General features: G+C 38.6%; 2 protein-coding genes across 2 annotated transcripts; both read left to right on the top strand.

The window, feature by feature from the left end:
• The first annotated feature begins 33,502 nt into the window (after window positions 1–33,502).
• On the top strand, window positions 33,503–78,204 carry LOC124137939 (N-acetylglucosamine-1-phosphodiester alpha-N-acetylglucosaminidase-like). The gene is made up of 11 exons (XM_046504376.2): window positions 33,503–33,629; window positions 43,938–44,350; window positions 62,934–63,027; window positions 66,594–66,727; window positions 67,805–67,913; window positions 69,108–69,236; window positions 70,155–70,354; window positions 72,291–72,467; window positions 72,785–72,922; window positions 74,600–74,669; window positions 76,532–78,204. The coding sequence occupies exons 1-11, from the start codon at window positions 33,568–33,570 to the stop codon at window positions 76,779–76,781; spliced, it is 1,776 nt and encodes a 591-aa protein (XP_046360332.2). The 5' UTR covers window positions 33,503–33,567; the 3' UTR covers window positions 76,782–78,204.
• Window positions 78,205–87,497: 9,293 nt separating this feature from the next.
• LOC124137938 (speriolin-like) lies at window positions 87,498–97,949 on the top strand. Its single transcript, XM_046504375.2, has 4 exons — window positions 87,498–87,800; window positions 93,155–94,366; window positions 94,897–94,965; window positions 97,131–97,949. Exons 1-4 carry the CDS (start codon window positions 87,560–87,562, stop codon window positions 97,688–97,690), a joined length of 2,082 nt encoding a protein of 693 aa, XP_046360331.2. The 5' UTR covers window positions 87,498–87,559; the 3' UTR covers window positions 97,691–97,949.
• The last annotated feature ends 38,425 nt before the right edge of the window (window positions 97,950–136,374 follow it).

Below are 136,374 nucleotides of genomic sequence, written 5' to 3'. Positions count from 1 at the left end.
CTAGGACCGAGAATCGCTAAGTAAGGATTGTGGAGTTTCAAGTTACAAAATGACATTCCATTAACAGACTCAGTGCTGGTCCTTATGCAGAGAGGGCTGGGGATGACTTATCTTGAAGACATTTAATGGAGATAATATTACCAAGCAAAAGCCACTGTGTTACAAAGTAGACAGAATGACCGTGAATGCACGTCGGTCGCCAGTAATCCACACGTCTCGTTTGAGTGTCCTTATGCAGAGGGGCCTTGGGAGGGTGTGTCTTGGGGCAGATAACGGAGATCATATCCATATTACCAAGCAAAAACCACTGTGCAACAAAGTATGTAATATAACAATGATACTCCTGCACCATGACCGTGGAATATATTTATTTTATGAAAAAATAATAATCTAGAAATGCATACAAAAGCAAGTCTAGCCAGCTCAATGTTAGTCTATAACAATGACAATAGCGGGAGAAGTACAACGTTGTCCTAGCCGACAGTCAACGTTATGCTTTTGACTTCATGAACATACATGACGAAGTACATACATACATAATACATAATTTACCCTCACGTTTTACAAAAAAGGGGTCATAAATCGTATACTGGGCGTGCATGTTGTTTTGAGAAATAATAAACATTATTGACCACGAAGAAGACACAGGTGTCTAAATTGAACGAGATTTATTCAACTCTTTATTAAAACACGCCCCGCGCTTCCGATTTTCATTCTTCATGCCGCCGTGTTTTTTTTTGGTGATTGTTCTGTTCAAGATCTGTGGGAACATGGGGGTTTATTGGTAATTTTATGGGAAATTTATGCATTACTAATTTTATCTACAATTGTCTTTGACAATTCATTTTTGGTATAAATGTTAAACACACCTCGGTAGGTTGGGTCTTCAGTTCTATTGTTAACGAAGCCCCCGAATTCATACCACGTGTTAGACAATTTGTCACAATAATGAAAGGGAGACCCTGAATAGTCTACCGCGCTTTTTCCACGGGTTTTCAAAGGTGTTTAGGAACTCAGTACGGGAGGTAACCGCATACGAAGGAAAAACAATAGTGATACATATAAAAGTGGAACTAGTTAACGAATATTGCATTCAAACGATACATTTATTTTCTTCTTCTTGCGTATTTGTTAATATTACATTCTAAATGACCATTTTTTTTCTTTTTGTAATTTGTTTAAATTTAAATATAAATAATCATGTAATTATAGAGAGGGCTGAACCTGATCAGGTCATTCATATTGTTTCAATTTGACGATATTCGTGGATCACGTCAAAAGTACACAAGATGTATGTCAGCATAGATGAGTTTAGACATGAGTACCAATGATATATTTTAATATTTTAAAATATCTATAGATTTGACTTTGTCAGACACTTACTCTGGGGTATAAACTTAATGTATGGCATAGTCTCGGCAGCGATCACTGGCATGTTATGATCTATGAGACAAGCCATTTTTCCATAACTTGTACTTTATTATGATGGTTAACGTTGCTTTGTTGGCATAATAATATGAGTATTTGTATGGATGGATTATAAATATCAAAATTAGGACAGTGGTAAGTAAAATATATTTAAAAGGGATTTGATTACCATTAAAAAAAAAATGTATTTGGTGATTTTTTTTAGGGGCATTTAGAATTTGGAGTTCTAAGTAAGGATAAGATATATGGATGAACAACTTCTTTATTACAATCATGAGCGACGTTTCGGTGTATGTTCTCACACGTTAGAATATCACCTGCTTGATAACCTACACCGAAATGGCGCTCCTAATTGTAATTATGTTGTTCCTCCATATATCTTATCCTTACTTATTTGGTGATTGTCTAAGGTCCCCTACACACAAACCTCTGTGTTTTTCCAGATCCCCGTCACATACCGTTATTGTATCAACGAGAGAAATGACTCCAAAAAACACATGTTGCTAAAAGAAATCGATGTCTCAATAAATATTGATACTTGTAAGTACAGTATACTGCGGTTATAACTAACTCAAAGGGACCTCTAAACTTAGTTCGTAATAACCGTAGTTCGTTATAAGCATATATAAAGCATAATTTTGCCTTTCATTCAGTCACCGGCAGTTTGTAAGGCGGTTTTCTCAATATGAGTGAGTGAGTGAGTGAGTGAGTATGATTTTACGCCGCTTTTAGCAATATTCCAGCAATATCACGGCGGGGGACACCAGAAATGGGCTTCACACATTGTACCCATGTCGGGAATCGAACCCGGGTGTTCGGCATGACGAGCGAACGCTTTAACCACTAGGCTACCCGGCCGCCCCTCTCAATATGAAGACGGCATACGTCTCAGGCCATGTCCACTGTATTTGTTTGACTATAGCATACAAAGACTGGTAATGATACAAGATTGTCCTGGATTCAAACTCCCTACACCACTCTTCACTACAAGCTGACCGGAAAATGCTGAGATCTTTGTATTGGTTGGTTGGTTGGTTGGTTTGTTGTTTTACGCCGCACTCAGCAATATTCCAGCTATATGACGGCGGTCTGTAAATAATCGAGTCAGAACCAGACAACCCAGTGATTAATATCATGAGCATCGATCCACGCAATTGGGATCGATGACACGCTTCAACCAAGTCAGCGAGCCTGACCACCCGATCCCGTTAGTCGCCTTTTACGACAAGAATAGTCACCTTTTACGGCAAGCATGGTTTGCTGAAGACCTATTCTACCTCGGAATCTTCACGGGTCTATCTTTGTATGGGCTGTTGGGCAGCCCAAGATACATTCATGTGTTGAATTTCATCTGTAGTCCAGATCATCATTTCGACTCCTCCTGCATGTGATTATGATAGTTGCTCCTGTTCAGGCTTGTCAATTTCCATGTTGGAATGGTTGATCCTTGATGTTTGATGAACGGAAGGGACATTTGTATACATAGTAATTTGGCTAATGGCCTAACAGTCTTGGAACTGAAATGCCCGTTCATAGTTTTGTACGATTATAACCTTCATGTGCTGAAACAACCATATGCCAGTTCCATGAAATGAATCTTTGGCAGTTGACGAGCTTGAATTATGATCAATTTTGTCAATATTGTTGTGAAGACTTGACCTTGCATTGTCAAAAGGTAAACTACATTTTCTTTCTCGAAATGGTCACACACTCTGTTGCCGAAATCAGATAAGCTGCTGAGTACTCTGTCACGAGAGATGTTTATGCCAAGATCATGTTACTTGTCAACCAACTTCCTTTTCCGAGTCTGAGCATGAAGCACCAATCCAATGTAAACAGATACTGGGGTTTCCTTATCTAGGTTGTGCCTTGTAGAAATTGCATTAATTTGTGCTGAGCGGCTGTGTCTGACACTGTAAGGAACTGAGATATTGTAAGTGTTGATGACGATTTATGACTTCGTCTTTTATGCTTCCACCTTCCAGTAGCATGCTTACTAAAGCAATCAATAAACGTAAGACAGAGTCTTCTTAATATCTTTTTTTTAATTGCCCATAAAATGTGATATTAGTGAACAACTGTTTGCGTGGTATCTGTGCAGCTCTTGCCACGTGAACAGCATCAGTGTCACTGTCATGTTCACAACCTTTTGCCAATATCTCTGTCAAAGGCAACATCTCTGTCCTTAACGGCTTGTAAATCTGGAAACTGAGCGAGCAATCGTTCCTTAAATCGAGTGTTATATACTCTTTTGTCAGTCGCAAACTGTCGCAGTTATCCTGCTATCCTGTTATCAATGTCCTCGTTGTTCTAGCTCGATTGTATAGTGACACCAAACACTTACTGTGCTATTTGGGTTCTAAGGCAACCATACCATCCATACTTTGCGAATAAATTAGTGTCTGCAAGTAGTGTTATACACTCTCGGACTCGTTTGTCTACTTCAAATGTTGCAGCGCCACGAAGAACATCATATCCAGCAGCAGGAGGTTCACAGAAGAAACAGTGAGTTTTGTGAGTGTCTGATGTTACTCAAGACAAAGATCTGCACGCTTGCACATACTTGGTCTATTGTCTGTCTCTGTAGTTTGTTCTTTCAATAACCTGTTCTGCTCTTTGTAGCATTTTATTGTTAAACCACAGTCTGCATGTTTTATGGCATTTCGCCTTTTTGGCAGCCAGAGAAGTCTCAACACCTGACCCATCATCTATTTTGCTAGCTTACTGTCATCTTTTACATCTTCCAAATTAAAAATAAAAACATGGTAAGATTATCAGCGAACAAATTTCATCGATATCCACTTCCGATATCGTTTCTTTTTGTCTGTGGACACTGGAGACATTCACGATTCTGTCTTTGGCAAATGGTACACATTGCCCAGTCGATACAGTCGGATGTTGAGACATTTGCTGACTTTGATGTGTCTACAATTATGAGTTTAGACATGGTTATGGTGTTAGGCATGAAGTCCAAATTCAATATTGTAACTTGTAAGTTTTATCACAACTGGCATGGGACTGTTCATCATGACTGTTCATTGTTTTTACAGGAACATGAACATTGTTACCAAAACATTTTCTACTAAAACAATTCTAAGACATAAATTTCGTTTTATCTTCAACATTTCTGAAACATAAATATCACAGCTTAATTTTGTCTGGGTGATGTGTGTGTTTGGGTGATGTGTACATTTACAACGAAATACGAATGATTACGGAAAATATGAAATTGAGGTTAAATAGTGACTGACACATTTTTCTGTTATCACGAGAACCAAGTTGGTTATTCTATGTAAACACCATTCTCTTTCTTAACACATCAATTTGATGAAAGCTGAACCCGTAATACATTTCCGTAATGGGCCTTACTTGTATCCCGCCGAGATCTGACGTTACCTATTGTTATATGACGTCATTACATCACAAAAGTGACCTCCGTCATTGTTTGGTTCAAATTGTCATTTTTAACAGACCAATCAGCAGTTACCATCACCAAAACACCTCACTGGTGTCAGAAGAAGCGGGGCACTGTACTTGGATACAAAGCTACAATGGTTTTGAAAAATGATGAACGTCTGCAGTAGATTTATCTGGTAAATATATAGACAGGTCATAGTTGTTCAAACCTGAACCAGTAACTTCATTATTAAGCGCATCCCGACCATTTTTGGAGACTTCAAACATCCTTTTATGAAGGGTGTTATAGTTATCTATTCACGCTACGTTTGGGACAAGGGGATTCAATATTGAAATATAACAAAAGAATAGTATAAATCGCTAGACTAGTTAGATATATGAAATGATTTCATCGCATAGGGACATTTTGTGCTGCAATAATATATGCATTTTCAGTCCTTTGAAGAAAATTATCGAAAACATTTTCAAATTCTACCAATCTGAAAACTATTGATCACGGCACGAAATCTTTGTATTTATATTATATAACATGAATATATTTTCAATTTAAAATTTATTCTTAATATGACGTTTTAGAACTTAATGAATCTTTATCTGAATGTTTGAGGCACATTTCGCATGTTTCGGTCGTTTGAAAACTGCATACAACTGGTTGTCATGCATACCTATGGCGAAGAGGAAAAATATTGAAATTATTTGTTCATTTTGCATTCCAGTTCAAACTCCCGAGCGCTGACTTAGTATTTGTCACTACCAACTGGATTTAAAACGGTAACTAATTTATAAACAGTGTATTATTAAATTAACATATTGTTGTTGACATCATGAAGTATTAATAATGAACTTGCCGCTTCGAAATCATAATTCTGTCTCTGCACGTTCGTTTCCAGTCTTTTAGAGTCAAGTGTCAGTTACAGGACCAACGTGACCAAAATAAACCAACACATGTCGTATGAAGGTCTTGCTCGGTCGTATGGAGATCGTGTTTATTTTTGTAGTCGTATGGACATCGTTATAATTCGGGTTTAATCGTATGGCGGTCGTGTTGATTAGTGTTAAGTCGTATGGGCGTCGTATGACGGTCGTGTTAAATGAGGTTAAATCGTGTTGTATCGTATGAATACCGTATGACGGTCGTATGAGTGTCGTGTTCAGTCGTATGAAGGTCGTATGAGGGTCGTTTTTGGTCGTTTGAGGGTCGTGTTTGGTTAAGAAATTTGCATAAACCACAAGGTCGAGCCCGAATCAACACGATTTTTCATCTTTTCTTAAATCGTGTTCGCAATAGAAACCAGTAGAAATTGACATGAAAATAATTAAACCCAGGCATTTAGTATAACAACCAAGTTTCTATACAAAATAAGATTAGCTGGGTGCAATGAAGCCAGGAAAAACCCCACAAAAATTGGCACCCTTAATTTCCACGCACTTCTTGTAAAACTAATTAGATTTCATATTATTTTCAAGACCGTCTGGTGATTATTAACATGCTAATAACATATATTGTATTTGTTTCATTGCTGATTAATTCATAATCTGTATTTGATTATTGATTTCATTAAGAAATAAAAATGAAGTATGAGATTTCATTACTTCAACTGGAATCCAGATTTGAAATTATTTTGTTTTGTTAATATGTATTATTATTTCAATAAAATTAAAAACAATATTTTGTTATATTGATTTGATAATACATATGTCATTCATTTATATATCAATACATTTTGATGCATTTAATTAATTATAATTCATTCACCAAAATGTATTGATACATAAATTAATGACATCTATTACTTATTCATTATAGATAGATAGATAGATAGATAGATAGATAGATAGATAGATAGATAGATGTTTGCATCATTTGCCCAAAAGATGGTGCTGCTGTACAATTGTCAAGCAAGGGACAGCTGTCACTCATTACACTATCAGGGCAACGGAATGACAATCTTCACTTACGCCTTGATTGAAAGGAGGAAACCCATGTCAATGAAAATTGTAGGAAATCTTAAACAGCCCATAAGAATGCTGCCCATGTCCAGAAAGGTACTCTGCTGTGCAGCACAGAATCAGAAAAGTTGAGTCCACCTTTTATTATGAGACTTGCTGTATCATATATGGCAAAACGATTGATCTCAAGGCAGTTCTGAGACACCAGACAGGCACCAGCCTAGCAAGGTTGAGCTAGAAAGCCCAGACAAGAACCGTTTACTTCCAGAATATCTTTTGTATATCTGCAGTGGGTGGACTGATGCAGCTGCAACAAACAAAGTCCCGTATTGTGTATGCAATTGATATCAGAGCCGTCAAAACAAGATACCATCGACGGTGTCTGCAGAAACTTTCACCTCTCCAAAGAATGTCCTTCACATAGGCAGTACAGAGACTCCACGTTTATTGGACAAAGAAAACAACAAGGCTTTTGCCAGTTTATGCACATGGTCAGACAATGGAACCTAAAATGAACAATTCACACTTCAGGAATTTCAAGAGAAATTCAGCATATCTTATGTTTTGTTTGTTTGTTTAACGCTGCACTAAGCAATATTGCAGCTATATGACGGTGGCAGCATATCTTATGATCAAGTCTTAGACTTTGAAAAGGCCGCTGCTGTTAGTCAGACCTTCAACGATGTACCTCAGCCCAGAGTGATGGATTTTTTTTAATGGATTGCAGACAACTTTGATCACAATGAAGATACTCTCTCATGACACAACATGTAATGGGCATTCTACCATGAATTTGGAATTTACTCGATTCTGATTGGTCAATCAGAGGCTATTAAATCACAATAAACCCCCTCTGATTGAAACAGCTGGTTTGACGACCGCATCACCGCGGAAGCTGATATTCACAGAATAGTACTTTTTTCAGTCATCGTCGGTAGGCATATTTAAATATTTATATCTACAATTACAGGTTACAAAATGCACAGGTGCGGTTACTACAATATTCAAAGGATGTGTGGCAATGCATTTCGTGCAGAAGACACGATAGAAATCTACAAAGGGAATGTATTTACGTTTTGGAGACATCAGAGAGCTTGGAATTTTGGCGCTTTTTGATATACGACTGTGACGTCATAGCTTTTGCGTCACAATGAGCGATATGACGTCATAATGGTGACGTGCGATGTAGAGCGAAAGCCTTGCAAAGCTTGCTTTGTTTTGTTTAGGGATGCCCACCTCATGTTAGCTTACCAAGTTGCCGTACTTATATGCTTTCAATGCCTGTCATATGTTCGAGTGAAGTATTACGGTGTAAACAAACTGCTTGAGTATACACGGCGCCATATTTTGTTCGATGATTCCGTAATTCAGATCGATAACCCACTCAAAACACTGGACTCAACCCATGCCGCTTCACTCAGTATATTTGCTAACACCAAAGAGTTCGCGTTTTATTTAGTCATGGTTGAATGGAGATAATCATACTGTGTTTTCAATGTAGAGCTAGGTTACCTGTAGATTTAAGCGCGCTAAGTTTAACATTTGAAACCTCATCTGCGCGTTCGGTTCCAAATTCAATTTAGCGGGGTTAAATCTACAGGTAACCTAGCTCTACATTGAAAACACAGTATGTTTATCTCCTAATTATTGTGTGCAAGGCTCCTGAAGAAGAGCACAATATATCCATCAGCAGAACGAAAGTCTCAAACACGAAATCCTCGAAGCGGGAAAATTTGGGGACATCACCAAATCATACAAACAACCAGCTGAGAGTGTTTTCTCGGATATCAAATTCCTTGAGTTACAACCCATAGATCTGCACCATTCACAGTATGAATGCCTTGATACGCTTTGGTTTTTGGTGACAGTTTGCATTAGTCGGTGTCACTATCCTTTTCAATGACTTCTTTTGACTGGAAGAGGGCTTTGGGGATTAACGATAGTAATCGTTATGTTTCCACCACTAATGGTTGCCAGCAAACATAGTGTTGTCACCACCAGAAACATTTGTAATTTGTGACCGCTCACTGTGTTGTCTACTGGCGATTTGGACATAACGCGAAGGGCCGCTCTGCATGACGGGAGTTTCATCAACAAGCTGGGATGTCACAGTGTGGGATGGAGTGTTTCGCGAAATAATGTTGGATATTTGCCCTGTGCTGGTCAGGATTAATATGGCAGTAATTGTTCACAGAATGGATGTTTTTGTGACCATTTATCTGCATTATTTGTTTTTGCGGAACATCGTGGTCATTCAACTTTTGCGCAGGTGTTTGCGTGCAGAGTGATTATTGAGTGGTTTCGATGTTTTCATGAGAAAGGAAAGTTTTTTAATACGATAACGGATAAACCACTAATTGCCAGGTCAAGGCATGCCTAAAGTGTGTGTGCCGAAGTAAAAGGGGTCGTCATCTCGACAGAAGTCATGACTGACTCCAGAAAATGCGTGATTTCATAAAAAACAAAACATGAACATGCCAAAATTTATTTACAAATCAATAGCGTGTGTGTCCACCTCTGGTTGCGATGCAAGCAACACATCTTCGTCTCATGGAATGGACCAGGCGTCGCACAAAGTCCTGTGGGATATCTGTCCATATCTGCTGGAGCATGTTTCGAAGTTCCTGGAGTGTCTTTTGAACACGTGGTTGACGTCGAAGGCGCCGATCCATCTCATACCACAAGTGCTCGATTGGTGAGAGATCAGGGGAGCGAGCGGCCAGGGGATGACATTCACGTTGTTTTGTTGAAGTGAATCCTGAACAAGTCGAGCAATATGAGGCCGGGCGTTGTCATGTTGAAAGGTAATGCCTGGGCCATGACGACGCAAAAACAGTAGAACAACAGGGCCAATGATCTTGTCGCGGTAGCGCTGTCCATTGCGATTTCCCTCTACCACCATCAACGGGTCCTCTGTCTTGCTGTAATCCCATCCCATACCATAACGCTGCCGCCCCCGAACCGATCTTCTTCCATGACACAGTGATTGACGTAATTTTCACCTTGACGTCGGCACACTCGATTCCGTCCATCGCTGTGGCTGAGGTGAAAACGAGACTCGTCAGTAAATAGAACTTGTTCCCACTGCATGTCCGTCCAGCGTAGACGCTGTCTGCACGACTGTAGACGTGCTTGACGGTGGTTTCCTGTCAAAATGGGACGTCTGGCGGGTCTTCTGGCGACAATCCCTGCACATCTGAGGCGACGATGTACGGTTTGTGAAGATATTCGTCGGAGGCCAGGGATGCTTCTTTCAGTCACCGTTGCAGACTGGAATCGATTTCGTAGGGGTGTTGTTCGAATCCAGTTGTCTTGTCGATTATTAGTTAAGCGTGGCCTGCCACTCTGAGAATGGTGTTTCTGTGGACGTTAAATGGTCTTGCAACATCACGTTGACTCGATCCTGCTTCAAGCATACCAATGGCTCGCAGTCGCTCATTTTTCGGACAGGCGTGGCATTTCGTAATGTTGAGTAATTGCGTAATTTTGTTATTTTTCTGAGTGGTTGTTGTCAGCACGATGCTAAACAATGCATATGGAATCCCGTTAACGCACATGTTTTTATACCCATTCTTGAGTAGTGAAATGCATTGGGCTTGCAAGTCAGCTTTTGCATGGAATGTATGCTTTTCTGTAGCAGTTGCGTTTTTGTGACTTGATTCCATACATGTACTACAATATTGAAAACCAAACTTTCCTTGTTTGAAAAATACTCAAAAAAATTGGTGTCAGAGGAACTTTTGTTGTTGAGTATATAAAATAACTTTATTTCGGGGACTTAATGTCAGTCTAGGTGTCTGACAAACGGGCGCAATAGGGAAAAAGGTATGCATCATCTTGGTATGACAAGTAGGTGCATGTTAATATAGAGTTATTGTTATGGAGTTGACATGACCGTATAACTTTAAAAATACGACCAAGTCTTTGAGTTGTTTTTTTACTGGTTTAACACTTTCTATTTACAGGGGTCGACCTGGAACTTCTTTCCAAATCCAGTGTCCAAACTCCCAATATCTCCCCATGATCCCCTTGAATAAAGGGACTGGTCCGCGGAACATTGACAGGTGCTAATTCGCATTCTACTTTTTACATGCATGGATAAACGCAATGGCCGACCGATCGCATCCCAAACCGGGAGACATATACAATCGGTATTGGGAGAAAGGGTACATGTAATCGACGTGAAGATCGTGAGAATATGCGGAAAATACTCACCTGTGCACAAACTTCCGAGGTCGGAAGCTGTTGAGGGAGTCATTATTATTTAAATACGTGTAAATATATTTAAAGCTTGCACATTTTATCATCATCCTTAAAGCATCATCCTGTAGCGCTCGCTCACTCGCTTACTCACGCACTGAATACGGCTATATATATGAGCGCCCTCGTGTTTATTTCTCCCTGTAGTGCTGTATTGTACGATAAACAACTCCCAAGCGTCGTATATATATCGCTAGCTCGCTTGTTTACTCACGCTTGTTTACTCGAAACAAATTATGCAGCTAATCGTTATGCCAATACGTGCTTATATATGACTGCTCGGGGAAGCAAATATTATAGATTTTCAATAAATCTGTATGCTGAATACTTGCACTTTGTTCATGGATATGAAGGAAAGTGACAGCATGCTGTGTAACATCGGACCGCCTCCGTGGTCTAGTGGTAGAGCGTCCGCCCGGAGAGCGGAAGGTCCAGGGTTCGATGCCCGGCCGCGTCATACCAAAAGACGTTAAAAGATGGTACTTGTTGTTACCCTGTTTGGCGCTCGGCTAAAACAAGGACTGGTCGGCTCGGAGTCAGTATACTGTGTCTGAGTGGGGTATTCATGTTAAACTGCGGCATGGTATCTCAGTGAGCTAGCACTATAAATCGGCATCAGTCCGGACTAGTACAAGCAGCCACACAAACACACACACGTACATGCACGTCGCTATATAAGCGCAATAATCTTGGACGCGACGTTAAACCCCATTTCACCTCACCTCACCTGTGTAACATCGCCGTAATAATGCATTTTTTGTAAAACCAGGAATAGTGCCTCCATTCTGTTGGAACTACATGATCAACCAGCTAGCAGGTTAAAAATAACTATTACTAAGATTATCACGTTCGGAAAACTGCTGCATGTGACATAAACATGACTGCGTTTGGTTTGCAACGGTTTTGTATCGGAGAAGGTGGTAAACGTCTCATGGAGGATTTGACGGTTGCACTTCATTTCTCATGGTCAAAAATGTTTCAGGACTTTGTGGATATATTGATTGAAAGAACAGTTGTCTAGATCTCTTGACATAGGTACATTTATAAGTATGAATACATGTACTATTGAAATTGCATGACAATAGTGTTCTGTGTATGAACTTGAGGCAATTTGAAAGAAATGCAGTTGGTGTCTCAGGTTTCCAGAATATTTAAGAACATCAGCACGATAGCAAGCATATACATACACAGAACAAAGAGTCATCTACATGACTGTGAAGCTATAGGCAAAATATAGTAAACTACGTTTATAAAGAACTCGCTTATAACGAACTTACCGATATAATGAACTTATTGTTTAGTCCCGGTCATGTTTTGAATATATGCTGAATATATGCTTAAAACGAACTGCGGTTATAACGAACTAAAAGGTCCCTTTGAGTTCCTTATAACCGTAGTTTACTGAATGAACATGTGAGAGGAACTTTGGCGGCCATCTTGTATTTGCCGTGCCTGACGTTTTGTTCCTCGTTTTGAAGGAACAATACCCGTTGTTTGCTCCAACAGGACTAACAACTGGCTAGTAAGGCAGCAATAGCCCTTTAAAAGGATCGTGACATCAGATTGAAGCCACTGAAAACGCCATATGTACTTTCAAACATTTTGAAAATGCATAACTATCATTTAGTGTGAGTGAGTTTGGTTTAACGCCGCTTTGAATAGTATAATTCCAGTTCCAAGTCCGAAGCGATGCAGGTGTCAGGCGTTTACCACTTTGGTGAAATCCACAAGCACGGGTATGGTGCTGACAAACCTGGTAAACCAAGCACAATTAGGGCTAACCGATATTTACACCCACAACAAAAGGTTTTGGTGGTGCCCAAGGGACGCAACTCTGCACAGCGAATTGCGGTGCCTTGAACGACTGGGCCACCCGTGCCCCTGGATATCATTAAGACATGCACCAATTATTTAAATGCCCGTTCCGATAACAAATTGATTAGATGCATATGTAAAGGGCTGGAGCAGTGGGGTTGCTTTGACAACGTGTCCGATTCGTCGAATGCTGGAGTATAGTTCAAGTTTCCTCTTTATAAATGATATCCATGTTTATTTGTGAGGGCCCATGGACCAGCTCTTTACTGTGGCTTAAAGCTTTGAGGCAGTGACAAGAACTTTACTAAATGCTTTCAGGGGTATTTGTGAATATCTGTGCATGACACGACCTGGCCTTTTTGAACAGCATAGACATAATATATGCATATGTACATGCTGAAGAGGAACTTTATGTGTTTAACAGAAAAGAAAATACAATCAGTGTCTACAGTGGGGTTTTTATATTTTGACGGAGACCAACGACGCCATATTGGATTGCCGAATCACATTCTGCCCACTTCATTAGCTTTGCAAATGAAGTAAACCCCAAAGCAGGTCTTACTGGGAAGGTAAGACCTTAATATGTATATTCAAAGCCGCTTCCGGCTTTCAACTTGATTTAGTCCAAGTATTTGCTCTGATCACAAAACCCCGTTTTGAAACAAGGGATGACGTCACCGGATGTTTATTATATACTTAACGAGGACGACACCGTGAATATATTCCATTGACAAGGTGTTTTAACTGAGTCCGGATGAGGCGGTCAGTTTGGGTATATTTATTGTTTCCAAATGGCTTTATGTGTGATGGCTGCTCATGTTTGGCGTCAAATATTTACAGGCCGCAGTGACATACTAAAAACAATGACATTGTCAAAGTAGACACAATTTATGGATAACAACTTCAATATTTACTGTAAAGGTGACGTTTCGGTTTAGGTCCTTATACCGTTGTCAAGCATGACTGAAACAGATGTATACGCCTTCAAATTGCCACCAGACTGACAACAATCACCGAAACACTGCAAACTGAAGACCCGTGAAGATTCCGGGTTAGAACCCATGCTTGCCGTAAAAGGCGACTATGCTTGTCGTAAATTCGACTAACGGGATCGGATGGTCAGGCTCGCTGACTTGGTTGATGCATGTCATCGATCCCAATTGCGTGGATCGATGCTCATGATATCGATCTCTGGATTGTCTGGTCCAGACTCGATTATCTACAGACCGCCGTCATATAGCTGGAATATTGCTGAGTGCGGCGTTAAACAACAAACCAATCAAGCAAACTGAAGGGCCAAAACACAACTATGATACCGGTATCATATTACATTACCATCGAATATACATTTCTTGTTTGTTCATTTTTAAGACACCATCAAACATAGGTGTGTGTGTGTAGACTTTCTTTTGCTCGGCAGTTTAATTTGAATAGTCCAGCTGACTGAACATCATACATCCATTTACTCACTCACTCACTCCGACGTGACCCGTATTGCACTGTAAAAATATGTTTAGCTCGTAAACCCCGAACTCAAACACGTTCCTTGTCCCATAATTTTGAAATGAATAGGTCTAGACATGTTAAGGATTGTCTTTTAAGCTTAACGGTTTTAGGGTCTAAAGGCGTTATGCTGAAGTTCTTATCCATATTGGGGGCACGGGTGGCCCAGTCGTCTAAGGCGCCGCGATTCGCTGTGCAGAGTTGCGTCCCTCGGGCACGCCAGAAACCTATGATTGTGGATTCGAATCCCGGTTCGCCCCGATTATGTTTCTAGGTTTGTCAGCACCATACCCGTGCTCGTCGGTTTCACCGAAGTGGTAAACGTCTGAGACCTGCATCACTTCGGGCTTTCCTCCCACATTAAGCTGACACGCCGCGATATGTCTGGAATAATGTTAAAAGCGGCGTTAAACCCAACTCACTCACTCACTCACTCTTATCCATATTTGACTTATTGCCCAATTATATGCACTTTATTGAAAGATGTTTAAATTCGAAATATGTTTTTTAACTTAAAACATGTTCAAATTGGAAACATGTTTAAACATGTTTAAATTCTAAACATATTTAAACTTTAAACATGTTTAAAATCTAAACATGTTAAAAATTGTTAAAAAGTTGTGTTTAGATTATGGGGATGTTGTGTTCAGATGGTGTTTAGGCTGTGGGACAACAGCTCATTTCATGTGTTTAGACCTAAATGGAATTAGAATGGAATTAGAATGGAATTCCTAAATGGAATTCTAAACACTTTTCTTACAGCGTGGGATATACTCAGATCTTTGTTCGGCGGAGAGCAAGAATTAAGATCTGATTTTAATGAGACTGCACACTACCCAACGTCTGGTTAATTTCAGGTCCAAAACCAAGAAGGAGAAACTAGTTTTTAGCAAACCAAATGAACAGTATCCTGGTCTTATTAGATCAATTTGACATACAAACTGGTTCTGGTAAATGCAAACGAGCCACATGGGACGTCAGGCACCATCTGTACGAGGCAAAGGGGGTTAGTCTGTCTTACAGACCCTGATACAAATATATGTCAAATACAGCCCATGAAAGTCTATAATGTTTGGCAAGTCTAGATCACTGCAGTATCTGAAAATGTCTCTGAGTCACAGGGCTCCTTTTTATTATATTTTTATTAAGATAACTGAACAACTTTTTTTTATGTATGATATGTTCATTTCAGAGACTAGATGTTAGTCTAAAAGGGGGTTAACAGACTATTAAAGTCCAGTTTCCACACTTGCCAAACTCAATTTCCCTAGTCACAACAAACCGAGTTTGGTTAAGTTGTACATTTTTATGTTAATGTATGTGTTATGCAAGTGCCCATGAATCCGATTTACAAATCTAATTTCAATATTATATTAAACATCTCATCCATATTTGACTTATTGCCTAATGATAAACGTGTCTAAAATTGAAACATGTTGAAAGATGAATTGTTTGATACCGTTATCAAGCAGACGGCAAGGTGTTTATGCTCTAAACATGTTTTAACGTGTTTATACTCTGAACATGTTTAGACTATGGGGATATTTTAAAAGGTGGTGTTTAAGCTGTGAGACCACAGCTCATTTTTCTGTTAATGTTGCACGAAGTTCGTTGTTATTCCTGGTGGCATGTGTGTAACGTGATATAAATAGAATACTGTTAAAAGCGGCGTTAAATCCAACTCACCCCCTCCTTGCTTAATCAACACTCTATAAACGTTATATTCGCAGATGGTTAACATGGTGCTATGCCTTTGTCTACTTAATGATGATTATTGTGTGATTATTGTCATTGCAACACATTATCACTTTAATCAATTTGTCTAAAGGTAAGATGGGCTGTACTCAAGCCTCAAGCTACACGCCCCATGTAGCATCTTCCCGAGGCAAGGGAATTAACTGACTATGAAAGTCCAGTTTCCACCCTTGCCGAACAAGGTTGGTGTTATGGAGTTTGATTTTGGCTGGACTAACGAGTCTATGCATAGTGAGTGAGTGAGTGAGTATGGTTTTACGCCGCTTTTAGCAATATTCCAGCAATATCACGGCGGGGGACACCAGAAATGGGCTTCACACATTGTGCCCATGTCGGGAATCGAACCCGGGTCTTCGGCGTGACGAGCGAACGCTTTAACCACTAGGCTACCCGACCGCCCCGTCTATGCATAGACCAATCAACGATTAGTATTCAATATCGCAAAATTAATACGCAAATCCAACAATATGCATATCACTAATGAAATTATTATAATTACTAAGAATTCATAAAAAAAACATACATACATATCTGAAAGTAAAAATCCCGTCTGTTGCACAAAGTCACTAAACGACCCTTGCATATCTAACGACATTGAAATGCCGACTCGTGTCAATAAAACACGGTAAAGAGAGAGAGAGAGAGAGAAAATATTTTATTAAGATGTCACGTGCAAATAACATATACAATATAAACAATTATCATCATTATTGCACCCAGCCTTTACAGGCTTATGAGACATCGTATGTACATTAAAACATGTAAGAACGTTAAAGAAAAAAACAACAACGACAACAACAAAACATACACTGTCATGCAGAGTGCACCCCCCGCCAGCTGGTGAATCACCTCTGTACGCATCTGCATGGCTACACATGCGTGAATGTAGAGCATGAGACAGCTAGGGGAAATGAAGTCACACTGACATGTTTTTAGTCGATGGTTGTTCAAGCTGGCCTCTGGTATCGATTGGTACAATAAGTTCGGGAAAAGTGCACCAGATCGTGTTGTACAAGAACTTGGCGATGCCAATATGGTGTTCTTGCACTGCGTAGGTGCTTTGGGTTTACCTCCACCTGGGACACAAAATCCGTCGCAGTGGTGACTCAGCATAACACCACTGCCACAGGCTAATTTGCATATCACGTGACCGGACTTTTCTCTTGTTTGTAAACAAACGCGCTTTTTCAGAAATCAGTATAGAACGGACTAATGCAAGTATTTGGGGGCGCTTTACATATTGTTTTGCACAACTATATAGATATGCTACTACAACTGCGACAGTGAGTTGCATGACAATAAATATTTATGCATCAAAGCAGAGACCATATACGGTATATGGTCTCTGATCAAAGTGACCGTGTCGCTAGCTCTCCGTTGGGCTTCGATGACAGCACGTGGAGCCGTACAACCAATGTAAACATAGGATAACTACGCAAAAACAAGTAGATTTTTACGTATTTGCATACTTTCTCAATGAAAGTTAACCATTCTTTGACATTTGTTTATGAAAATGTGTAGACTTGTCAAACATGAAACGGATGAAAAGTATATGCAATATCTTGAATGGACTGTGAAAGATGTGACGAATCGTCACATGGCGCTGGCCTGTGGCAGAGGTACTATGCTAGCTGGCTGCCGGCCGCATGGAACTCTGGGTAGGAGAGTGCCTGGGACAGTGTTTCAGTTATATCTCGGCTTCATGCCAACCTCACGTGGGACTAAAACCTTGTTCTAGACGTGTTCACGTTTGGTGATAACTAATAACCACAATTTACCAGTCGAGTGAGTGAGTGAGTGAGTGAATACGGTTTTACGCCGCTTTTAGCAATATTTCAGCAATATCACGGCGGGGGACACCAGAAATGGGCTTCACACATTGTACCCATGTCGGGAATCGAACCCGGGTCTTGGCGTGACGAGCGAACGCTTTAACCACTAGGCTACCCGACCGCCCCTTTTACCAGTCGAGACTGGCCGTTGGAATAATGTATCCAGAGAACAACGTCTATGTTCACTCTGTAACTCACCAGCAATAGCAATTCCATTATATATTTCGATGTCCAGCTTTTGATAACAAAAGACTTGCACTTATTCCTAGAAGATATTTAACTTGGTCAAATGTGTTTTCATTAAGAAGCCTATTTTCAACGACCAAACTAAACGAGCTAAAACGTCTATCAAAATATGTATTATTTGTATTTAACACTTTAAATGCTAAATCTAAATGCACACAGCCGTCTTGATGTACATATTATATTTATCTCTATACTTTATGTATGCTCTTGTACCGCCGTCGGTGGTCTATGGAGAATACAGAATCTGAATCTGAAACCCACGAGGCTATGCTGCTAACAAGAATGATAATCGAGGCGATTCCAGAACTCCAACACATAACCACGGATCAAGAAGCTAGTACGAATACTGCACGAAAGTTAGGAATCAGTTGCGAATCAGTTAAGAATACGCCGAATGCATGTACGAATCAGGTACGAATAAAAATGAATTCGTGACTATTCTTGACAAATTGTGGGGTTTTCCCTCAAGATATCAATAAAAAAGGCCCCCACCCATGCTCGGGCAACAGCTTTAAAATGGATGTCCAACGTAGAGCAGCTGTATTATTGGCCCTGGAACTGGAGTATCAACAATCGTCAGCATCTAATGACATGAAATCAATGTTAATTTCCTTATATACCCAATTTGCCGGCAATCGTAGCTGATTCGTGATTGGATCGTGAGCTTCGTACCTGCTTCGGCGTGTATTCGTGGGATTCGTGACAGATTCGTAGCCGATTCGTCGTAAAGCCACGAATTCACGAATCCCCGAATGAGTTAAGAATGCCTACGAATGCCTACGAATCGATTACGATTCAGTTACGATGCCTAAGAATGCATTACGAATTTGTTACGAATTAACTACGATATTTTTTAATCGGGAGTTCGTGGCCAAAACTTTGAACAGCTCAAAACTTTTGCCACGAATTCCCGATAGCTCAAGAATTGTAAGAATTAACTACGAATATATGCGAATCAGTTAAGAATTTCACGAACTGATTACGATTCAACTACGAATCCTAAAATTTATCAATTCGTGGGATTCTTGGTCTGTGTGGAATAGTAGCATAAGGAACGCAACTCTGTACAGCCCCAAGCGCTAGTTTTATTGATAATAGAGTATGGCATGGACAAAACATGGACAGGACATCGAAACATGGTTAGGAATGTGTTTCAATCCTAAGCGGTACAGCGGCATTCGCATTCAGGTCTACACACATGAAATGAGCTATCGCCTAAATACAATCCTAAGCGGTATAGCGGCTTCGCATTCAGGTCTACACACATGAAATGAGCTATCGCCTAAATACAATCCTAAGCGGTATAGCGGCATTCGCATTCAGGTCTACACACATGAAATGAGCTATCGCCTAAATACAATCCTAAGAGGTATAGCGGCATTCGCATTCAGGTCTACACACATGAAATGAGCTATCGCCTAAATACAATCCTAAGCGGTATAGCGGCATTCGCATTCAGGTCTACACACATGAAATGAGCTATCGCCTAAATACAATCCTAAGCGGTATAGCGGCATTCGCATTCAGGTCTACACACAAGAAATGAGCTATCGCCTAAATACAATCCTAAGCGGTATAGCGGCATTCGCATTCAGGTCTACACACATGAAATGAGCTATCGCCTAAATACAATCCTAAGCGGTATAGCGGCTTCGCATTCAGGTCTACACACATGAAATGAGCTATCGCCTAAATACAATCCTAAGCGGTATAGCGGCATTCGCATTCAGGTCTACACACATGAAATGAGCTATCGCCTAAATACAATCCTAAGAGGTATAGCGGCATTCGCATTCAGGTCTACACACATGAAATGAGCTATCGCCTAAATACAATCCTAAGCGGTATAGCGGCATTCGCATTCAGGTCTACACACATGAAATGAGCTATCGCCTAAATACAATCCTAAGCGGTATAGCGGCATTCGCATTCAGGTCTACACACAAGAAATGAGCTATCGCCTAAATACAATCCTAAGCGGTATAGCGGCATTCGCATTCAGGTCAACACATGAAATGAGCTATCGCCTAAATACAATCCTAAGCGGTATAGCGGCATTCGCATTCAGGTTTACACACATGAAGTGAGCTATCGCCTAAATACAATCCTAAGCGGTATAGCGGCATTCGCATTCAGGTCAACACATGAAATGAGCTATCGCCTAAATACAATCCTAAGCGGTATAGCGGCATTCGCATTCAGGTCAACACATGAAATGAGCTATCGCCTAAATACAATCCTAAGCGGTATAGCGGCATTCGCATTCAGGTTTACACACATGAAGTGAGCTATCGCCTAAATACAATCCTAAGCGGTACAGCGGCATTCGCATTCAGGTCTACACACATGAAATGAGCTATCGCCTAAATACAACATCTCCATAATCTAAACATGTTCAGAATTTAAAACACGTTTAGATTTTAAACACCTTTCAGTCTGCTTGACAACGGTTTAAGGATCAACACCGAAACGTAGCCTTTACAATAATTAAAGAAGTTGCTATCCATAAGTTGTGTTTACTTTGTCATCCGTCAACTTCGAAGTAATGTCTATCAAACATTTCAGCTTTCAAAATGTTTAGATTTTAAGCATGTTTAAAGTATAAACATGTTTAGATTTTAAACACGTTTATCACTTGGCAAATATGGATTTAAAATACTAGTATATATTGAAATGAGATGCGCAAATCGGTTTCACAGGCACTTGCATCACACACACACACACACACACACACACACACACACACACACACACACACACACACACACACACACACACATATATATTTGGTTAAGTTTAACAAACAAATGTACAATTTAACCAAACTCGGTTAATTGTGACAAGGAAACTTGACACTTGTGACGGAAGAACTGCAAATCAAGAGGTTGCAGATTCGTATTCCCCTGAGATTTAAACATTTATTATTATTATTGTTCTCACAAATGTGTTGTTGCTGTATGACGATTAGTATTTCTTTCATACAGGAAGCTGACAATGAAAGTATATCTGATAACCACCATGCACCCATTACCTTATATACAACCCCCCCCCCCCCATGCCAATTAATCCATTGTAACGGCTAATATAGCTTTTATCCACCCTCCCTTCACACACACACACACACACACACTCTCTCTCTCTCTCTCTCTCTCTCTCTCTGTATCCCCAGTAACCGCTAATAAAGCATAGTACGCGCCCTTATTGAGTTCCCTACAATGAATTTCCAGGGGAGTATGCACATTATGTACATTTAGCTGTTAAACACAATTTTAAACATGTTAAGACCTAAATATGTCAAAACTATGCGGCAAGAAACGTGTTTAAGTTTATGTTTTGGAACTAAACACATTTTTACAAGTGTAAACATTTCAAAACATGAAATATAGACCTAACATCTTACTTTAACCATGTGGGGGGCACCTTGGCCCATTCATCTATCTTAGGCGCCACTATTGCCTGTGCAGAGTTACGTCCCTTGGGAACCCGGACATCTATGGTCGTCGATACATATATAAAATGATCTCTGCCTCATAGCATTTATTTACCTGAAGCAGGCGTAAGTATATACTCCAAACATTGTGTTCCTCATAAGAAAGAAGATGTTAGGAGACATTGAAAGAAATCCTGCACCTGAAAAATCAACTGTTTCATATCAGTTAAGTTGCGCATCTTGTCAGTCAACAACGACGTATACTGTGTAGCACGTGCAGTCCGTGTTTGCGCTGTTCCTCCTACCGCAGTGCCCCCCTCCGTTCAAGATGTCAACTTATACACATAACGACATGATAGCTTCTTTAACAAGTTTTTTTCCAGTGATGTGTATACAAATAACAAACAGCAGATATTGTTGGGTACAGGGTATTCATTGCCGTGTAACGTATTGACATTTAATACTTTAAACTATTCCCGATTTTGAGTTATTTTGCAATTCATCGTTCTCATTTGGAGTCAAACGGACTGACAAGTATCGATGCCATTCTCCATGTCAACATGGTTCGATGGTAAGTATATGATCCTTCAATAGGCATGTAATTCAGGTAAATAATCGAGTCTGGACTAGACAATCCAGTGATTCACAAAATGAGCATCGATCTGCGCAATTGGGATACGATGACATGCATGCAAGTCGGCGAACCTGACCGCCCGATCCGGTTATAATCCTCGGGTATTGAAATAGAAACTTTATCAATTCTAATGTTTATCGCTAAGAATATTGACATTTCTTGATAAGCGCACTTGCAATATTTGGAATTAATGTAAGTAATATTCCTTAACGGTGGGATGGCTTGTTTTCTCTTATTAGTTTTAGCACACATGAAGCTATCTTCGTCAATTAATCATCGCGATATTTCGTGATTCTATTTGGGGCACGGGTGGCTCAGTCGTCTAAGGCGCCGCGATTCGCTGTGCAGAGTTGCGTCCCTTGGGCACGCCAGAAACCTATGATTGTGTGTTCGAATCCCGGTTCGCCCCGATTATGTTTCTAGGTTTGTCAGCAACATATCCGTGCTCGTGGGTTTCACCGAAGTGATAAACGTCTGAAACCTGCATCACTTCGGGCTTTCCTCCAACATTAAGCTGACACGCCGCGATATAACTGTAATACTGTTAAAAGCGGAGTTAAACCCAACTCACTCACTCACTCACTCACTCTTATTCTGGACGTAACATTTGATAAACACATAATCAATTATTGTGGCCTTATATTTGTTCCTCTTCTTATCAGATAGCGTATTGTAGTGGTCAAAATGGTGATTCTATTTCAAGTGACGAGGACTACAGCTGCATCTTACGACAAGCATTAGTCCAAGTCATGTTCACAGTCATACTCCAAACTTTCAAGAGTATCTTTGACATTTCCTTTCCAGCGCGCCATGCTTGTTGCAAAATATATGGCTGCTGGTACATTGTTATGGCTTATAATATGTTTTGATGACCTCACATACGTATATGTTTTGTTTGTTTGTTTGTTTGTTTGTTTGTGTGTTGTTTAACGCCGCACTCAGCAATATTCCAGCTCTATGACGGCGGTCCGTAAATAATCGGGTCTGGACCAGACTATCCCGTGATTGACATCATGAGCACTGATCAACGCAATTGGGATACGATGACATGCATCAACCAAATCAGCGAGCCTGACCACCCGATCCCGTTAGTCGCCTCTTACGACAAGCATAGTCACCTCTTACGGCAAGCATGGGTTGCTGAAGACCAATTCTACCCCGGATCTTCACGGGTATATGCGTTACGTAGGCGGACATATACGCATATTCATACGCATTCGATGATTCAAAAGACACTGCGTTTTAAGACTTATGGCTAACAGAGAACTTGACAGTCTATATCCAACTGTGATGTACGTATTGTGTCACGTTCGCGGTGTAACATGATATTAATAGTGACGTGCCATTCAGAAATGAATTTTAAAATGCTTGCTCAATTGTTCACTTCATGCTGGCGTACAAGGTACCAATGCTACACACTTTAAATGCCTCCCATATATACCGGTAAAGTATTATGATGTGAGCAACAACAATTCATCATATACCGCGCGAAACGTGTTTCAAGGCTACAATCGGTGTTGATTCAGATCAGAAACCGACTCAAATCATTAGATCCATCTCATGTGGTTTCATTTAATATATTCACTAACAGCAAGAGCTCGATATTTTTTTTGTGGAAGAGAGATAAACATGTGTGTTTTAAATGTAGCTCAAGGATACCTGAAGATTTAACCAAGCTAAATTGATTATGGACCCGAACGCGAGATTTCAAATGTTAATGTTCGAGCGGTAAATACAGGTAACCTACATCAACAATAAAACACAGTCTGTTTATCTCCTACTTAATTACAGAAATATAAATAATATATGCGTGTGTGTTTTCAGAGCATGGGACACATACATCTGGGCAAGGACGGAGAAAACAAATATGCTTCCCTATTCACATTCATTCGATTGTTTCCGATACACGAATATAATCCTGTATTAAAACATAGGTCAAAGAGAGGCAACTCATGAGTTTCGTAATTGATGAAACGTGAACGGTTAGGCTCCCTTCCTCTTCAGTGCTGCATCCTCGAACATTCTCGGTTCATATTGTGATAATTTGTTAAACACCAACCGCGGCAATAATAATTATTTATTTTAACTAGGACACGCTTATACTATCAAGCATATAGGAAGTCAAAGACGGGAGAAGGTCATTGCCACAATTTCGATTTCCAGAGTTGCGTCGCTTATACCCAGGGTACGATAATAACAGACAAGATAGTTTGTTTGTTTGTTGTTTATTTCAGCTATACTTCGGCGGTCTGGAAATAATTGTGTCTGGACCAGACAATCCAGTGATTGACATCATGAGCATAGATCCACGCAATTGGGTTGGTTGGTTGGTTTGTTTGTTGTTTAACGCCGCACTCAGCAATATTCCAGCTATATGACGGCGGTCTGTAAATAATCGAGTCTGGACCAGACAATCCAGTGATTAATGTCATGAGCATCGATCCACGCAATTGGGATCGGTGACATGCATCAACCAAGTCAGCGAGCCTGACCACCCGATAGCGAGAACTAAGATCTGAAATAATGAGATTGCCCCGAAATCTTCACGGGTCCCACGCAATTGGGATACGATGACATGCGTCAACCAAGTCAGCGAGCCAGACCACCCGACCCCGTTAGTCGCCTCTTACGACAAGCAAAGTCGCCTTCTACGGCAAGCAAGGGTTGCTGAAGACTATCCTACCCCGAATTTCACGGGTCCTACCCCGGATCTTCACGGGTCCTAACAGACAAGATAAGGCCATCCATATTTTTTCCATACGTGTTTCTGATCTCAAACCTCAACCAGCAAGAGAACGGAGGGCGGGCGACAAAAAAATAAAAAAAATAACAATAAATATTTGTTTTGTTAATTGAAAGTTTAAAATACTTGGTAATAGTCTTTAATGATGTAGATCGAGTCGGTTTGCTTTGTCAACGATTTTTTTAATGAATATAGCTGAAGAAAGATCAATCTGAACTGAGGGTTTTAGCGAATGTGCCATGATAGGAGTATTTCTTTTTATATCACATCGGGGTGTAAAGCGGTGGGGAACATTGAGATCCGGAAACCTTTTATTATTTCACGACGGAATGAAAATTCAGGGCAGGCGGGTGATGAGAAACACAGAAATAATTGGACGGCCTAACGTTGATGCAGAGCATCAAAGTTCTCCGCCATATGCGATGCCTCGGAAAAGCATAATTGAGGGTGCCGATCCTACTCTCATCTGAATCCCGAAAACCATCATTTTTTTCCACTCATCTTGCTCATATTGCTCAACAATAGCGGAGTTATGCGTCTATTTCTTTGTACATACTGACCTCGCCTCCGCGTTGTGACGTCATAGCGGTAAAATGATTTTCACCACATAAAACAAGTAAGTTTTCGTATCGAGTGTGTCACGTGATACATAACCATAAAATTAATGTAAATGCCGTTATGTCTTTCAGATATAAGGCAGTATTGCAAACAGTTTTGCTGTATTTACATGATGCTGACAAATAAAACAATCGTCGCACAGTACTTTATCGTTGTACGATAAAAAGTGGCTACATATTGGAGGTCTTGTCGTTTAAACTTGGACAACATTTACAACTTTTTGCTTTTCAAACCAGTCTTCAATTTTTCAACATGTGGTGGACAACAATAATATATAATTCCGTTAAACTTTAAAGTCAGAGGTTGGTCCAGTGAGAAGGCAATTCTCGTACAGTGATCATTTTTCAAAACTGTGCGCCTGACAATTAACTCGGCAACCAGGATGTCAGCGGTAATGCAGTGAGTAGCAAGTTTTTTGTCAGAGATCTCGCGAGATCCGAGTTGTATGCCACTCGACGCCGTGTGAATGCCAAATTGCATACAGCCTCAGTTTGTACAACTAATTGCAACACACAACCACGGGGGACTGGGTTAATTCAAAATATGTAAAAAAATATGAGCATCCAAACAACAATCAAAAGTGTTTCATGTAGTATGTGGAATTGTGCCTTAATATCACATATAATCTTAAATGTTGACGTTTTTCATCATTCATTAAAAATAAGAAAATTAAAAAAATATTTAATTGATTACTGAGGAATATGTCATGTTCTTAATGACGATTTCCGGATAAGAGTTATTTTGGGGGACCATGTCAAAACAGATACATCAATTAGCTACAAAAAGATGATTTTGAAATATCTCTAATGCTGAAAAAATAGCATTAACATTTCATGCGCATGATTTGTGTTTCGCTTCTGTAACTACGAGATTTAAATTTCAATAAACCAAATTGGCGAAATGCATGCTATATAATTAAAGTAACCTCTTCATTTCTCTCTACACTCATCTTCTCGAGGCAAGAGCGTCAACTGACTATAAAAGTCCAGGTTTAACCCTTGCCGAACTAGGCTACATTTTGGCTGGACAAACGAGTCTATGCATAGTCCAATCAAAATCGCGTAACGAACTAGACATCCCGTTCGTAAACAACATGAATTTCAACGTGCATATTTTGGTCTACTGCATTTTTTTCAAAGCATGTATACTAGCTCCCAACTGGGCGTTGAAATTTTGAAAATGTTTTCATGTTTTTAACCAAGGTGCTTCAGTCATCTGATGCCCGTTTTATTACAATATAGATCTTGATTATCGATCAAGTCGTCTTGACTAGCGCCGCCATTTCGTTTGAAGCAAATGTAAGTAATATAAGAGATGGAATCTGATTTGTCAATAGGAGACACATAGAAGGGACATAACTCGTATATATCTAAAATGGATAGAATTATTATTAAACCGCCCGCATGTTATCAGAAATCTGCAACTTGATAATGCCCTCATATTGCTTGACGACAGGCCATTATCACGCCCGGTGTTAGGTGACGTCACGTTAGCTATAATAACGATAACGCTCTCTTTCAGGGCATTATCATTTGCAGAAGCCCTCTTACTTTTCAACTGTCCTCCTTCGTCGGGCAGGGAATGGATAGCCTCTGGCTTCTGCAAATGATAATGCCCTGAAAAATAGCGTTACCCTTATATTATAGCTAAAATGAATAGAATTATCTTCAAACCGCCCGTATGTTATCAGAAATGAGCGGGCCACTGTAACTTGATTGACCTTTTTCACACTTCGCTACTTCCGGTTTGAAAGCGAGGCTTGGAGAGCAGAAGGTGAAGGCTGGATAGCACATGAAACACATGGAGATGTCAACAAGGCACGCAATCGGGACAAACTGTGACAATTTAACCATCCCGGTACATTTATCGTAAGTATTGAACATTATTCTTATTGACAAACTATTCTACTGTTATCTGGTCTCCTTACCAATATAAATTTGAGTCTGGCCGTTCTGTTGTGATTTCAATTCAAAATATCCATGACCACCTGGTTACTCCCAGTTCAGTTTATGGTAGCTGAACAGACTTAATACAAATTCTACTGAAATCTTGTAAAGAATAATTAATTGTTTACACACCATTAAGCCAAACTATTTATTGTGAGTTTAAATAACTTTGCGGGTTGTATTTGAAGTCGAAATATTGACCTTTTGACCATATCTAGATATATGTCAGAAACTAACTAAATTGATATGTTGATATAGGCTAATGTATCAAATTGTAACCTACTGAGAATTTACAATCGTAACAAATCAGAAGTTTGCATCAGTTGCGTATTTGATGTAAATTGTAATGGACTCAAATGCATTCCAATAAAATATTAGACCTCTAGATCTACTTGTGCTGTTGTGATTGTGAACAGTTGTTATTTTGATTGTCAATGTTGTCAGATTAGATAGCATGAGGTGTAATATTTCAACTGAATTATTACATAAAGGGTGTGTAAATATTTAAAGTAAAGTACAGTTTGATCTGCAATTTTGGTAACAATTAATATTTCTACCAAAAGGATATTTACTTTACTGTACCAATTTAATCATGTCATGAAAAGAACAAAAACCCAACTAATTAATGTCCAGTAAATGTTCAATCTACTTGTGATCTTTATATAATTTACAGAAACAGATAACTCTTTAACAGTTTGTATTCAAATATTTCAAATGCATAAATTGATATTGACATTACTAAAAACTTAAAGTATAAAAAGAATTATTTTTAATTCCCATGCGTATTGCAATCATAACTCATTTATTCCCTTTGTTTAATTGTCAAACCCATCTGGTTTTATGTCAACAAACATGTTTTGAAATTTTTAAAACAAAAAGATTTCTTTTGTGCAAGCAATTGCCATGTATTATTGATTATTAATCATATCAATTTATATATAAGAATATAGTTGTGCTTACTGTGTCATTTTGCAATAATTATATTGTTATGATGTAATATTTTACTATTGTTAACAATCTTTAGAACTTTAGTTTATTTCAATCAAGTCAAGTGGTGTGATCATTTTGATATTTTTTTATAATTCAATCAAAACGAGAAAAATAAAAAAATATAAATACATAGAAGAAATATGTTTTCCTAGTCAAATAACGATGATAGCATGAATTTATCTCATGCTCCTTGTATAGCATGCTCCTTGTGAAAATTCATTCCATTTCTTCTTCAAATGTACCTTATATGATGATTTTAGGGAGACAATACTGACAGCTATCGATAATCTTGGAGGACAAAAAACTCTACATAGTATTCTTTTAGGTGATTCAAACTTAGATGTTTTCCTGAATACAAAAATATTCTTGTCTGTACACAAATTTATAGAAACAACTAACAGATTCAGTAGCTAGCATATTATTGTTTCCAAACTGTTAATCATTAATACTGTTAAATCTATATTCAACACTAAAATGTATAATATAAGGATATGTATGAGATGCACACTATCTTCACTTTCCAGCACATTGTACATATCCTTCATATGAGCACTGTATATATATTGCGCACTATGTTTCCACAATGTGAAGCTTCAACTGTAAATTGTTCAATTTCATTATGCAATATTATGTATAACTGTATATAGGGAGAAGGCGGTAATAAGTGCTGCCCTTTGTCTTTTTGGACAATAAGATATATTTAATAATATTTCATCTTGTGATCTGACAAAGTTAATATTTTCAAGTCAAGATATCAACTTTAGTAAACCACATGAAGAGATAAACATTGCATTTGACAAAATAAATTCAAGTCTTATATTTTCTTTGTGATCTTCATGACCTTACTCAGAAAACCATAGTGTGAATGAGGCAGACTGACTGTAGGTGTGACAAAACGTGATAGTTCACCTGATTTTAATGAAAATCTTATTTATTTCACTCTAGCGAAAGTATGTTTTCAGCATGGTCAGTCTAAATAAAGTATTTCATGATTAAATACATACCGGTAATACAAATATCAAAACGAGTTTCATTAAAACAAGAGTGAATTTCTGTGTGACATTGATATAAAGAGCTGTAGTACACTGTCATTAAATTGATGCATCTGTTGAGTTTACTGTTTACACAGAATATACTGTTTGAGTTTTCGACATATCAGATGAATTGATGCCTTCAAGATTGTTCTAAAGTAGCATGTAATGTTACACACGTGATTAATTTTCCTTAAACTTCTCTATTTCAGAAGAATGTTGTTATCTAAATAAGCAATATTATGAGAGAAGGATTGTTTATAAAAAATGTTATTGAAGTAGGAATATTATTACAATGTTATTGAATTATTCATTTCAGGCCAGCGAGTCAACACAATGAAGTACTAGTATTCGGGTGACAGATGTCTGGAGGAGCTTTCTGCTGACAGTAACCAGGGTATAAAACTCCCAAAAATTTCAGCCAGACCACAGGACTGGCTAGCTGAAATACTTGCTAGCCCTGACCAAAACCTGCCTGCTCACTATAATCATATATTACTCAGGATAACCTAAAGGGATTTCTTTTTGGTTACATTTTATCATTCATCTTTACATGTGAATTAATGATTATCATCGGGAAATATTTAGAATATTGTCACATATGAAATATAACCCGACCGTCGGGCAGAGGGATTTGAAAATCTGGCAGCCCGAGTTGAAATCAACCCGTCTCGGACGGTCGGGCAGGCAGGTATTTCGAACACTGCAGTAATACAATGGTTACAATGTGCGTCATGTCAAAGGACGAGGAAGTGAAAAGCCATATTCATTCAATCAACAAATGTGCTTCCTGTTACACTTAAATAGGACGAGGAAGTGAAAAGCCTTATTCACTCACAAATCAACATGGCCAATATTTATCGGACACTGAAAAAGCACATTGTACCATTTGTTTACAAGCAAGAAAATTATTTTCTCCTGGTATTTAATTAGGTGCTTTTGACTGACAAAGACACCTAGTCCATGTTAAGTTTTGAAAACTTATATTGTGAGAAATAAAGATATGAAAATTTTGGTTTGTTTTTCTTTGTTAAATATGAGAAATCCAGATTGTTCCATCAACATATTTTGTACCGATACATATATTTTATCTTGGCTTGATTACCAATTGAAGTTGATTCCTTTTGTTATTTTATCTGTACTCGTATCTGATCAAGACATTTTCAAACTATTCAGGATAAATGTATTAGTAGCTTCCTTTTGATATACAATTACCTATCATCATACAGGATTAGGTGAGGGTGTTCAAGAAGTTCATGCATTATTTATATTTATCAATTTTTAGTTTCCTTTTAACTTATTTTAAACAGTTCACACATTATTACTTTTGTCGTGCACGGTGCAATCTCAATCGGCAATACTCAGTTAAGTAAGTGATGTTTGAAGAACAAGTAAAGTATCATCTGTCATTGTACACACTGAATAGAGTTATCGCCCCTTCTGAATATCTATTTTGACACACAAATTATTTTCACAATTAACATTGTAATATGTTAAAATGAAAATCATAGCAGAAAAAGTGTCTTTTGTCAACTGGACTCATGGCAAAACGATAGTGCGTTGTGCAGCAAACACCACTATGAAACATGACATAAAAATGATCTCAACCTTGATCTAGAGTTCGCCAAGCCACGCATTGACTGAGCAATTTTGCAAAAGTACACTGACGTGTTTCATGTCATGCGGTTTATTTACGATACAAAACTTCTGTCATTGAATGTGCTGTCACACTGTACCTATATGCAGACGAGGTTATGATAAAACAATCTATTTCTGAAATACGTATCTCGAAATGCACCTTTCGATTCACTTCCGGGATCCTGACAGCAAAATGCTAATTCCAGTGTATTACAGGCATATTTTAGTTGGACCTTATGATTTAATGTATTAGATACAGAGGATACCATTTTTTGTTTGTTTGAAATGTCCATCAGTGAAATGCACAACATGCTGTCTGTTCCCTATGAGCTGATGCGACTCTCACTGAATGGAGCTATGCTCTCCAAGCCTCGTTTTCGATCCAAGATGGAGAAAGTGTGAAAAAGGTCAATAATGCCCTCGTATTTGCTTGACGACGGGCCATTATCACACCCGTTGTTAGGTGACGTCACGTTCAATAGTGACGTCATCTGGTTTGTTCTATGACGTTTCCATATTTGTAAAAGTGGGTCAGTGACATTCGTGTTGATTGCAGTAAATGTTTCAAATCCGATATTGTTGTTTCTTTTTATTTGATAACAAATTCCACTCATTTTAGCTATGATAACGGTGACGCTATTTTTCAGGGCATTATCATTTGCAGAAGCCCGAGGTCTTCTATTAACTGCCCGACGAAGGTTGGTTGCGCTACGATCGAGGCTGGAACTTCCAGGGTAGTTCGACAAGGATGAAAACCGGACTTTTATAGTCAGTTAACGCCCTTGCCTCGGGAAGATGTTCTACACTACAAGATTCAGAGGTCATATTTGTAAAATCTAACGATGTTTGCATGATACAGTGATACAATAACATACAAACGCGTTGTATACATAAACATTTAAATGAGACTTGTGTTGAGTGAGTTTATTTGTGTCCTTTAATCACTCATGTCGACTTTAAAAAACAACAAATACTCCATGTCGGTATCAAGTACCGACAACAGCCAAATATCTATAACGACTCGATGTGAGTATCACCGTACACACGCCAGTCAACATTCAATATCTCCATACGTACGTATCACCGTGCACGCACCAGCCCATATTCTACATCTCCATACGCACGTATCATTGTACACGTACCAGCCTACATTCTACATCTCCATACGTACGTATCATTGTACGCGCACCAGCCTGTATTCTATATCTCCATACGTACGTATCACCGTGCACTCCCCAGCCAGCATTTTATATCTCCATACTCACGTATCATTGTACACGCACAAGTCAACATCAACATCTCCATACGTACGTATCATTGTACGCGCACCAGCCAGTATTCTATATCTCCATACGTACGTATCACCGTACACGCACCAGCCAACATTCAACATCTCCATAAGTACGTATCATTGTACACGCACCAGCCAACATTCAACATCTCCATTGGTACGTAACACCGTACACATACCAGCCAACATTCTATATCTACATACACACGTATCACCGTACACGTACCAGCAAACATTCTACATCCCCACACGTACGTATCATTGTACACGCACCAGCCAGTATTCTACATATCAGTACGTACGTATCACCGTACACGCATCAGCCAACATTCTACATCTCCACACGTACGTATCATTGTACACGCACCAGCCAGTATTCTACATACCAGTACGTACGTATCATTGTACACGCACCAGCCAACATTCTACATCTCCAAACGTACGTAGCACCGTACAGGCACCAACCAGTATTCTACATTTCCATACGCAGGCATCATCGTACACGCACCATGTCGGTATCATGTACACGTGACCCAACCTTCTCTACATCTCAGGTAACATTCTACATATTCATAAGTGCATATCATTCTACGCGCACCACTCAGCATTCTACGTCTCCATACGTACGTGTCATTGTATGCGCCAGCCAGCTAGTATTTCCCCACCCACACGTACGCATCGTACACGCACCAACGTGTATCAAAACTTCTAAATGTTTACAAACACTTATCAAAACTGGTCTACTGAATTGATCATGGAATAATGTATTTAAAAAAAAATTGATTCTGCAAACACATCTTGTCAGTCTACATCCGTCTTTAAAACCTGAAATCCCTTGAAGACGGTTTGTATGCACAAATAAATCCGATTTCCGTTTTATGGCATTTTAGAATTTGTTTGTTGAATCAAATTTCGATTTTATCTCATATGTCAACTAGTATCAACCGTACTTTATTTACCTCCGTCCACAGAAGAGTTCAGCGACAACAGATGGAGGAAACGAATGTCGACGAGAAATCGGTTTTGTAGCAGCGCTGGGGATGACGATAGTCTTCAGATTGGTCACTCTGGCAGCAATTGGTGTTTCGGTTCAAATATGCAGGTATTGTCACTTCTCTAGGACAAACAGTTCTATAGTAAAACACTGTTGACTGCTCGCTAGTTACAAGCTGGGTATGGCGACTGGTCAGGAGTTTGCAACTGCAGTTTTCATGAACGACAGAAACCGCATCATAAGCATCTCGTGCGATTCACGATCACAGTGAACAATGAGTAAGGGGTCACTTGTCACCTATCCTATCACTCCTGGAAATCTGTTTACATATTCAAATTGTAGAATTAATTATTGGTGATATTCCTTGTAGGTGTTGTGCAAACAAGTCAACCTTGAAATGAGCCTAATAACTGGAATATTAGTGATCAGGGTGATTAGAGTTCAATTGTATTTCAGAGCTCCACATGAGCGTCGCATCTGCGTTTGAACATGAAAATAAATCTATATTTAACCAATTACTTTTGATTTGGTCGTAATCAAAACCAGATTGTTTACCTTAATGCACCTGCGCTGTAGCCATTTTCTCAGCTAAATTTAAAACTTGATAAGATTTTTTACCGTTTCCTCAAATCACAGTGGACCCATAAGTCTACTCTACCTCACAACTAACCCTAAGTATTGTAAAAGGGTGCCTAACACTAAGAATCGTAAAGGGGTGCTCAGTCCTAAGAATTGTAAATGGGTGCCTAGCCCTAAGAATTGTAAATGGGTGTTTGAAGGGGTGTTTGATCAAAAAGGGATCCGAGAACTAAAGATAGAGTTAGGCTTAACCTGCCCTTATCCTAAGGATCGAAGAGAGATGTGCGAACTGTGAAGCGAGAGCCATAGTCGTCAGTCTGAGCCAATTAGCACTATTTGAGAAGTGAAAAAATGATGCAGTTCTATTTTTTTCAAATAAAAAATAATAAATTTGAACATTATTTAGGGACTGCTCTTTTATAATAGGGGGGGGGGGGGACAAGGTTGTCATGAAAAAAGTTACATGTATTTGGCAGAGGGAGGATTAAAAAACAGTTACAAAAAATGTGTGTGTGTGTGTGTGTGTGGGGGGGGGGTCAGCACAATATGATACAGTCCTCAGAGAAATCTCACCCCAACCCCTCTACAATACATGGCCAGTCCCTTGTCCCTAACAAAGCTGTGCGTAATCATACTCAAAATGCCCTTTACTGCTTGCATATGCCTGTCTATCCTTACATCTTTATTTACCCACTGATGGAATACCTCACTACATCCTGCTTATTTGGACTTCAAAATTAATTTGGTTTGTTTAATTCTGTAAAATGGTTAGCAACATTTTTGTTTCGAATAAATCATGTACATGATAGACAAGAATAACAGAACAGATGTTTATGGCTTATGCCATACTGACTGGGCGGCCTGGGATGTGATTTTATAAAAAAAATATAGATTGTCGCAGAAAATGCATGTAAAAAATATTTATGCTTCAGACTGAAAATGAATCAGATTGTCTGACACAAGAAATACATTATTGCAAGGTGTTTTTTGTAAACAAATATTATGATAGTTTTAATAATAGAAATATCTGGTTTAGCAGATGCAGCTGGAAAAATGTCTTGTCACAATGCAAAATCCCACTTCTTCTCCCACCGAATGTCAAATGGTCGGTTCCTTATGGTTATATTTATATAATTTTTTCTTTCTCCATATTCCATGTCTTAGGCTAGTAACATTTCTCAGTTCACCTGACACCGTACCCTTAATTTTGTTTGACTGTTTCATGTTCCACTAAAGTCTAGCATTAGTAATACAAAGTAGTCGAACTGATAAACACAAAATATGCACCAACTGGTAATTTGGGGGAAAAAACAAGTCACAAGTACAATGTATGTATTTGCATGCTACATCTGTCACCGATCATGAAAGTTTTATTTGGGATGTAAATGTGTAACAGCAGTACCATTTGTATCCTTGGAACTATCAGCATGATCAGTATGCAGGTCAGTTTGACCATGTTGACATGACAGTGGCGACAGCGTGGTTGTATCCATGACCACTGGCTTAGTAAAGTTGTTTATCATTTAACTTAAGCATTTATCCATGACATAAGCTTATGACATAAAAACATGTATGTCATACCCCAATGACATAAGTATGCAAATTAGATATGCAAATTAGATAACCGGAAGAGCGAGCGGTTTGATTTGAAACTATATATTATAAGTGAAGTTACACCAGAGATATAATCAGATTACACAGAATCGTTGTTGTTACCGTTATTAAAGTTTCAATTATTCTGCAAAAGTCTGTTCAAGTATTTTGTTTAAAATAATCCGAGGAACTTTTTTTCTCAGCGAATTGTTTATTTTGGTTTACATGGCTCTGGAAAACATGTATCACTACGCACGATCTATACGTAAGATTTCGACAAGTTGCTGATGTTAATGTTTAATGCAATTATTCCTTAATTTGGAAGCAAAAATGTGAAAATGATAAATAGAATTCATCACGAGTGTTTTTTAATATGGGAAATATCAACCTCGTCCCGTTAATCGGTATTTGCCTCGCCAAAGGCTCAGCAAATACCGATTAACTAAGACTCGGTTGATATTTCCCATATTAAAAAACACTCGTGATGAATCCTCTATGTACACCGGACTGTTCGTTGTGTTCGAACCCTGTGAAGTTCTGGGTTAGAATTGATTTTCATCAACCCATAGTAACCCACAGATATGTTGTAAGAGCAATCTCATTAAACATGTTAAAATCAGGTCTTAGTTCTCGCTATTGCAAACAAACATCTGAGGACATCCCATTATGGGTCACATCATTTTTTAATGCTCAGCATATCGGGTGATTTCAAATAGCGATTTTTATCATGTGTTTAATAATATACACTGGCCAAATTCCTGTACTTTCGAAATGTTTCGCATTCTGGAGTGCTTCTATGGCAGTGGTGTAACACAAAGTCACCACTTACCCGGAGCGTGCATCCGTACGTATGTATTGAATGAGTAAAGATTATGCTGTTCGAGCATCTTGATTTGTTCCATTTATGAACTTCATTCCCTGCATTGATGTTGCCAATTGCTTTTGAATTCATAATTTTGAATTATTATACCACATTTTGTGATATGTATTGCAATATGGCCTTGTGCATTGTAAAATATTGTGATACACTTTAAACACCCAAAACCCATCACTAGTGACTAACAGGATTGGGTAAACAACCACTTTGTCTGTTGACTTGTGTCTGGATAGTAATTCAACCATGTTAACCTTGGGGTTTGAATTGGTCTTCAGTAACCATGGTAACCCATGCATGTCGTAAGTGGTGAATTACGGGATCGGTTGGTCAGGTTCACTGACTTTGTTGATGAATGTCATTGTGTCCCATTGCTCAGATCAATGCTCATGATGTCTCTCTGGATTATGAACACACTGCCATTTAGAAAAGTGGTCAAATGTAACAAATGTTATATTTGGGATAACACTTTCTTAGTAAAGTACATATTCTAGTACTTTTTGGGGTTGAGTCTCATCAAGGATTGAACCCACACTACCAGAGTGAGGAACCTAATTGCCAACACAGTCAACGATCTAACCCACTCAGCCACTGAGGCTTCCAAAAAGGAAAGTCTGACAACTCATAATCTAGATCACATACCTTGTGTACCCCTCTGACAAAAGTACAGAATCTGTACTTTACTAAGAAAGTAATATAAATGTAACTTTTGTTACTCTCTCTAGATTGTCTGGTCCAGACTCAATTATTTACATACTGTCGTCATAAAGCTGGAATATTGCTGAGTGTGGCATCAATCAATAAACAAAACAATCATTTTGCCAAGTTTCTCAAGTACAGCGTTTGCAATCATCACTACCGTGGATGTGAACATTGAGATATTTCAGACCAAAAACTCAGAGGAGAACAAGTTATGAAAATGTGTCCTCATGTTTACTTTGACAGGAAGCTGGATCACATCATAGTGTTTGAAATTAAGCTTGAGTGTGAAGGGGTCCTTGTCATAACCCCAGTGTTAAAATGTATAGATTTAGGAATCCCTACATTCAAATAATATGGGAGGTAAGCTGCCGGGATCCCCTTAGTTTCGAAAACTGCCCAGACACTGTCACAGTTAGGTGTATATATATTATGCACTATGTTTCCTCAGTGTCAAGCTTCAGTTGTAAATTATTCATTTCCATTATGCAATATTATGTTTAACTGTATATAGGGAGAAGGTGGCAGTAAGTGGTGCACTTGTGCTCAATACCTTTGTCTTTTTGGGCAATAAAATATGTTTAATATATACAGTTAGGTGATAGTGGATAGATGCTTCAGGGTTGGACGTAGTACACCAGTTAGCATGGTCAGACAAAGATATACAGTCAAATCTCTTTGTGTCAACTCATGGGGACCTGGAAAAAAAGTGGTCCGGGGTTCGAGACAACCAAGAGCATCTTCCAAAACCAAACATTATGTTATGAGAGAGTAATACCAGGTCCGGATGCAACACTAGATTTCAAGATGTACGTGAATTTCATTGCCCAGGCTGCCGGTAGTGAAGGCCACTGAAGGGGGCGGCAACTTTGACGTATCATTCACTGTCCCCATCTTGATTGGCCTCATTATTTAAGTCTTACCGTATTCGACGTAATAAGCGCCAATTAGCACCCTTCAGATTGATCAATGTAAACAAGACTTATTCATTTGCGTATAATACGCACTCCTGTGTTATATGCACCCTTAATTATGGGCAATTAAATTCTGGAAAAATATATCGGCCGTACATAAACATTTCAGGCTGTCAGCATAAACCACAAAATTTATCTTTCAACGCTGTTTTTTTTCACTAAAATAATATTCTAATAAGAGCCCCCTATTTCTAATTTTGAGAGCGCCCTGGGTGCTTATTATGTCAAATACGGTATCTCGAATAATAGATTCACTGATATAACCGTAACACGTTTACTCATTTCTCAATTTTCATGTGTCATTAGCCGTCATATGAGTAAATTAAAGTAACTTGCTGCAGATGTGTATATAGTTATCAGCTTGCACCATTGTTGTCAGGTGTGCTAGGTAGTTAGGCTTGATTGGGTATTTGCTTGTTGTTACAAGATATCCTGCCTTTGACGCAATTGCAGTTGCAGGTCAGACAATTGTGTGTGAAGTGATTGAAAGTTGTGTGTGTGGATGTTCGAGTCATCCGGGGAGTTTTTTACTTGATTTGCATACTTGGGACACCCAAAAGAGTTCGAGAGTACCGGAAATTCGACACATACAAGTTTGACACAACCAAGTTCGACTGTAAATTGTACAAGTACAAGTAGTATCTTGTAGGGCTGCAACAAATACTCTATGAGGCGAATACGATTTGTATCCCAAATATAGGTCAACGAATATGAATATTAATTCACAAATACAATAACAAGTCAGCAGTTGATGTATTATTTGTTATATTCAATGAAACAAAAGCAACACAAATTATTTGACATGGATGTTAAGTATTAACATATTATACAATTATATATTTCACTTATCCAGGTACTAGTATCTGCTCAAATGTGACAATGACCAGTGAACATATTACTGTCAATTTAACTATTATAAGAGTGTTGTCTTTGAAGAAATCTATGTATATAATATTTTCTTATGGATAATTTTAGATACAGGGTATGTAAATGAAGGTGACTGCATATTAATAAATATTCAATTCTATTGGTCAGAAATAACAAATTCAATTCATGAATGGGTACAGCCCTAGTATCTTGTATCTGTAAACCTCCTCCAAAAAAGATTTGAGATCTAATGGGATCGGGTGGTCAGGCTCGCTGACTTGGTTGATGCATGTCATCAATTCCAATTGCGTGGATCGATGCTCATTTTATTAATCACTGGATTGTCTGGTCCAGACTCAATTATTTACATACTGTCGTCATAAAGCTGGAATATTGCTGAGTGTGGCATCAATCAATAAACAAAACAATCATTTTGCCAAGTTTCTCAAGTACAGCGTTTGCAATCATCACTACCGTGGATGTGAACATTGAGATATTTCAGACCAAAAACTCAGAGGAGAACAAGTTATGAAAATGTGTCCTCATGTTTACTTTGACAGGAAGCTGGATCACATCATAGTGTTTGAAATTAAGCTTGAGTGTGAAGGGGTCCTTGTCATAACCCCAGTGTTAAAATGTATGGATTTAGGAATCCCTACATTCAAATAATATGGGAGGTAAGCTGCCGGGATCCCCTTAGTTTCGAAAACTGCCCAGACACTGTCACAGTTAGGTGTATATATATTATGCACTATGTTTCCTCAGTGTCAAGCTTCAGTTGTAAATTATTCATTTCCATTATGCAATATTATGTTTAACTGTATATAGGGAGAAGGTGGCAGTAAGTGGTGCACTTGTGCTCAATACCTTTGTCTTTTTGGGCAATAAAATATGTTTAATATATACAGTTAGGTGATAGTGGATAGATGCTTCAGGGTTGGACGTAGTACACCAGTTAGCATGGTCAGACAAAGATATACAGTCAAATCTCTTTGTGTCAACTCATGGGGACCTGGAAAAAAAGTGGTCCGGGGTTCGAGACAACCAAGAGCATCTTCCAAAACCAAACATTATGTTATGAGAGAGTAATACCAGGTCCGAATGCAACACTAGATTTCAAGATGTACGTGAATTTCATTGCCCAGGCTGCCGGTAGTGAAGGCCACTGAAGGGGGCGGCAACTTTGACGTATCATTCACTGTCCCCATCTTGATTGGCCTCATTATTTAAGTCTTACCGTATTTGACGTAATAAGCGCCAATTAGCACCCTTCAGATTGATCAATGTAAACAAGACTTATTCATTTGCGTATAATACGCACTCCTGTGTTATATGCACCCTTAATTATGGGCAATTAAATTCTGGAAAAATATATCGGCCGTACATAAACATTTCAGGCTGTCAGCATAAACCACAAAATTTATCTTTCAACGCTGTTTTTTTTCACTAAAATAATATTCTAATAAGAGCCCCCTATTTCTAATTTTGAGAGCGCCCTGGGTGCTTATTATGTCAAATACGGTATCTCGAATAATAGATTCACTGATATAACCGTAACACGTTTACTCATTTCTCAATTTTCATGTGTCATTAGCCGTCATATGAGTAAATTAAAGTAACTTGCTGCAGATGTGTATATAGTTATCAGCTTGCACCATTGTTGTCAGGTGTGCTAGGTAGTTAGGCTTGATTGGGTATTTGCTTGTTGTTACAAGATATCCTGCCTTTGACGCAATTGCAGTTGCAGGTCAGACAATTGTGTGTGAAGTGATTGAAAGTTGTGTGTGTGGATGTTCGAGTCATCCGGGGAGTTTTTTACTTGATTTGCATACTTGGGACACCCAAAAGAGTTCGAGAGTACCGGAAATTCGACACATACAAGTTTGACACAACCAAGTTCGACTGTAAATTGTACAAGTACAAGTAGTATCTTGTAGGGCTGCAACAAATACACTATGAGGCGAATACGATTTGTATCCCAAATATAGGTCAACGAATATGAATATTAATTCACAAATACAATAACAAGTCAGCAGTTGATGGATTATTTGTTATATTCAATGAAACAAAAGCAACGCAAATTATTTGACATGGATGTTAAGTATTAACATATTATACAATTATATATTTCACTTATCCAGGTACTAGTATCTGCTCAAATGTGACAATGACCAGTGAACATATTACTGTCAATTTAACTATTATAAGAGTGTTGTCTTTGAAGAAATCTATGTATATAATATTTTCTTATGGATAATTTTAGATACAGGGTATGTAAATGAAGGTGACTGCATATTAATAAATATTCAATTCTATTGGTCAGAAATAACAAATTCAATTCATGAATGGGTACAGCCCTAGTATCTTGTATCTGTAAACCTCCTCCAAAAAAGATTTGAGATCTAATGGGATCGGGTGGTCAGGCTCGCTGACTTGGTTGATGCATGTCATCAATTCCAATTGCGTGGATCGATGCTCATTTTATTAATCACTGGATTGTCTGGTCCAGACTCAATTATTTACATACTGTCGTCATAAAGCTGGAATATTGCTGAGTGTGGCATCAATCAATAAACAAAACAATCATTTTGCCAAGTTTCTCAAGTACAGCGTTTGCAATCATCACTACCGTGGATGTGAACATTGAGATATTTCAGACCAAAAACTCAGAGGAGAACAAGTTATGAAAATGTGTCCTCATGTTTACTTTGACAGGAAGCTGGATCACATCATAGTGTTTGAAATTAAGCTTGAGTGTGAAGGGGTCCTTGTCATAACCCCAGTGTTAAAATGTATAGATTTAGGAATCCCTACATTCAAATAATATGGGAGGTAAGCTGCCGGGATCCCCTTAGTTTCGAAAACTGCCCAGACACTGTCACAGTTAGGTGTATATATATTATGCACTATGTTTCCTCAGTGTCAAGCTTCAGTTGTAAATTATTCATTTCCATTATGCAATATTATGTTTAACTGTATATAGGGAGAAGGTGGCAGTAAGTGGTGCACTTGTGCTCAATACCTTTGTCTTTTTGGGCAATAAAATATGTTTAATATATACAGTTAGGTGATAGTGGATAGATGCTTCAGGGTTGGACGTAGTACACCAGTTAGCATGGTCAGACAAAGATATACAGTCAAATCTCTTTGTGTCAACTCATGGGGACCTGGAAAAAAAGTGGTCCGGGGTTCGAGACAACCAAGAGCATCTTCCAAAACCAAACATTATGTTATGAGAGAGTAATACCAGGTCCGGATGCAACACTAGATTTCAAGATGTACGTGAATTTCATTGCCCAGGCTGCCGGTAGTGAAGGCCACTGAAGGGGGCGGCAACTTTGACGTATCATTCACTGTCCCCATCTTGATTGGCCTCATTATTTAAGTCTTACCGTATTCGACGTAATAAGCGCCAATTAGCACCCTTCAGATTGATCAATGTAAACAAGACTTATTCATTTGCGTATAATACGCACTCCTGTGTTATATGCACCCTTAATTATGGGCAATTAAATTCTGGAAAAATATATCGGCCGTACATAAACATTTCAGGCTGTCAGCATAAACCACAAAATTTATCTTTCAACGCTGTTTTTTTTCACTAAAATAATATTCTAATAAGAGCCCCCTATTTCTAATTTTGAGAGCGCCCTGGGTGCTTATTATGTCAAATACGGTATCTCGAATAATAGATTCACTGATATAACCGTAACACGTTTACTCATTTCTCAATTTTCATGTGTCATTAGCCGTCATATGAGTAAATTAAAGTAACTTGCTGCAGATGTGTATATAGTTATCAGCTTGCACCATTGTTGTCAGGTGTGCTAGGTAGTTAGGCTTGATTGGGTATTTGCTTGTTGTTACAAGATATCCTGCCTTTGACGCAATTGCAGTTGCAGGTCAGACAATTGTGTGTGAAGTGATTGAAAGTTGGGTGTGTGGATGTTTCGAGTCATCAGGGGAGTTTTTTGCTTGATTTGCATACTTGGGACACCCAAAAGAGTTCGAGAGTACCGGAAATTCGACACATACAAGTTTGACACAACCAAGTTCGACTGTAAATTGTACAAGTATAAGTAGTATCTTGTAGGGCTGCAACAAATACTCTATGAGGCGAATACGATTTGTATCCCAAATATAGGTCAACGAATATGAATATTAATTCACAAATACAATAACAAGTCAGCAGTTGATGTATTATTTGTTATATTCAATGAAACAAAAGCAACACAAATTATTTGACATGGATGTTAAGTATTAACATATTATACAATTATATATTTCACTTATCCAGGTACTAGTATCTGCTCAAATGTGACAATGACCAGTGAACATATTACTGTCAATTTAACTATTATAAGAGTGTTGTCTTTGAAGAAATCTATGTATATAATATTTTCTTATGGATAATTTTAGATACAGGGTATGTAAATGAAGGTGACTGCATATTAATAAATATTCAATTCTATTGGTCAGAAATAACAAATTCAATTCATGAATGGGTACAGCCCTAGTATCTTGTATCTGTAAACCTCCTCCAAAAAAGATTTGAGATCTAATGGGATCGGGTGGTCAGGCTCGCTGACTTGGTTGATGCATGTCATCAATTCCAATTGCGTGGATCGATGCTCATTTTATTAATCACTGGATTGTCTGGTCCAGACTTGATTATTTACAGACTGCCGTCATATAGCTGGAATATTGCTGAGTGCGGCGTAAAACAACCAACCAACCAACCAGCCAATCACAAATAGTATCTAATATCATGAATATATAATAAAATGTGCTTATTACCAATATTCAACTGTCATGTATTTTGTCTTACAGTGGTCAGAAAGTCGGTGATGAGGGGATGGACTTGTTGCTGCCATATCTTTCCCATCATGGTTCACATCGAACGCATCGAGAAGTGCGAGACTGCCAGCACATAAAATATGGGAACCTGACACACTCGAAGCATAAAGCACACAGCAGTGTCAATTTGACCCTCCCGCTAGTCGAGTCCAGACATCAGCTCAAGAGTATAGGAGAGTATTATTTTAACAAGAGGACTGTCACAGTGCTGTATCAAAAAGTTAATAACCCTGTGAAAACATTTTCCGTCCTTGAGCCTGGTGCCCCTGGGATGTGTTTAAATGGGAGTGCTGAAAGAGCCACCGTGAGGGAGAGTGCCAAACAGAAACATTGTGTCCTGGCAACCAACGCAGGGTTCTTTAACACACACACCGGAGAATGCTATGGTGAGATTAGTCTCTTACACACCCCAGAGCGTATGTGTTTTATGACAGTCATCCTAATTCTGCTCTCATCCCCTTCTCAGCTACCGTTGCTCATCCCCTCTTCTGCTGTAGCAGCCTATGCCCATCCCCTCTTCAGCTGTAGCAGCCTATACTCATCCCCTCTTCAGCTATAGCAGCCTATACTCATCCCCTCTTCAGCTATAGCAGTCTATACTCATCCCCTCTTCAGCTATAGCAGCCTATACTCATCCCCTCTTCAGCTATAGCAGCCTATACTCATCCCCTCTTCAGCTATAGCAGTCTATACTCATCCCCTCTTCAGCTATAGCAGCCTATACTCATCCCCTCTTCAGCTGTAGCAGTCTAAACTCATCCCCTCTTCAGCTGTAGCAGCCTATACTCATCCCCTTTTCAGCTATAGCAGTCTATACTCATCCCCTCTTCAGCTATAGCAGCCTATACTCATCCCCTCTTCAGCTGTGGTCATCCCTTCTTCAACTCTTTCAGCCTATACTCATCCCCTCTTCAGCTCTAACAGTCTATACTCATCCCCTCTTCAGCTGTAGCAGCCAATACTCATCCCCTCTTCAGCTCTAGCAGCCTATACTCATCCCCTCTTCAGCTCTAGCAGCCTATACTCATCCCCTCTTCAGCTCTAGCAGCCTATACTCATCCCCTCTTCAGCTGTAGCAGCCTATGCCCATCCCCTCTTCAGCTGTAGCAGCCTATACTCATCCCCTCTTCAGCTCTAGCAGCCTATACTCATCCCCTCTTCAGCTCTAGCAGCCTATACTCATCCCCTCTTCAGCTGTAGCAGTCTATACTCATCCCCTCTTCAGCTCTAGCAGCCTATACTCATCCCCTCTTCAGCTATAGCAGCCTTTAATCATCCCCTTTTCAGCTGTAGCAGCCTATACTCATCCCCTCTTCAGCTGTAGCAGCCAATACTCATCCCCTCTTCAGCTGTAGCAGCCTATACTCATCCCCTCTTCAGCTATAGCAGCCAATACTCATCCCCTCTTCAGCTGTAGCAGTCTATACTCATCGCCTCTTCAGCTATAGCAGCCAATACTCATCCCCTCTTCAGCTGTAGCAGCCTATACTCATCCCCTCTTCAGCTCTAGCAGCCAATACTCATCCCCTCTTCAGCTATAGCAGCCTTTACTCATCCCCTTTTCAGCTGTAGCAGCCTATACTCATCCCCTCTTCAGCTGTATCAGCCTATACTCATCCCCTCTTCAGCTCGAGCAGCCTATACTAATCCCCTCTTCAGCTGTAGCAGTCTATGCTTATCCCCTCTTCAACTGGACGTTTATCATGTTTATAGTCAGTGAACTCCCTTGCCTCAGGAAGATGCACTGCTTTAAATTTAAGAACTGACTTTCACTTTGTGTTAGTTCATCTGAGTATGAACCTTCATAGAGTGAGGTCAAACTGTATGAACGTCGGAGCTTGCGACAACGTTCATACAAAGTTTGGCCCCCACTCTATGAAGGTTCATACTCCAATGACCTCACACAAAGTGAAAGTCAATTCTTATAATTTTTTATCACAATTTCTTACCTCAAAGGTCAATTTCATTAAGTATGTGTGACTTCATGTATACACTGACAGCCATACAACAACCAACGATATCACGGAATAAAATAGTTCCTCAAAAAGAGAGGTGCCATGAGCATATGGATGCACACCTTGCTCTTCAGCTACTCACTACACATGTATTCAAATAATATCACCATTAGATGAGAAAGGTCTGTTTAGAACTACCTCAGTAAGTCAGTCACAATGACAGCATGTCGTAATACATTTACATTAAGTACAAGGTGTCAAAATGGCCGACACGATAAACGTGACGGGAGAGATTTTGGGAGTTGCTAATGAACCTATGGCGGTTACATGTTTTAGTCATCATTGATCAATTGGCCGATCTTTGAAAGGTGATTAAATATGTGTCAAATCGACACTAAGGTAAAGTCATAGATTGCTGTAGACAGTCACTGCCAGCCTAGACACGGATCGAGCCAATACTACCATAGTTAGGATGTGCATTTCTTCGTTTTGTTCACTAGGATGGGTCGTAGCGAGGGTATTCGTGAACGATCGTGCAGTCAAACTCTGACGTTTCTCAATATATGCTAAAACACTGAGTTCAAGATCAAAGGGTCTAAATGATCAGAAAGAACACTTCTGTACGTATTCATGCAAGGAAATTCCAAGGGGTTTCCCTAGGAACGTGGAAGTAGTCCGTCAGTGTTTACATCATTTCAAGAACATGGTCTTGAGTAAAACGTATGAACATCAAATGGTGTCGCTCAAACACTTATGAACGTCAATTTTGCAGTTAGGTGACCGACCTCTCGTCTAATTGAAAAGCTGTATATCGTGTAACTTTAAATTAAAAAATTATTGAACAATACACTTTGTTTAAACCTCTTGAATAATCCTTTGTCACATATAGAGTGATTCCCCTAGCTGTTGACATGCCTATGCAGGGCTTGATTTAAGAAACTTGATTTAACTTGCACCAGGTGCTTGTTAGTATGATAACCTAGTTGCACCATACAAAACCAGGTTCTACCCTGGTCCCATAACTTTGTAGAAGTTGAACAGTAGATGCATAAATTAGTCTAAATGAATAATATCTCAGATTGCTGAAGACTGTATCATATGTTTAATACAGCTTATATAATTGGTAGGTTCTCATCCACCGCCGACTTTCCCAAACTTCTTCTCAGCACATTTTGTTTCGAGTGTTTATCATGTTCAAATCACCATACATGACACTTCCTTGTGTACTGTGTTGCTTTTAAAACAACGGGAAGCAATCACATTGTTCACGTCACAGGAAACAGCTGATCACATGTTTTTTGGCAAATGGTGAATGGCAAACTCGCTGTTTCAGTTCTTTATTTGCCTCTTTCATTATGGGTAGATACTTGTTCACTATCACTTTATGAACTTTGCAAAATGTACGCAATAGCTATTGTAGATTTCATCGGTGGATTATATATTATATCGGTGGATTATATTGTTTTATGTAAAGATCGTGGAATTTATGAAGAACGATAAACCTTGAACATTCAATTGAAAACTTATGATCATAAATAGTAACATGCATTTAAAAAATTAATATTGACAACATTGGTGTATAATAATAACTTTATTGATTATTAATAACAATAATGACTGTTCTCGTGGCAACTTCCAAACTTTCGAGAAGTTGTAATCTATCATGTCTATAGGACCGTCATTCAGGCATTGTTTCTGACAGATCATGATCTGAAAAATGCTATCATGAAAATGTATCCAGTGGACACATGGTGGATAAGCCGACCCATTTCCTACAGAATCTTTTTTCTGGTCCTCAAAATTCGGCTTATCTGCAGACATATACGGCAGTTTGTTTATGACTTTGAACAGATTCTTGTGTATCATGGTCAAGCAGTCAGAATCTAAATCTTTTCGCTTCAGATAAATGAACAGAAGACATCAAACGTGATCCATGAAAATGAGAATTCTTTTATGTAAAACTTCACTTTTTTCAACCAGATAGTGTAATAAAAATGAAACAAGAGTAACTTGTGTACTTCAGTAAGGATTTGTTGACATGCTTTTTCTGTTGTTTGACGCTCTTGGTGATGTCTTTGCTTTGAAGAAAAACATCAAGACTCTCTGTAAGTGTCTATCATGCACACAGGGGGCACGGGTGGCCCAGTCGTCTAAGGCGCCGCGATTCGCTTTGCAGAGTTAGTCCTTTTGGCACGCCAGAAACCTATGATTGTGGGTTCGAATCCCGGTTCGCCCCGATTATGTTTCTAGGTTTGACAGCTCCATAACCGTGCTCGTGGGTTTCACCAAAGTGGTAAACGTTGGAGACCTGCATCACTTCGGGCTTTCCTCCCACATGAAGCTGACACGCCGCGATATAACTAATACTGTTAAAAGCGGCGTTAAACCAAACGCAGTCACTCACTCACTATCATGCACACAGAATACGCAGCTGTTTGCTATGGAAAAATAGTTGGCAAAAAATTATTGTATTCTCCCTGAATAAAGTACCGTATTCGACGTAATAAGCGCCCAGGGCGCCCTCAAAATTAGAAATAGGGGGCTCTTATTAGAATATTATTTTGGTGAAAAAAAAGCAGAGTTGAAAGATATATTTCGTGGTTTATGGTGACAGGCTGAAATGTTTATGTATGACAGATATGTTTTAGAGCGGGGCGCTTATTACGTCGAATACGGTAATAAAATAGAATGCCTCCCTCACATATTTGAAAAGAATGGGATGAGAATCTGGTAATAGATTTATTATGGCCTTACAGCACTTGTGTGAAAATGTCATCAGCCTGATCAGTGGTAACTGTTGTATAATGGACGCTTTTCAGGTTGAAAGTAAACACAGATAAGACAATATTAATATGGATAGGGTCCAAGAAAAGATAAAAAATGAAACTCTGTCTTGATCTGTATGATATGGTGGATATTAGCTACGAAAACAGGTTCAAGCAATGGGAAATGCTGATAATAATCACAAGTAATATGTGATACTAATGATGGAGGAATTAAATGCACTAAAATAAGTCATATAATCTTAAAAGATGTCAATGATAAAACGAGCCTTCATAACCAACCAATTCTCAATCATGTTTTTTAATCTTTTCACAAACTTCTATATACCGTATATCGCTGTGTATAAGTCGACCCTACGTATAAGACGTAATGATCGTAATGATCGATCTAAATGTGTACGAGATCAACAGCCGGAAGCATAAGCCATATATATATTATCTAGGGTAAACAATAAGTTCTATAAAGACTTACTGATGTCTTGGTGGGCTTTCATAGACGGTCTAGAAAATAATAATCAATCTCATTCAAATCAGATCTAAGTTCTCGCTGCTGCTAAAAAACATCTGAGGACATCCCATTGCGGATCACGTTAGAACGACCTTTTGCGAACTTTGACCGACCACTGAAATAACCAAGAAGAAGTGGACATAAGGCAGTTAGAAAGCTCAAGTTTTGCTGCACTAATATCAACCTGGAGACTTCCATTTCAGACTATGCTTGAATAATATGTTGACACGGTTCTTTATTTTAAATTTTGAAAACTGAACAAAAAACGAACATTCCGGAATGTCTAATATATGGTTGCGATTGTATGGCAGTGTTTCCCATGTACTGTGCAATGCCTCCTCCGTTCAAATGTTTATCTCACGGAAGCAAGCGATAGGTGATAATTTTGACGGAATCACTGTACGGGCCAAACAGTCGTTTGCAATACACCGTGTTAAGGTTTTCGAGGTTGCATGATTGAAAAACAGAAGACTGTCACTTTCATGATCTGGTAAGCGACACTTTGATTGGTCGGATGAAAGGTCGTTCTGACGTGACCCGTAATAAGATGTCCTCAGAACTTTGTTTGAAAAATATTCTTGGATGAAGATAAAATAAACTTACGAGTTACAACACATGGTGGGCTATCTTAGATTTATGACAATCTTACGATATCTTAGGGCTACAGCCATGTCAAAACAGGCTACAACAGCGTACAATTTCCTTATGATAACTTTACGATAATTTTAGAGCTACAATCTTGGCCAAGATTTCCCAATTGGACCAGTTTGGGTGTACGATTTGACATTCTCAAAATAGGTGTGAAATAATTTGTTAATTTGTTACATGAAATAAATTAAACAAAATAAATCAAACATTGACATTTTATTTTTTTAAACTGTGTGATTTAAATTAACACTTTAACACTTCGAAAACATGAAGAACGCATCAAAGATTTCATGTCAGAAATGTTCTTAATCGCGATAGCAATCCACATTACCATGGAGTCGATGGCTTACAAAATATTTCTATCCGAATCAATGCTGACCACCTGTGAAACAATATACCTTTTCGATAATTTGGGAAGGATAAAAACGGAAGGTGTCGGCAGGCTATAGTTATGACCCTGACTTTATTGATAACTCAGGGGCAGCTAATTTTAGTTCATACATGTCATACTCTAACCGAAAGTGGTTTCCCTTTGTATTTGCCTGGCGAGACATTGCTCAATGTTACAGTTTTCATAAAGCTCAGAGATTCGCTGGTATATTTTCTGGATCGCATTTGTGACAATGTTTTAGTCTTTATTTTCACATTTTCTAAAATTATATTAATCTACATATGTGGAGAAGTGTAAAATCATAAGCGTACGTTTCACATCTAAAATGGTGTGGGGCGAATGGTTTTAACAATTGAATATTAACTATACAGTGTAGTATTTATTGATTTAACAAAGAAATACATGTGATCAAATATGCATGATATGTGTATTGTATATTTGTATAAAGAGTATTTTAACAAGTGATTAATTATTATCTGTTGAATAATTGCGTTCTTTAAAAACAGGTAATTAACGGCATAAATGCATCTCATTAAATATAGCAATTTATTGATACTTTGACAGCAAAAATTATGCACATATTTTCTAATCGTATTTTCGAGAATGGCGATTTGAAACATCAAGTAAAAAAATGTGTTTGTTTGGGTTTAAAATGTCGTCAAAAAGTTACATATTTTGAACATTGTCCAAAATTCATTTTCCAATATATTTTCGCAGAACATGTTTAGTGAATGAAATTTACTGATCAATATAAATTTCACCACAATAATCATTGTAAAGGATAGGGTCACCGGGCAAATACTATTAAATGACCCTCAGCAATGCTGTCAGACAAGCCAAACGTCATCAAACTACGTTCGGGATTTGATTTCACACATTGACAATGTAGGTATTTCGCTCCTCAGCCAGATTTAAATCAAATCAGACAAATCAGTTTATCAACTCTACTTTAATTAAAACTATAGAAAAGGAATATGTTATATGTATATTCACGAAACGTGTGGCATGTTCCATGAAAGAACAAAACTTGACAATTCCTAAATTATCTCCCTTTGTGAATGAAAATTAGTGTCACTTTCAAATTTTGATAAGAATTATGGATTCAAGAGATAGATTAAAAAAAATTTACATCATCAAAATACAAATAGCTTAGATATGTAAATGACAAAAGAAACTTACATTGTCATTATAACATTGGTTCGCTGCTTTCTGAACAATTTTTGTTTTGAGTGTTTCCTGGTATAAACTTGACTTTTGACTTAAACACAAAAAGCAGTATTGTGAAACTGACCCAGAATACATCACGTAACATCAGACTTGAACACGCATCTTAAATGCTGAATGCACCTGCTGTTCGATCATAGGTCTCGTCAATGTCATTTAGAATAACGTCCTTTACTTTTGTCCTTGACTTTCTACGCAATGTGTTTAAATAAAGTTCTGCATGCTCGCAAGATAATCATTTAAAGGAAAATAGTGAAGTAGCTTTTTTGCACATTATTTCTGTTCTAATACTTATATTGTGGTAACACTGCACTGATTGATTATAACCTATATTTGGTTTGAAAAACCATATATATACGACTTTACGGAATGTCACTCAAATTGTTGCTTGTTAAACAATGTGACCTGACAATGAAATTATGAATTCCGTGTCACTTGTCACTTCATGTTGTTGTCGCTAGCAGCTGGGAAATCTCTGTGACGTCACTGGGAAACACCCCGCTTTTCAATCTCTGACACAAATGACTTTTCTTTCAGAGTTACGATAGGTATCGTAGCTCTGTATGATCTGCGACAGATTTATGATAGTTTCGGAAATCTATCTTATCTTAAACTTAAGATGTCTTATCTTTGAACGTAAGTTGTTAAGATTAATCGTAGCTAAGACCATTTAGAAAATCTAGACACTGGCTTCTAAATAAAGGGAAAATACGCATTCATATCTCAAAAGGAAATGTTTTACTTGTTTGTACCTTGCAAAACAAGAATCCTGTTAACACTAAGTATAATATAGGTGCTGAAAAAATTCATATTTGACAAAAGCATACCACACAAAATGGCAACTTTCCAGGAAATCGAATGGGAGTTTGCTCAATACAACTTACTTACAAAATACACTGCAAATGTAAATTATGACATTGGATATTTCAACAAGTACTGGCCAAGCTGTCACCTACTCTTCTCTTAATCTACAACAACTATATGTGTAATCATGGTAATATGCGCAATTTAAAATGAAAATTATGTAATACCGTATTCGACGTAATAATCGCCACATCCTAATAAGTGCCCACGGCGATATTTGCTAATATATTGGCTAGTGAACAATCCCAATTAGCACCCTTCCAACTGATCAATGTACACAGGACTTATTTATTTGTGTATGATACTCACCCATGTGTTATATGCACCCTTAATTATGGGCAATTAAATTCTGGAAAAATATATCTGTCGTAAATGTAAACATTTCAGGCTGTAGTTGACTAATCTTAAAGGAAATCATGATGCAAATCTTCAGTGATAGCTGCAGCTACAGGAAAGAACATGAACACAGGGATAATTTTTAGCAACGGAGAATGGTAAAGAAAGCTATTGAGTGTGTTAAGGGGTAGATGTTGCATGAACAGATAAACATTAGTCACACATTGTGTTTGGACATGCACACGCAGCAAATAGCCATAAATATTAGACTGCATTTTTCAATAATAGGTTGTATTGATGCATGTTCAGTCACATCAGTGATAGAAACTTACGTGTTTAGTCCACTTGCCTTATTTTGATAACATTTAGCTGGAATATTGCTAAAAGCAGCATAAAACCTCACTCACTCACTCACTCACTCACTCACTCACTCACTCACTCACTCAATCACTCACAGAGTGCATTTACAAAGGCCCACTAGAACTGACACATTTCACAATTGTAAAAACTTCAAAAGTCGTTATGAACACTATTGACTTTGGCTCCTTTTCACTTTAAACACGGAATATGTCAGAAATAACATGAAAAACATGGCGATAACTGGTCGCTAGCTTCGACATGTACACTTTCAAGTGAATCCAGTCCAGAATGACATGTTGACATGTCTTAACTGTTCGAAAATAGGGTATGTGAAGATAGGAAGGCGGATGCCTCGATGCACACGATTTTACATAGCGCTTTAATTACGTTCACAGAGGTCGCGGGCAGCAGCACAGCCACAGTGATTTAATTAATTAGTATCAAGATCTTCACTGAGAACTGCGGACTGCACCCGTCTCTCGTACACGTTACGTCTGCGACTGTTAAATGTAGCTGCTTGTTTCCATCAAAATTATCCATTTTCAGCAGACTATGTGTTGGTCTCGTCGTCGGCATACTGCAACAGCTGTTGGTGTTTTGTTTCATGCTGGAATACTCTGCATACTGTATGCTTGATCATTGCTGAAATTGTTGTCATCTTTACCATTTGTGCTTACAGTGTTCATATCTGTTACATTTGTTCTACTATGGGTGAATTCATTTTACATCAATAAAATGATTAAGGGTTGCAAACCCCCTTCTTCCCCTAAATCCCGTATACCCTTTAATGTTTCACCCCGTGTCTCATTTGCTGACCCCTGACCCCTGAATACTACTTAACACAAATCTCAATAGCACATGTCAAAATTCTATCTACAAAGGCAGAATGTTACTCACAGACACAATAAATCCATTTATTCCAGTGATATCACAGCGTGTCAGCTTATTGTGGGTGGAGGGGGCACGGGTGGCCCAGTCGTCTAAGGCGCCGTGATTCGCTGTGCAGAGTTGCGTCCCTTGGGCACGCCAGAAACCTAGGATTGTGGGTTCGAATCCCGGTTCGCCCCGATTATGTTTCTAGGTTTGTCAGCACCCTACCCATGCTCGTGGGTTTCACCGAAGTGGTGAACGTCGGAGACCTGCATCACTTCGGGCTTTCCTCCCACATTAAGCTGACACGCCGCGATATAACTGGAATACCGTTAAAAGCGGCGTTAAACCCAACTCACTCACTCATTAATGTGGGAGGAAAGCTCGAAGTGAGGCAGGTGTCAGACATTTACCACTTCGGTGAAACCTAAGAGCATGGTATGGTGCTGACAAACCTAGAAACATAATCGGGGCGAACCAGGATTCGAACCCTCAATCATAGGTTTCTGGCGTGCAACAAGGGATGCAACAGCGACTTAAGACGACTGGGCCACCCATGCCCTCCTTCAATGTTAGAACACTGGACGTTTGAAGCACCATGTCCGAATTTCATCTGCTACTCAACTCATCAGGTCTTACTTGGAAAAAGTGAAAACTTGTACCAGGTCTTTCTAGGAAAAGTAAAACCTCATACCAGGGCTTTCTAGGAAAAATAAAACCTCATACCCCAGATGAGGTCTCACAAGAAATAAGTAAAACCACCTTTGAGGTTATTACGAGAAAGGAAGATGCCTACAATACAAAAGTACAGTAGTTTATAATAGGGGTAGACACTGGTTATGTCCATCTCGTCCGAAGCTCATTTCGGACACATGGTTATGTGAAATAACAAGATTTTGTGAGGAAACAACTAGTTTGTGTGTACACACTGTTACTTGTCTCAGATTAATGGTCAATTGGCCATGTCTATAGTAGGAGGCTGCAGGTAGAGATTGTGGTTTGGAATGACCTCCTTTTTCCCCTTACACTCCTGACCTAGAGCTTTCTGACTAATATCCATGATATCTCTTCAATCATCTCAAATCAGTTGTTACAAGGTCATTGCAACCATCAAGGCCTTTGGGGTAACCAAGATGTAGACTTGTATGGGAGGAAGTACTGGTATTGGTGGCACGTGGTCCAATGCACAGTGCACAGGTCGCAAGCAGGGTGAAGTTAAGCAACGTCGGTCATGGAGAGTCCTTGGATGGGTGACCACGTTCAGCAGCTTGACTCTTGAGAGTTTCTTGGCCTCGTTCCTGCCCCACACTGTAACACGTGTGGCGTCTCCTTGGACAAGTGACTTTGTTCGAAATGTGCCTCTGTTCACCCAGCAGTGAATGGGTACGCGGTAGGATGAGTTGGCAATGTGGTCATTAACCCTCAAGCGCCTAACAGGCAGCTTTGGTTGTATACTCCCCAGGGAGATGAGAATGATTCTTGAGTGCACAATGATCCAGTGACCGGGGTAATAATAGCGCTTTGAGCCTGCCCCTGAGTGGTGTGGAAATATGCCTGTAGCAGGACATGGAGTCATCCCACAGATATCATCTTTACCTTGTCAGCTTGCTGACTGGGTTAACCTCTTTGGTCATATGGACAAGGTGTCCGACCTCAAGAAAGGACTCGCTGCTATATTGGCACCCAGCATGGGGCTGAGCACGCCTATATTGATTTTGAGCAAAATAAGTCACAGTACCCTACTATTTGAATCCCATCACATGACTCGGAAGTTTCATGGCCGCTACATTGGCGCCCAACATGGGGCTGACCCCTTGGGGGCTCTTCCGGGATTTGTTGACAGGGGGGTATGTAGCAGGGTGTGGATTCATCCCACAGATGACATCCTTACCTTGTCAGCTTGCTGACGAAGTTAACCTCTTTAGTTGTGTGGACAAGGCATCCAACCTCAGATCATAAGGTCCGTGGTTTGAATCTCATCACAGGACTCGGAAGTTTCATGGCCGCTACATTGACGCCCAACGTGGGGCTGACCCCTTGGGGGCTCATCCGGGATTTGTTGACAGGGGAGTATGTAGCAGGGCATGGAGTCATCCCACAGATGACATCCTTACCTTGTCAGCTTGCTGACGAAGTTAACCTCCTTAGTTGTGTGGACAAGGCATCCAACCGCAGATCATAAGGTCCGTGGTTTGAATCTCATCACGGGCGCCAATGACTAGCAGCCATAAAATTTCCATGTCCTGTGATGGGATTCAACCATGACATCATAATACAATGAATGACAACAGACATGTATTTACATGTACTTCCATAGCAACTGAAATGCCAAGATTGCTGAATGCAGAGAAAATCAATAAAAAAAAAAATGATTGCGAAGTTCGTGTCACCATTTCAAATGTAACATTTTGTCAATTTGGTCCATGTTGACTGAAGCTGAACTGCATATGGAGGACCTTGACATGCTTCAGCTGTTGTCTGTGATCTGAACACAGATTACCCTGCCATGGTAAACTGATACAAAATTATTTGATGATAAAAGTGATAATAATGCTCACTAATAGGCTCTAGGGTGTTTTAAGAGGTCAACAGATATGAAATGCATATTTCAGCCTTATTTCTCAAGAGGTGAAAAATAGCTCTGTCTGTTAAATTATGTCTGGATTGTACTTTAACCCTATGAAAACCTGGGTTAAAATTTGACTTCAGCAACCCATGCTTATCATAAAAGGAAACTTAGGGGATCGGGTGGTCAGGCTCACTGACTTTGTTGATGCATGTCATCGCATCCCAATTGCGTGTACCAGGTGTTGATGCTTGTGTTGTCTGGTCCAGACCCAATAATTTACACACAGCCATCATATGGCTGGTATATTGCCAAGTGTGGCGTTAGACAACTGACAAACAGACAAAACAGTTTTTTGCAAAGTTCTCAGATACCATGTCAGGGATCGATTTTGTTATTTCCATTATTGTTAGTGCAGGTAACTGTTATTGCCAGGTTGCACCCAGTGCAGGTAATATTTCCCACTACAAGGGCAGTGGTTATATTTGATAAAAGGGGAAAATGGAATTCTTTTACACCTGGCTGCAAATCTTTTAGAAACCAGGTAACAAAAGTTCATGAAAATAGTGAAATAAACAGGAGGTCTGAATGAAGTGAACTTGCAGAACTAATATTCTTGACAATCACCACTAGATCAATCACTAATGATGTTACAATCGCGACAAAAAAACGCTTTGAAACTTCTGTTTAAGGTTCTTTACTGGATATCAAGATGTGAAAAGCCATATACCGTATATGACCGCGGATAAGCCGACCCCGTAGATAAGCCGAGGTGTTAATTTGACCATTGAAATACGAAAGAAAATGATATTACCCGCAGATAAGCCGAATCAGGAATTGAAAGACAAAAAACACTGCGAAGTCGGACTGCAAGACATGTGCCGGTACTCGCAGATATTCAAAAATATAAGATGAAAAACGTTGTAATTATATTGAAAAAGTCATTATTATTTCTAATAAAGATTTAACAAACCAGTCATCCACTTTCATAATGTGGGAAGCTGTTTCTAGTGGTTTTTTTTAATCTCATAATGATCATTATATGTTGCCATCAGATTTCCCCAAAATATAATACTGGAACACATTCTCAAAATTATTTTCTCTTTCAATTTATTTGAAATATCTAATAATTGAATACATAGTGTTTCAATTTATGATAAAATGGTACAGCCAAGTTACTTGGTTGCATCTGGTGCAGGTGGTAAAACAGAATTAAATCGTACCCTGCATGTTTGCAATCATTACCAAGATTATAACTGGATTTTAACTGGGGGTGGGTGGGCAGGGCACGGGTGGCCCAGTCATCTAAGGTGCCTCGAATCGCTGTGCAGAGTTGCATCCCTTGGGCACGCCAGAAACCTATGATTGTTGGTTTGAATCCCGGTTCGCCCTGATTATGTTTCTAGGTTTGTTAGCACCATATCCGTGCTCGTGGGTTTCACTGAAGTGATAAACGTCTGAGACCTGCATCACTTCGGGCTTTCCTCCCACATTATGCTGACGTGCCGTGATATAACTGGTATACTGTTAAAAGCGGCGTTAAACACAACTCACTCACTCAATTTAACAGTGGACATGGACATTAAGATATTTCAGACCAAAAACTTAGAGGATAACATATTTTGAAAGTGTGTCGTTACGTTTTCTTTGATGCTGAATATGCATCAGTTCAATGAAAGGATTCACCCACATTCAGGATGGTCCGTTCCCACCTGAAAAATAGGAATATCTGTTTAACATCTGATAGATATTTCTCATCCGAGAGCATACACACACAGCTGTAGGCATGAGCATGCATGGGTAGTACCCCATGGAGATGGCCACTTTGGACAACCTCCTGCCCCACTCCCTCATCCTCAATATCACCAGGGCTCTCACATCGGTAACCCAACTCTCACCCTGGACCCATTCCGTGGTTCTCACGATCTCAGATTACCTGCCCTTGATGTTCAGTAGCCAATTTGATTTGCTACATTACTCTGTCTAACAGACCAATCAGAATGTGAGTTACAACCCAGCCTCAATGCTGGGGTGACAATGTCAACCACATGGCAGCCAGCACTGGGGCCGGGACGGGTAACGCGGGTATTCGGGTCGGGTTGGTCCTGAATAGGACCCGGCTACCCACATGACTACCCAGACCCGTGGTTAGTCACGTGACATAATGTTTACAATAACATGACATTAACAATAAAACTCAATGGTTACACTACAAGCTAGTATAGCTCTTATGTTCACATTTCTTTCTCACTATGCAGAAATTCGTTCTGACTTTTATATGTTTGAGTAAGGATAAAGCGTCTATCAACTGCAGTGTATACATGATCTATATCTAAATAGATTTTTCCAGGGCTGCGGTAAAACAATTCCCATTCAGACATTTTGTACCTCTTGGGACCTGTAGCGGGTATCCGGGTAGGGCCGGGTAATAGGGTGTCGGGTACCCGGGTTGTAAATTTGGACTCGTCCAAGCCCTAGCCAGCATCTTCAATTATGACAGAGTTTGCGAGAAATTTAACATTGAAAAATTCACACCCACACAAAAGAACGCTCTCAAAATGTTTTTGATGGAAAGGATGTCTCCCACTCCCCTTACCCATTTCGTTTTTCCTTATGTTGACGCTATTTGATTAGTTGGTGAGATATCCATGGAAATCAAGGATGGGTAATTTAAGATCGCGAGAACAAAGGATCCAAGGGTTGGTGTAGGTTTATCCAGCCCTGGTGATACAGAGGATGCCACTCTTAATTAATTTGACTTGGCATCCAATTTAAAAACCCTTTATTCGTATCAGCATACACAGCTGGTACAAGTAAATTAGACTGGGATTTTCACATTGAATGTGTGCTCATAAATATTTTATTGATTTGTCACCCTTTGGAAGAAAAAAAGATGACAAATATATTTCAACATTGAAATATTTGCATCCTTATAGTAGATTTCATTTTATGGCATCCAGAGTACTGCACTGTAGCATTTTGATTAACACTGAGGAGGCTCAGCATCCGGCATATCTAAAGTGGATTGACACTCTTATGCAGTTAAAGTTATTCCACATCAAAATATACTTGTCTAAAACCCTTTTTATCATTGTTGGTTTATGGCTTTTTCCCAAAGAATTCAGTTCGAAATGGAATTTTACTTATTAATTTGTTTATAAAAAATACAAATTCTGACATGACAAGCAAAGTAGCTGGATGTGGCTGGAGTTATTATCCCTACCGCACCTGTGAAGATCTGGGTTAGAATAGGTCTTCAATATTAGAATAGGTCTTTGACAACCCATGCTTGCCGTAAGAGGTGGGTCGTCAGGCTCGCTGACTTGGTTGATGCATGTCATTGTATCCCAATTGTGTAGATCGATGCTCATGAAGTCACTCACTGGATTGTCTGGTCCAGACTTGGTTTAACAAGGGTGGAAACTGGAATTTTACAGTCAGTTAACTCTCTTGCCTCAAGAAGATATATACTACTCAAAAGAAGTTAAAGAACATTGGGTGTTGTTAAACTCCTTTTGAGTAGAATAAATAAAATTGTAAGTCCATTCCCATTAATTTCCTTCCCTCGCTCAGTGGGAAACTAACTTCTGTTATCTATTACCCCCATATGTTACCCTGGAGCTAGTAAACTGAACTACATGGAGATAACAGACTCTGGTTGGATGTCACAATTGATCTGTCATGGATGCATTCGGAGGTAACAGGTGACACACAGGTCAGGCAACAGAGCAAACCAAGCACCCTTACCACAGAGTATAACCTGGCTGGCCAACGTTCCTTGTAATATAAACACAGTAATCATGAGGTGATGTGATGTTTAACATTGCGTCCAAGATTTTTGCATAGCGATGTTTAATTTAAATTTTGTCTGGGAGATGGGATCTTGATACCTTAGGCTAGTATTTATCTAAAAGCTTCAAATCTATTAAACTATGTAGACATAACTCTCGTCTTATTGAATAGTATGTCTAGGAGATGCGCTCCCATTACCTTAGGCTAGCATCTATCTAAAAAGCTATAACTGAACCTGTTATTTTATATATGCATTTTACCTGATGATAAGTATTACTTGCTAAACTATAATTATATGAAATGATGTATAAATATTACACCATGATAACTCATAAAAGCACTTGATGTGGATCTAATTATTATAGGATAACTTAGTATAAATGTAATATCATGATACATGCATCAGATGCATCTGTAGCTGCTTGTACTAGTACTAGATTTTATAGTTGTAGCCCACTGAGATACCATACCGCAGTTTAACATGGATACTCAGACACAGTATACTGACCCCAAGCCAACCAGTCCTTGTTTTAGCTGCTTAATTCGAGCACCAGGCAGGGTAACAAGAAGTACCATCTTTTAACATCTTTTGGTGTGACGTGGCCAGGGATTGAACCCCGCACCTTCCTCTCTACAGGCGAACTTTCTACCACTAGACCATGGAGGCAGTTAGTAATTATGATGACAGATGAATCACAAAATTGTCTCTTTCAGTATGATGTAGGGATCAATTTATGCTAGGAGTAAGACCCCTTTGTTATTAAAGTAATAAAATGTGTTCGTATGAATTGGTATTTGTGTGGTTTTCAGGGTTTGTCGAAAATTTTGAAAGTGGGCAAGTCTATGATTTATTGCCATTTTCATTGGGGTGATGAAGGTAAAGACCGAACAAACATGTGGTAAAAAATTAATAATAAGTTTTAATGGTTCATTTTCCTCGAACTGATCTGTTTTTTCCACACATTTAAGCCATACTCATGTACATGATCATGCCAAAACTGAAAGAAAAGGTCAGGTTTTAGGCATACACTATTTCAAAGTTCATGTTTTCGAACGACATATAGAAGTGTTACACACAAGAGAGTGAGTTCATGGATATCATAATAAAGTAGTTGACGTCAATAAACTCTCCTTTTTACAAAGTTGTCGAACATTTAAAGATTGACCCATCAGGGTCCATTGGGTCTAAAGGAGCCCTTAGCCCTGATTTTGCCCTGATAATGACCCTTGGTCTGTCAGCCTCACCATACCTGCTCATCCTTGTGTGTTTCACTAAACTGCGGCAACATCTTCTGCCATCTTCAGCTGACATCAAGTGACGGTGTTAGAAACTACGCATGAAAGTTAGGGGTCCCCATCCATGTTGTCATAACTCTAAAGTTAGAGGTTACAAATGTGCTTCCAGTACACACAAATCTAAAGAAAGGACACAGAAAAATACTATGCTCCATCCCTAGGGCAGCACAATAATATTCATAGTACCTACAGCGCATCAAGAGCAGTTATGCCTATGGGTGTCTGTCATTTCATCCATCAGTCATGACCACAATTATTGATTCATTCCAGGATCTAAAGTAGTTATGTAAACATACAGTACACTACACCATAACATAACTTCACAGGACCCTCATATTGTCTGCAAGGCCCCTTAAAATTTAGTTATCTGGGTCACCTGGACCCCCACTTTTGTAAGTCAAGGTAATACCCTGTCTAGAATCAAGTATAAGTAGGCCTCAATATGTTCAAGAACACCAGGACACGTTTGAGTTTTGAACGCATCTTCCTGAGGCAATGGCGTTAACTGACTATAAAAGTCTAGTTTCCACCCTTGCCTGGAATTTCCAGGCTCGATCGTAGCACCACCAATGGCTACTATGAGTTAAGTCCCTTCTATGTCCCTCTTATCCCTGCCTATTGACCAATCAGATTCCATCTCTTATATTACTTGCATTTGCTTCAAACAAAATGGCAGTGCTCAGTCAATATGATCTGATCGATAATCAAGATCTCTATTGTTAAAAAACGGGTCTTACATCGCGCATCAAATCACTTGAGCGTCTTGATTGGAAACATGAAAAGATTTTAAAAATATCTGTTGATGCCCAGTTGACAGTACACATGCTATGCAAATCCTGTAGTCAACGGACATCTGCACACTGAAACCCATGTTGTTTATGAACTGGATGTCTAGTTCGTCACGCAATTTTGATTGGCCTATGCATTGACTCGTTAGCCCAACCAAACTGTAACTCCATAATTCCAGCCTACTTCAGCAAGGGTGGCTGCTGGATTTTTATAGTCAGTTATTGCCCTTGCCTCGGGAAGATGTTTCAAACTCTGCATGATACAACCATGGTAACTGAAATACTTTTTCGGGCGGGGCACTGCCCCTAAGGCGCTGCGATTCGCTGTGCAGAGTTGTGTCCCTTGGGCACACCAGAAACCTATGATTATGGGTTCCAATCCCGGTTCGCCCCGATTACGTTTCTAGGTGTTGCTCGTGGGTTTCATCGAAGTGGTAAATGTCTGAGACCTGCATCACTTCGGGCTTTCCTCCCACATTAAGCTGTCACACTGCGATATAACTGGAATACTGTTAAAAGAGGCGTTAAACCCAACTCACTCACTGTTTTGGGCATTGTTGAACCAAGCTCACCTTGCTGTGTTTACAGGCAACATTTACAGCGATGGCAGACTGGTTAGAGATTCGGATGGGGTGCAGAATGCTCACTTCGGCATCACTGCAGATGGATACATCTACGTAGGGTAAGTTCGGCTAAGCGCCCATGGCGATATTTGCTAATATATTGGCTAGTGAACAATCCCAATTAGCACCCCTTCCGATTGATCAATGTACACAAGACTTATTTATTCGTGTATAATATGTGTGTTATATGCATCCTTAATTATGGGAAATTAAATTCTGGAGTGCTAGCCCACTGAGATACCATACCACAGTTTTAACATAGATACCCCCCTCAGACACAGTATACTGACTCCGAGCCAACCAGTCCTTGTTTTAACCTCTTACTGCTAGTGAACGCCAGGCAGGGTAACAACAAGCACCATTTTTTAACACCAGTGGTGGGGTAGCCTAGTGGTTAAAGAGTTCACCTGCAAGTCAAAGGGTATGTGTGAAGCCAGTTTCTTTTGTCCTCGTCATGATATTGCTGGAATATTGCTAAAGTGGCAAAAAACAGAACTTACTCTATCACTTTTGGTACTAAGATGCAACCTGAAATAATTTGTTGTAATGGCTTGTCAACTGTCATTGGCATGTTCTTTGTAGAACTTTATGTTTCACTACTGAAACCTCAAGGAGTATGAACATTAGGAAGCAGAAACTTTAATTTGTGTAGGTGATCCAAGGGTCACATGTATTAAGCTCACCTGGTTGAACGTCAAGTTCACAAGAACCACAGGGCACAGGACTACAGGAATGTAGTAATGACTTGCAAGATCCAAGTTTGTTCATGGCATCACTGTGTGCACTCAACATTGTTGTCATAAACAATGTTGCTAAAACGCTCTTTTTTCCCCATTTTTCTTTGCACTACAGGGGGGCACACGTGGCCCAGTCGTCTAAGGCGCCGCGGTTCGCTGTGCAGAGTTGGGTCCCTTGGGCACGCCAGAAACCTATGATTGTTGGTTCGAATCCCGGTTCGCCCCGATTATGTTTCTAGGTTTGTCAGCACCATACCTGTGCTCGTGGGTTTCACCGAAGTGGTAAACGCCTGATTCCTGCATCACTTCGGGCTTTCCTCCCACATTAAGCTGACACGCCGCGATATAACTGGAATACTGTTAAAAGCGGCGTTAAACCCGACTCACTCACTCACTCTTTGCACTACATATATTTGTACGAAAATAAGGTTGAAGTGTCTTAAAGTTGTTTCTCCATACGTCATCTGAGCTACAGAGCCTAATATACAGTAATGATGGAATTTACGCTGAACATTTTAGACAGTTTACTTTATCTTTTATGATAAGAATTTTACTCATCTTCGTTTACGATGGTGTTTTTTGTGCTAATCAGTATACCCCATCAAGACCTCTTCATAAGATGTTTGAGCTGCTACTTGTGTTTGTTATCTTCATAGATGTATCTGTTTTTCTCCAATCTTATTATGATCAGATATTTGTTCTCACTACCGCTACCACATCCATTACGGATCACGTCATATCAACCTTCCGCGAACTTTGATCGACCAATGAAATGACTCACAAGAAGTCAACATTAGCCAATCAGAAAGCAGCTTTTTCGAGCTTTGCGGGACTAGTTTCAAACTGGAGACTTCCATTCCAGACTAAGCTTTGAAAAATATTGATTCAATATTTGAAAACTGAACAAACAAAAATTCCGGAAGGTCGAAAAGATGGCTGAGATTGTATGGCAGTACCACAGGCTATGGAAAGTCTCTTCCATTTCAAATGTTTATCCCATTGAACGTTGATTTTCACGGAATCAGTCCTACAGCCTGTAACTGTCGTTCTGAATTCCCCGTTTCGAGGTTGCTTGTTTAGAAAACATGTCACTTCCCGATCTGGTAGGCAATACTCTGATTGGTTGGATGAAAGATCGTTCTGATGTGACCCTAATGGGATGTTCTCAGATCTTTGTTTAGCGATAGCGATAAGTAAGATATCATTTTAGTGGTTGTTCTCATCTATCACATATGATTAGGCAGACAAAAATATGCACATGTATACAATATTTGTCATAAGAGGCTACTAAGGGGGTCGGGTGGTCAAGCTCGCTGACATTGTTTGAAGCATGTCATCGATCCCAATTGCGTGGATCGATGCTCATGATATCAATCACTGGATTGTCTAGTCCAGACTCGATTATTTACAAACCGCCATCATATAGCTGGAATATTGCTGAGTGGGGCGTTAAACAACAAACCAACCAACCTTTGATCCTCACATTCCTAAGTTTATCTAGATTTGCTGTACTTTTACATCTACCCTTACATTCTCTTAAACATTTTAAAAGTTAGGGTGTATTCACCATGTTAACATGTGTCCTCTTTCACAAAGCTATCTTAGCAGTATAATGATCACAACACCCATACTTTAACATAGATGTATGACAGTCGTAGGGCTAAGATTGTTTTGTGGAACGGGGCCCAGTACTTTGTTACATTTATTCCCTGCAATGCCGTTTCTAAAATTTGCTTGCAATATTTTGATGTAATTTTAGACAGCTATCATGACAGACATTTGATATCACTCAGCCTCTGGATCTGCTGAATACATCTGTGTTTTATGACCAAGATAACAAGATATCAAACAATAAATAATGAACCACATTGCGTATCGATTTTTCAAAGGGTTCACTAACAAATTTCAATGTACTGCAATCTTACTGACAGTGATGATAACTGTTATTGTCAAATTTCCATGGAGGAATGTCGTGTAGACTCTACACAAGACCATGAAATATTGATTGAAGATGGTCAGACAAAAAGTTAGTTTGTTGGTTTGTTGTTTAAAGCCGCACTCAACAATATTCCAGCTATATGACGGTGGTCTGTAAATAAACGAGTCTGGATCAGACAATCCAGTGATTGACATCATGAGCATCAATCCACGCAATTGGTATACGATGACATGCATGAACCAAGTCAGTGAGTCTGACCACCCGATCCCATTAGTCGCCTCTTACGATAAGCATAGTCACCTTTTACAGCAAGCTTGGTTTGCTGAAGACTTTCCACCCCGTGTCTTCTCAGGTCAATATTTGTTGAAGCCATGCAGGGTGTTTGATGAACCCTGCCGATCGGGACTGGTGGGACGGGGCCTGTGAAGAGTGAGTGAGTGAGTTGGGTTTAACGCCACTTTTAACAGTATTCCAGTTATATCGCAGCGTGACAGCTTGATGTGGGAGGAAAGCCCACAGTGATGCAGGTCCCAGACGTTTATCACTTCGGTGAAACCCACGAGCACAGGTATGGTGCAGACAAACCTAGAAACATAATTGGGGCGAACCGGGATTCGAACCCACAATCATAGGTTTCTGGCGAGCCCAAGGGATGCAACTCTGCCCAGCGAATCGCGGCGGCTTAGACGACTGGGTCACCCGTGCCCCTTCCTGTGAAGAGATATGATACCTGATGGTATCATGCTACTATGACATGTATAAGCTTATCTGTCTGACTGTATCCACTCAACTGCTGGGAACGGATGATTGAGGGAATAATAACCATAACTTAATTCAGGTTTGTTTGAACGAACGATAAATGGAAGCATAGTAATTCCAGATAAATTAGAATTTACTCCATCTTTGCGGTTATTACAAGGCCCTTGAAAATATATTTGTCAATGTGCAGGTATCTGTCTGAGCTGGATCTACTGACTCAGCACTTTACCCAGCTGGTGGGGGGCGTGTTGTGGATCCTGAGGGAGGGGGAGATCTATGTGGACGAGAGTGTCAAAATAGAGTGTTCCGACACAGAGGAAACAGGTGAGATGTGGAATTAGGCAATAAATATATATTTCATCATGGTTTCAAAATATATCCACAAGCGAGTAAATGATAATTTTGCAATATGTTTACACATCGTATATCCAAATACCTATACAACTGCCAAATATGGGATTGTTCAGGATGCTTCAGAAATGTGGGTGAGTGCTTCACCTCCAGCAAAGAGGATATTAGGTTGTTTTTTTGTCAAATGCTACATTGATCAAAGTGATGAATAAATCTTACATATCAGACAGTAAATTCAATTTTATACCCCTGACCTAAAAGAGCGGTGGTGTATAGTTATACCTAGGAATTCACTCCGTCCTTCTGAGGACATTTTTTTGTGCAACCTATAACTTGTAAACTACTAAAAAGATTATTGGTGAACACTTTTTACACCTACAGGACAGGTGCAGTCTAAAGTTTGATTTCAATATTTGGATTTTCTGAAAAAAATACAGCGTTTTTCATTTTTTTACTTTTGTTCGACCTAATACTTGAAAACTGCTTCATAGATTCTTTTCAAATTTGGGGAACAGTTTCTATACCAATAGCAGAGGTGCAGTGCGAAGTTTGTTTTTAATATTGGGATTTTCAGAAAAATATACAGCTTGTTTTCATTTTTGTTACTAAGAATGTTTTTACGTAAACATTTGAGTGACCTATAACCAGCGTAAGAAATTGGCACCAGTCCTATAGTCCAATAGTTAAGGTATCAAAAGGACAAGTAGAAATTTGCCATTTTTAAGGGTTTTGCTATAAGTTATCGTTATAAGGACTAATAGACTAAAAATGTAAGTTTCTACCGCTGTATAACTGAAAAAACTTCTTCATGGATTCTTTTCAAATTTAGGGAACAGTTTCCATACTAATAGAAGCGGTGCAGTGCAAAGTTTGATTTTGATATGTGTATTTTCTGACATAAAATGTTTTTCCTAATGTGAACTTAGAAGTTTGTTGGAGTCAAAGTCGGGGGTAGTGAGCCCCGCTCACTTTTTGTCTTGTCATTTTTGTAAATGTGATGTGAACAGATGAACAATCAGATCGTGAACATTGTTATCATCCTGATTTTAGGAACACTGAGTGAGTTTGCTACTGTCAAGTCAGCCCGAGTCGCAGTAGGACATGACAAAGATGGCCGCATCCTCATTGCCCAGGTTGATGGGAAGACAGGAAGTCTGGGGTAAGTACATTGAAACAGTTAGACCAAGTTAGTTCTGATATTTGCACAAAAACCACTCCCAAACACATCCTCACTCATGGCTGGATGTTATTGTTTAGGATGGTCATTTATCGGTCTTTACCCCATTTTCTGTAACCATGGTAACATGTCATATTGCTTGTTCATGTGATGCAATCAGTTAATTAGTGAAATCCCCACCCCTATTCAAGAAGAAAATTAGATAGAAGAGTAATAATAATTTTATGATGGGCTGATCGTCCTGATTATGATAGATGCTTTCTTCATGTCTGTTGTACTTGCGTGAAGCATGCCACACAAATGATAGGCCATTCTGTACGATAACACCTTTCAGTTCTCCAGCGTCAGGTGACAACATTAACATATACTACTCAAAAGAGACTGCCTCCGTGGTCTAGTGGTAGAGCGTCCGCCCGGAGAGTGGAAGGTCCGGGGTTGGATCCCCGGCCGCGTCATACCAAAAGACGTTAAAAGATGGTACTTGTTGTTACCCTGTCTGGTGCTCGGCATTAAGGGGCTAAAACAAGGACTGGTCGGATCAGAGTCAGTATACTGTGTCTGGGTGGGGTATTCATGTTAACTGCGGCATGGTATCTCAGTGAGCTAGCACTATAAATCAGCATCAGTCCGGACTAGTATAAGCAGCCACACACACACGTGTGCATACACGTCGATATATATAAATATATGTGCAATAATCTTGGACACGATGTTAAGCCCCATTTCACCTCACCTCACTACTCAAAAGAAGTGTTTCCTCAGCTTAATTATTAACTGAGATTGTTTGTGGCTGTCCCCTCAACAGCGGGTTGAAATACTTTAAACTTATTGTCCCCCTGACAAAGTATTGTAAGACCATGTCTTTCAACGTATGCTATTCCTATTAGTGTTTTAATCGCAGTATATTTGTAAATTTTAATTAATGGCTAAAATTGCATATAATCACCAGCAGCTGAAGGGATGGTGTAAATCCTGCTGGGCAACCATGGTGCCTATCATGGTGGCTTAACTTAGGTTGCTGTCGATCTGCAGCCAATTATTATATTGTTTTGTTGATTGAAAGTTTATTTTTCCACTTGTTTTAATTCAAATCTGTGATGTTCTATCAACAAATACTGCATCCCCAGTATTAAGTATCAAATCTCAAACTATTGTGTCTTTTTTTCAATATTTCAGAGTTGACCTCAAAGAGATGGCATCCATCTTGCTTGACCTTGGCTTTGTCAATGCCATTAACCTGGACGGTGGAGGTTCGGCCACAACTGTCATCAACGGTACTCTAGTCAGTCACCCATCAGATGTATGGTGAGAGCATTTTCTCTTTGAATGTACAACATTAGAGGAAAGCTTCAGTGGCCAGTCCGAAAAGTCTATCAACATTCACTGCTACCATTGTGTTAGAATGTTGTTGAGAATAACGATTTGTAAATATCTGACTGCTTCTACTTGTTTTAACCAGGTCTTGTTATGAAGTGTTTGAATTCACTCACTCACTCACGAATGTTCTGGGGCCATTGCCCAGTCGCCTTAGAGGCCACAATTCGCTGTGCAGAGTTGCATCCTAGGAGCATGCCAGAAAAATATCATAATTGAATCAAATCCTGGTTCACCCTGATTAGGTTTCTAGGTTTGTCAGAACCATACCCATGCTCGTAGGTTTCACCAAGGTGGTAAATGTCTGAGACCTGTATCACTTAGGCTTTCCTCCAATATAAAGCTGACATGCTGTGAAACTGTTCAAATTGTGTTTAATTCAACTCACTCACTCACTCACTCACTCACTCACTCACTCACTCACTCACTCACTCACTCACTCACTCACTCACTCACTCACTCACTCACTCACTCACTCACTCACTCACTCACTCACTCACTCACTCACTCACTCACTCACTCACTCACTCACTCACTCACTCACTCACTCACTCACTCACTCACTCACTCACTCACTCACTCACTCACTCACTCACTCACTCACTCACTCACTCACTCACTCACTCACTCACTCACTCACTCACTCACTCACTCACTCACTCACTCACTCACTCACTCACTCACTCACTCACTCACTCACTCACTCACTCACTCACTCACTCACTCACTCACTCACTCACTCACTCACTCACTCACTCACTCACTCACTCACTCACTCACTCACTCACTCACTCACTCACTCACTCACTCACTCACTCACTCACTCACTCACTCTTCCTGTTTCTACAGCCCTGACAAGAAGTTCAACTGTGAGCGCCATGTGTCCACCATCCTGTGTGTACACGAACCAGAGTGTGACCCGGGAGACTGTTCAGGGCATGGCATCTGTGAGCTGGGAGTGTGTAACTGCTCAGGTCATTGGTCAGGGCGAGCGTGTGACACCCTGCAGTGTCCAGCAGAATGCAATGGACATGGAACATGCACAGCAGGTGAGGTTGCCGTCCTCAAACTTAATACATAAAACTGCTCGAGGACAGGTCAGTTCTCTTGCTTCATTGGGCCTGACCTTATTTGGTGAAAACTGCATAAGGAACTGACCATTTGGTATTTGGAGGGTAGTTGTGATTTTATTGAAAAAAAAATTCTTGAATAAAATAATCATGCTTCAGAATTGCCTACCACAAAAATTACATTGTTGCAAGGTATTTTCTTTAAAAAAACATTTTCAGGCTTATAGTTCCAAATAAAAACAACAACCTGGTTTTGTAGCTGTAACTGAAAAAATAAAATATCCAATGCAAAGTCCAGGGCCCCCATCCCACCCACCTCCGAATATCAAATGGCTGGTCCCTAAGATAATTTTTGTTCGGTGATAACTGATGCACATAGGTGGGATTGTCGTCACTGGCCTGGAAATCTTTGGGATTTTTATCTTAGTCATTATGTTGATGCTATTTGAATACTTGTCATGTCGATATATCAGTGCAATAATGGTGAACTTATTTCACCTCACTTGTCATGCTAATCCGTGGGGAGTTGGGCCCCAGCAAACGCTGCTGGTCGTAAGAGGCGACTAAATGGATCGGGTGATCAGGCTCAAAGACTTGGTTGATTGCAAGCCGTCTTTTCTCCAATGATGTGAATCATTGCTCATGATAATGATCACTGGATTATCTGGTCCAGACATCATGCGGCCGGAATATTGCTGAGTGCAGCAACAAACAAACTTGTCAAACGCCCTCCTATAATAAATGACCAGTCCCTAATGATGTCAAATTTCATAAGAGTTTTATTTGTAAAAGTCGAAATTTTTATTTTTTAACACACACACATTTAGCATGTTTAGTTGTGATTCCCCCCCCCCCCCCCCCCCATAGTTTCATTTTTTTTTAGGACCCTCATTAATCTTACTGGATGCCCCCCCCCTATTCTTTTTTGCTTGTTCAAACTAGTATGGGAAAGGGCTTACTTACATAAACAAGCATACAAACTCCTATTGCCACCATGACCATAACACGAGATGTGCAGTAAAGCAGTGCGCATGTAAAGGGAAGTAACTGCGTGCTATATTGGATTGCATTGATTTTAAGTATTATGATTTTGTAATGTTAGTAAAAGTGAAATGTGGGACTGACTTTATGATGATGGGGGCAGTGCCTGAGAGTCAAGACTATTATTTTTTTAGCCTAATGCCTTCCATTGTTTAATATCTGCATACCAATTGCCATCATCACTGTCTCCCAGCTGTTTGACTTTCTATCAATCTCATTAAAATCAGATCCTAGTTCTCACTATCACTAAACAAAGATCTGAGGACATCCACTTACGGGTCAGAACGACCTTTCGCGAATTTTGACCGACCAATGAAATGACTGACAAGAAATCAACATTAGCCAATCAGAAGGCAGCTTTCTCGAGCTTTATGACACTAGTTTCAAACTGGCGACTACGCCTTGAAACATATTTTGACGCATTCTCGATTAAAAAATTTAAAGCTGATAAGAAGAACATTCTGGAATGGCTAAAAGATGGCCAAGATTGTAATGGATATAATCATAAAACCCATAACTGTCGTTCGGAATACCCTGTGTTAAATAGTTCGTGGTTGCATGATCAGAAAACACATTCCGACTGTCATTTTCATGATCTGGTAAGCGACGCTCTGATTGGTTGGATGAAAGGTCATTCTGACATGACCCGTAATGGGATGTCCTCAGATCTTTGTTTAGCGATAGCGAGAACTAAGATCTGTTTTTAATGAGATTGACTTTCTATGAGAGTTCTACAGAAAATCATAGATAACATTTCTCATTACATGTGTTTTCAGAATAGCCGATTTACCCTGGTAAGTTGATACCTGTGAAGCTGAAAACATGTAATGTTTGTGTTGTAATTCTATCCAAGGCATTGACATGTGTGTTGCAGACGGCTGTGTGTGTGACAAGGGCTGGTATGGCACCAACTGCTCACTGCCCTGTCCGTCAGGCATGTACGGCTTCAACTGCTCCATGCACTGCTGTTGTCAGAATGGAGGATTGTGTGACACTGTCACTGGCCACTGTGATTGTCCACCGGGATTCTCTGGGGAGTTCTGTCAGTCAGGTATGTGTATGTGTGTGTGTGTGTGTGTGTGTGTGTGTGTGTGTGTGTTTATGACACTGTCACTGGCCACTGTGATTGTCCACCGGGATTCTCTGGGGAGTTCTGTCAGTCAGGTATGTGTGCATGACTCTGTCACTGGCCACTGTGATTGTCCACCGGGATTCTCTGGAGAGTTCTGTCAGTCAGGTAGGTGTAAGTGTGTGTTTCTGTCACTGGCCATTGCTCTTGTCCACCGGGATTCTCTGGGGAGTTCTGTCAGTCAGGTAGGTGTCATTTAATTACAATGCTTAATGACAGACACTTCCTGTTTATTGCAGTGTGCCCGTATGGTTTCTATGGTGCTAGATGTGGTAGTGTGTGCAACTGTGACGCTTCCTGCTTCTGTGATCACATAACCGGATCCTGCAACTTCACAAGAAAGCAAGATTCACAGATTTTCCAGGACTTCCAACAAGGTAGTGATGTCAGCAACGGTCATTTATTACAAGGGGGTAGGGGGATGTGTGTTTGGTGCATCAAATGGTTTTTGATGACCCTCTCCATGTCCTTGTAGAACAATGTGTGTTGGGTGCATCAAATGGTTTTTGATGACCCTCTCCATGTCCTTGTAGAACAATGTGTGTTGGGTGCATCAAATGGTTTTGATGACCCTCTCCATGTCCTTGTAGAACAATGTGTGTTGGGTGCATCAAATGGTTTTTGATGACCCTCTCCATATCCTTGTAGAACAATGTGTGTTGGGTGCATCAAATGGTTTTGATGACCCTCTCCATGTCCTTGTAGAACAATGTGTGTTGGGTGCATCAAATGGTTTTGATGACCCTCTCCATGTCCTTGTAGAACAATGTGTGTTGGGTGCATCAAATGGTTTTGATGACCCTCTCCATGTCCTTGTAGAACAATGTGTGTTGGGTGCATCAAATGGTTTTTGATGACCCTCTCCATGTCCTTGAAGAACAATTTCATGACCATCCTTGAAAAGACAAAATGTTAAAGTACTTTATGTTTATTATAAAATGTCCTTCTTGTCATGATCCTCCCCAAATGTGTGTAATATGTTTTATGACCCTCCCTTAGCATTTACTGAAGAACAGTAATTTTTTGGGGTGATCATCTCCTGATTCCCTCAGACCCCACCCCCACCACCACCACCCCACACCACCACCCCACACCACCACCCCACACCACCACCCCACCCCACCACCCCACACCACCACCACCCCACACCACCACCCCACACCACCACCACCCCACACCACCACCCCACACCACCACCACCCCACACCACCACCACCCCACACCACACCACCACCCCACACCACCACCACCCCACACCACCACCACCCCACACCACCACCCCACACCACCACCCCACACCACCACCACCCCACACCACACCACCACCCCACACCACCACCCCACACCACACCACCACCCCACACCACCACCACCCCACACCACCACCCCACACCACCACCCCAATAAATGACCGGTCTCTTATATTACTGTGATGACTTCCAATGTTTTATCATTTAGTCATGGGTTTAATGAGAACAGACATTTTTGTAAAATCTAATTTCAGGAATCAAAATGTAAGGCTTAAAAAAAATAAAAGAATTGATTCTCGGGCAATGACTTTTGAAAATATGGTGCAGGTGGGGGATGGTCATAAACAAGCATACAAACTCCTATTGCCGCCATGACCATAAACACGAGATGCACAGTAACACAGTGCCATGTAAAGGGAAGTAACTGCATGTGATATTGGATCACATTAATTTTAAGTGCCCCGGTATTAGGATTTTAAATTTTTTTTAAAAATAAAAATAACTACGAAACGTGTGGCGGCCTAATTTTCTTTTAGCCTAATAGAAGGAATTGTTGGTGTATTTATTCGGGTATGTTTTTGAAGAAGTGCTAATTTGTTGCTCCATGGCATGTGTCTGAGTGTGGTATTCATGTTAAAACTGTAGCATTGTATCTCACCTGCCTAGCACCGACATCAGCATAGACTGGAACAAGCAGCAACACACACAAGCACATTGGTATATAAGTGCAAAATATTACACAGATGTTCTACCCCATATCACCTCACCTCACCTAATATGTTTTGTTTGATGATGTCTCTGCAGCTGGTACCTGTGTGGCACACGAGATGATCAAGTCCAAGCACCTGGTGGTGGATCAGTCGGATCAGTACAGGTAACCTTGACGGAACTCGTAGATCTGACACAACCCTAGGGGGTTTCTGGGTAGAATATGTCCCCAGCGACCCTCGTAAGAGGCTACCAAACAGATCGAGTGGTCAGACTCGATGACTTGGTTTTATCGCCTGTCATGGTACCCCAGCAACATGAACAGACTGGATTGGCTGGTCCAGAGTATTACGTTCAGTCCGGTGTCATGTGGCTGAGATATTGCTGAATGCATCATTGAACAACAGAACAACACAGAGGGGTGGCACAACAAAATCAGTGGTTGTCCAGCTCTATCAAGGGACCATGCAGAAAACTAGTGACTGAAAGCATGAGCACCAGTCCACATCAGCAAGGTGTGACAACATTCGGTCAGCTGAATCTGACCACACAATCCTCTTTAGTGAGTTGGTAGAACAAACATGAAGTACTGGGGATCTTTTCTGGACTAGAATTACCACAGTGAAGAAAGCAAGAATCAGAAATTCCACATCAAAATCTGGCCTGAAAAATAAAAAGATATGGTATTACATGTTTGGTGCTGTCACTTTTATATTATCAGGTCTGTAATTAGTTGATTTTTTCTTCTTTAGTGAAAGTGTACTTGCTCTTTTTGATCGTGTTTACTGTTTGTCCTGACATGTTGGTTTTTTGCTAAGCTGAAAAATGCCATCTGATATGACGTGTCAAAATTTTGTTGTATCACAATACAGCATTCCGTTACCAATATGAATGTTGATTGTTTTCATTTTGGAAGCTTCATTAGTCTTCACATTTTGCTCATAATCAAAACAATATGTGGTAAATCACTATGGTAACTGTTTGGAATAATTGAAGATCTGTTGAAATTCAAGCCTATGAAGATTTCAATTTGTCCAGTCTTTGACTTTTGGTAATTCTGGTTCAGGTTCAGTTGCCCACACAGGTGTCCTGATGCAATGTCCCGATGCAAGCTGATTTCTGGTGTCCCCCTTTAGGATATTGCTGGAATAAAAACCATACTCACTTATTGTACAAGCCTCCGACCAACCAGCTAGCATTATTTTTAACAATTTTAACACTGTTGAGGTAAGCAGATGTCTGCTGTCCCTGACTCTTGGCGAGTTTCTTTTGAACTGTTGTTGGCCAACTGCACATTTCAATCTTTTAGTAGGGTATTGTTTGTGAATGTTGTTTAATGCTACAGGCAATGATATTATAATGACAACAAAAATTCCTCTATGTCCTTCGGCTGAGATAATTAACAAAAAGTCCAAAAGAAGTGTTTTTCTAGATAAGAGTCATCTTCCCGAGGCAAGGGAGTTAACTGACTATGAAAGTTCAGCTTCCACCCTTGCCGAACAAGGCTGGTGTTATGGAGTTTGATTTTGGCTGGACTAACGAGTCTATGCATAGTCCAATCAAAATCGCAAACCGAAATCGAAATCAGAATCGTAAACTGTTATGCAGAGTTCGGTCAATTGCAGGATTTGCAAAGCATGTGCACCGCCAACTCGTTGTCAACAGATATTTTCCAAATCTTTTCAAGTTTTTAATCAAGGTGCTCACATGATTTGATGCACTTCGCGATGTAAGACCTGTTTTATCATAATATAGATCATGATTGTCGATCAGATCGTATTGTCTTGGCGCCATCATTTTGCATGTGACACGAGAGGTGGAATCTGATTGGTCCATAGGAGATGCATGGAAGGGACATAACTCGTAACAGCCACTGGTGGCGCTACCATCAAGCCCAGGAATTCCGGCCAAGTTCAGCAAGGGTGGAAACTGGACTTTTAAAGTCAGTTAACTCTCTTGCCTCGGGAAGATGGATAAGAGTATGTTAGTTTTGATATTATTCACTTCTTTGGGTACATTCATTTTCAGATTATGTGTGTCAAGTTCTGTCACGCTGGGCATCATTGCAGCAGTCAGCATCATCATCAACATCACTCTCATCTCCATCTACCTCAATGTGCGGAGACAACAAGCCAGCGCTACTGATGAGGCTGTCAGAAAGACAATACGCAAGTTTGTCTTCCATGGCTCCAACGATGATGTCTCCAGCTCGGACGGCGAGGGCACTGGAGAGCTGACCACCCTGTTTCAGTCTCCACCTCGGAAAGGAAATGGTTGAATGATAACGAGAGGAGTGTGATTGTGTTGATGATGTTGTGCAAGTTGATGATGAATGAGATGAGTGAGGCGTGTGTATTTCGGGCATATCGTGATGTCCTTAAAAGGATATCATTGACATGATTCATAAGGCGTAAAAAAATAATAGAACTGGTTCTCAGGCAATGACTTTTGAAATTATAGTGTGGACAGGCAGTTGTTTTTTTAGTTTTTTTGCTTGTTCAAACAAGTATGTAACTAAATAACAATCATACAAACATTGAAATTGCCACCATGACCACAACATGAGATGCACAGAAAAGCAGTGTGCATGTAAAGGGAGGTAACTGTGTGCTGTACTGGCTCTTTAAGAAAAAGGATTTTTTTATTTTATTTTAACATGGAAATAGAAACAAAACATGTGGCAAACTTTATGATGACGCGGGTGGTGCCTGAGAACCAAGACCATTATTTTTTTTAGCCTAACAATTGGTATTTGTGCCTGACAACCATGTGATGTTTTGTAAATATCAGCATTCCAAGATTTTAAGTATGGAATGAAATTCATGTACAGCAGACCTTATACATTCTTAAACTGTTATGGATCTCCAAGGCACATTATAGAAGAAGTCGTAGGCAAACAGTAAATGGTTTTTAGCCGACCAATTTTGAGGAAACATGACAATGTCTGTGTCTCAGAATTCAATGTTATTTTGAAAATACATGTTCTTTAAGGCGAGTTCTTTTGTTTTCCTATACATGCTCTACAGACAAATAGTAAAGATTAACACAATTACCAATGAGAGGTTTGAAATACCTTAATTTAAATTATGCGAAGAGTAGCAGTAGAAGACTCCGACAATCATCTGGTCGTGTCAATTCTGTGAAGCATTAGGACAACCATTAGTGCCTAAGGAACCATTATAGATCTAGAATATGTATTTAAGGAACAATTAGAGGTCTTGTACATGTATATAAGAGCATCATAGATGACAAACAAGTATTATATCCAGACTCAATACATGTTCTGAAGCATGCAGCCTTATATGTTTTTGTTGGTTTAAAAAAACGTCTTACAAAACAAATTGATATTAGAAGAAGAATAAAAGGCTTCTGACTATTTTATTCTTGGCCAGTTGTTTTACAATTACATAAAATGAAATAGTGAATAATACATTTGAAAATCTTTATTCTAACCAGGTAAATATTAATTATGTTTTGGTATATTTCCATGTTAAAACTTGTTTTTTTGGTTACACAATGTTATCAGTTGTTTCGACCATTCATGAGTAAAGTTCTCAGTGAATTTCATTCGTAAGGCGAGGAAACATAATAGTCTTGGTTCTCAGGCAATGCCCACATCATCATAAAGTCTGCAGCACTTTCGTTTTAGTTTCCATTTTCAAAAGAAATAAAAAATCCTAATATTTAAAAAAAATGCAATATAAAACGCAGTTACTTCCCTTTACTGCACACCTCATGTTATGGTCATGGCGGAAATAGGAGTTTGTATGCTTGTTTATGTAGGGAGGCCCTTTCCCGTGTTGATGGTACACAACTGTTTATTTTGTTACATACTAGTTTGAGGGGCGGTCGGGTAGCCTAGTGGTTAGAGTGTTTGCTCGTCGCGCCGAAGACCCGGGTTCGAATCCCGACATGGGTACAATGTGTCAAGCCCATTTCTGGTGCCCCCTGCCGTGATATTGATGGAATATTGCTAAAAGTGGCGTAAAACCAAACTCACTCACTCACTCACATACTAGTTTGAACAAGCAAAAAATAACCACAGCCCGCACTATTTTTTCAAATGCATTGCATGAGAACCAATTATTTTATTTTTTTAAGCCTAAACCAAATGTGGAATCTTGTACTGAAGTCATGTAAGAAGTACAAGCATGTGCCTTTGAAATCATTGAAGAAGCCTTTAAGTTAAAACGTGTCTTTGAAATTGGTCATATGCTTTAAATGTGTTGCCAGGTGATGGTTTCATGTTATCAATGTTAACTTATGAAATGGGACATGGGTTTTCCTGTAAGTATTGCACATGTTCCATTTATATTATATCTGTGCAATCTGTATCACTTATATAGGCAACTCTCTGTCTCCCGTCGTGATGATGCTGGAATATTGCTAAAAGCGGCGTAAAAAATCATACTTACTTACTCTTTGGTGCAATATTTGAATTCCTTTTCTTGGTGTTCCCAAGAACCCAGTTTGTAAATATGTCTGGGCTGCTAGGTTTAAAAAGAGGCTTGTAGATTACTGTAAATCTTCAAATTAATGTGTTTCCAAATTAATATGACTGCTGATCCCAAGCCAAAAATGCAACTCAAAATCAATGTGCCTTTACATATCCTTACCTTAATCACAAATCAGCACCGCTTATTAGCACTGAGTAAAACCCTAGTCACACTAGAGGCGGAATGCCGTCGGAATGAAATTCTTTGTTTATTTCTGGATATTCGAAGTGCATCCTAAAAATTCAGACTGCATTCTGAGTGCTTCGGGGCCATTCTTGTGGCCGGCCCGAATGTTTTGCTCATGCTCAAAACTTTTGTGGTGCAATCGCAATGGAGAAATATCGGACAGCATACGAAGTGTATTCTAACTGCACTCTGACTGCATTCTAAATATTCTTCAAATTGTTAGTAATATTCCGTAATAACAATAACACAGTGTTTTTGTGTTGTGAGGCCGTCTTTTTGTTGATAGTCATTTTGAGAGACATAAATGCGAACTGTCATTAAAGACCACTCGCATTTGTCGCATTTAATTCATGCTCATGTTAATTTCAGGATTTACAGTATATAGAAGTTGGTTGTTCGCTGACCATTCCTCAGTGCCTATTTATAACTTATTGTGTAAGTAGGTCAATAGGATCTTCATCATGTCGACACAGGAGAGTTGAAGCGTTCCAGTTCAATGTGAAAAACTGACAGTGAGGCTGCAGATGAGTTAGATCAGTGAATGAAAGGACAACTTAGGGAGGAATGGTGTGATGGGTTATGAAAGTGCTGCAAGAAATGTGTTTGTTATTTATCAATAAATATCTATTTGTATGTCCCAAAATGGGTAGTCCACAATGATTCAAGGTACCCCCATGTCAGAGAATAGGTCAGCTCATGCCTTGATCTCTCAATGCAAGCATGACAAGCAGGTGTTTAACACTCAACCAAGGAAAGAATCTACATTATTCTGATACGGTTTTGTAAATGTGTTGATTTTGGTGACAATTCTTGGGGTGTGGTGGTAGTTAAACCTGAGACCATATTATTTTTTATATTATTATTTACAAAATAAATCCCATACCCCAACCCTGAATATCAGATGGTTGGTTACCTACATCTTCTTTTGTACAAGACATACTTAGAATGAATAATGTTACATACCGTATTCGACGTAATAAGCGTCCAGGGCGCTCTCAAAATTAGAAATAGGGGCTCCTATTAGAATATTATTTTGGTGAAAAAAACAGAGTTGAAAGATAACTTTCGTGGTTTATGCTGACAGCCTGAAATGTTTATGTACGACAGATATATTTTTCCAGAATTTAATTGCCAGTAATAAAGGGTGCATATAACACACGAGTGCGTATTATTTGTGAATAGGGGAAGGAAACGGTGCGTATTATGTGCGAATAGGGGTCGGAAGGGGTGCTAATTGGGATTGTTCACTAGCCAATATATTAGCAAATCTTGACCTGGGCGCTTATTAGAGCAGGGCGCTTATTACGTCAAATACTGTAACTCTATACTTTAAGTAAATTGTTTTACTTGAGTCAAGGACCGGTCATTTATTATGGGATGGGTGGGTCTGAGGGAATCAGGGTGGGGTCACCAAAGAGTATGACTTTCTCTAGGGGAGGGTCATGAACAATGATACACTCTGGTTATTTGGTTTCCCTAAAAATGTCAGGTTCTGTAGCTTTTCATCTGTTTTACCATAACAAGTTAAGAAAATTTATGACATTTTTTACACTAAGATGTAATATGATAACTTGTTAATGATGATATTGTCCATTGTAACTTAAACATTATAGCTTAAAGTGATGTGCAGAGCAACTGGAATGACATAATTGACACTTTAGAATACCTTGGCTTCACTATAGGTCATGATATTTTTGCATTATTTTGCACTTTGCACCTTCAAACAGGAATAATCTAGACCCTTATGTATCAGACTGCCATGTTTATTGACTGATAATATTATTCATCCTACTCAAAAGAAGTTAAGGACCAACCGATTCATGCCATGACTTCAGTAATATGAAAGAATTGGGGGGGACCTTAACTTCTTTTGAGTGGTATATTATAACTGCAGTTATCACAATTTTGCCGAATTATTTCAGGATGCAAGAGAAAAAGTAAAAATTGCTTATGACCAGGAACGGGATAAATACATATTTCTTGTAGAAAAGAAAAATGAACAAAATAGTGAATATTTTTATGATTTGGAAGTTAGATCATGTTTGAATTTATTAGCAGAAGTCATTAATAAGCTTAGAATTCCTTGACAGAGTGTCAGGGCGTGTATTCCGTCCAGCTAGTTGTGTTCATGCAGTGTGTGTGTGGATGAGTGTCTGGGGCAGTATCTCATGACAGATCTCCTCAAGTCGGACGTCGTCTATGGGCTTCACCTGCCCAGGAGAAGCTGTTCCAGCCAAGGTTTCAGGGGATTTCCAAATGAAACACAAAGGTTACACCAGAAATGGGTATGTGCAGAACTAAGTTGTGAAATAAGTAATTGGCCATGCAAGATCAATGACATCTTCTCGAGGCAAGGGCGTTAACTAACTATAAAAAGTCCAGTTTCCACCCTTGCCGGACTAGGTTAGAATTCTGGAGCTACATTCTGGCTGGAATTAACTAGTCTATGCATAATCCAATCCAAATCATTAGAACGAACTAGACATCCCGTTCATAAACAACATTGATTTCAACGTGCAGATTTCGGTTGACTGCAGGATTTGAAAAGCATGTATACTCTCAACTGGGTATCGTCAGATATTTTAATAATCTTTTGATGTTTTTAATCAAGGTGCTCAAGTGATTTGATGCACTTCGCGGGGTAAGACCCATTTTATTACAATATAGATCTTGATTACTGATCAGATCCTCTTGACTGTGCGCTGCCATTTTGTTTGAAGCAAATGCAAGTAATATAAAAGATGGTATCTAATTGGTGAATAGGAAGCACATAGAAGGGACATAACTCTTAAAAGCCGCTGGTGGTGCTACGAGTGATCCGGGAAATTTCAGTGTAGTTCGGCAAGGGTGGAAACTGAACTTTTATGGTCAGTTAACACGCTTGCCATCGGGAAGATGTTCTCGCTACTGCAGACCACTATCAAAATCTGCCCATGACCGGACATTTTACGAAAACTTCAGTCAGTAACTGCCACTGACAAATACAACAAATATTTGCACTAGCTTCAACAGCAACTAACATTACATACACACATCAGTCAGATTGACTATTGTAGTTGGCACATTTTCATATGCCTTTAGTAATAAGATTTAATCAGTCATTTATTTGTAGAGCCACGTCATTTATTTTCCTGTAATGGGAGGTTTTAGTGGTAGGTTTCAATGGTTATTTACAGGACTTTTTAAGGATGAGAAATACTGCGGGTCAAAACAAGGCACGTGACTCTGTTGATGTAACCTGAACTAGCCATTGATGGCCTACAGATGTTTTGGATAGTTTTCTCGCTGACCCAATGTAGAAGCTTGACCCCCGACTGGCTCCTTAAAATCCATACTTACCCTTAAATCAGACATGCCAACCCCAAAATAAAGCAGAAATATAGGGGATGAGGTCTAAAATTAATAAATTATTACCAAATTTGGTAATTACTGTAAGCAAGAGGGACTATTGTTTTGATAAAAATAAAGGATCTTTTCTGCATTTTATCACCGTAACTCCTCAATCTGTAAACCTTCCCATCACGAGTTAAAACTATTGATTTTTATACAATTATTAGAGGCTGGTTATTTATCATAGAGGGGGAATGGGGATGGGCCAGTGATATTGATGTGTGTGTGGGTTGGTGCTTGTCATGAATAAATGACACAGCGAAAGGTGGGGTCGCAAAAATTGGTCAGCATGAAAAAATGACAGTGTTCTTTTTCTTCAAATAGAACAGTTATATAATTTGAACATTATTTAGGGACTGGTAGTTTATTATGGGGGGTGGGGGACCTGTAAAAAATGTTACAAAAAATGGGGTTGTCAACAAAATATGATACAGTCCTAAGACCAATCCCTTTCAATTTGTCAAAAAGATTTTGATGTAGTTTTCATGTTCGCAAAAGTTCATTTCAAGCCTTATGTATTTCAAGCCTTGAGTTTACACTAATTGTTTTTTAGCCTTATACATGATGTCATGGGATTACACAAAGCCCTGACATCTGTGTGTCTGCTTGTAACATATCACAGCTGTACATATATGGCAACACTCTCAGTCCTGTTGAAAAGAAATCACCATGTTATGCTGTTCGAAAAGGTGTTAAACAAAACTCCTTAATTATCAAATTTTAATGTATTCTTTTATATTGTTCTGTATGGCATGGACTATATTTCTTTAGTATAAGTTAGAAGACATGTTAATGGTTGTTATTTTAAGACTTTATGGCATCTTTTGAAGATGTGAACTTTTATTTACCATGTGGTGCAGGGTACAAATGTTTAAAAAGCATGTTTGAATACATCCTCATTAATCAGGGAAACAGCCAAGTAATCACTGTTTGTTTGGGGTTTCTTTTTGTTGTTTTATGTAGCATGAAGAAATATGATGGCGGTCAGTAAATAGTCGAGTCTTGGACAGACAATCCAATGATTGACATCATGAAATCAATCTATGCAATTGGGATACCATTTCATGCATCATCCAAGTTAGCGGGTATGACAACCCGATCCTGTTAGTCGCCTCTTATGACCAGCATGGGTTGCTGAAGACCAATTCTAACCAAGGGCTGAGTAATCTGTTATAGCTAAATGATCACATCACAAAAACAACATGAACAGTTGTTGCACATATAACTATTGGAAGCTTAACATGATCATTAAACATTTACAAATGAAGAAAGAGATCTCAATGTATACTTTTGCTTGTAGTAAATGATGACTGAATTGGATCAGGTAACTCAGTGTCTAGGTTGATAGTGTGACGAGCATCAAACTCGGACGACATTGGACATTATTCCGTGTTGCACAAACCACATGTGTGTCTGTCCGATCGAATATTTACGGGCTGTCATGTTATGGCTAGAATATTGCAAAAAACAGCATACAGAATCTAAAAATCTTTTGTAAAATATGTTTTGGATCAACAACATATTTACTGGGAAAAAATCTGAGAAGATTCAAATATTAACATTTAATCCTTGCAGGAGTAATTATGTGGCAAAGTGTTTTGAATTTCCTGAATTTTCTTTTTTATGATCTTCTAAAATGTTATAAACTGCTTTTTGAAATTCGAAAAGTTAACACAGCTATTATTTCTATGGAGTGGCTTGATTGATTGTAAAATTGACTTTCAGATTCACTGGAAGGTAAAAACACAATATAACAGATTATTGAGGCTATTTTAAATATCCTCACGGAAATAAGATCTAGTTATCACACTGATTATTTATTGAAGGATTCATTCCATTTATCCATCCTCCTTACTCAGGGCTATATTTGTACCATACACAGATATTATGTTGTTTCCCTTCAATATACAGTAACTTAGAACTTGAAAAAATATGTTTGAGATATTATTAAAGGGATATTATTAAGTTATGCTGAGTTCTGTAAAGAACCACCGAAATATATTATTGACCAGGTTCAACAATTTGTGACACCCTTGACCACTGGACTAATGCCTTTACACATATCAACACCAGTATGTTTCAAGTCTAGATGGACCTTCTGGCCAGTGGCACCACATGCAATTAATGTGTTATCATTTGTTTAACCTGAAACAAAATATGGATAAATTGGTGAATATTGTCTAGATATATGCTACTCAAAACAAGTTATCAGGTGTTCTTTAACTTCTTTTGAGTGGTATATTTACTTTTTGCCAGGGATTATTCCTTGACACAAGTCCGTACGGCAGTGTTCAGCTATGTAAAACTTACATTTGTAGAACCCGGTTGAGTAGGGAACCAAGCTGTCTGTGATTTGAGATGTGTTTCAAGCAATGCTTGACAAGGGCTTGATAGTTGTCAGTCAGTGGCTTCAAAAGATACAGCCTTCGAAAATCATCATTGTCTGCTAGCCCAAGATTTGTGCGGAAGACAAGCAAAATTCCAATGATGGTAGTCCTCATTGACTAGTAGCATTTGAGGGCTATAATTCTGAACCAGTTCTCAATGCTGCAATTTTGCTACGAATTCCAACAGAATAAAACATTTTTTACTGGATCACACAGGACAAGCTACAGAATCGAAGGGCTAGTGAAATAAGGTTCCCACTAGTCTTCAGGACTAGCCTTTAAAATTGAAATTCTACATCTTCCCGAGGCAAGGGAGTTAACTGACTATAAAAGTCAAGTAAAAAGGTCAGTTAACTCCCTTGCCTCGTGAAGATGAATTTCTTGGGCTGGTTACTTTGTAAGCCTCTACTGCAGGTATCGGCCAATCCTCTGATGTACTTGACTCACATGTTCTTGATGTATATGATTACCAGTTCTATTCAAGTGCAACTCTCTCGTGGTGCCAGGGAACATGTCAAGTGTTATTTCATTACAAAAATAAAATATAAAAAATATGAGACAATCCTTTGTTGTTTGTTCAACTATAATCTGATTATTCAGATGTCAAAGTAAGCTGGGATATGGAGGCCCTGTCGTCTAAAGCGTGGACATTTGGTATGCAGAGTTGCGTCCCTTTTGTGTGTTAGAAACCTATGATCGTGATTATGTTCCAAGTATTGTCAGCACATACCATGCGCATTTGTTTCACCAAAGTAGAAAACGTCTAAGACCTGCATCACTTCCGACTTTCCTCTGAAATACTGTTAAATCTCACTCACTCACTCATTCTCAATGTCACGTGTCGTTCTTCTTACTTGTATCACTTGTCAGCTGTATCTTAACGTAAATGCAAAAGAACTAAGACTAAACTACTTGACTTATCGTTCAAAAGAGTGCAGGCCATCTAAGGCGTAGCAGTTCGCTGTTGCGTCCCTTAGTTAACCAGATCTTGTGATTATGGGTTCGAACCCCCGGGAGAATAGTTCCACCTCTATGAGCTGCATCAATTGGCCTTTCCCACATCAAACTGACACAAGTGGTAAACGTCTAAGACATGCATCACTGACGTGATATACATGTAACTGAAATAGGAGCGGTCGGGTGGTTAAAGCGTTCACTCGTCAGGCCGAAGACCCGGTTCGATTCCCGACATGGGTATAATGTGTAAAGCCCATTTCTGGTGTCCCCCCGCCGTGATATTGCTGGAATATTGCTCCCTCTCTCCCTCCCTCGCCCACCAACTCGCCAACTCAGGCGTGTAGTCCTCAATCTGGCTGTCTTGTTCTACCTTACTGGAACAGATGGCAAAAAATATTTTTTCTTTATAAAACCCCCCAAATGTTTTAAATGTTTAAGTGACAGTAATTAAAGCGGACGTGTCTGAAGCCGAGTGTCTAGGTTTTTTTTCAATAACATCAATCACTGGTTTGTTTTGTCCAGACTCGATAATTAACAAGTCGACGACATGTGGCTGAACTATTGGTTAGTGTACGGATAGACAACATACGTGTATCATATTCCATTGATGTACACGTACCTTCACCGATAAAAAAAACACAACGTAAATAAAAACGCATATACATGTACATGTACATTTATTTCCTAAGTCGCAAACATTCCAAGCGATATGGTCTTAAACAGTCATTGTCACTGAGCATGGTTTTACGCCGCTTTTAGCAATATTCCAGCAACATCTCGGCGGGAGACACCAGAAATGGGCTTCACACATTGTACCCATGTCGGGAATCGAACCCGGGTCCTCGGTGTGACGCGCGAAAGCTTTAACCACTAGGCTACCCGACGGCCCTGGTCTTAAACAAATGTAATTAATATTAAAACATAATGATTTAGTCATACCTTTCCAGAATAATAGTTTGTACGAATGACGACATTATGTCTTTTTGAAGCCAGCGGAAAAAAACAACAGCCTTATACCTTGGGTTTTTTAAAAATAATTTTTCGAATATTTAAGCCGTGAAATAGTAAAACGTAAATTTTTTGTGTAATTTTTCTGACGAAGAGACATGACATTAAAATCGGAGTGGGCGTAATTTGCCCATCATTGTACCTACGTACACTAACAACATCCATATCATGATCAGTGAATGAGTGAGTGAGTTGGTTTTCCGCCGTTTTCAACATTATTCCAGCAATATCACGGCGGGAGCAACATGTCGATATTATTAGTAACGATGGGATGAAGTATATTTCTACCTATCCTAAAATTTTAAACATGTCGTAATGTATTGTGCCAAATAGCGTTTTTTATTCATTAACTCACTTGATATTCAAACTATCTTTTCTATTTGTTAAATTATATAGCTTTCACTCTTTCTTTCTGCCTGAAAATAAAGCAAAACTCCAAGAAAAAACCCCAAGGAAACCATTGCATTGTATTTCTATGTTGGACACAGAACGCGCAAAATGGCAGTGAAAGGAAACACATTTAATGATTGTGACGTCAGACCATTTATGACGTCAACCCATTGATGACGTCACAACAATCAGTCTATCCAGAAATTGTCGCGGTATGCAGTTGGTTTACATCCTCTGCACAAATGTCGTTTGGGGAGCATAACTCCTCCCTCCACGCGTCGGATCTAGTCCCGGCGGGTCGGACCTCGCCCCGTGGGGTTGGGGCTGACGAAGGGAGCCGGGAATCTCGCTACCTGAGACTAGAGAATGAACAGTTACGGCAATGCCTGAGGCTTATGCAGGAACAGGCCGAGCTGGAGAGCGCTAACCTCATCTCTTCCGTGATAGCATGGTGTGATGATAGGTTTAGGAAGAAATTTGCTGGTAAGTAGAACTATTTCTGACAACAAACCACGTGTAGGTGAGTGGGTGAGTGAGTGAGTTTGGTTCAACGCAACCTTGAATTTTACGGCGTGTCAGCTTGATGTTAGGGGAAAATCCCGAAATGATGCAGGGTGCAGTGATTTTAGCGCTAAGTCGATCGTAACTCCCATGCTTTAAGAGGGACTTACGACAGTCGTAGCGCTGAGACAGTGAGTGACAATTCACAATTGTGAAACGTGTCAGTTCTAGTGGGCCTTTGTTAATGTACTGTGTGTAGGAGTGAGTGAGTGAGTATGGTTTTACGCTGCTTTTAGCAGTATTCCAACAATATCACGACCGGGGACACCAGAAATGGGCTTCACACATTGTACCAAAATGGAGAATCGAACCCGGGCCTTCGGCGTGACGAGCGAACGCTTTAACCACTAAGCTACACCACCGCCCAGCGTTTAGGTAACTTCTCGAGAACGGGAATGGTGCTGACGTCCTGTGTCTTAGACGACCGGACCACCGTGAACGGGGGTACACACAAGGACCAAATAATTTCAGAGGCTGCTAAACACCATAGCTTCCTAAAAAAATAAATTAGTTTTAATGTGTTGATGGGGTAGTTTGACAGAGAGAGCAGTATGTGTGAGATTGGTGCACTGCAGCGAAGTCCGCTGTATGATGACATAAAAGAAAATATCTCACGTAGGCATAGTATGTATTAATAGCATTTACCCATCCATTCCAGTATGATGGAAATTACAACCGTTTGCCTGACTACTTTTTCCATCTCCATGCCAAGTTTCATTAATAAATAGTCTTATGTAAAATCACAATAAAGATAGCTCATTCATAAATTACATATAAAGGTACGGACCATACCGTTCTGTTGAAATACATATTGCCCAGACTGTAGATTTTGTTCATATTCTTTTCACCGTGTCCGTGTTGATGGGATGCACGCTTGTGAAATTGTAAGTAGATAAACAGCTGCATGTTATTTGTACCCAAAACAATTTCTGTATTCGAAAATCCTTGCCAATTTCGTCAGGAAACTAGCAGATGTACTGACATGAACAAGTACTTTATTGTGTACAAAATGTATATGAGTATCTGCTAATAGTTTATAGACTGGGTTGAATTGAACCTCAGTGTCATATCCCGAAGGAAAATTCAAGAACTAAACAATTATAACTCACGATGGTACATATACGTGTAAGTTATACCAAGGAAAGCAAGTACAAACTAAATCCTCAGTGATAGAGAGAAATAGTTTCCACTCTCAAGCAGGGAAACGTCGTAGGGATTAAAAAATAGATCCCGAGTCCCTATTTCTATAACTTAATACGAATCTGGGGGTTACATTGTGATTTATGCTGAGCGTACTCAGTGTACTGAAAGCAATGACCCTCCACTAATACTTGTCATATGTTTAGATGATCCTCCCCATGTCCTCGTACATTTTCTTCATTATATATTCATAAAAAATGTCCATTTAACCATGACCCTCCCCAAATATATTATTTTGTTGACCCTCCCTTGGAGGGAAGTTCGTATGTATTAGGTTACACTCCAAAGTAAATTGGACATAGTATATATGTTGTAGAACAATACCACTGCAGTATGTATTATGGTAACTTATAAAGTCATCACTCCAATAAATGCTAAACTGTATCAACACTGTACGTTACAGCAAATCAATACCACAGTATATATTACAGTAATCGACATGACAGAATATGTTATTCTAAATCAACACGATAGAAAATATCAAAGTAAATCAACATACAGTATATTTTTATAATATTAAATCAACACTACAGTATATTATAATAAATCAACACTACAGTATATTAAACGACGTACAGCCAGGGCCCATTTAAATCTCTGACGACGATGTTGCGCTGTCAATAACTTTTCTATGTTAGGTCTGTAAGCCCTAATTCATTGAGCCTTGAGTCGTGTGGTCACTGTCTGTCGACTAACCACAAGCCCTTAGGCAACCGTCACTGTCAGGAATCGATTCTGGAGATGCAAAGTATATGTCTTCATTGGGGGTAGCTACCCTGGGCCTGCCTGTTCTTGGCCTGTCTCATGTCTGTCCGGTCTGTCCGTTAACGTTGCATCAGGTTAGTTACAGCAACACGGGAGCATCCAATCGATCAAGCAATGTCGGCATGGGTGGCTCATATCTGTATCGGGGGGCTCGGGTGGCCCAGTCGTCTAAGGCGCCGCGACTCGCTGTGCAGAGTTGCGTCCCTTGGGCTCGCCAGAAACCTAGGATTGTGGGTTCGAATCCTGGTTCGCCCCGATTATGTTTCTTGGTTTGTCAGCACAATGCACGTGCTCGTGGGTTTCACCGAAGTGGTAAACGTTTGAGACCTGCATCACTTCGGGCTTTCCTCCCACATTAAGCTGACACGCCGCGATGTCAGTACTGTTAAAACTGGAATACTGTTAAAAGCGGCGTTAAACCCAACTCACTCACACACTCATATCTGTATCCCACCCTGGACCCACTCGCGTTGTTCGGGTGTCAGTCGTGGCATTTCTGTGGTGTTGTTTATTCTGTGGTGTCTCATGCCGTACGTATCATTTATATACCCGTAGTTCACGTACAGTTTAGGCTGCCCAAGCGGCACGTGTTTTTCACGTGTGCATCTTTCTGCATTGAGCATTGTTGTGTTTGAAGTGTTTTGCATGCATTAATATAGTTTGAACAAGTTCATTTTTAAAGTGGTAAAGTTTCTTTTCGCCGTCAGTACCTATGAAATCAACACTACAGTTTCTTATATTAAATCGATACTACAGCATAGTGTATAAAATCGATACTACAGTATAGTGTATTAAATCGATACTACAGTATAGTGTATTAAATCGATACTACAGTATAGTGTATTAAATCGATACTACAGTATAGTTTATTAAATTAACACAACGGTTTATTTTTATTATATTATTATTTTAAATCATGGGCGGTGGGGTAGCCTGGTAGTTTCGTCACGCTGAAGACCCGGTTTCGATTCCCCACAATGTGTGAAGCTCATTATTGGTGTCCCCCGCTGTGATATTGCTGGAATGATGCTAAAAGCCTCGTAAAACCATATTCACTCACTACATTAAATTAACACTGTGTTCGCATCAGAGCTCAGCATCACATACACTGTTTGGTCTATGACTGCGTAAGGGGGCGGTGGGGGTAAATCAGTAGTTGAAGCGTTCGCTCGTCACACCGGCCAGCCGGGTTCGATTCCCTACATGGATATTTTTTGAAGCCCATTTGTTTTTGTTTTCTGCCTTGATTAGCTGAAATATGCTAAAAGCGTCGGGAAGCACAATCTCACTCACTAATGGCACTATTAAGTTGTGCCAGACGGTATTGGTGACATTGGTCTTTATCTGTGACAAGACAATCCCTGACGTCCCAATAAATAGCTCAGGTTGCAATAACTATCTCGACGGATATTGTCTGTTTGTTCTGGGGTGCAACATCAGTTACCAATGGTTAAGCCCCCATTACACAGGGCTGCGACCTTTGTGCCACCTGCGAGCGATCAAAAACTGGCCAGGACGCTTAATGGTCGCCTAAACCCAGAAAATCATGTTTCTATGTAACTGCTCCAGCAGTTGTTCAGCAGTAACTGCTCGAGTTGTTCAACGTCAGCAACCACAATGAAACACTGCAGGTACAAGTCCTATATTTATAGGCAGACCGAGGAGGCACTACAGGTAGCTCAAAGGAGGCAGAAAAGAGGCAGAAGCATTGCCATGGTGTCTCAAGTGTTGCCGTTGTCGCCGAATGGAGGCACAGCGGTCGCCACAGTCATCGTTCAATGCACGCTGTTGGTCGCCCATTGAAGGCACAAGGGAAGCAGAAGCATCGCCCAGATTTACGGGACAGTATTTCAGCAGAACGCATCTATTACCTGGCGACCATTGGCCGATCACTGTGCCTTCATTCTGCAACAACGGCAATGCTTGTACCTCCCTTCTGCCTCCTTTGAGAGACCTTTGAGCAACCAACCTCCTCGGCGACCTTTGTGCGACTGTTTTGAACATGTTCAAAAAATCACGGCGACCATGGCGTCCATGGCGATGTCTGAACCTCCTGTGTACCACCTTGGAACGACAGAGGCCTCCTTTGAGCCTCCAACGACGACCTGGCATATTCTAAGGTCGCACACGGGAGGCACAAAGGTCGCCAGCCTGTGTAAAGGCCTCATTATCGCCGTTCCTTGTCGCCACGGGTCTGTTTAAGACATGACACTGCAACTCGATTAATCGTGAGGGTTCCGCGAAGTCTTGGAGTGATGGTTCCAGCATTCATGTACCCCCGCATTACCAAGCATTACCATAAGACAACATTTGATACTCACATAACCTTTACTAAACTTCAGTCCACCTCTGAATACACAACTACTTGGGCAGGACAGGCTCGTCAAAGAGTGGGTAACTGAAACGACCGAGATTCGGCGCGATCAACTGACTGTAAAACTCGCACCACCATCTTTACGTATTGGAGAAAACACTCTTACGAGGTTTTGATAGACAGAGCATGCCCTGGGGAGAGGGAAAAACCAAGGGGCGAAAAAAGAAACTTTAAACAACATTTATCAACATTTTTATGTTTCGAACATACTTTCCATGAACCTAAGGAAACGCGCGTAAAATATCTGTTGCTGGCGTACGGATCTTGAAAAGGTCATTCTAAAAACCAGTGTAGCTTATCAACACCTCTGTAGCCTCGTGGTACACTCACCGGTTGAAGGTTGCGAGTTCGATCCTCGGGAATATAAAGAAAACATTTGTCATTTGATTTTACATTTCATTACATGTTACAATCTGAACGGAAGTTACATTAATAAAATACACAGGATATTATATAAAATCCCTGGGATATTATAGCAAATATGACTTGAATATCCTATAAAATCCCAGGGACATTACAACGTCCCTGTTTATGAGACTTAACCAGACTGGAAAGTAAAACCTCACAATAGGTTTTAATGCCTATAGAAAGAAGTCTCTTACTTAATAGCGATCCCAATGAATAGGTTTATAGAAAGTGCTCGAGCCCTACTCGCCTTTGTCACATGTCCTTTTGATACGTAAACAAACATATCAGACTATGAATTTTTGTTTGTGTCGTGATCGGAAAATTACCAAGAACAACTGCCCTGGCTGTCCCCCTCCCCCTCTTGATTCCATTCCTGGTCTATGTATTCTGTCATGACTGACAACCACAGGCAGAAGAGGCCATTTTGAATGTTGAATTTGTATTCATTTTCTGTGGTTTGGGGGATGCATTTTTACATTATAGCAATATGCAGCGTACATAAAGTTACAAAGTTGTTTCTTTATTTCAGACATGTCCCTTGCAACATCTACGGGACGAAAGAGTGCTAGTCCTTTTCGTCCCATCACACCCCCAGGACCAAACAAAGCGCCAGGCACAGATAGTAAAATCTCGTCATCGGACTATGTGAGCACCGGTTCGACCTTCTCCAACCTCACTCCACCCTCCAGTCCTGTCAGAGGTTTCAACAAAAGGACTGAGGAGATTGATCGATCATACCCAACAGCCAATACTCTTTTACAGGAGGTGCAACCCCCACAGCCTTCCCTCTCGAATGAACGGAGCTACTCACCCACGTTGTCATCCAGTCGACAACGCCAGACCTCACCTGCAGTAAAACTTTTCTCAGATGCCACTCCCGGTCTTGCCAGTACCAGTGGTCGGAGTTCACCAGTAGGCATTGCAATCAGTCAGCAACCATCAAGAGCCTCCTCGCGTGTTTCATCTCCAAACAGTATCATTTCATCAACACTACAGGAAACACCAGCTAGAGGATCAGACATCCAAGCTGATGTCCCAGAACAGCCTCCTCCGTATCAGTTTAATCCTGCCCTCAGACAGTATTCCGTCAAACTGCCCACAGAGTCTGACGTGGCTGCAGCTTTTATGAGCCAATTCTCCGGCAGAAGTGATTTTTCAGGCACGCTTGAAACGCATGATCTCAGTTCAACCAGAGCAAGTCTCAAGCGCCCAGAGAGCGCCCCGTTTGTTCCATATGTACACGAGAGTGGTTACCCGGGTCAGCAGTCACACACCTCCCCCAACCCTTCCCTGATTCAGTCAGCACCACAACGAGGCCAGTCACCTCGTGGAATGAGACCACCAGATTCGCCCCAGCATCATTTGGTTCAGAACCATAGTCCAAGGTCACCGTCTCCAACACAGGGTCGCTATTCCCCAAGAGGACAAACCGTCCAAAATACAGCATCTATTCCACAAGGCCAAAGTACGGCAATGAAATCTCCTTCTCCTGGATTATCATACAGCGCACATCCCACGCTGCCAGTCAATAGCGTTGTCGTGCATGAGGACGTTGGAAGGGAGAGAACGCTTACTCCAATTCCTGAAATGCAGAAGACAGTTCCCAGATACATGTCAAACATAGTTGAGGAAATGGAGGAAGAGCTCAAAGGACTGAGCTCCCGCTCAATGAGTCCGGCAGACATGATCTCCAACTCCCAGAAGTATGGCCTACCAAAAGCAGAGTCAACACCAAAGAAAGGTCAGATTTGGTAGAACGAATCAAATAAAAACGTTTCTAAAATTGCAAGCGTATCACAAGAGAAAGAACCTAATCATCACAGACAATATTAACTGTATAAAGTAGAGAATATAAGTTTTTATGTTAACATTATTTGTTCGTAATTATTCATCATTAGTACAAATTGTTTGCAATTCCTTAAATATGTAATGAATACCTTGCAAAATACTGGTTTGGATAAACGTATATTTACAGCCTTCATTTGTCCATGAAGTTACTGACTGATGTGTTTGTCGGCTTACTGCATTGGTTGTATTGATACTACCCATTAGAACGCGTACACTTGGAAATTGGATTTGACCAAAAAATGATAACAGTTGCCTGAACACTGCAAACGTAATGTCCAAAACACAGCTATGATACCAGTGTCAAAAACATCACAATCGAATAACCATTTCAATAGGTGTATATACTTTTTTTGCCCCTTTTAAATTTTTTTTTTATGATGTGCAGGTGTAGACTTATCTCATAATGCCATCTTCCCTCCACAGGAAGAACCTCATCTCCGACAGCACACAGCGGGTCGAAGCGCTACAATAGCAGTCTACGTTCCCCCAGAGGTAAATGTCTTCACTCATATTGTGTTGGTAATGCCATTGTCGGGATTCTCCACAAAGTAGGTCAGAAGTGCCCCGTGCTTGTTTCACAGGCAATATATGGCCAGGACCCGTTACACAGAGAGATCTCAGCGCTACTATTGTCGTAAGTCTCAGCGCTAAGATTACTTTGAGGAACGGGGCCCTGTTGTGTCATCTTATGGCATGGATCGTTTTCCTGGACCCGATTTATTTACATGCCAATGTAATGTAACTGAAATGTTTTGGACACTGATAATAACCTTAGACTCTGACAAACCCGTTCATGGTGCACAGATTGTACTGCGGTGCCAGTTGCGACTGAACCGCATACATACCCTATTCATTGGTAGCTTAATTGCGAATGATCTGCGACTCTACCAGTATGCCAGTGACCATGAGGACCAATAACGCGTGGTCAGGCTCAGTGGCTTGGTTGATTGTTGGCGATCATTCTCATAATATGAACGACTCGATTATTTACATGTTTTTTGTTTGTTAATGTGTTTGTTTGTTTGTTTGTTTGATGTTTAACTTACTCAGCAATATTCCAGCTATATGAAGGCTGTCTGTAAATAATCGAGTCTGGACCAGTCGATGGAGTCTTCGATCCCAGCTATTAGGATCGATGACATGCATCAACTAAGTGAGCGAGCCTGACCACCCGATCCCGTTAGTCGCCTCTTACGACCAGCATAGTCGCCTTTTACGACCAGCATAGTCACCTCTTACGACCAGCATAGTCACCTCTTACGACCAGTATAGTCACCTCTTACGACCAGCATAGTCACCTCTTACGACCAGCATAGTCACCTCTTACGATCAGCGTAGTCACCTCTTACGACAAGCATAATCACCTCTTACGACGAGCATAGTCACCTCTTACGACCAGCATAGTGGCCTCTTACGACCAGCATAGTCGCCTCTTACGACCAGCATAGTCGCCTCTTACGACCAGCATAGTCACCTCTTACGACAAGCATAGTCACCTCTTACGACCAGCATAGTCGCCTCTTACGACCAGCATAGTCATCTCTTACGACCAGCATAATCGCCTCTTACGACCAGCATAGTCACCTCTTACGACCAGCATAGTCGCCTCTTACGACCAGCATAGTCACCTCTTACGACCAGCATAGTCGCCTCTTACGACCAGCATAGTCGCCTCTTACGACCCACATAGTCGCCTCTTACGACCAGCATAGTCGCCTCTTACGACCAGCATAGTCACCTCTTACGACCAGCATAGTCGCCTCTTACGACCAGCATAGTCACCTCTTACGACCAGCATAGTCGCCTCTTACGACCAGCATAGTCGCTTCTTACGACCAGCATAGTCGCCTCTTACGACCAGCATAGTCGCCTCTTACGACCAGCATATTTATTATGCAGAGACCACCGTAACAAAGCTTGAACAATGCGGACTGCTATATGCTATGAAGTGATTTCTAAATTGAAACACAACCACAAATACATGTAGGTTCACATGGAACTAAATTACCACGCCGGGTGAATAATCATTTCTCAGCCCTTTCTGGTGTCCCCCGCCCTTATATTACTGAAACCTTACACACATACATCAGAGTGAGCGAGTTTGGTCATGGGCAATTTTCAGCATTATTCCCGCATTATTAGAACGGGAAACAAGAATGGGATTCAGACCCGTCTTCAGCGTGCATACACTTTGACTAAATTGCCGGGCAAAAGAAAGCACACATTTGAAAATTCGATTTGACCAAAACGATACAAACGTTTTCAAAACTAGGCTGAAAACAGGCGACGAAACATTTCCATAACCATTTATTGTTTGTTATTGTATTACCTACCATCAAACATGGCAGTTTACCTTGTTGCGTGATCACGCAATCAGGGGCGTCAGAATTATGATGTGATGTGTTATATAATCTCTTGGTTGGGTGGTGGGGTAGCCTAGTGGCTACAGCGTTTGGACGAGTTTAACCCGAGTTCGATTTTTTACATGGGTACAATGTGTAAAGCCCATTTCTGGTGTTACCTGCCGTGATATTGCTCGAATGTAACTAAAAGCGGTGTAAAACTATACGCACTCACTCACTTACTTACTCTTGGTATTAACAATGTAACATGTTTCATGTCGAGTAATTAAAGAAGCCAAATAACTTTTTTTCCAGGAAGCAGAACCCCAAGTCCCGTTTCTGATGACTCGTCCACGGTTCCAGTAAGGCGACACACCACATTCGTTAAACCGTCCTACAGGATTTTGGGAGAGATTGCATTTCAACTAGAACGTCGAATCCTCGACTATGTCTTCTCCAGGAATAAAATTCATGACGGAGATCGAGCCAAGCGACGTTTCTATGGATACACCGTCAGCAACATCCCATTCATGATTGCCAAGGAGGTCCAAAGATATGATGGAACAACTGATGACCAATTACAGTTCAAGCTAAACTACAGACTCAGGTACACTGTGATAACCCTGGGACCCTATGGCTATAAACTTGAGAGGCATGGCAACTTCGCACAGGAGATGATCAACAAGTATGGACTGCTCAGTAATGCCCCAGATCGCAGAACACTGGACGCCTTTGGTCTCGTGGACGCCGAGACTTTGCGAGGTTTTGTGTCACTTCTTTCGCAAACGGAAACAGAGAAGAGGGACAACCTCATCCTTTTGGAATGTCTCATGTTGATGGCTCATGATGATGGCCGTGCCATATTCCTGTGGTGAAGCCTTGCTTATTAACATAATGATTTTCATGTCAAAATCTTATTTCAGTGTTTATCATGTCGGCACTCAACTTTAGGTTTATGGTTAACTTTCTTCCTCATCTGATTTCAAATGGTAATTGCTTTTCCACCGATTATTTTAAATCCAAAGTGACCTATAAAGGTCAAAGATAATCCCAACTGAAATTTTGAATATTCCTCAACCCTCCTTGTACCTCAATATTCTTTGTTTTTCATATGCATAAATATGTGATGTACTATATTTGTGTTTTTGACATATTACCTTAGTGTGAAGCTAGATCATTTGATAATGGATACACTAGGCACACACGAGGACATATGCACACACGCACATGTCACACACACACAAACGACCACATGGATACCTACACACATTTACAAGAAAGGTCAGTTGTGGAAGTCTGCCCAAATTAAATTGGATACCGTTTGGATAAATCATCAGTTGCAAAGAGGACCTAAGTACCTTCAGTTGAGCGTTATTCAACTGTTACAGATACAAGTTCATCTTCATCAGTTTGGTGCACCAGAATAATACACACGTACCCAAGCGAAGTTAAAGAACACTCCATTCATTCTTTCATACCACTACGTGAGTGAGTGAGTTGGGTTTAATGCCGCTTTTAACAGTATTCCAGTTATATCACGGCGTGTCAGCTTAGTGTGGGAGGAAAGCCCGAAGTGATGTAGGTCTCAGACGTTTACCACTTCGATGAAACCCACAGGCACGGGTATGGTGCTGACAAACCTAGAAACATAATCGGGGCGAACCGAGATTCGAACCCATAATCATAGGTTTCTGGCGTGCCTAAGGGACGCACCTCTGCACAGCGAATCGCGGCGCCTTAGACGACTGGGCCACCCGTGTCCCCTCATACCACTACGTGTCCCCTTGACATGCATCAACCAAGTCACCGGGCCTGACCGTCCGATCCCGTTAGTCGCCTTTTACGGCAAGCATGGGTTGCTGAAGAGCTACTCTACCCCGGAATCTTCACGGGTCGATACCCCAAATTCATGACAGAGCGCTGTCTCATGTAGGAGTGCGGATGAAAACATCTCATTGCTTAGAGATGCAAGGAATTGTACTGCTTTGTTACTGGGTATCAGGTTCTTGTTACAATGATAAAGTCAGGACTATCTATCACTCCTGTCTTCCAGTATTGTCTACAGAGTAGGAGTGAGTGAGTGGGTTAATGATTTACGTCACATCGGCAATATTTCAGCCATATCGTGACGAGTTACAGAGTAGGAACGTATATACATGTAGCCATACATAGTGATACATGTACACCCAGGAAGTCAGTACACAACGTAGCTATATATAGTGACACATGTACACCCAGGAAGTCAGTACACAACGTAGCTATATATAGTGACACATGTACACCCAGGAAGTCAGTACACAACGTAGCTATATATAGTGACACATGTACACCCAGGAAGTCAGTATACAACGTAGCTATAAATAGTGACACATGTACACCCCGGATGTCAGTATACAACGTAGCTATATATAGTGACACATGTACACCCAGGAAGTCAGTACACAACGTAGCTATATATAGTGACACATGTACACCCAGGAAGTCAGTACACAACGTAGCTATATATAGTGACACATGTACACCCAGTATGTCAGAATGCAACGTAGCTATATATAGTGACACATGTACACCCAGTATGTCAGAATGCAACGTAGCTATATATAGTGACACATGTACACGCAGGATGTCAGTATACAACGTAGTTATATATAGTAATACATGCACACCCAGAATGTCAGTACACAACGTAGCTATAAGTAGTGACACATGTACACACATGATGTCAGAATGCAACGTAGCTATATATAGTGACACATGTACACACAGGCTATCAGTGTACAACGTAGCTAAATAAAGTGACACATGTACACACAGGATGTCAGTATGCAACGTAGCTATACATAGTGACACATGTACACCCAGGATGTCTGTATATAACGTAGCTATGTATAGTGACACATGTACACCCCGGGTGTCAGTATACAACGTAGCTATATATAGTGACACATGTACATCCAGGATGTCAGTATACAACGGAGCTTTATACAGTGACACATGTACACCCAGGATGTCAGTATACAACGTAGCTATATATAGTGACACATGTACACCCAGGATGTCAGTATGCAACGTAGCTATACATAGTGACACATGTACACCCAGGATGTCAGTATACAACGTAGCTATATATAGTGACACATGTACACGCAGGATGTCAGTATACAACGTAGTTATATATAGTAATACATGCACACCCAGAATGTCAGTACACAACGTAGCTATAAATAGTGACACATGTACACACATGATGTCAGAATGCAACGTAGCTATATATAGTGACACATGTACACACAGGCTATCAGTGTACGACGTAGCTAAATAAAGTGACACATGTACACACAGGATGTCAGTATGCAACGTAGCTATACATAGTGACACATGTACACGCAGGATGTCAGTATACAACGTAGCTATATATAGTGACACATGTACACGCAGGATGTCAGTATACAACGTAGTTATATATAGTAATACATGCACACCCAGAATGTCAGTACACAACGTAGCTATAAATAGTGACACATGTACACACATGATGTCAGAATGCAACGTAGCTATATATAGTGACACATGTACACACAGGCTATCAGTGTACGACGTAGCTAAATAAAGTGACACATGTACACACAGGATGTCAGTATGCAACGTAGCTATACATAGTGACACATGTACACCCAGGATGTCAGTATACAACGTAGCTATATATAGTGACACATGTACACGCAGGATGTCAGTATACAACGTAGCTATATATAGTGACACATGTACACGCAGGATGTCAGTATACAACGTAGCTATATATAGTGACACATGTACACGCAGGATGTCAGTATACAACGTAGCTATATATAGTGACACATGTACACCCAGGATGTCAGTATACAACGTAGCTATATATAGTGACACATGTACACCCAGGATGTCAGTATACAACGTAGCTATATATAGTGACACATGTACACCCAGGATGTCAGTATATAACGGAGCTTTATACGGTGACACATGTACACCCAGGATGTCAGTATACAACGTAGCTATATATAGTGACACATGTACACCCTGGATGCCAGTATGCATCGTAGCTATATAAAGTGCTACATGTGCACAGCCCGGTTGTCAACACAGAACATTATGTTTCAGACAATGTGTATAATCAGTTAGCGTGTCAATGGACAATGAACAGATTTGTCACTTTATTTGTAAACTGACTAAAATATTTCGACATTTTAGAAATTGCCTAAATGAATCAGATTTAACACATTGAGTTCAACGTGTATATTGGTACGTATTCACATTGGGTGTTTGTGTAGATCATAGCAGGATGCGCATGCGCCTGAATAGCATGTCGCTGAAAAGAATGCTCCGTCACAATTGCGTTAATTATGAGATGATGTTGTGCAAAAATAATGTAATGTGACCTTGAAGCAACCCGGAATGGGTATATGCGAGTGAATCATGAACATTTTTGAGCGTTTTGCTTAAAATCAAGTGTCCAAAATGTAAACAAATGTGAAGGCGAATTTACACAAGTATTGTCACATTCGTCAGCACTCGCCCCTTTCCGTAACCTGCAAGAAGACTCGTCCCCCTATCGATGAATGTTATGTGCGAAAATACGACATACCAATCAGAGTGCGCGTATGATTTCAAGTACTTCGTCAAAGAATCCCTCAGAAATAATTTTTGATTTTACATATGTCTTGCATCTAAAAATATACCCAAGACACAGTTAAATGTGTTCAATCATACTGTATAATTCCGCACGTCCCGATGTGCTTTAAAAGGCATCTGAAATATATATAATATATGGGGAAATATATGTGAACCATTACGCAACGAATTGACAATTGTTTTAGTTATGCCCGTTTGCGCTAAGACGGAACCCGGTCGCAAAAATGGCCACGAGAGGGGCACGAGTCGCTATTCGGCTTGTCCCGGAATAACACGAGTTGGTCACGAATGGTATTGTCACTGCTGACTGACCCAGCGTCCAGGCAATCAACAAACAATGGGCAGCCCGAGCAGGGTCATTTTGAAGCACTGACCAGTTGTCACAGCAAGGACGATGGCTTACGATATCCAAAGTGTGGAGGATACACGCACTGACATTTTCAAAGCAATACACAGACGGCTTGGACAACGTGATGGAATTTATTTTGAAAATGAACTGTTTGAAACATACACTGATGATAAAGAAAACGGAACGAAGAGAGGAAGAGTAGACAAGAATAGTCTACATGATTCCCCAAAATGGACGTCCACCAAAACGTGTTCACAGAGAGCATTCCAGGAAGTCGGTGATTGAGAAATGTGCGTCTGGTGTATATTGCCTATCTGACTTTTTTTACAAACACAACCCCCTCCCACATACTGGAAAAAAACAAGCACTCAGCAATTGCAAGCCCGAACCCCGCCCGACCCACATGGAGACAGTTCAATGGACAAACAACGAGGTAAAGATTTTTCTACCCTTATCTATACCACGTCCAATTTTCATTCTTTAAAAATCTGTTGTCCAGAAACTCTAAGCATTGTGGCCGGTTTTACACAGTTGATCGTGTTGTTTCCGCGGAGACATCCTAAGATGTGAGAAGCGCAGCAATATGCTGTCGAAAAACCACATGGTGACCAATTTTCCTTTTCACAAGACTGATATTTTTTGCAGTCAAGACATATAACTATATAACATATAACTCAACCGATGTCTAATATAATCCAATGTTTAGCGTCATGTAAACATTTGTCCCATGAACCAGCGCGTGTTCCTTCACTCAAAAATCATTTCTTTGTTTTGAAGAAACACAACCGTGTAAATATAAATATCACCAAACGTAAGTTATGCTTTTATTAAATATAATATAATATAATAGACACTGTGATTTCACAAAAAAATACATTTTGTAAAACAACCGTGTGATAAAACCTGCGCCCTTGTCAACACCTACCATTGGATATTTATGATCAGTCAGATGTGGTGATTGGTAAAAACAATGAGGGTAGGGGTGGGATACTTGTGTTAGGAGGGTCACCTCACCTGTTAGTGACAGTTTGGTGTGTCACTTGTAACAGGACAGGCTTTGGGCACATTTAGACACCTAATATTTTCATGACTTTGCGTTGTGATTCTTTTATCAAGGAGATATTGATGCCGAAAATACTAAACGGTCTACGGTCCCTCCGTCTGTCCTTTACGACCTCAGTTCCTTGGATGTAGGGAGGCGATTCACGACAAAATATGATCATTTTCAACAGTTTATTACAGAAAAAAAACAAAAACACACAACAAAATATAAAACAACAATTACAAATTAGTCAATACTATTCCTAACTAAAATTTATATCATTAACCAAGGACACGTCGGACCGTCTATATACACGATATCGTGCAAATAGTGGACCAATGCCGTGCTATACACACGACTGGAAAACTCCCTTCTCCGCCGTGAGACGCGAACGCTGATTGGTCTATTAATTTCCTACACACAAACCTGGTTCCCGGTCTCAGTTGCGCTACGCTACATTGTACATTACTCCCCAAAATGTTAATTCTACACTATAGTGCGGACATCGTTTCTAAAGAAATATATCAAAGATAATAAAAATTCTTTACTTGTTGTTAAAATTGTAATTTCTTCTCTAAACATCTATGAAGATATAAAGGTTTGCTGAGGTAGATAAACCAGGTATCACAGTTAGTTAAAAGTTTTGCAATCGTACAGACACGTTGTGAATATAGAGATCATAAATATTTGGAGTAAACATACTTTACCAAATGAGATACTAGTTTAACGAATCAGAATATTTATAGTTTAGTTCTGTTGAACCAATTAAAATCAAAACATAATTTCCCCTCTTAAAATACTACGAACCTTCTGGTAAAACAAAATTTACGAACTTTCTGTAAAAGAGCAAGCAATCTGAAGTAAGCATCTATTTTCCGCGTTTATATTGTTAAGGCTGTGGCTATTTATACTGAAAAGATCAGGGAGTTAACTCTGAAACTAAATACTTCAAACAATCAAACTAGTGTAAGCGATTCTTGGATTTGATATACATGTATGTATCTACATATGAAATATAACTATAAATGCATTGAATATGTGTGACTGTGTATCATATGTCAAACTTGAAATCTTACTTAACCTAACATTTGGAAGGGAATCCTGCGTTTTCCCATATCGGTTGCAGGATTAACATCTTAAAACCTTGTTCCAAAACTTATGCTTTGACAGACACTTAATACTTTGAATTGTTTTGGTATTTTGCAAATAACTGTAATTGTTGGCATTTAACTAGAATAATGTTAATGAACTTTTGCTGGAGGTTACAGTTAATGAATTTGTCGTAATGAACAGACGTTGGCACTGAAATCACATAAGAGACGAAAACTACAGATATACACGTAACCTCTGGGTCAACACGTCTAAACGGTGCAGCCACTGGCTAATCCAGTCTGTGACCAACAAATCGGGGCGCTCCTACCATACGACCCACGATTGAAAACTCTAAATCGGCATGCAACCGACAAACGCACGTGCCCGCACGTGGGGCAATATCTGAAACGTGCTGTCCCAAAGCGAACTACATATCGGTAAGGAGCTATTAACCACGTAAATGCTACCATATATCCTACATAATCAGAGGAAATTTCAATATTTCAACACCAGAATAAGGGTCGGGAGTTCGGACATTACCGCAACACCAGATGCACTTTACAATGTTTACTGATAAAAGAAGCTGTCATATTACGATTGCTGCAGTTTGTCAACATTCATTGTTACTGACTAGTATATCACATAGATGTTTCTTTGACGATATTCATCTTTACTCACGTGCTTCCAAAAGCTTTACATTCTCAAGTTCGACTACTTCAAACGTGTAAACCTAATTAAATTGCATTAAACATTATTTTGAAATGAAATGGCATAGTTTTCGTATTTACAGATGTTACTTCCGTGTGTTTACATATACGCATACAACGCTTACAAAAAAACCATAGCGAAACAGATGGCCATGAGCGCCTATTGAAAATCTTTATTAACAAAGTATGTACGTAATTAAAGTTTTAATGCCAGAGTAATTTATACGTAATTTAAAGTCTTAATGCTGGAGACAAAAAGGTCTTGCCGTGACCTCGAAAACAGAAAGTAATGAACTATTACTCTGTGAACTCTATGACATAATCTCTGGTGTTCTCACGAGTAGTGTCGGATATGGTCGACACATTTCACTCACTGCCCCTAACATAACTCGGTGTCCGTTTGTTGCATAACATTGGACTGAGATGAGTTGACTGTCAAGCCAGTATTCCTCTTTTAAACAGCAAGATACTACTTTGTATACACCGGTCTAATGCTCATTTAATTGTAAAGTACTCTTTGTTAGCCATTTAGAAGTTGTAGGAACATGGGGACATGAAACGGTTATGGATAGCAACTCTATCATGCGAATACTGAGTAAGATTATTGAGTAACATTGTTTATCACACATCACACATCACACATCACGCATTACATATTACATTTCATACATACTACCCGTCATCTATCGCATGACACACATGACATGACACATAACGCATATCACATGTATCCACGAGGAATGACACATATCAAATATCACATAAAACGTATAACATAAGGGCCGATGAAGTAGCCTTGTGGTTAAAGCGTTCGCTCGACACGCTTCAGACCCGGGTTCGATTCCCCAGATGGACACAATGTGTGAAGCCCATTTCTGGTGTCCCCCGTTGTGGTATTGCTGAAATAATGCTAAAAGATGCGTAAAACTATACTCACTCACTCACTCACTATAACATATTACATAAAATTCAATGTATGCCATGCGATTCCGGGGTAGAATAGGAACCAACCAACAAACCAAAGTATGCCATGACATATTTCGCGTGACACAACACATGATACATCACACAAATCACATTTCACATGATACGACACACGACACATGAGACGTATATATCACCTAGGACATGACACATGACAAAACAGGAATGACACTACACATATCATATGCCACATGACAAATACCGGACGCCACATATTACGAAAAACCTTTCGGGGCTCATACCACCGAATACATGACACATATCACAGGTAAAATGATACATATCATAAACATATCGCATATCAAATGAAACAAGATACATCACGCATAAAAAGTTAATCACATATCACATAAAACATTACAGAACACATATCACATCATACATGATATATATGGCGCATTACTTAATACATGACGCACTATACAGGACACATATAAACGAACTCATGGCAAACGTCACATGAAACATATCTCCTGATATATATCGCAAGACACAGGACACATTACACATAACATCGCATTACACATATCTCACCTCACATATAAAATGACAAATGATATATGAAATGAAATATAGCACATATGATATGACTCATATGGCACGCATACATGACATATATGGCACATCACAAATATCAATTGATCACATCACATATAACAACAAAAAACATTGCATACTACAGATCACATGATACATGACACATATGGCACATGGCACATCACACATATACAATTACTCACATAACACAAAAAATACATGACACATCACAGAATACATGACGGATATGGCACATGCCACATCACACATATACAATGACTCATATGACATATCACAAACAACATTGCATGACAGATCACATGATGCATGACATATATAACACATCACATATATACAGTAACACATTACATGTCACTAAAAAACAACATTACATGACATATATCACAGGATACATGACGCATATGGCATATCACACATATACAATTTCTCCTGTCATATATCACAAGCAACATTCTATGACACAGATCACTGGGCCCAACGTTAGATTACGCCTGTTTTATTCCTCAATACCTCCCTGGCAGCCAGAAATGTTTGTACCAATCTGGTTAAAATAAGGTAATAAGCCCTACTTTCTGCAAGCTGAATTCACTTTGAACTCTAGCCGTGAAATAATTGAAATAAAAAGAAATACTCAAAGTTAAAAACATGTAAAGAAACATATCTTTTTCCGAAAATATGGATATCAAAATCAAACTTTGCACCAACGTTGGACCAACTTAGGATCGCCGATCAAAATAACGTTGGCCCAGTGTTGTTAGCCAACGTTGGCCTAACGTTAGATTACGCCTGTTTTATTCCTAAATACCTCCCAAGCACCCTGAAATGTTTGTACCAATCTAGTTAACACATCAGGTAACAACCACTTCATTCTGCAAGATGAATTCACTTTGAACTCTGACCATGAAAGAATTGAAATAAAAAGAAATATTCGAAGTTAAAAACATGTAAAAAATCATCTTTATATCCGAAAATATACACATCATAATCAAACTTTGCACCAACGTTGGCCCAATGTAGGATCGCCGATCAAAATAGCGTTGGCCCAACGTTGAAAGATAACGTTGGTCCAACGTTAGATAACGCCTGTCTCATTTCTCAATACCGCCCAGTCAGCCTGAAATGTTTGTACCAAACTAATTAAGACATCAGGTAACAAGCACTTAATTCTGCAAGATGAATTCACTTTTAACTCTGACCATGAAAGAGTTGAAATAAAAAGAAATATTCGGAGTTTAAAACATGTAAAAAATCATATTTGTTTCCGAAAATATACATATCAAAATCAAACATTGCACCAACGTTGGCTCAACGTAGGACCGCCGATCAAAATAACGTTCGCCCAACGTTGATAGACAACGTTGGTCCAACGCTAGATTACGCCTGTTTTATTTCTCAATACCGCCCAGTCAGCTTGAAATGTTTGTACCAATCTTATTAAAATATCAGGTAACAAGCAGTAAATTCTGCAAGCTGAATTCACTCTGAACTCTATCCATGAAAGAGCATGTCAGTGTCTGGCAGGGTACCTCGGCATACATAGTTTCAAATACGGCCAAGACAAAATTCAAAATGTTTTTGATTGCGTGCACAATTTCGTGATATAATATTTACTTTCCCAAACAATTTTCAAGACTATGTGCAAATTGTTCACAAGTGTTTCAACACTATTAAAAGATATATGACTTTCCCACGAGTTTGCAAATTAAAAAACCATCAGACAATACGCCCAGCACATATTGAAACATTTAATTTTTCTTGGCCTAACCCCACACAATCCCACAAATGGGAAGTTGGTATGGACAGAAATATCATGATGCTCTTGGATCATACATAGGCAGAAAAACTTTAAGCACCGAAATGAACAAGGGTAACCTCGACTCATTCAGTTTTCAAAGTTCAAAACATAAAAAGCATAATTTTCTCAGAAAATACACTTATCAAAATCAAACTTTGCACTGCACTTCTCCTATCTGTATAGAAACTACTCCAAATTGGAAAATAATCCATGTATTTGTTTTCAAGTTATAGGTCACACAAATGTTGAAGAAAATAATTCCATGTTCAAAACATGAAACAAATAATATTTGTTCCGACAATATACATTTCAAAATCAACATTTGCACTGCACCTCTTCTATTAGTTTAGAAAGTGTTTCTCACATTTGGAAAGAATCCATGAAGCAGCTCTTAAGTGAAAGGTAGCACAAACATAAAATTAAAAACAACATTCTAAGTTCAAAACATGCAAAAAATTCATATTGTTTCATAAAATACATATATCAAACTCAACCTTTGCAGTAAAAATCTCTCAAACTAATATCTCAAGTTAAAAGTCGCACACTGTCGTATTAAAAAACAACAAAAAACATTCAAAGTTCAAAACATGTACACAATCATATTGTTTGATAAAATACACATATCAAAATCAACCTTTGCACTGCACCTCTCCTATTTGTATAAAAAGTGTTACTTCAATTTGGTAAGAATCCATGAAGTAGTTCTTAAGTTAAAGGTCGCACACTGTTGAATTAAGAAAATCATTCTCTGTTCAAACATGCACAAATTTCATATTGTTTCATAAAATACACATATCACAATTAACATTTGAACTGCACCTCTTCTATTAGTATAGAAAGTTTTTCTTACATTTGGAAAGATTGCATGTAGGAGCTCTCAAGTGAAAGGTATCACAAACATAGAATTAAAAAAACCAAAACATTATATGTTCAAAACATTGACAAATTTCATATTGTTTCATAAAATACATATATCAAAATCAACCATTGCACTACATCTCTCCAATTGATATTTCAAGTTAAAGGTCGCACAATGTTGAATTAAAAACACATTCTAAATTTAAAACATGTAAAAAATCATATTGTTACATAAAATACACATATCAAAATCAACCTTTGCAGTGCACCTCTCCTATTTGTACAGAAAGTGTTCCTCAAATTTGGCAAGAATCCATATAGTAGTTCTTAACTTAAATTAAACGTCGCACAATGTTGAATTAAGACAACAAAAAACATTCTTAGTTCAAAACAAGTGAAAAATCATAGTGTTTCATAAAATACACATATCAAAATCTTTGTTCACTTTGCAGTGCACTCACACAAAAGAAATGTCTTCGGAAGGACGGACACACGGATATCCTTGGTATTGCTTTATCAACCCGCCCTTTTAGATGGAGGGTATCATTAAATAAGAAGCATCAAAAAAAATATTATTAAAGATGTTTGTATGTATGTTTGCAGGGCACATCACACATTAACACTTAATCACATCATATATCGCAAAAAATCATTACATAACACAGATCAAAGGGTACATGACACATATGACACAAGGCACATCACAAATATACAATTAATCATATATCGCACAAAAAATACATGACAGATCACAAGATGCATGACACATATTGCACATGGCACATCATAAATGTACAATTAATCACATATCACGAAAAAAACATTTCATGACACATATGGCACATGGCACATCACACACCACACATATACAACTAATCACATCGCATATAAAAAACAAAACATAACATGACACAGATCACAGGATATATGACACATGGCACATCATGCATATACAAATAATCACATCACATATCACAAAAACATTACATGACACAGATCACTGGATACATGACACGTATAGTACATGACACACCACACATATAAAATTAATTCGTGATTTCGTGATGTAATATTTACTTTCCAAAACAATTTTCAAGACTATGTGCAAATTGTTCACATATGTTTCAACACTATTAAAAGATATAGGATTTTCCCACGAGTTTGCAAATTATAAAAAACAACAGACAATAAGCCCGGCAATAATTGCAACATTTAATTTTCCTTGGCCTTACCCCATACAATCAGCATTGAGAGTAGCACTGAGACAGGCAAAATAGTCCATGCATCGGATGTCCTATGATCCGTTGCCTTGATCCATTCACAAATATGATGACAGCAACAAAATGACAATAGAATTTTGGTTTAGGTGACCTTTATTTATTTGTTAAATGACAAGTCAGAACTTGGGCTGAGTGGTTGAGGAGCCTTTTGAGTCCTCAAATGAAGCATCAGACGAACTGATCACAGGGATGATCTTTAACCTTATCAATGGTCACTCCTTTTGCCTTGGTAACTGAGTAAAACAATGACACAGATATAATACAATTATAAAGTAAGGGACATATTTTTGACATTAAAATAGTTGCCTTCCCCCAAATAATAATTTGATGTCTGAAAGTCTCAGCAGTGCTACATCCACCCGTCCAAGTCATTAAACTGTTCAAAATTGCTAAAACTGGGAAGGTGGCATGGACAGTAGTACCATGATGCTCTTGGATCATACACTGGGAGAAAAGCGTTTAACACTAAAATGAACAAGGGTAACCTCGACCCATTCAATTTTCAAAGTTCAAAACAATCAATGTTCAAAACATGTACAAAATCATATTGTTTCATAAAATACACATATCAAAAACAACCTTTGCACTATACCACTATATTTAAAGATGAAAGTGTTCCTCGCATTTGGAAAGAATCAACGAAGTAGTTCTTAAGTTAAAGGTCGCACAATGTTGAATTAAAACAACAAAAACATTCTCACTTCAAAACATGAAAAAAATCATATTGTTTCATAAAATACACATATCAAAAGCAACATTTGCACTGCATCTCTCCAATTAATATAAAAAAGTGTTCCTTAAATTTGAAGAGAACCCATGTTGCAGTTCACACGTTAAAAGTCGCATAATGTTGAAGTAAAAAAAACCCATTCAAAACTTTTATATTAGAATAGAATGTGTTTCTTACACTTGGAAAGAATCCATGTTGCAGCTCTCAATTAAAAGGTAGCACAAACATGGAATAAAAAAATAACATTCTTGTTTTAAAATGTGGAAAGGAAACCTACAGGCGATATATCTCCTTTTTACTATCCCATCACTCCACGAAATCCAGTTGAAATGTAGTGATTTTGTCCCCATAATTTCTGTTGATTGTATACCCAGAATAAGTTTGCATTAGTTTCAAAGATATACGTTAATATTAGTATTATACTTGTTAATTTACAATCATTTTCCTATCAAAACATTACAATCAACTAAGCTATAATCAATTTCAGTGTCCTATCAGAACCAAACACCCAGTTTGAGTTTTGCCAATTGGATTGCCCTCACTCAAGGATCACATTCAGTCATAATCATAGAGTCATATCATGAAATTGATGATATTTTTTTTTACAAGTTCTTTTCTGAATTTACTATTGTTTGCAATATACATGTAAAAAGAAATATAATTATATAGATCGATTGTTATATATTCATGGGTACAAAATCACGTAGCATTTTGGGTAGAAAATATTTTTACGGTACATCACAAACATCATGTGTATCTTGTTTCATCCGTTCTGAGAGAGGCTGTGGGATAGCATAGTGGTTAAAGCGTTCGCTCGTCACGCCGAAGACCCGGGGTAGATTCCCGACATGGGTACAATGTGTGAAGCCAATTTCTGGTGTTCTCCACCGTGATATTGCTTTAATATTGAATAAAGCGGCGTAAAACCATACTCACCCACCCACCCATCCGTTCTGAGAACGGGAGATTCTCAGAAAAAGTTTGTAAAGATATTCTACGTTGTCCTTCTTGCAATGATAGACCAATAACACCATTATTTGGCTACTATTATGTCACATCAACATGTTATATATCTCTCCCCGCCGCCCTGTTTCAGAAAATAATACGAAAATCATTGAGCGTAGAATCCATGACTATTTCCGATTTCGGCTTCAAAACTTAGATTTCGATATGTACGATGCTGTATGTGCATCCGATTTCAGCAAGGAGTCATACATTTGCAAATAGTTTGATAATTTTACATAATCTGCATTATGTTGCTATTAAACCGTTTTGTGACTATGTAAATAAGTTCAGATTATAAATAAACTCATTAAAGTTTTGATACTTAGAAAGCTACAGGCAGAAAAGTTTCAAGAGGATAACTCGAGGCATTGATTGCCAAGAATATATTTAGTGGCACTTCTCTGGCACGAAGACACCCTGGAGGCAGAAGAATTCTAAGAGGTCATTTAGAAGCATTGATTGCCAAGAGTATACCAAGTGACACTTTTCTGCCACGAAGACACCGTACAAGAGGCATTTCGAGGCAATGATTGCTAAGAATATTTTCAATGACACTTAACTGTCACGAAGACACACTGGAGGCAGAAGATTTCTGAGAGGACATTTCGTGGCATTGATTACTAAGAATATATTCAATGACACTTCACTGTCACGAAGGCACCCTGGAAGCAGAAACGTTTCAAGAGGACATGTCGAGGCGTTGATTGCTTAGGAGAAATTCAGTGGTAATTCACTTTCACGAAGACAAACTGAAGGCAGAAGTGTGCTAAGAGGACATTTCGAGGTATTGATTGTTGAAAAGATATTCAGTGACACTTCACTGTCACGAAGACACCCTGGAGGCAGAAGCGTTCCATAAATACTGTCACGAAGACACCCTGGATACAGAAGAATTCCATGAGGATGTCTCGAGACATTGATTGCTAAGAATATATTCAGTGTTGTAATTCACTTTCACGAAGACAAACTGAAGGCAGAAGTGTGCTAAGAGGACATTTCGAGCCATTGATTGCTGAAAAGATATTCAGTGACACTTCACTGTCACGAAGACACCCTGGAGGCAGGACAGGGCATATACGTCATCTATGAGTTATGATTGCTAAGAAGATTTTCAGTGAAAATTCACTTTCACGACGATGTCCTGTAACTCATGAAGCAATTATTTCTAGGAGATATTCGGTGACAATTCACTGTCAAGAAGACATCATAGAACTCTTGAACCAATGATTGCCAAGAGATATTCAGTGGCACTTCACTGTCACGACGACACGATTGAGGCTGAAAGGTGCATTGATTTCTTCTGGAAACATTGATGTCGAAGAGGATAGTCTGTAACAAATCACAGAAGAGACACAGACGAGTTGCAAGGAGACGTCTTGTTCAGTGGCAATTGACTGTCACGAAGAAACACTGGAAGCATTAGAGTGCCAACAAGACTCCTGGGGGCAGAGAATGACCAAGAAGACCTCTATAGGAGTATGTCTGCCAATAAGACATACTTGAGGCAAAAGGCATCACCAGGAGACTCCCCGGGACCAGGTGGTTTCCCACCTCCCATGGTCACTGGTACCCAAATAAGACCTCTGGAGACCTCGATCTAAGGGACGGGTATGCTTCTGAGGCACGTTAGGTTCAGAGACTTAACACTGTACTAACCTGCACTAACCCGCACTAACAACCTGCACGTAGGCGCATCACTTTATAGAAAGACACTTCCAAATTATTTAGATTTAGGTTCAAAATCGGGGATTGTTTGGTTGTCAGAGGTAGTGTCAGCCTCTTTGTATCCGCCTGAAGCATGCCTGACCACTGGATAACGACGGTTACACACTGGAGGCAAAAGGGGGTCAAGCAGATATATGAATGCAGTGATGCTGCTAAAAAGACATTCAAAGGAAATTGACTGTCACGAAGGCACTATGGAGGTAGAAGTGCACATTTCGAGGCATTGATTGCCAATAATTATTAAGTGGCACTCTGGCACGAAGACACCCTGGAGGGAAAACAGTGACATGAAGCATCTTGAGGCAATGAATGCCAAGAAGATGTTCAGTGACACATCACAGTCACGAAGACTCCCTGGAGGCAGAAGAATTCCATGAGGACATCTCGAGGCAATGATTGCCAAGAATATATTGAGTGGCATTTCTCTGTCACGAAGACTCCCTGGAGGCAAAAGAGTTCCAAGAGGACATTTCGAGGCATTGAATGCTAAGAATATATTCAATTCCACTTCACTATCACAGAGACACCCTAGAGGCAGAAGAGTTCAATTAGGATTGTCACGAAGACATCCTGAAGGCAGAATATTTCTTAGAGAACATTTCGAGGCTTTGACTGCTAAGAAGATATAATGACACTTCACTGTCACGAAGACACACAGGAAGCAGAAACGTTTCAAGAGGACATTTCGAGGCATTGATTGCTAAGAATATATTCAATGACATTTCACTGTCACGAAGACACCCTTGGGTGAAAGATTTCAAGACGACATTTCGAGGTATTGATTGCCAAGAATATTTCAAGTGACATTTCACTGTCACGAAGACACCCTGGAGGCGGAAGAAATGAAAGTTCACATTTCAAGTCATTGATTGAGAGGACTGTATTTAGTGGCACTTCTCAGTCACGAAGACACCCTGGAGGCAGAGGATTTCTGAAAAAAACATCCCAAGGCATTTATTGCCGAGAATATATCAAGTAACACTTTGCTGTCACGAAGACAACCCGGAGAAAAGGGAAGTTCCAAGAGGACATTTCGAGGAATTGGTTGCAAAGAATGTATTAATTGACACTTAACTGTCACAAAGACTTTCTGCAGGAAGAAAAAGATCAAAGTGCTCATTTCGAGGGATTGTCGTACTTCTCCTGGAGGCAGAAGATTTGTGCCGTCGGTCAAAACAACGTTGGCCCAACGTTAGATTACGCCTGTTTTATTCCTCAATACATCCCAGGCGGCTTGAAATGTTTGTACCAATCTGGTTAAAATATCAGCTAACAAGCAGTAAATTCTGCAAACTGAATTCACTCTGAACTCTATCCGAGGAAGAGCATGTTAATAAAATGCACTGTCTTCTGGCAAGGTACCTCGGCATACATAGTTTCAAATACGGCCAAGACAAAATTCAAAATGTTTTAATTACGTGCACAATTTCGTGATACAATATTTACTTTCAAAAACAACTTTCAAGACTATGTGCAAATTGTTCACAAATGTTTCAACACTATTAAAAGATATATGATTTTCCCACGAGTTTACAAATTAAAAACTATCAGACAATAAGCCCAGCACAAATTGAAACAATTAATTTTCCTTAGCCTTACCCCATACATTCAGCATTGAGAGCAACCCTGAGACAGGCGAAATAGTCCATGCATCGGATGTCCTATGATCCGTTGCCTTGATCCATTCACAAATATGATGACAGCAACAAAATGACAATAGAATTCTGGTTTAGGTGACCTTTTTTTATTTGTTAAATGACAAGTCAGAACTTGGGCTGAGTGGTTGAGAAGCCTTTTGAGTCCTCAAATGACGCATCAGACGTACTGATCACATGGTCACTTCTTTTGCTTGGTAACTGAGTAAAACAATGAGACAAATATAATAAAATTACAAGGTAAGGGACATATTTTTTACATAAAAATAGTTGCCTTCCCCCAAATAATAATTTGCTGCTGAAAAGAATCTCAGCAGTGCTACCTCCACCCGTCCAAGTCATTAAACTGTTCAAAACTGCTAAAACTGGGAAGGTGGCATGGACAGAAATATGATGCTCTTGGATCATACATAGGCAGAAAAACTTTAAGCACCGAAATGAACAAGGGTAACCTCGACTCATTCAGTTTTCAAAGTTCAAACCATGAAAAAGCATAATTTTCTCAGAAAATACACTTATCAAAATCAAACTTTGCACTGCACTTCTCCTATCTGTATAGACACTACTCCAAATTGGAAAATAATCCATGTATTTGTTTTCAAGTTATAGGTCACACAAATGTTGAAGAAAATAATTCCATGTTCAAAACATGAAACAAATAATATTTGTTCCGAAAATATACATTTCAAAATCAACATTTGCACTGCACCTCTTCTATTAGTATAGAAAGTGTTTCTCACATTTGGAAAGAATCCATGAAGCAGCTCTTAAGTGAAAGGTAGCACAAACATAGAATAAAACCCCCCACAACCTTCTATGTTCAAAATATGCAAAAAAATCATATTGTTTCATAAAATAAACATATCAAACTCAACCTTTGTACTACATCTCTGGAATTACTATCTCAAGTTAGAGGTCGCACAATGTTGAATTAAAAGAAAAACACATTCAAAATTCAAAACATGTAAAAAATCATATTGTTAAAAAAATTATACATATCAAAATCCACCTTTGCACTACACCACTGCTATTTGTATAAAAAGTGTTCCTTCAATTTTGAAAGAATCCATGGATTAGTTCTTAAGTTAATGGTCGCCGATGTTGAATTAAAAAAAAACATTCTCTGTTCAAAACATGTATAAAATCATATTGTTTCATAAAATATACATATCAAAATCAACCTTTCTACTGCACTCACACACAAAATGTGTTTGGAAGGACGGACAGAGGGATATCCTTGGTATGGCTTTATCAACCCGCCCTTTTAGATTGGGGTATCATTAAATAAGAAACATCTAATTTTATATTAATAAAGATGTTTGTACATATTATTGCAGGACACATCACACATTAACACTTAACCACATCACATATCGCAAAAAAGTCATTACATAACACAGATCAAAGGGTACATGCCACATATGGCACATGGTACAACACATATATACAATTAATCATATATCGCAAAAATGAATTCATGACACAGATCACAAGATGCATGACACATATGACACATGGCACATGGCACATCAAACATCACACATATAAAATTAATCGCATTCCATATATAAAAAAACATTCTATGACACATATCTCAGGATACATGACACATATGGTACATGGCACATCACACATCACAAATATGCAATAAATCACATCATATATTACAAAAAATAGTACACGACACAGATCACAGGGTACATGACACATCCCAGAAAGAAGTCAGACGATGTGCCGTCGGTCAAAACAACGTTGGCCCAACGTTGATAGACAACGTTGGTCCAACGCTAGATTACACCTTTTTATTCCTCAATACCTCCCAGGCAGCTTGAAATGTTTGTATCAATCTTATTAAAATATCAGGTAACAAGCAGTAAATTCTGCATGCTGAATTCACTCTGAACTCTATCCATGAAAGAGCATGTCAGTGTCTGGCAGGGTACCTCGGCATACATAGTTTCAAATACGGCCAAGACAAAATTCAAAATGTTTTTGATTGCGTGCACAATTTCGTGATATAATATTTACTTTCCCAAACAATTTTCAAGACTATGTGCAAATTGTTCACAAGCGTTTCAACACTATTAAAAGATATATGACTTTCCCACGAGTTTGCAAATTAAAAAACCATCAGACAATAAGCCCAGCACATATTGAAACATTTAATTTTTCTTGGCCTAACCCCACACAATCCCACAAATGGGAAGTTGGTATGGACAGAAATATCATGATGCTCTTGGATCATACATAGGCAGAAAAACTTTAAGCACCGAAATGAACAAGGGTAACCTCGACTCATTCAGTTTTCAAAGTTCAAACCATGAAAAAGCATAATTTTCTCAGAAAATACACTTATCAAAATCAAACTTTGCACTGCACTTCTCCTATCTGTATAGACACTACTCCAAATTGGAAAATAATCCATGTATTTGTTTTCAAGTTATAGGTCACACAAATGTTGAAGAAAATAATTCCATGTTCAAAACATGAAACAAATAATATTTGTTCCGAAAATATACATTTCAAAATCAACATTTGCACTGCACCTCTTCTATTAGTATAGAAAGTGTTTCTCACATTTGGAAAGAATCCATGAAGCTGCTCTTAAGTGAAAGGTAGCACAAACATAGAATAAAACCCCCCACAACCTTCTATGTTCAAAATATGCAAAAAATTCATATTGTTTCATAAAATAAACATATCAAACTCAACCTTTGTACCACATCTCTCCAATTACTATCTCAAGTTAGAGGTCGCACAATGTTGAATTAAAAGAAAAACACATTCAAAATTCAAAACATGTAAAAAATCATATTGTTAAAAAAATTATACATATCAAAATCCACCTTTGCACTACACCACTGCTATTTGTATAAAAAGTGTTCCTTCAATTTGGAAAGAATCCATGGATGAGTTCTTAAGTTAATGGTCGCCGATGTTGAATTAAAAGAAAACATTCTCTGTTCAAAACATGTATAAAATCATATTGTTTCATAAAATATACATATCAAAATCAACCTTTCTACTGCACTCACACACAAAATGTGTTTGGAAGGACGGACAGAGGGATATCCTTGGTATGGCTTTATCAACCCGCCCTTTTAGATAGGGGTATCATTAAAAAAGAAACATCTAATTTTATATTAATAAAGATGTTTGCACATATTATTGCAGGACACATCACACATTAACACTTAATCACATCACATATCGCAAAAAAATCATTACATAACACAGATCAAAGGGTACATGCCACATATGGCACATGGTACAACACATATATACAATTAATCATATATCGCAAAAAAGAATTCATGACACAGATCACAAGATGCATGACACATATGGCACATGGCACATGGCACATGGCACATGGCACATCAAACATCACACATATAAAATTAATCGCATTCCATATATAAAAAAAACATTCTATGACACATATCTCAGGATACATGACACATATGGTACATGGCACATCACACATCACACATCACAAATATGCAATCAATCACATCATATATCACAAAAAATAGTACACGACACAGATCACAGGGTACATGACACATCCCAGAAAGAAGTCAGACGATGTGCCGTCGGTCAAAACAACGTTGGCCCAACGTTGATAGACAACGTTGGTCCAACGCTAGATTACACCTTTTTATTCCTCAATACCTCCCAGGCAGCTTGAAATGTTTGTATCAATCTTATTAAAATATCAGGTAACAAGCAGTAAATTCTGCATGCTGAATTCACTCTGAACTCTATCCATGAAAGAGCATGTCAGTGTCTGGCAGGGTACCTCGGCATACATAGTTTCAAATACGGCCAAGACAAAATTCAAAATGTTTTTGATTGCGTGCACAATTTCGTGATATAATATTTACTTTCCCAAACAATTTTCAAGACTATGTGCAAATTGTTCCCAAGCGTTTCAACACTATTAAAAGATATATGACTTTCCCACGAGTTTGCAAATTAAAAAACCATCAGACAATAAGCCCAGCACATATTGAAACATTTAATTTTCTTGGCCTAACCCCACACAATCCCACAAATGGGAAGGTGGCATGGACAGAAATATCATGATGCTCTTGGATCATACATAGGCAGAAAAACTTTAAGCACCGAAATGAACAAGGGTAACCTCGACTCGTTCAGTTTTCAAAGTTCAAACCATGAAAAAGCATAATTTTCTCAGAAAATACACTTATCAAAATCAAACTTTGCACTGCACTTCTCCTATCTGTATAGACACTACTCCAAATTGGAAAAAAATCCATGTATTTGTTTTCAAGTTATAGGTCACACAAATGTTGAAGAAAATAATTCCATGTTCAAAACATGAAACAAATAATATTTGTTCCGAAAATATACATTTCAAAATCAACATTTGCACTGCACCTCTTCTATTAGTATAGAAAGTGTTTCTCACATTTGGAAAGAATCCATGAAGCAGCTCTTAAGTGAAAGGTAGCACAAACATAGAATAAAACCCCCCACAACCTTCTATGTTCAAAATATGCAAAAAATTCATATTGTTTCATAAAATAAACATATCAAACTCAACCTTTGTACCACATCTCTCCAATTACTATCTCAAGTTAGAGGTCGCACAATGTTGAATTAAAAGAAAAACACATTCAAAATTCAAAACATGTAAAAAATCATATTGTTAAAAAAATTATACATATCAAAATCCACCTTTGCACTACACCACTGCTATTTGTATAAAAAGTGTTCCTTCAATTTTGAAAGAATCCATGGATGAGTTCTTAAGTTAATGGTCGCCGATGTTGAATTAAAAGAAAACATTCTCTGTTCAAAACATGTATAAAATCATATTGTTTCATAAAATATACATATCAAAATCAACCTTTCTACTGCACTCACACACAAAATGTGTTTGGAAGGACGGACAGAGGGATATCCTTGGTATGGCTTTATCAACCCGCCCTTTGAGATAGGGGTATCATTAAAAAAGAAACATCTAATTTTATATTAATAAAGATGTTTGCACATATTATTGCAAGACACATCACACATTAACACTTAATCACATCACATATCGCAAAAAAATCATTACATAACACAGATCAAAGGGTACATGCCACATATGGCACATGGTACAACACATATATACAATTAATCATATATCGCAAAAAAGAATTCATGACACAGATCACAAGATGCATGACACATATGGCACATGGCACATGGCACATGGCACATGGCACATCAAACATGACACATATAAAATTAATCGCATTCCATATATAAAAAAAACATTCTATGACACATATCTCAGGATACATGACACATATGGTACATGGCACATCACACATCACACATCACAAATATGCAATCAATCACATCATATATCACAAAAAATAGTACACGACACAGATCACAGGGTACATGACACATCCCAGAAAGAAGTCAGACGATGTGCCGTCGGTCAAAACAACGTTGGCCCAACGTTGATAGACAACGTTGGTCCAACGCTAGATTACACCTTTTTATTCCTCAATACCTCCCAGGCAGCTTGAAATGTTTGTATCAATCTTATTAAAATATCAGGTAACAAGCAGTAAATTCTGCATGCTGAATTCACTCTGAACTCTATCCATGAAAGAGCATGTCAGTGTCTGGCAGGGTACCTCGGCATACATAGTTTCAAATACGGCCAAGACAAAATTCAAAATGTTTTTGATTGCGTGCACAATTTCGTGATATAATATTTACTTTCCCAAACAATTTTCAAGACTATGTGCAAATTGTTCCCAAGCGTTTCAACACTATTAAAAGATATATGACTTTCCCACGAGTTTGCAAATTAAAAAACCATCAGACAATAAGCCCAGCACATATTGAAACATTTAATTTTCTTCGCCTAACCCCACACAATCCCACAAATGGGAAGGTGGCATGGACAGAAATATCATGATGCTCTTGGATCATACATAGGCAGAAAAACTTTAAGCACCGAAATGAACAAGGGTAACCTCGACTCATTCAGTTTTCAAAGTTCAAACCATGAAAAAGCATAATTTTCTCAGAAAATACACTTATCAAAATCAAACTTTGCACTGCACTTCTCCTATCTGTATAGACACTACTCCAAATTGGAAAATAATCCATGTATTTGTTTTCAAGTTATAGGTCACACAAATGTTGAAGAAAATATTTCATGTTCAAAACATGAAACAAATAATATTTGTTCCGAAAATATACATTTCAAAATCAACATTTGCACTGCACCTCTTCTATTAGTATAGAAAGTGTTTCTCACATTTGGAAAGAATCCATGAAGCAGCTCTTAAGTGAAAGGTAGCACAAACATAGAATAAAAATACCCACAACCTTCTATGTACAAAATATGCAAAAAATTCATATTGTTTCATAAAATAAACATATCAAACTCAACCTTTGTACCACATCTCTCCAATTACTATCTCAAGTTAGAGGTCGCACAATGTTGAATTAAAAGAAAAACACATTCAAAATTCAAAACATGTAAAAAATCATATTGTTAAAAAAATTATACATATCAAAATCCACCTTTGCACTACACCACTGCTATTTGTATAAAAAGTGTTCCTTCAATTTGGAAAGAATCCATGGATGAGTTCTTAAGTTAATGGTCGCCGATGTTGAATTAAAAGAAAACATTCTCTGTTCAAAACATGTATAAAATCATATTGTTTCATAAAATATACATATCAAAATCAACCTTTCTACTGCACTCACACAAAAAATGTGTTTGGAAGGACGGACAGAGGGATATCCTTGGTATGGCTTTATCAACCCGCCCTTTTAGATAGGGGTATCATTAAAAAAGAAACATCTAATTTTATATTAATAAAGATGTTTGCACATATTATTGCAAGACACATCACACATTAACACTTAATCACATCACATATCGCAAAAAAATCATTACATAACACAGATCAAAGGGTACATGCCACATATGGCACATGGTACAACACATATATACAATTAATCATATATCGCAAAAAAGAATTCATGACACAGATCACAAGATGCATGACACATATGGCACATGGCACATGGCACATGGCACATGGCACATCAAACATCAAACATCACACATATAAAATTAATCGCATTCCATATATAAAAAAAACATTCTATGACACATATCTCAGGATACATGACACATATGGTACATGGCACATCACACATCACACATCACAAATATGCAATCAATCACATCATATATCACAAAAAATAGTACACGACACAGATCACAGGGTACATGACACATCCCAGAAAGAAGTCAGACGATGTGCCGTCGGTCAAAACAACGTTGGCCCAACGTTGATAGACAACGTTGGTCCAACGCTAGATTACACCTTTTTATTCCTCAATACCTCCCAGGCAGCTTGAAATGTTTGTATCAATCTTATTAAAATATCAGGTAACAAGCAGTAAATTCTGCATGCTGAATTCACTCTGAACTCTATCCATGAAAGAGCATGTCAGTGTCTGGCAGGGTACCTCGGCATACATAGTTTCAAATACGGCCAAGACAAAATTCAAAATGTTTTTGATTGCGTGCACAATTTCGTGATATAATATTTACTTTCCCAAACAATTTTCAAGACTATGTGCAAATTGTTCCCAAGCGTTTCAACACTATTAAAAGATATATGACTTTCCCACGAGTTTGCAAATTAAAAAACCATCAGACAATAAGCCCAGCACATATTGAAACATTTAATTTTCTTGGCCTAACCCCACACAATCCCACAAATGGGAAGGTGGCATGGACAGAAATATCATGATGCTCTTGGATCATACATAGGCAGAAAAACTTTAAGCACCGAAATGAACAAGGGTAACCTCGACTCGTTCAGTTTTCAAAGTTCAAACCATGAAAAAGCATAATTTTCTCAGAAAATACACTTATCAAAATCAAACTTTGCACTGCACTTCTCCTATCTGTATAGAAACTACTCCAAATTGGAAAATAATCCATGTATTTGTTTTCAAGTTATAGGTCACACAAATGTTGAAGAAAATAATTCCATGTTCAAAACATGAAACAAATAATATTTGTTCCGAAAATATACATTTCAAAATCAACATTTGCACTGCACCTCTTCTATTAGTATAGAAAGTGTTTCTCACATTTGGAAAGAATCCATGAAGCAGCTCTTAAGTGAAAGGTAGCACAAACATAGAATAAAAATACCCACAACCTTCTATGTTCAAAATATGCAAAAAATTCATATTGTTTCATAAAATAAACATATCAAACTCAACCTTTGTACCACATCTCTCCAATTACTATCTCAAGTTAGAGGTCGCACAATGTTGAATTAAAAGAAAAACACATTCAAAATTCAAAACATGTAAAAAATCATATTGTTAAAAAAATTATACATATCAAAATCCACCTTTGCACTACACCACTGCTATTTGTATAAAAAGTGTTCCTTCAATTTTGAAAGAATCCATGGATGAGTTCTTAAGTTAATGGTCGCCGATGTTGAATTAAAAGAAAACATTCTCTGTTCAAAACATGTATAAAATCATATTGTTTCATAAAATATACATATCAAAATCAACCTTTCTACTGCACTCACACAAAAAATGTGTTTGGAAGGACGGACAGAGGGATATCCTTGGTATGGCTTTATCAACCCGCCCTTTTAGATAGGGGTATCATTAAAAAAGAAACATCTAATTTTATATTAATAAAGATGTTTGCACATATTATTGCAGGACACATCACACATTAACACTTAATCACATCACATATCGCAAAAAAATCATTACATAACACAGATCAAAGGGTACATGCCACATATGGCACATGGTACAACACATATATACAATTAATCATATATCGCAAAAAAGAATTCATGACACAGATCACAAGATGCATGACACATATGGCACATGGCACATGGCACATGGCACATGGCACATCAAACATCACACATATAAAATTAATCGCATTCCATATATAAAAAAAACATTCTATGACACATATCTCAGGATACATGACACATATGGTACATGGCACATCACACATCACACATCACAAATATGCAATCAATCACATCATATATCACAAAAAATAGTACACGACACAGATCACAGGGTACATGACACATCCCAGAAAGAAGTCAGACGATGTGCCGTCGGTCAAAACAACGTTGGCCCAACGTTGATAGACAACGTTGGTCCAACGCTAGATTACACCTTTTTATTCCTCAATACCTCCCAGGCAGCTTGAAATGTTTGTATCAATCTTATTAAAATATCAGGTAACAAGCAGTAAATTCTGCATGCTGAATTCACTCTGAACTCTATCCATGAAAGAGCATGTCAGTGTCTGGCAGGGTACCTCGGCATACATAGTTTCAAATACGGCCAAGACAAAATTCAAAATGTTTTTGATTGCGTGCACAATTTCGTGATATAATATTTACTTTCCCAAACAATTTTCAAGACTATGTGCAAATTGTTCCCAAGCGTTTCAACACTATTAAAAGATATATGACTTTCCCACGAGTTTGCAAATTAAAAAACCATCAGACAATAAGCCCAGCACATATTGAAACATTTAATTTTCTTCGCCTAACCCCACACAATCCCACAAATGGGAAGGTGGCATGGACAGAAATATCATGATGCTCTTGGATCATACATAGGCAGAAAAACTTTAAGCACCGAAATGAACAAGGGTAACCTCGACTCATTCAGTTTTCAAAGTTCAAACCATGAAAAAGCATAATTTTCTCAGAAAATACACTTATCAAAATCAAACTTTGCACTGCACTTCTCCTATCTGTATAGACACTACTCCAAATTGGAAAATAATCCATGTATTTGTTTTCAAGTTATAGGTCACACAAATGTTGAAGAAAATAATTCCATGTTCAAAACATGAAACAAATAATATTTGTTCCGAAAATATACATTTCAAAATCAACATTTGCACTGCACCTCTTCTATTAGTATAGAAAGTGTTTCTCACATTTGGAAAGAATCCATGAAGCAGCTCTTAAGTGAAAGGTAGCACAAACATAGAATAAAACCCCCCACAACCTTCTATGTTCAAAATATGCAAAAAATTCATATTGTTTCATAAAATAAACATATCAAACTCAACCTTTGTACCAAATCTCTCCAATTACTATCTCAAGTTAGAGGTCGCACAATGTTGAATTAAAAGAAAAACACATTCAAAATTCAAAACATGTAAAAAATCATATTGTTAAAAAAATTATACATATCAAAATCCACCTTTGCACTACACCACTGCTATTTGTATAAAAAGTGTTCCTTCAATTTGGAAAGAATCCATGGATGAGTTCTTAAGTTAATGGTCGCCGATGTTGAATTAAAAGAAAACATTCTCTGTTCAAAACATGTATAAAATCATATTGTTTCATAAAATATACATATCAAAATCAACCTTTCTACTGCACTCACACACAAAATGTGTTTGGAAGGACGGACAGAGGGATATCCTTGGTATGGCTTTATCAACCCGCCCTTTTAGATAGGGGTATCATTAAAAAAGAAACATCTAATTTTATATTAATAAAGATGTTTGCACATATTATTGCAGGACACATCACACATTAACACTTAATCACATCACATATCGCAAAAAAATCATTACATAACACAGATCAAAGGGTACATGCCACATATGGCACATGGCACATCACAAATATACAATTAATCATATATCGCAAAAAAAAATTACATGACACAGATCACAAGATGCATGACAAATACGGCACATGGCACATCATTAATGTATAATTAATCACATATCACGAACAAAAACATTTCATGACACATATGGCACATGGCACATCACACATCACACATATGCAATTAATCACTTCGCATATAAAAAACAAAACATAACATGACACAGTCACAGGATACATGACACATATGACACATGGCACATCATGCATATACAAATAATCACATCACATATCACAAAAAGCATAACATGACACAGATCACTGGACACATGACACATATGGTACATGGCACATCAAACATCACACATATAAAATTAATCGCATTCCATATATAAAAAAACATTCTATGACACATATCTCAGGATGCATGACACATATGGTATATGGCACATCACACATCACAAATATGCAATTAATCACATCATATATCACAAAAAAATAGTACACAACACAGATCACAGGGTACATGACACATCCCAGAAAGAAGTCAGACGATGTGCCGTCGGTCAAAACAACGTTGGCCCAACGTTGATAGACAACGTTGGTCCAACGCTAGATTACACCTTTTTATTCCTCAATACCTCCCAGGCAGCTTGAAATGTTTGTATCAATCTTATTAAAATATCAGGTAACAAGCAGTAAATTCTGCAAGCTGAATTCACTCTGAACTCTATCCATGAAAGAGCATGTCAGTGTCTGGCAGGGTACCTCGGCATACATAGTTTCAAATACGGCCAAGACAAATTTCAAAATGTTTTTGATTGTATGCACAATTTCGTGATATAATATTTACTTTCCCAAACAATTTTCAAGACTATGTGCAAATTGTTCCCAAGCGTTTCAACACTATTAAAAGATATATGACTTTCCCACGAGTTTGCAAATTAAAAAACCATCAGACAATAAGCCAGCACATATTGAAACATTTAATTTTCTTGGCCTAACCCCACACAATCCCACAAATGGGAAGGTGGCATGGACAGAAATATCATGATGCTCTTGGATCATACATAGGCAGAAAAACTTTAAGCACCGAAATGAACAAGGGTAACCTCGACTCATTCAGTTTTCAAAGTTCAAACCATGAAAAAGCATAATTTTCTCAGAAAATACACTTATCAAAATCAAACTTTGCACTGCACTTCTCCTATCTGTATAGAAACTACTCCAAATTGGAAAATAATCCATGTATTTGTTTTCAAGTTATAGGTCACACAAATGTTGAAGAAAATAATTCCATGTTCAAAACATGAAACAAATAATATTTGTTCCGAAAATATACATTTCAAAATCAACATTTGCACTGCACCTCTTCTATTAGTAGAGAAAGTGTTTCTCACATTTGGAAAGAATCCATGAAGCAGCTCTTAAGTGAAAGGTAGCACAAACATAGAATAAAAATACCCACAACCTTCTATGTACAAAATATGCAAAAAATTCATATTGTTTCATAAAATAAACATATCAAACTCAACCTTTGCACTACATCTCTCCAATTAATATCTCAAGTTAGAGGTCGCAAAATGTTGAATTAAAAGAAAAAAACCATTCAAAGTTCAAAACATGTAAAGAATCATATTGTTTAAAAAAATATACATATCATAAGCCACCTTTGCACTACACTTCTCCTATTTGTATAAAAAGTGTTCCTTCAAATTGGAAAGATTCCATGGAGTAGTTCTTAAGTTAAAGGTCGCCGATGCTGAATTAAAAAAAACCATTCTCAGTTCAAAACATGTAAAAAATCATATTGTTTCATAAAATATACATATCAAAATCCACCTTTGCACTACACCACTGCTTTTTGTATAAAAAGTGTTCCTTCAATTTGGAAAGAATCCATGGAATAGTTCGTAAGTTAATGGTCGCCGATGTTGAATTAAAAAAAAACATTCTCTGTTCAAAACATGTATAAAATCATATTGTTTCATAAAATATACATATCAAAATCAACCTTTCTACTGCACTCACACAAAAAATGTGTTTGGAAGGACGGACAGAGGGATATCCTTGGTATGGCTTATCAACCCGCCCTTTTAGATTGGGGTATCATTAAATAAGAAACATCTAATTTTATATTAATAAAGATATTTGTACATATTATTGCAGGACACATCACACATTAACACTTAATCACATCACATATCGCAAAAAAATCATTACATAACACAGATCAAAGGGTACATGCCACATATGGCACATGGCACATCACAAATATACAATTAATCATATATCGCAAATTTTTTTTACATGACACAGATCACAAGATGCATGACAAATACGGCACATGGCACATCATAAATGTATAATTAATCACATATCACGAACAAAAACATTTCATGACACATATGGCACATGGCACATCACACATCACACATATGCAATTAATCACTTCGCATATAAAAAACAAAACATAACATGACACAGTCACAGGATACATGACACATATGACACATGGCACATCATGCATATACAAATAATCACATCACATATCACAAAACGCATTACATGACACAGATCACTGGACACATGACACATATGGTACATGGCACATCAAACATCACACATATAAAATTAATCGCATTCCATATATAAAAAAAACATTCTATGACACATATCTCAGGATGCATGACACATATGGTACATGGCACATCACACATTACAAATATGCAATCAATCACATCATATATCACAAAAAATAGTACACGACACAGATCACAGGGTACATGACACATCCCAGAAAGAAGTCAGACGATGTGCCGTCGGTCAAAACAACGTTGGCCCATCGTTGATAGACAACGTTGGTCCAACGCTAGATTACACCTTTTTATTCCTCAATACCTCCCAGGCAGCTTGAAATGTTTGTATCAATCTTATTAAAATATCAGGTAACAAGCAGTAAATTCTGCAAGCTGAATTCACTCTGAACTCTATCCATGAAAGAGCATGTCAGTGTCTGGCAGGGTACCTCGGCATGCATAGTTTCAAATACGGCCAAGACAAATTTCAAAATGTTTTTGATTGCATGCACAATTTCGTGATATAATATTTACTTTCCCAAACAATTTTCAAGACTATGTGCAAATTGTTCCCAAGCGTTTCAACACTATTAAAAGATATATGACTTTCCCACGAGTTTGCAAATTAAAAAACCATCAGACAATAAGCCCAGCACATATTGAAACATTTAATTTTCTTGGCCTAACCCCACACAATCCCACAAATGGGAAGGTGGCATGGACAGAAATATCATGATGCTCTTGGATAATACATAGGCAGGAAAACTTTAAGCACCGAAATGAACAAGGGTAACCTCGACTCATTCAGTTTTCAAAGTTCAAACCATGAAAAAGCATAATTTTCTCAGAAAATACACTTATCAAAATCAAACTTTGCACTGCACTTCTCCTATCTGTATAGAAACTACTCCAAATTGGAAAATAATCCATGTATTTGTTTTCAAGTTATAGGTCACACAAATGTTGAAGAAATTAATTCCATGTTCAAAACATGAAACAAATAATATTTGTTCCGAAAATATACATTTCAAAATCAACATTTGCACTACACCTCTTCTATTAGTAGAGAAAGGGTTTCTCACATTTGGAAAGAATCCATGAAGCAGCTCTAAAGTGAAAGGTAGCACAAACATAGAATAAAAATACCCACAACCTTCTATGTACAAAATATGCAAAAAATTCATATTGTTTCATAAAATAAACATATCAAACTCAACCTTTGCACTACATCTCTCCAATTAATATCTCCAGTTAGAGGTCGCAAAATGTTGAATTAAAAGAAAAAACACATTCAAAGTTCAAAACATGTAAAGAATCATATTGTTTAAAAAAATATACATATCATAAGCCACCTTTGCACTACACTTCTCCTATTTGTATAAAAAAGTGTTCCTTCAATTTGGAAAGATTCCATGGAGTAGTTCTTAAGTTAAAGGTCGCCGATGCTGAATTAAAAAAAACCATTCTCAGTTCAAAACATGTAAAAAATGATATTGTTTCATAAAATATACATATCAAAATCCACCTTTGCACTACACCACTGCTATTTCTATAAAAAGTGTTCCTTCAATTTGGAAAGAATCCATGGAATAGTTCGTAAGTTAATGGTCGCCGATGTTGAATTAAAAAAAAACATTCTCTGTTCAAAACATGTATAAAATCATATTGTTTCATAAAATATACATATCAAAATCAACCTTTCTACTGCACTCACACAAAAAATGTGTTTGGAAGGACGGACAGAGGGATATCCTTGGTATGGCTTTATCAACCCGCCCTTTTAGATTGGGGTATCATTAAATAAGAAACATCTAATTTTATATTAATAAAGATGTTTGTACATATTATTGCAGGACACATCACACATTAACACTTAATCACATCACATATCGCAAAAAAATCATTACATAACACAGATCAAAGGGTACATGCCACATATGGCACATGGCACATCACAAATATACAATTAATCATATATCGCAAAAAAAATTACATGACACAGATCACAAAATGCATGACACATACGGCACATGGCACATCATACATGTATAATTAATCACATATCACGAACAAAAACATTTCATGACACATATGGCACATGGCACATCACACATATGCAATTAATCACTTCGGATATAAAAAACAAAACATAACATGACACAGATCACAGGATACATGACACATATGACACATGGCACGTCATGCATATACAAATAATCACATCACATATCACAAAAAGCATTACATGACACAGATCACTGGACACATGACACATATGGTACATGGCACATCAAACATCACACATCACACATATAAAATTAATCGCATTTCATATATAAAAAAAACATTCTATGACACATATCTCAGGATGCATGACACATATGGTACATGGCACATCACACATTACAAATATGCAATTAATCACATCATATATCACAAAAAATAGTACACGACACAGATCACAGGGTACATGACACATCCCAGAAAGAAGTCAGACGATGTGCCGTCGGTCAAAACAACGTTGGCCCAACGTTGATAGACAACGTTGGTCCAACGCTAGATTACACCTTTTTATTCCTCAATACCTCCCAGGCAGCTTGAAATGTTTGTATCAATCTTATTAAAATATCAGGTAACAAGCAGTAAATTCTGCAAGCTGAATTCACTCTGAACTCTATCCATGAAAGAGCATGTCAGTGTCTGGCAGGGTACCTCGGCATACATAGTTTCAAATACGGCCAAGACAAATTTCAAAATGTTTTTGATTGTATGCACAATTTCGTGATATAATATTTACTTTCCCAAACAATTTTCAAGACTATGTGCAAATTGTTCCCAAGCGTTTCAACACTATTAAAAGATATATGACTTTCCCACGAGTTTGCAAATTAAAAAACCATCAGACAATAAGCCAGCACATATTGAAACATTTAATTTTCTTGGCCTAACCCCACACAATCCCACAAATGGGAAGGTGGCATGGACAGAAATATCATGATGCTCTTGGATCATACATAGGCAGAAAAACTTTAAGCACCGAAATGAACAAGGGTAACCTCGACTCATTCAGTTTTCAAAGTTCAAACCATGAAAAAGCATAATTTTCTCAGAAAATACACTTATCAAAATCAAACTTTGCACTGCACTTCTCCTATCTGTATAGAAACTACTCCAAATTGGAAAATAATCCATGTATTTGTTTTCAAGTTATAGGTCACACAAATGTTGAAGAAAATAATTCCATGTTCAAAACATGAAACAAATAATATTTGTTCCGAAAATATACATTTCAAAATCAACATTTGCACTGCACCTCTTCTATTAGTAGAGAAAGTGTTTCTCACATTTGGAAAGAATCCATGAAGCAGCTCTTAAGTGAAAGGTAGCACAAACATAGAATAAAAATACCCACAACCTTCTATGTACAAAATATGCAAAAAATTCATATTGTTTCATAAAATAAACATATCAAACTCAACCTTTGCACTACATCTCTCCAATTAATATCTCAAGTTAGAGGTCGCAAAATGTTGAATTAAAAGAAAAAAACCATTCAAAGTTCAAAACATGTAAAGAATCATATTGTTTAAAAAAATATACATATCATAAGCCACCTTTGCACTACACTTCTCCTATTTGTATAAAAAGTGTTCCTTCAAATTGGAAAGATTCCATGGAGTAGTTCTTAAGTTAAAGGTCGCCGATGCTGAATTAAAAAAAACCATTCTCAGTTCAAAACATGTAAAAAATCATATTGTTTCATAAAATATACATATCAAAATCCACCTTTGCACTACACCACTGCTTTTTGTATAAAAAGTGTTCCTTCAATTTGGAAAGAATCCATGGAATAGTTCGTAAGTTAATGGTCGCCGATGTTGAATTAAAAAAAAACATTCTCTGTTCAAAACATGTATAAAATCATATTGTTTCATAAAATATACATATCAAAATCAACCTTTCTACTGCACTCACACAAAAAATGTGTTTGGAAGGACGGACAGAGGGATATCCTTGGTATGGCTTATCAACCCGCCCTTTTAGATTGGGGTATCATTAAATAAGAAACATCTAATTTTATATTAATAAAGATATTTGTACATATTATTGCAGGACACATCACACATTAACACTTAATCACATCACATATCGCAAAAAAATCATTACATAACACAGATCAAAGGGTACATGCCACATATGGCACATGGCACATCACAAATATACAATTAATCATATATCGCAAATTTTTTTTACATGACACAGATCACAAGATGCATGACAAATACGGCACATGGCACATCATAAATGTATAATTAATCACATATCACGAACAAAAACATTTCATGACACATATGGCACATGGCACATCACACATCACACATATGCAATTAATCACTTCGCATATAAAAAACAAAACATAACATGACACAGTCACAGGATACATGACACATATGACACATGGCACATCATGCATATACAAATAATCACATCACATATCACAAAACGCATTACATGACACAGATCACTGGACACATGACACATATGGTACATGGCACATCAAACATCACACATATAAAATTAATCGCATTCCATATATAAAAAAAACATTCTATGACACATATCTCAGGATGCATGACACATATGGTACATGGCACATCACACATTACAAATATGCAATCAATCACATCATATATCACAAAAAATAGTACACGACACAGATCACAGGGTACATGACACATCCCAGAAAGAAGTCAGACGATGTGCCGTCGGTCAAAACAACGTTGGCCCATCGTTGATAGACAACGTTGGTCCAACGCTAGATTACACCTTTTTATTCCTCAATACCTCCCAGGCAGCTTGAAATGTTTGTATCAATCTTATTAAAATATCAGGTAACAAGCAGTAAATTCTGCAAGCTGAATTCACTCTGAACTCTATCCATGAAAGAGCATGTCAGTGTCTGGCAGGGTACCTCGGCATGCATAGTTTCAAATACGGCCAAGACAAATTTCAAAATGTTTTTGATTGCATGCACAATTTCGTGATATAATATTTACTTTCCCAAACAATTTTCAAGACTATGTGCAAATTGTTCCCAAGCGTTTCAACACTATTAAAAGATATATGACTTTCCCACGAGTTTGCAAATTAAAAAACCATCAGACAATAAGCCCAGCACATATTGAAACATTTAATTTTCTTGGCCTAACCCCACACAATCCCACAAATGGGAAGGTGGCATGGACAGAAATATCATGATGCTCTTGGATAATACATAGGCAGGAAAACTTTAAGCACCGAAATGAACAAGGGTAACCTCGACTCATTCAGTTTTCAAAGTTCAAACCATGAAAAAGCATAATTTTCTCAGAAAATACACTTATCAAAATCAAACTTTGCACTGCACTTCTCCTATCTGTATAGAAACTACTCCAAATTGGAAAATAATCCATGTATTTGTTTTCAAGTTATAGGTCACACAAATGTTGAAGAAATTAATTCCATGTTCAAAACATGAAACAAATAATATTTGTTCCGAAAATATACATTTCAAAATCAACATTTGCACTACACCTCTTCTATTAGTAGAGAAAGGGTTTCTCACATTTGGAAAGAATCCATGAAGCAGCTCTAAAGTGAAAGGTAGCACAAACATAGAATAAAAATACCCACAACCTTCTATGTACAAAATATGCAAAAAATTCATATTGTTTCATAAAATAAACATATCAAACTCAACCTTTGCACTACATCTCTCCAATTAATATCTCCAGTTAGAGGTCGCAAAATGTTGAATTAAAAGAAAAAACACATTCAAAGTTCAAAACATGTAAAGAATCATATTGTTTAAAAAAATATACATATCATAAGCCACCTTTGCACTACACTTCTCCTATTTGTATAAAAAAGTGTTCCTTCAATTTGGAAAGATTCCATGGAGTAGTTCTTAAGTTAAAGGTCGCCGATGCTGAATTAAAAAAAACCATTCTCAGTTCAAAACATGTAAAAAATGATATTGTTTCATAAAATATACATATCAAAATCCACCTTTGCACTACACCACTGCTATTTCTATAAAAAGTGTTCCTTCAATTTGGAAAGAATCCATGGAATAGTTCGTAAGTTAATGGTCGCCGATGTTGAATTAAAAAAAAACATTCTCTGTTCAAAACATGTATAAAATCATATTGTTTCATAAAATATACATATCAAAATCAACCTTTCTACTGCACTCACACAAAAAATGTGTTTGGAAGGACGGACAGAGGGATATCCTTGGTATGGCTTTATCAACCCGCCCTTTTAGATTGGGGTATCATTAAATAAGAAACATCTAATTTTATATTAATAAAGATGTTTGTACATATTATTGCAGGACACATCACACATTAACACTTAATCACATCACATATCGCAAAAAAATCATTACATAACACAGATCAAAGGGTACATGCCACATATGGCACATGGCACATCACAAATATACAATTAATCATATATCGCAAAAAAAATTACATGACACAGATCACAAAATGCATGACACATACGGCACATGGCACATCATACATGTATAATTAATCACATATCACGAACAAAAACATTTCATGACACATATGGCACATGGCACATCACACATATGCAATTAATCACTTCGGATATAAAAAACAAAACATAACATGACACAGATCACAGGATACATGACACATATGACACATGGCACGTCATGCATATACAAATAATCACATCACATATCACAAAAAGCATTACATGACACAGATCACTGGACACATGACACATATGGTACATGGCACATCAAACATCACACATCACACATATAAAATTAATCGCATTTCATATATAAAAAAAACATTCTATGACACATATCTCAGGATGCATGACACATATGGTACATGGCACATCACACATTACAAATATGCAATTAATCACATCATATATCACAAAAAATAGTACACGACACAGATCACAGGGTACATGACACATCCCAGAAAGAAGTCAGACGATGTGCCGTCGGTCAAAACAACGTTGGCCCAACGTTGATAGACAACGTTGGTCCAACGCTAGATTACACCTTTTTATTCCTCAATACCTCCCAGGCAGCTTGAAATGTTTGTATCAATCTTATTAAAATATCAGGTAACAAGCAGTAAATTCTGCAAGCTGAATTCACTCTGAACTCTATCCATGAAAGAGCATGTCAGTGTCTGGCAGGGTACCTCGGCATGCATAGTTTCAAATACGGCCAAGACAAATTTCAAAATGTTTTTGATTGTATGCACAATTTCGTGATATAATATTTACTTTCCCAAACAATATTGAAGACTATGTGCAAATTGTTCACAAGCGTTTCAACACTATTAAAAGATATATGACTTTCCCACGAGTTTGCAAATTAAAAAACCATCAGACAATAAGCCCAGCACATATTGAAACATTTAATTTTCTTGGCCTAACCCCACACAATCCCACAAATGGGAAGGTGGCATTGACAGAAATATCATGATGCTCTTGGATCATACATAGGCAGAAAAACTTTAAGCACCGAAATGAACAAGGGTAACCTCGACTCATTCAGTTTTCAAAGTTCAAACCATGAAAAAGCATAATTTTCTCAGAAAATACACTTATCAAAATCAAACTTTGCACTGCACTTCTCCTATCTGTATAGATACTACTCCAAATTGGAAAATAATCCATGTATTTGTTTTCAAGTTATAGGTCACACAAATGTTGAAGAAAATAATTCCATGTTCAAAACATGAAACAAATAATATTTGTTCCGAAAATGTACATTTCAAAATCAATAT

Source organism: Haliotis rufescens, unplaced genomic scaffold (genome assembly GCF_023055435.1).
Source record: "Haliotis rufescens isolate VD_foot unplaced genomic scaffold, xgHalRufe1.0.p SCAF_17, whole genome shotgun sequence".
NCBI lineage: Eukaryota > Metazoa > Mollusca > Gastropoda > Lepetellida > Haliotidae > Haliotis > Haliotis rufescens.
Note: the sequence above shows the minus strand (reverse complement) of the source record. Positions and strands in the feature narration are given on the sequence as shown.

What these genes read in the sequence shown, in the direction of transcription:
- LOC124137939 (XM_046504376.2), top strand. Translation starts at nt 33,568, where the DNA reads ATGACGATAGTCTTCAGATTGGTCACTCTGGCAGCAATTGGTGTTTCG. An exon ending in GTTTCGGTTCAAATATGCAG is followed by an intron (nt 33,630 to 43,937) that starts GTATTGTCACTT and finishes TTTGTCTTACAG; the next exon opens with TGGTCAGAAAGTCGGTGATG. An exon ending in ACATGGAACATGCACAGCAG is followed by an intron (nt 70,355 to 72,290) that starts GTGAGGTTGCCG and finishes TGTGTGTTGCAG; the next exon opens with ACGGCTGTGTGTGTGACAAG.
- LOC124137938 (XM_046504375.2), top strand. Translation starts at nt 87,560, where the DNA reads ATGTCGTTTGGGGAGCATAACTCCTCCCTCCACGCGTCGGATCTAGTC. An exon ending in GTTTAGGAAGAAATTTGCTG is followed by an intron (nt 87,801 to 93,154) that starts GTAAGTAGAACT and finishes TCTTTATTTCAG; the next exon opens with ACATGTCCCTTGCAACATCT. An exon ending in CAGTCTACGTTCCCCCAGAG is followed by an intron (nt 94,966 to 97,130) that starts GTAAATGTCTTC and finishes CTTTTTTTCCAG; the next exon opens with GAAGCAGAACCCCAAGTCCC.